Raw genomic sequence first — 127,255 nt, 5'->3', positions numbered from 1 at the left:
GTTAGATCTCTGTTTTCTTCTACTGTATTTTGTTGATTTTGTACTTGCTCGATTAATTTTTGTATTGTAAACTGGAAATTTCTACTTTCCAAGATTATCCAGTAACCTAACCATATATATTACTCTAAACTTCAGTTTTAATATTTATCAAATATATTTATTGATAACCGGCGGTAACCAGAACACACCCTAATCGCGATTTAAACTTCACCCACAAACTAATAAAATAATGTCACTCACTATTTCAAATCGTTGTAGAATAATTAATTCTGGGCCGATTTTCATTTTTTATGCATCAGTCGATTTGTTTAAATAAGTTGTTCACGAGTAAAGGTCTACCGATGGGATTGAAATAAGTAAAGGTGTTTTCTGACAGGTAATATTGTTAAGCTGTCTCGATTAAAACCATGTGATTGATAAGAAGTATTTCTGGTCAATTTATGACCACGGCATCGCAGATAGTCACAAAAGAAATTAACGACAGCGTACTAATTAGACAGTTTCCATATCTTTTCTACAGGGCTTACCGGGTTATAAATAAATGCTTATTAATCGTTGTAGTTCCTGTCAATATAATACTTCCATGTCTTGACTTACATCTTACATTCCCTAACTAAGTTTGCCTGAACCAAATGTTATGAAACTTATAAACAATGCTTATTACAAATACACCATCAACAAATAAAACAGGTGCTATTTTTTTGGCAGGTGATACCTTCAGGAACGAATGATCCACCAACTGTGACATTGACCCAGTGGTTATAAAAACGAGTTTGAGATACCATACTTATAGATTTGTACTCCAGGAACTGTTAGGGCGTCATGATATCACCCCAAGTCTTTGTCTCCTAAGCAAGTATCCCTTTGAGGAATTAATTAGGTTGAAAATTGTATATGTACAATTCTTGCAAGAATTTAAAGAAACTAAAATCATTGGATTATATCAGCAATGTCTGAAAATCAACGATGATCAATAATTTTCGAAACACTTACCGGTATGTCCCTTGGAAATGTTCATAATATGGAAAATTGCCTAGTGAAAGCTCTAATGTGAACAATTCTCGCCAGATATTTATGAAATTTATATTCTAGGTTTTTATCAGCAATATCTGTGACACTTTCGAAAATAAGTCCTTATAAAATGTTTTTAATGTGGTATACCTCTTGTCAATTTGAACTGAGACTACTATAGTAGTCTCAGATTTTAATAATGATGGAAACCAATGAAGCCTTCATTTAATAAAAAAAATTAAAGAACATTAAAGGCTGGAGTTGTTCCAATTCTTTCTTAAGGCACCAGCCTCACAAACATAATTAGATGGAATCAGCATGTGACAGGTGCGCTAGACTGCAATCTTTATTGACTAAGATTGTCAGTTTCCAAATTGATCTCCTCGAATAAGCACAATAGTGCCAGTAGAAAACGATGTAAAACACTGATCAATTTGATAAATCTTTTGAACTATCATAAGATACATTAGAAGTAAATTTTGCCATTTAATTCTATTTGAGTTAATCGGTAAGTTGGTGTTATTATAGCAAACCAAAGAAATTCTGGAGATTCAAACTAGTTGTTGAAGATGCATATTCTGCAACTGGCTTTGTGGGAATCTTGTATGAAATCTTGATTATTAGTACCTAATTTTATTGAAAACATCTTATTTTCTTTATTCTGTTTTACTATACTGTTTTATGAAAATAACACTTCATCAATTTCATGTGTCAGAAGCGCCGTCTAGATTTGCCTTAATTAGCAAAGGAATACTCAAGCCTAAGTATTTGAACACCATGGATACATAGTTATATAGAAGCATTTTGAGCTATGTGATTTAAAGTTTGTATTAACCATTTATTAAAACTATTTAATGGACTTTTTGTCTAATAAGGTATTCTCAAAAAAATATTTCAAATGATGGGTTCTCCTTTACAAACACTCTGTTTTGGACCGGAAAGATAATTGAAAAATAAGGTTTCCGAATAGATAAACCGTTTTCTCATCACTTGGCGTCCGTCGTTGTTAACTTTTACAAAAATCTTGTCTGAAACAACTGGGCTAAATTAAACCAAACTTGGCCACAATCATCATTGGGGTATCTAGTTTAAAATATATGTCCGTTGACCTGGTCAACCAACCAAGATGGCCGCCATGGCTAGACATAGAACATAGGGGGAAAATGCAGGTTTTGGCTCATATCTCTGAAACCAAAGCATTTAGAGCAAGTTTGTCAATCATTAAATTGTTCATTAGGTCAAGATCTACCTGACCTGAAATAAATTTTCAGACCATTCAGGCAATCTGTTGTTTGGTAGCCTCTACATTGGTAATTTTAAGAAAAAATTGTAGCTTTTGGTTATTATCTTGAATATTATTGTAGATAGAGATAAACTGTAAACAGCAATAATGAACAACAAAGTAAGACCTAAAAATGAGTCAACATAATTAAAATGGCCAATTGACCCCTTAAGGAGTAATTGCCCTTTATAGTCAATTTTTAACAGTTTTCATAATTTTGTAAATTTCTACTGTAACTATTGGGCCAAGTTCATTGTTCATAGAGATAATTATTGTAAGCAGCAAGAATGTTCAGTAAAGTAAGATCTACAAACACATCACCATCACCAAAACACAATTTTGTCATGAATCCATTTGTGTCCTTTGTTCAATATGCATATTTAACAAGGTGAGCGACACAGCCTCTACTACATTCATCGGACTGTCGGATTATCGGACCGTCGGACTATCGGACTGTCGGACTACTGGACTGTCGAAATTAAGGGGTGTCGGATTATAGCTACGATTATTTGTAAGTAATACTATGCTTTAGGGAGCTACCATTTGATTTTTATTGGGGGGGGGGGGGGGGGGGGGGGCACAACAATGTGGCATAGAAAAACATACAGTCTTTATTTATAGCACAAGTTAAATAAAAAAATTGCTGAGTTTCCGTTTTCTTACTTTAGTTTGCCTCAAACAAATGATATAAAATGAATAGGTACACAATGCTTATTACCACAAAATACAGATAATGTTTAAAATTGGGTGGCGTCACTTTTACCGTTCATGACTTATGTTCCTTTATAAATGAAGCAATTACTTAATCTGTTGGTTACTTTTCTTCCTCTTCAACTTCAACTAAATGTTATGAAATTCATACACAATGCTTATAATTACAAAAGGGCCTTAATGAAATTAATCCTGCATTTGTATGCGGAAGTTGACTGGTGCATATTGTATTATGCAGGGTATTTGCGGCCCCAAAACACATTCTTAATTTAATTAAACCATGTTCATTTACAAGAATAGCCTAGTATAGAACAACCTCCTGTCTGAAATCGCCTTCAATATATATTTTTTAAATCAACTTTGAATTAGTTTGAACAATTAACTAAATTGAAATAAGCGGGGGTGTTATGTTTATTCTGTATACTGATCCCCAATTTGAAAAAAACTGAATGCTCCGATTTTTTTCTTTATTTTTCCATTTCCATTACAATATGGTAGTGTTATAAAATAAAAATTAAAAAAATCTGATTAATCGTGTCAAAAAACTAAATAAATTTGATTGTGCTTTTCACGTACAATATTTTTGACTAAGAAAGAAAACCTAGAATTTATATGCCCCACTTACGACAGTAGAGGGGTATTATGTTTTCTGGTCTGTCCGTCTGTAAGATTGTCCATGTTGTCCGTCTGTCCCTTTTCAGGTTAGAGTTTTTGGTCAAGGTAGTTTTTGATGAAATTGAAGTCCAATCAGTTTGAAATATAGTTCACATGTTCCCTATGATATGATCTTTCTAATTTTAATGCCAAATTAGATGTTTGACCCCAATTTCACGGTCCACTGAACATACATGTAGAAAATGATAGTGTGAGTGAGGCATCCATGTACTTATTGACACATTCTTGTTAGATTTGTATTGTTTAGTTGCTTCATAACTGATGTATTATATCATTTAACCCATCATTGATTATTTTTTTTATATTTTTATATGGCCCAGTTATATATATTGCCTGTCCTTTTTGTGACCTGTATATGAGAACACACACAATCATGCATATAAAAAACCTCATATACATTTTTGAAAGCCATTTGATACATATGAATTATTTCAATTGAGTATTTTATTTTTTTTGAAGAAGAATGGAGAATTATCCTTGCCTAGTTGACTATGCTCTACTGATATGATAGATATGCCGATGTCTAACTTGGGAGATCTTGATTAGGTTGGGAAATGTATCAGGTAGGTGGTTATTTATACAGACATATCATGAAACAAATATGTTATAGAGAAAACATTGAAATTAGTCATATGTTGTCGAGACAGCAACCAAACAACATGATCATATAATCAAAATTAAAAACAATTTGATAGTAATATTTAAATAAATGACTTTAAATGGGCTTAACAATTACTAAGTAGATGTATTCATGTATGTTGTTGAATTATGCTGAAAGAATTTACTAGTTCATTTGACTGGAAAAAAACTGATCAATATTTCGGGTTTTACAAAACAGACTAGACAAATTGCAAGATAGCAATTATGGAAGAGTCACAGTTGAAAAAACATAAAATCTAGGAAAACAGCTAACAGCTACTCATAACATTTTTTTTAATCCATTTGATATTTGTTGTCTTGATTTTAAATTACCAGTAAGCTTTAGATATTTGAATATAGAAACAACCGACCGAACAGCACACACTACTTACAACGATTTTATTTTATTTTTGGTATTTTGTGTTTTTTTCAGATGTAGAAGTAGACGATACAACAGTGAAAAAAGAAGGAGAGTCACATTTAGCTTGAAATTGAAATAAATCTATTTTTTCCTTATTATGTATTTCAAATATGAGCATTGGGATAAGCTTTAATGAGACAGCAAGCCAGCAGCACAATCCCAATAGCTATTTGGAGGTCTACTCAAACTTCATGCAAAAATGAAATTTGTGGTTCTTCAATACGTATAAATTAAATTGAAGTTAGCAAACTCTTTGAGGCTTTGTTGCAACTTGCACGGTTTCAGATTTATAGCTTCAGAACTTGTTTATGAATGATTTATTTATTCCACATTTAAGATGGATATATCAGTATACAAAGAAGAAGATGTGGTATGATTGCCGATATGACAACTGATTTTATTGAAAATATTTTTTAAATATTTTTAAATATCTTCTACTCTTGTCTCGTAATGTCTTTCAACCCACTTCATATTGACTTCTCTCTGTGTAATTATATTGGTTTCGATGGTGACTGAGTGATACTACATTATGTAAGTCATTTTTCTTTAATTTCTTGTATGTTTTTATTAAATAGAATTCTTTTAAAGAGTCATTGCATTTAAAATGATATGCATTGCTCAGAAGTTTCCTTGGTATAAAATATTGTTATTTTTTGAACTTCAGTTTGTGCTGATATATGATGTTGGGCTACTGCCACAACCTTGTTCATGCTCTTTACTGTCCTGAAACAATCTAATAATTATCAACAGTGATTCATTATATGTAATAGAAATTACTTAGGTATATTAAAAGTGCAATATGCTAATTATTTAGTCTTATTGCCATATGACCGAAAAGACCAGATTCCTCCAGGGAAGAAAACGCGCCAAAGGGGGAGATAATACCCTTAAAAAAATCTGCCGTACCGATAACAAAAAATAATGTCATTTTTTTTACCAGGCAATAAGTATGCTTCAAATTGGTGTACACAAATAATCATTAGCGAAAGCTGCAGAGTCACTACCTCTAGTTTCCTCAGAAACCAAACTTGGCCACAATCATCATTAGGGTATCTAGTTTTAAAAATATGTCCGGTGACCTGGCCAACCAACCAAGATTGCCGCCATGGGTAAAATGTATATTTTGGCTTATAACTCTGAAACCAAAGCATTTAGAGCAAATCTGACATGGGTAAAATTGTTTATCAAGTCAAGATCTATCTGCCCTGAAATTTCAGATGAATCGGACAACTGGTTGTTGGGTTGCTGCCCCCCAAATTGGTAAATAAAAACAAATTGCCGTTTTTGGTTATTATCTTGAATACTGTTATAGATAGAGATAAACTGTAAACAGCAATAATGTTCAGCAAAGTAAGATCTAAAAATAAGTCAACATGACCAAAATAATCAGTTGACCCCTAAAGGAGTTATTGCCCTTTATAGTAAATTTTTAACAATTTTCATTAATTTGGTAAATTTTTGTAAATTTTTCAAAATATTTTCCTCTGTTTCTAAAGGGCCAAGTTTATTATAAATAGAGAAAATTGTAAGTAGCAAGAATGTTCAGTAAAGTAAGATCTACAAACACAATTTTTTCATGAATCCATCTGTGTCCTTCATAGACCAAGGTGAGCGACACAGGCTCTTTGGACACTCTAGTTATATTTAGCATAAAATCAAATTCATTAAAAAATTCATCATCGTGAACTGATCGATAAGGATTTATTGATTGATTGATTGTTGGTTACTTAACGTTTAGTGGACCTATTGAGGTCTTGTCAAATCTACGACCGTAATCTTTTGGGTAGTTAAAAGTAGCAGACAAAAATACTGATCTCTGAGGAAAATTCGAAACAGAAAGTCCCTAATAAATGGCAAAATCAAAAACTCAAACACATCAAACGACTGGATAACAATTGTCATATTCCTGACTTGTTACATGCATTTTCTTATGTAGAAATTGTTGGATTAAACCTGGTTTGACTTGTATGACAGTCGCATTAAATTCCATTATATTGACAACGATGTGTGAACCAAACAAAAAGTAAAAGTGACTTTCATACTTTTGATCATTTCTCAGGTACAGCTCATTACCTTGCTGTATCAAATCTATCCAGATTTATAAACGATGATATTAGAAAAAAATATGTACCCCATAATGAAACACCATAGTTAATTACACCCCAAACCATTGAATCAAATAGTTTTGTGTAACAAGTATACGGGAGTCCACCAATGTTCACTATAACCATAGCTCAAGTGTTCTACTCGCAGATTTCGCATATACTATCATATAGTTGGTTGTCAGCACACCAAGTAGAAAGAGTCTTTCAGAGTAACTTGAGGTTTTCATGGGATCTAGCTAGAAGAATCATACAAACTGCGCATAACCATAGATATAATCACCATCTATGGTATACCAAAATCAATGTTCTTCTCCATGGGAGTTATTGCGACTGTCATACAAGTGAGAGGTTTAGCTAGCTTTCAAACCAGGTTTAATCCACCAATTTCTATATAAGAAAATGTATGTACCAAGTCAGGAATATGACAATTGTTATCCAGTCGTTTGATGTGTTGGAGCTTTTGATTTTGCCATTTATTAAGGACTTTCCGTTTCGAATTTTCCTCAGAGATCAGTATTTTTTGTGCTACTTTTTACTACCCAAAAGTTTACGGCCGTAGATTTGACAAGACCTCAATAAGTCCACTACACGTGCACGTTAAGTAACCACCAACCAATCAATCAATAAATCCTTCACAATTCACGATGATGAATGTTTTAATGAATTTGATTTTATGCTTAATATAAAAACTAGAGGCTCTAAAGAGCCTGTGTCGCTCACCTTTGTCTATATGCATATTATACAAAGGACACAGATGGATTCATGACAAAATTGTGTTTTGGTGATGGTGAAGTGTTTGTAGATTTTACTTTACTGAAATTCTTGCTGCTTACAATTATCTCTATCTATAATGAACTTGGCCCAATAGTTACAGTTGAAAATATTTTGTAAAAATTTACAATATTTATGAAAATTGTTAAGGGCAATAACTCCTTAAGGTGTCAATTGACCATTTTGGTTATGTTGACTTATTTTTATGTCTTACTTTGCTGTTCATTGTTGCTATTAACAGTTTATCTCTATCTATAATGATATTCAAGATAATAACCAAAAGCTACAAAATTTTCTTAAAATTGCCAATGCAGGGACAGCAATCAAACAACAGATTGCCTGAATGGTCTGAAAATTTATTTCAGGGCAGATAGATCTTGACCTAATGAACAATTTTATAATTGACAAATTTGCTCTAAATGCTTTGGTTTCAGAGATATATGAGCCAAAACCTGCATTCTACCCTTTGTACTATTTTTAGCAATGTTGGCCATCTTGGTTCGCTGGTGGAGGTCATCTGAAACAATTTTTAAACAAGATACCCTAATGATGATTGTGGACAAGTTTGGTTAGATTTGTCTCAATAGTTTCAAAGATGATTTTTGTAAAAGATTACAAAAATTTATGAAAAAATGTTAATAATTAACTATAAAGGGCAATAACTCCTTAAGGAGAAAACTGACCATTTGATCATGTTGACTTATTTGTAGATCTTACTTTGCTGAACATTATTGATGGTTATAGTTTATCTCTATCTGTAATACTGTAACGCCTCTGGTCTAGCATTACGTAGCTCATATTTAAATGTGTGTGTGTTTACTTGCTTAACACTTCTGACACCAAAATGTAACGCCTCTGGTCTAGCATTACGTAGCTCATATTTAAATGTGTGTGTGTTTACTTGCTTAACACTAGAACCTTGGTAGCAGGCCTTTTATTATCTTTCACTGGTAATCGTGAAACATGCAATGGTAACTTGCAAACCTTGGTAGCTGGACTGAGTAGCCTAAGACACTGGTTTCTTATTCATTTCAAGACAAAATATAACAAAAACAGTTATAAGTTTAGCAATGACTATTTAATCAGTCATAAATCAATAAATATATGTTATAAATAAATATCCCAAAGCAAAAACGGTTCAGAGCCCCCCTTGGATGTTAATCGTCGTGCGTAAACATGGGAAAGTGGTTTTACTATTTATAGTATTGTAGTAAATAATATAGGTCACTTGTCAGGTCGTAAATATCATAAAAATCGGGGTTAACATTAACCTGGTAATGGTTCACAAGTGGTATAGGCTCTGGTAATAATGGTATCTCTATCAAAATGGTCAAGGTAATGTGATCTGAGCTGTCCAGAATCGTCTGCTACAACCGTTTATATAGTCCGGAAGTTCGCGGACACAGAAAGTGTGTCCGTTACTATAACGATAAGTGTGTCCGTAAAATTAACGTAGCGATTGGTTGTAATTCTGAATATACATGATACCGGGTTCTGGAAACTAGGTTATCTCTGTCCATTCCGATTGGTCCTTAAAACCGGAAGTTCCCACGGCAATAATATGGAACATGGCGCAAAAACAAATAGAACTACACAACTGTCGAGGGAAAAGGGGAGATATGGGCTTATCAAGAATAACCCTTAGTGGGAACGTACCCTGGTTACAATATAGACCCTTAACGTGATTGAATAAAACAGGTGAGCAAAAGGGACAAGCGATATACAGGTCAAACTAAAGCTGGGATCATGTCAAAGTACCCCCCTGGTCAAACAGTGAGAACGAACCCTGTCCTATCAATATTTCCCATAAACAATAATATAATACATACAATACAATACGGCCGCGATACCTGAAATATAAAGTGTTCATAGGCATAGTCCTTCTGTTCATAATATAACAGTGCAGCTCAGAGTAACGGAACACGAAAATGAAAGTGAAAGTAGAAATGAACTCTCTGAGCAACACAAGAAAAGAATGAAACATGATACATATAAACCTATCATCCTTAACTCCTACCCTTAGGCATAACAATACTATTCAAGATAATAACCAAAAACGGCAAAATTTCCTTACTATTACCAATTCAGGGGCAGCAACCTAACAACAGGCTGTCTGATTCATCTGAAAATTTCAGAGCAGATAGATCTTGAACTGATAAACAATTTTACCCCATCTCAGATTTCCTCTAAATGCTATGGTTTCAGATATATATATATATATGCCAAAATCTACATTTCCCCCCTATGTTCTATTTTTAGCCATGGCGGCCATCTTGATTGGTTGACCAGGTTACCAAACCCATCTTAGATACTCCAATGATGATTGTGGCCAAGTTTGGATTATGTAAAGACGTAGGATAATCGGATTGTCAGTTGGCCAACATTCGCAGAAATAATATTTTACTAAAACAAAATTGAACAAAATCAAACAAAACTAAGCATAATTATAACATACAAATCACAGGCGCTTGGGTCTATGATACAGATTTTTTTTTTTTTTTTTATTAAAATATTCAATTTTCTATATTTATAATACAGATCTATCACTTCTGTGCATGTCTCACCTAGTTTCGATTGATACCCAATTTTACTATCCATACTAAGAAACGTTGAGTTAGTTGCCTTGTTTCTTAGTATGGATAGTAAAATTGGGTATTTTCTCTGGGTCGTTTAAATCAATCGAAACTAGGTGAGACATGCACAGAAGTGATAGACATGTATTATAAATATAGAAAATTGAATATTTTAATAAATAAAAAAAAACCAAAAAAAAAAAAACCATCTGTATCATAGACCCAAGCGCCTGTGGTCGGACATTAACCCAAACACTCTTTAAACAATTTACATAAAACTTTGGTAAATTGTTTATATCTATTGACGTGAGCTCCCTATCGTTTTTTATAAATTTTAGATTTTAGGTTTCTGAGTTATGGGGTTTTATTCAATAAAAATGGTGTTTTTTTTCTTCAGTTTTCTGATAATATCTCAAAAATCCTTTCACAAAATTGCAAGGAATTTTGGTGAATTGTTTATATCTATTGAGATAAGCTCCCTTTCAATTTTTATAAATTTTAGATTTTAAGTTTCCGAGTTAAGGGGTTTTATTAATTAAAAAGGGGGTATTTTCTAGTTTTCAGACATTAACACAAAAACGTTTTCAGCAGTTCTCATGAAACTTTTCTGAATTGTTTATATCTTTTGTTGTAAGCAACCTTTCAATTTTTATTTTTTTCTCGATTTTATGTTATTCAGTTAAGGGGTTGATTCATTAAAACAGATGGTATTTTCCAGTTTTCGGACAATAACTCAAAAAAATTTTCAGCAGTTCTCATGAAACTTTGGTGTATTGTTTATATACATGATATATATTGACTGATTTTTATAAATATCTGATATGACATTGAGAAGTTATTGAATATTTCAAAAAGGTGACGGGCGTATCATGCTCTCATGGCGTTATTCCGTAGCTATTTATTTGTTATAGTATACTTTTTTCAGCATTTTTTTGTTCAATTATAGAAACTCACACATGCTTGTAATTTAAATAGTGAGTAATAAAATTGAGAATGAAAATGGGGAATATGTCAAAGAGACAAAGAAGATATCTAGTAAAAATTCAAGGGCAGTTATGGTATCAAAGTAGGTCCAATTGGCATAGTTCTTGTGTTTGTTGCTACTAAAAAATGACCTATAAGAGTTTTAATATATATATTCGCATTCTGACTTTTTTAAATGCCCATTTAATGAAGTGTGTGATTTTTTTCTGAATAAGACTAATAGGCAAAGTTGTATATAGGGGTAGAAAAATCAAAAGCCCCAATTATAAGCATGCAATTTATCAAGTACCTCGAACCAATTTTGACACTCCAAAAGTAATTTATTCCACTATTTTCATAGGCCTTATTTGAACATTTTTTTATCAGGTTTTTGATTGTACCAAGTCTACTAATAAGTAGAATACATAGTTTAGTAGTGGAACGATGGCTTGAGGACGAAATAAATCTTTGTTTGTAATGAGTTATGTGCAGCTTCCGCCTTGGACCCAGTACATGGTGGGAACTTTCATTGTACAATGTATTTGGTTCTGCTATGAAAAGAGCTGAGTCTATGTACCATATAATATAAAAGGTTAACTGGTTGCAAGGACCTAGTCCTTAATTGAGATCCTTGTCAGATATTCCTGGCCATATATCCTTTTTGTCATATTAAAAATTGTTCTAATTTTATATGTTCGTTCGTGGCTGTCAAAAAAATGCTAACATTCCAATTTTCGATAACAGTTAACAACAAATACATTATCACAATAACAGATAACAAAAAAAACTAAAAGCCCAATAACAGCTAACAAAGAATAAGACAATAACAGCTAACAGCAAATATATTTTCAGAATAACAGATAACAAAGAATTAAAATGCCCCATAACAGCATAACAGCTAAATCCCTTGCCCCCCCTCATATATGAATAGACGTCACGGTACCCAAATTGCACCGAGTACCCAGATTGTGTAAGACAAAAAAGTGTCCCATGAAACTGTGTCTTCTTGAACTCCTTCTTGTTCTTATGATATCCAGTTATTCATCAGATTTTTGATGATTACTAACTGCTGCGCATTTGTAGGATAATAATTAATAAATATTTACAAAAGAATAGTGCAAAAGATAAACCAATACTAACATGACATGTGGTTAAAACTATTTACATAACTACTAGGCTTACTGTTCTATATTGTAGAGAACAGTAGGTGTTATAACTGTTCTCTAAAAATATATAAGGTCGGAGAAAGTACTACCTTTGGAGGTAGTACTGTACATTCCAATGTGTAATAGTAAACGGAAAAAATGAATATTTGTAACCGTGAATCTTTAAATGTAAGTAGGTGTCTGTAAGTTTGTGGATGAAATTGTTGGATTCTATTGTCTGTTGGTATGAGTAAATCTGATGACACGGCGACAATATGGTGAACAATTTTATAGAACATTATAAGTCTAGTTTTAAGTCTGCGTTGTTGTAAGGTAGGCCAATTTAAAGTATTGAGCATGTCTGTAACGCTACTGGTGTTGTGATAACGATTGCAGGCATACCTAGCTGCCTGACGTTGAACCATCTCAAGTTTATTGCATTGTTCAGCGGTATGAGGGTTCCAAACCGAACAAGCATACTCTAGTTTTGTTCGGATAAGTGCTAGGTATGCCTGAGACTTAATGTTTGTGATTGATGATGTTTTTAGATTTCTTGTTAGAAAGCCTAGACTTTTATTTGCATTGCCAATTATGTTGTTTGTATGCTGGGTCCATTTTAAGTCAGATTGCAGTGTTATACCAAGATATTTAGCGGAAGAGACAGATTCTAGGGTATGACTGTGAAGGATGAAGTCATGTTTAATTGTATTTTTCTTGTTTGAGGCAGTGAGAACTGTACATTTGTCTGGATGGAAAGCCTATATTAATTTCACAGTTCATCTGTGAAATTTGGTTCACAGGACAGAATATCACATTTGTAAACTATAAAATAGTGTCTCCTTTAGGGAAAAATTGTCCCTTGTACTTGGACATAACTTCATGGATGTTTTATAAAAATATGTCACAAGGGACAATTTTTCATCTATAGTGAAGCTAATTGCACCTATTCAACATAAACAGCTGAGAAATTCTTAAAAGTTTTCTTTGAGACTAAATAATTTGTATTTGGATTATTTGACACTATACCTGTCTTACAAAAGAGGTGAATATATTCAAATATACACTAACTATATAAAAAACGTTCACAATTTATATCAACAGCTGAAGCTTTGAAGTTTCGCTGCCATGCGACGTTCACAAAAAGTCATCTTACATGTCTTATAAAAATGAATAAAAAAAATATTTTATAAACATCCATTTAAAAAAACAATGAATAGTGAGCTTGTACTAATGTCAAATTGTTCTAAATATTTGAAAAAATAAAACAAAACATCTTTTATTCGATTTTTAATGATGTGAATTAAAGCATGATGCAATTTGGGTACTCATTTGGGTACGAAATCATGGATAGTTTGGCGGTGGATTCAAACCCATTTTTCTATGAATCAGTATGGATTAAATATCAAATTGGTGTACCCATATAATACAGAAGGATATGGCTATAAAATAAGCACAGAATGGACTTTTTTTGTCTTGATCGTAAAAAACATACGGTAGGTGAAAAAAACTGTAAAAATAGGTGCAGAACAACATAAGAACGAACTATGAAAATCAGTTGTAAAAGGCTTAACTCATCAGATGGGTACAAATATAAATACATCTGACAAGAAAAAAGAGTGGACGTGGGCAGGTACTTGTATATCCCAACAACAAAAAGACACTATAAGTACTGATCTGAGAGTACTCGCAGTTACTGACAGCTAGTTCAAAGCCACTAATAACTAATAAAAAAAAACATGCATCTAAGTTTTGCATTTAGGTAAAGATTGAAACAAACTGTGAGTAAAAAAGAATGATTTACTATTATTGGATAGTAACGATTGTCCATGAAAAAAGAGTCATTTTCAATGCTCTTCAACTTTGTACTTGTTTGGATTTATAAATATTTTGATATGAGTGTCACTGATGAGTCTTATATAGACGAAACGAGCATCTGGCGTACTAGATTATAATCCTGGTACCTTTGATAACTACTTGACCTGAATTAATTCTGGTTAAGGTACATTAAGATACAAAATATAATCAACTACAAGTCATAGAAGAATAACATCTTTTAGATCGCACTTCTTTGATAACAATGGACCTCGAAAAAAGATTCAAATTTGTGTTTAGGTCCAGATAATAGCAACAACATATAAAAGAGGAATGCTATTTGTTGCTGAGCACTTATATTAATGGAAAACTTCTAGTATTGTTTTACTATGAATTCTTCTCGTTGTTGTTAGGCACTGGCTACGGTTACATGGAAATGTAACAATAATAAAAATATTATTGTTACATTGGAGACTAAATGCCGGAATGCATGGTTGGATAAGGACCTGTTTAATTACGAATGTAACAATAATTATTGAGGCTACGTTACATTGCGTTATTGTTACATGAAAAAAAGCAATGTACGATGGGACTAGTAAAATGTACTAAATAATAAAAGTTGAGGACATTTATTACATACATTTATAACATACAATTTATTTATATTACTGTAATTTTTTATTTACAATGACAATTTCTACAAATCCAGTAAGTTGTTTTTAAAGTCCGACACATTTTTGATGAACGAATTTACGTCCTCCCAGATACGTGTACATACAGAATAGACAGTTAGCAAACTTTGCTATTGATTATCAATTTGCGTCAAGTTATAAAGCTGTATGAAATGTATGTCTTGATATTGTTTTAGTTTCGTTTAAACGCATCCCAAGTTTTATTTTTTTCACCATAAACAAAATTGGTCCAAAGTATAATGACAGTAATAAGAGTAGGTGTGCAGTTAAATACTTTTAAAAAGTGAAACCATTGAACTATATGTTTCGCCTTTGACAGTCACACTCCTAATCTTGAGTAGTATCTTTAAGAACATCAAAACCATTAATACGTAGTAAAACTATTCAAGTTGTACACCATTTGTTGAATAATAATATTTTATTATTTATCAGTATTAAATTACAAGTATTGTTTAGTACATATGAAAGAATGAAGCAATACAACTATAGAAGATTTAAGTTTAATCAATCTAGCGTACATTGCTGTGTTTCATGTAACAATAACGTAATGTAACCGTAGCCTCAGTAATTATTGTTACATTTGTAATTAATCGGTTCCTCACCAACTTTGCATTCCGGCAATTAGTCTCCAATGTAACAATAATATTTTTATTATTGTTACATTTCCATGTAACCGTAGCCAGTGCCTTGTTGTTATTGGCGTTCTAATTCTTCTCACATACAAGCTTGTCTATAGTCTGGGGATTTCTGTTATTTTTGCTACTAATTTTTTTTCCATATCCCATGTTAGGATCAATGTAAAAGGTTAAAAATTTCATATCTCAATATTTTTTTCGTTATCTGGAAAGTTACTTTTGACGACGGATCTTGACTGTTTCTGTGGGGCTTCTTTCTCATGGATATGGATCACTCACGGAAAAAAAGTGGAAAATTGTCGAAACTAATTTGACTTTTATGTATAGCATAGTCTGAATTATATTCTTAAAAGAATTTAAATTCACAAACTTGTTATTTTGCACCAAACATTGCTGTGACATGCCTTTTTAAAATATGATTGAAAATCGTAAATGTTTAAGTAAAATTCTATTTGCAATTGCTGATCAACATTGATAAAAAAAATGCAATGACAGATATTTAAATTGGTTCTCCTTGAAAAATACTGGGTCATAACATATCTTAATTACAATCCCGAGTAATCTGAATATATTTATTCAGAAATGCACAATATACGTGTATAAATCTACATGTTTTAATACGACTGCAAGCAAAATTGAAAAAAAAAATGGTCGTATATTGTTATCACGTCGTCGTTGTCAGCGTCGCCGAAGACAGATGTTTTCCAGATAACAACTTTTGTTTAAGTAAATAGAAATCAATCAAATTTTAATACAAGGTTTATAACCACTAAAGAAAGGTTGGGATTGATTTTTTTTGGGGGGGGGGGGGGTTATGGTCTTAACTGTTTAGGAATTAGGAGCCAAAAAGGGGGTCGAAATAAACATTTCTGTAGTTTCCAGTCATTAAGTGTATGAATCTCTCTGAAATTATACCACAAGTTTCCAAACTACAAAAGGGATGGTTATGATTTGCTCGGAGGGGTAGGTGAGGGGAGGTGTTATGGCTCAAACCGTTTAGGAATTAGATCTCGAGGCAAAAAAGAGGGAAAAACAAGGGTTTCTTGGTTAATGGTCAATTAAGACAATTTGAAACCAGTGTAAGGAAGGTAATCCAAATATATTAAGGTAATCCAGACATATTTGATTACCTCCCTTACACTGCTTTAAAATTATGTGTAGAGGTTTTTTTTTCCCATATCAGATTTAAGAAATTAAAAAGAAAAAAAGTGAGGGCTACATTTTTCTTTTCTTGAGGTTGGGGTCAGTATGCAACAGCATAGTATATTGCACAAAACAACAAAAAAGGAGGGTATTTTTTTTAATTTTTGGAGGGGGTGGGGCAATTCGCAACAGCGTAGTGCAAAAGCAAAAAATTAAGTATGAATTCAAATTATATAACCAATTTTTAGTTCTTTGACTACAGTTATTCTTTGTCAGAAACCTATTATGTGTCAAATATTTAATTACATTCCAAATTCAGACCTGAATCAAGCGTGAATAGTGTGTCCATTTTTGTCCTAACGGTTCAGGGTTGGACCTCTGCGGTCGTATCCAACTGCGTTCGGCGAAGCAATTTAATAAAGACTTGAATATAATTTTATAAACATATTAAGTTGTGAATATGGTGAAACTGATCCTCAAAATAAGTTTAAACTGCCCTGGTGTGGAATAAATTTGTGTTAATTGATCCAGGAACATATATATTAGATATACTATTCCCAGATTGATCATACTTCTTAATTTACTTATTTCAATCAGTTTTAAATATTGTATACTGCCTTATGATAACATATATAGTAATAACTGTTGAAATTTGTTTGCATTTGTTGCAATTATGGATTCGGTAATTTCCGCTAAAAAACGAAGTTTACCGAATGATCTCATCATACATCAATCTCATCATACAACAAAAAACGTATAATGTTGTGATCACTTCATATAATGTTGTGAGCACTTCATATAATGTTTTGACCACTTCATATAATGTTGTGACCACTGCATATAATGTTTGGACCACTGCGTATAATGTTGTGAGCACTTAATATAATGTTGTCAGCACTTAATATAATGTTGTGAGCACTGCATATAATGCTGTGAGCACAGCATATAATGTTGTGAGCACTGCAAATAATGTTGTGAGCACTTAATATAATGTTGTGAGCACTTAATATAATGTTGTGAGCACTGCATATAATGATGTGAGCACTGCATATAATGATGTGAGCACTGCATATAATGTTGTGAGCACTTAATATAATGTTATGAGCACTTAATATAATGTTGTGATCACTTCATATAATGTTGTGAGCACTTCATATAATGTTTTGACCACTTCATATAATGTTGTGACCACTGCATATAATGTTTGGACCACTGCGTATAATGTTGTGAGCACTTACTATAATGTTGTCAGCACTTAATATAATGTTGTGAGCACTGCATATAATGATATGAGCACTGCATATAATGATGTGAGCACTGCATATAATGTTGTGAGCACTTAATATAATGTTATGAGCGCTTTATATAATGTTGTGAGCACTGCATATAATGGTGTGAGCACTGCATATAATGGTGTGAGCACTGAATATAATGCTGATCATTAACATAAGGCAGTCATGGCGTTCCATACGAAAGATACAATGTATGTAAATATTTTTTTATATCTGAATTTCAAACTTTCTGAAATCTGGTTATACTAAATTTTAAACTTTTCAGTAAATCGCTATGTCATTGCACACCAAAAAAATAATATAATTCTGAATTATTAGATTTGCAGTTTATAATTATATAGTAATTTTAATGTTCTGTGGTATTTTCAGTAGTTTTATTGTAATTTGTGTAGTTCTGTGGTATATTTTGAGTGTTCTGTGGTTTTCTGTGGTGTCCTGTGTTAAATTCATGTTCACCGATTTGAATTAAATTATATCTGATTTATAACCATGAACTACATTTATCCATATTATAAAAAGTCAAAAATAAACAAGTTACAGGGCATGGACTGGATGATGTGTTGCTTTTTTTTTTGGTGTATTGTAGTCATGACACCATCTAATTAACTATCAAGTTGACCTCTGAAGACCTCAGATGGTTATATAATCGATATAAACATAAATATAGATATAAATGTTTGCAGTGGCAGATCCAAAAATGGGGTGGTGGAGAACGCTCTCTTTGGGATGATCAATGCTTTTAAATGAGGACATACAGTTGGACCCCCTCCCCCTCTATCTTGGATTGGAACCCCTTTGAAAATGGATAGATCTGCCCCTGGTATGTACCCATAGGTAGTCTAGTGGATAGTTTACAGGCATGAAATAAATGTCACTGGACACCAATAATCAATCAATTCATGACGAAATAGATCAAATTGCTTTAATTTCCCTTCACAAGGTTTCATGGTTCACTCTATTTTTGGGTGCAATGTAATTGCATGAAAGATAAAAAATAACAATTTTAGATGGCATTGTACTCTAATCGAGGTATAAAGAACCATATCTGTTTTTCTTTATTTAAATGAAAGAAACTTTTAATCGTCAAATAAAGGCAACAGTAGTATACCATTGTTCAAACTCATAAATCCATGGACAAAAAACAAAATCAGGGTAACAAACTAAAACTGAGGGAAACGCATACATATAAGAGGAGAACAACGACACAACACTACAATGTAACACACACAGAAACGGACCAAGCATCAGACAAAATCCCACCAGAATAACAAATATAAATATAAAAAATCATTTTTAGATCCAAAGATGAAATAGTAGGATGTTTAGAAATAAATTTGAACACTAATTACAATCTATTTAGTTTAACATGAAAATATGATATATTCAACAGGGAAATATTCTTATTGTTGCTTGAAATCTATACTCTGTAGAATTCACAAATCTAGGTTACATGTCATGTCATGCTTTAGAGATTTTGGAAAAGTTCATCACATGCATTTTCACTTTGGTGATTATTTTCATGTTTTATTTAGTCGAATTAATTTTTTTAGAAGTTTATTAGAAGTTTATTTTGTTGATCATGTTGACCAATTTGAATGGTCATTTTTATATTACAGACATGATATTTAGCTAATTTCCATTCTTGCAAATTGTCTTTAACCTGCTTATAAACGATAATATATCAATTTTATTTTATAGGTTCTTTAAAACTATCAGATACAAAGTGTGGACCCTGTCATGTGAGAAAGAAAAATAACAAGCCACTATACTGGTGTATGTCCTGTGAAGAAGGTCTGTGTGCAGAATGTTACGACCATCACAGAGCAATAAAGTCATCTAGAAATCATTCAGTTGTTCCCCTTGAAAGCGTGAAGGCTCTTGAGCAATTCATTCCATCTTTCAAAACAGATTGTTCTATTCATGATAAGCCATTAGAACTTTATTGCACATGCCATGAAGAACCTTGTTGTACCAAATGTGCTTCACTAAGCCACCCAAACTGCATAGGCATCACACTGTTCCATAGTTTTGTAAGTGATTTGGAGAGATCAGACAAGCTTACCTATCTTGATAATGACATTGGAACTCTATTGAAAAACATTGACTCGTTAATAGAAAATCGGAAAGTTAATTTGAAAGAAATTTCTGATCAGGGTAAAACAAAATTTGACTTGTTTGCAGTTCTGAAAGAAGAATTAAAAGATCTCGAAATCAAACTGCAGTCTAAATGTCAAGGGTTGCATGTGACTGCATATGCAGAAATAGAAACAGTTGTAGATTAAGAAAAAGCCACAGATGATAATAGACTATAAAAATAACTCATCACAGCTGAGACAAATTGGTGCAGATACACAACTGTTTCATGGAACCAAACAAATAGAAAAATTCATAGAAGAAGAAAGGAAAGCTCTTAGTGAAATTATTAAAGAGCCATCTATGCGAGAGATGAAAATAAAAACAAAAATGAGTGACAATTTTAAACAAATTGTGACTGATTTGATAGATGTTACTATAGAAAGGGACAAAAGTGTAAAAGATAATCAAGCAGAAACATCAGTCGTCAAAAAAACAATGACTTAATTTGACAGATCAGCTTTTATGGATCATGCAAACATTTCTTGCTTAGTTGGATTTCCAGTGGGTGATATAGTGGTTTCAGATTATGAGGGTCAACAACTGCTCATATTTGATATCAGTGGGTCAGTAAAGAAAAAAATACATTTTCTAAGTAGACCATTTGGATTGACTGTTGTTGATACAGATACCTTTGCAGTTTCATTTCCAGAAAAAAGAAACATAAAACTTTACTTCCTACATACATTCTCAGAATTAAAAGAAATCCAGATAGGTGTAGGGTGCTGGGGTTTACAGTATGAAGATGATTTATTCATAGCTGCCATTAGAAATGTTGAAATTTTGTTTCTTAATTTATCTGGAAATATTAAAAAAGCTATTCCAATGAAGCAAAATAATCTTGTATATGTTTTGAAAAGCAAAGGGAGGCATTTTCGTACAGAGTTTGAAAATCATAGTGTTCATTGCTATAGTTCTACCAATGGGAGAAAACAGTGGCAATTTTCTCATCTGTCAGTACTCGGTCCACGTAACATGTGTTTTGACGCTGAAGGCAATTTATTTGTAGCATGTCAAGATTCAAACTGTGTAATTCTTATTTCTAGTGATGGGGAAAATTTCAAAAGAGTTGTTGAAATGAGTTGTGCAAAGTGTTTTTACTTTGATGTGAAAAAGTCCATTCTTTATGTTTGTAGTGTCAATGGAAAAGAAATGGCTGCATTCATTATTCCGAAGTGCTTTAGTTCTTTTGAAGAACTATAAATAGAAATGGTACCAAAGAATTGAAAATGGTATGATTTAAATGATCTGTCACTACATCATAAAGATATCTATCATTTGACTAGTCATGATTGTTATCATAAAAAAGTGTATATTTTTATATTGAAAAATATCACAAGCTTTTTCTTGTGTCACATGTTTTTATTTAAGAAATACAGTGTTTTGCTTATAAATATTGAAAACTTCACTTGCCTAAAATATGTTTAGGTTTCAATAGTCATGATAGTAGTTGTTTTTTGGAAAATATTTTAAAAGTGCCTTATAGGCATTTTAAATCTTTCTTTTTTTTGGTCAAGATTGTGAGTAAATTCATGTTCAAAAAGCTTTGTTCATTATTGATTTTAATTTAGTAGGTTACTGTTATTCAAAACAATGTTCAACCCACCATTTTTAACCGGATTTTTGTGACAAAAATGTCGGTTATTGATTTGGGGATGTACGGCGGGCGGCCGGGCGGGCGGGCGGGTGGCAATCAAATGTTGTCCGTGCATTAACTCATGAACCGTTCAATCTAGGCTTTTAAAATTTTAATATGTTGTTACTGACAACTAAATGAAGGTCAAGTTCAATAATGGCGATTTTGACTTTTACCGTTCAGGAGTTATGGTTTTTGAAAGATTGAAAAATGAAGTTTCCAGTCGTGTCTGTGCATTTACGCATGAACTGTTCTACTAAAGCTTCCCAAATTTTAATATGTTGTTACTGATGACAAAATGGAGGTCATGTTTAATAATGACGATTTTGACTTTTACCGTTCAGGAGTTATGGTTCTTGAAAGATTGAAAAATGGAGTTTCCAGTCGTGTCCGTGCATTTACGCATGAACTGTTCTACCAAAGCTTCCCAAATTTTAATATGTTGTTACTGATGACAAAATAGAGGTCAATTTCAATAAAGACGATTTTGACTTTTACCGTTCAGGAGTTATGGTTCTTGAAAGATTGAAAAATGGTGTTTCCAGTCGTGTCCATGCATTTTCTCATGAACCATTCAACCAAAGCTTTCGAAATTTTTATATGTTGTTACTGATGACAAAATGGAGGTCAAGCTTAATAATGACGATTTTGACTTTTACCGTTCAGGAGTTATGGTTCTTGAAAGATTGAAAAATGGTGTTTCCAGTCGTGTCCGTGCATTTTCTCATGAACCATTCAACCAAAGCTTTTGAAATTTTTATATGTTGTTACTGATGGCAAAATAGAGGTCAAGTTCAATAATGACGATTTTGACTTTTACCGTTCAGGAGTTATGGTTCTTGAAAGATTGTAAAATGGCGTTTCCATTCACGTTGTTGCATTTACTCATGAACCATTCAATCTAAGCTTTTCAAATTTTAATATGTTGATACTGATGACAAAATGGAGGTCAAGTTTGATATTGACGATTTTCACTTTCACCATTCATCAGTAATGGTTCTTGTGATATTGCCAGGACACAAATAAATATTAATAAATCCGGTTTGCTGTCGTTGTGACAGCCTCTTGTTCTTAATATGTTGGGTAGCAAGCACAGGCACTTGTTTCTATCCATATGATGGTCGACTATCCATATACTTTATATGGATAGTCGACCTGTGGTAGCAAGTCAAAAATATGGCAGCTATTATCTAATAGTTCATTTATATGTATGTTGCATTGTCGTTTGTTTTTTGTTGCACTTTAATGTTTCTGTTGTTTCATTGTTTTCCTCTTATTATATAATGTTTTTGACCCATCCATCTGTCAGTACATCCGATTGTCTGTTTGTCCGTTTTTCTGTCTGGACCTCCGTCAGTCCTGTTTTGTCATCGCAACTCCTCTGTAACCACACAACAGAATTCCATGAAATTTCGAAGATGATAAGGACATAATGATATGCAGATGTTTATATCGAAATTATGATTAAATTTTTGTCAAGCGTGTTATTTTTGTCGCAGAAAGCTCGACAAAGGGATAGTGATCTGGCGGCGTAAGCTAACTTTTTAAAAGCTGTATATTTTAGAAGGTGGAAGACCTGGATGCCTCATACTTTGTATATAGATGCCTTAAGTGACAAAGTTTCAGTGTGTCACATGGCCAATGTCCTTGACCCCATTTTCATTGTTCAGTGACTACTTGAACAAAAATGTAAGATTTGTTTGTAATATTAACTTCTCTCTTATTATGAGTAATATAATAAGTATATTTGGTATCGGTGTACATTGTACCTTGCAAGGTCCTCATGCGGGTCAGACAGTTTTCATTTGACCTCGACCTAATTCATGGATCTGTGAACAAGGTTACGTTTTGGTGGTCAAGTCCATATCTCAGATACTATAAGCAATAGGTCTAGCATGTTCGGAGTAAGGAAGGATTGTGAGGTGTCATCTGACCTTGACCTCGTTTTCATGGTTCAGTGGTTAAAGTTAAGTTTTTGTGTTTTGATCTGTTTTTCTTATACTGTATGCAATAGGTCAAACTATATTTGGTTTACTGAATGATTGAAAGGTGTACATGTCTATCTGGCAGATGGCATCTGGACCTTGACCTCATTTTCATGGTTCATTGATCAAGGTCAAGTTTTTTGTGCTTGGTCTTTTTTTCTTATACTATATGCATTAGGTCTACCAATTTGGTGTATGGAAATATTTTATGATGTATGTCAGTCTCGCAGATTTAATTTTAATTTGCCTCATTTTCACGGTTCAGTGGTCAAAGTAAAGTTTATGTGTTTTGGTCTACTTGTCGTAAAGTTTAATCAATAGGTCAACTTTATTTGTTGTATGGAAGGATTGTAAGCTTTACATGTATGCCTGGCATGGTTCATCTGACCTTGACCTCATTTTCATTGTTCATTTTTCAATGTTTTCTTGGTTAAGTCTGTTTCTTAGAAACTATAAGCAACAGGTCAACCATATTTAGTGTTCAATAATTGTAATGTGGACATGCATTTCCCGCTTGGTTGATATGAACTTGACGTCATTTTCTTGGATCATGTTTATTAGATAGTCATAGTAAAGCTTTATATGTAGGACTATCAACATAATATCAATAGTTACTTAACTTAGTAAAGAAAGCGAGACATTTCAGCGTGTGCACTCTTGTTTTTCTAGGAGTTGCACCCCTTTAAACTTATTTGCCTCAATATACTACTGCAAAGTTTGTCATCGCAACTCCTCTGAAACCACGCAATAGAATTCCATATCGACAGGAAATTATAATTTTTTTTTCTCTTATTTTATTTGTCCAGTCACAATGTTGGGGCGTGGGGTATGAGTTTGTAACCCAGATTTATTTTCGCTCACTCGATTTATGACTTCTAAACAGCAGTATGATACTTTTGCCTTTGTTATTGACCAACACATTGTTAAAACAAGGTCTTAGATATGCAGATAGCTGTAACTAGTTTTGAGAACTTATCTGGATTGGAATTAATAGCGATAAAGTGTATTCACATGCCAAAATCCGGTAATGCTTAATTACTCTCCTTTTCAGACTGTATGTTAGTAATATTATATAGTAAAACTCACAAATATACCTATAGCCAATTTTTTTCTCTCACAAGGATCATCAGGGATTGGTATAATCTACCAACATCATTGACCATCAGCCAACTCAGTTGAAGGATTAAGAGCTGCCTCCAAGGCATGTTCTGAAATGAAATGTAATGAATGTCTCAATAACGTTTCATGCTACAACCAAGCTAATGCTTTTTTCTTATAACACTCCGTGAAGTGTGATTGAGGAAATATCTCATCATGCAAAAAATCATGGACAATGATGGATAACAGGCTACAACCATAATAGAAAAAAATGTATGGTACGAATGGTAATTTGAGGAACGTAATGACAAGAAATGGTTATGGACAAAAGTAGTAACTTAATTTTAGTTTTTGTTGTTGTTGGGTTAATATCATATAATCCAATCCGAGAAAGAAAAAAAAAACCCAGTTACTTAGGCTTTTTCCCTGTTGATGTCAGGTGTTGCAACACAAAAGGTCATCAGCAATAATCTAAAGCAATTAAACATGCTTCCTTTGATGGGTTAACGATGGTTAAACATGTTTCTATGAAAAGTTTGATGCATAATTTATTGTTTGAACAAGACCTTTGATCATGCAGACAGCTTCAACTGGATTGCGAATTTATCCGGATTGGAATAAATAGCGATAACGTGTACTCACATACCAGAATCTGGTGAAGCTGCATCATATCTCCTTTTGCGACAGTGTGATAGTTTAATGTCTATGGCAAATCTTTCTTCAACCTGTTCTTGTTTCCAATGTATACAACGACTCAAACTGATCTCTTTTGCAATTTTTAGAAGAAAAAAAAACATATCATTTTTCACTTGTTAATTTTTTTGGTCTGCAAACTATATATCATTACATGTATGTTTTATGCTTATTGTTGATATTTTAGTTTATTCTCAAACAAATTCGTTCACCATCGATTGCGGGTTTCAACAGAGCCTAGCATGTCCCCGTTTCTAAGCCTAATCCTTATATATCGTTGATATGTCAAGTCAATCCACTATTATTGCCTTTATACTGCAATCTAGAAAAAAAAACTTTTTTCAATTGTTGTTTAATGTGTTTATATTATTTAATTGATTTAAAATATACCCACTTTAAAAATGCCTCATATCAGGCGGAGACATATATACAACACAATGAAATGATCATTACCTAGCTGTTGTAACCTGCAATTGATGGTGAACGAATTTGTTTGAGTATGGACTAAAATATCAACAATAAGGATAAAACATAATGACTTATAGGTTTATATAAAAAATATTAACAATTGAAATATGTTTTTTTCCAAAAATTATAAAAGATATAAGTTTGAGTCGTTGTATACACTTGAAACAAGAACGGGTTGAAGAGCTCGTGTAAATAATTAAATATGGTTTCGGCAATTTCTATTTAAATATTCATGAGGAAAAGTGATATCGGGTCAGTGACTGTATATGACAGAAATATACAGTCAACGCATTTTGACTGCTCAAATAGAACGAGTGCAGTATAAATAGCATTTCATAATCAATGGAAAGCCATGTACTATGAAAATTATACGGGAAAAAACTGACTTCATTGGACGAGTGGTCTGCGTATGTTCTAATTTCTAATTGTTTTCAAGTGAATTTCACGTAAAAAAAAATATATCATACACGCGAGTTTCACGTGAAAATAATATGAAATCAGTTAACTTGTGAACTTTTACGTATTTATACATTCTGTTTTTGCCAGGAGCAGATGCGTATACGTCAACTTAATTATATGACACGGTTGATGGGTCTTTAAATGACCGACCACTATTAGTAACTGCATGGAACAAGTTTGTAGATTGATTTTGTAGAACTAGTTCGATTAGTATCTATATATAACAAAAGGGGGGGGGGGGAATCTACGTCATCACGCAGGGTGTCGGCGATTGAAATTGGACCACCATCTTGTCGCTTCAAGGTAAGAATCTTACTTATAATGCCAGTTATATGAGGGTTATGATTATACAAAAAAGTCCACCAAAGACTATATAAAGTAGGAAAATAAATGAGCCATCGCTCGATATTATTGGTTATCTCAATTTTGCAAACACTTCGATACCAGGTTTAGGAATTAGGTCAAACATGCAGGATATCGGCAAAAATTTTCATAACAACATCTTGATTATCAAGAACCGCATACTTTATCAACAAATGAACATGTCCGAATTCTTTATTGTACTCGGGAATATACTTGTTACTCACAAATATCCGTCATTATTGCCGAAAAACGTCTTATTTTTAAAAAATGGAAAAAGGATGTCGGCAACACATCGAATATCGAAGGATGTCGGGGACACATCATATACTATTTTTAACACATATGTTATTCAACATGTGACTAGATCTAATTTCTTATTTTTTTAGATAAAACTAATGGTCATGACAAGACGCAAATCAAACTTAAACTTGTGCAGGCGGAAACGATCGCGAATACAACCTGATGTTGACCAGCCGACCAAATCGCCCACTAAACCGCCATCCTTAAAAAAAATCAAAACCATGCAAATCCTCATTTGTCATCAAAATAAAAACGCCTGCCAAAAATATTTAGTTTCACCCATTGTCAATTAGGGGACGACCATTTGATATTCTGGAGGGGGACAGGAGGATTTGTTTTTGATCGGTTATTTATTTTTGTAAACTAAGAGGACAGATTATTCATTTTCTGCACTATTGAAGCAAGATTTTTCATTTTCATTAAAGCAAGGGACTGGTGATTCATTTTCACAACTATAGTTATGATATTCGAAAACTGACAATTTTTAAATGATGTGTTTATTATAAATGTATAGTCAAGTCATCATGTACGATTTAATCAGAATGAATCCTCCTCCTCTGCAGAAATGAATCTTTTATATTCCCAACTGCATTCATAGTATTAAAGTTTGGTTGTAACTCCTGTTTTAAAAGAATCTGATGCCATCTCATACTTTCGATTAGACCTGCTGAGTTATTTATTTTCGAAACATTGCTAGTCAGGTAATTTATTTTCAAACTACCACAGAACAAACCATTTATTTTTGTGATTATCAAGGCTGCGTTATTTATTTTCAAAATCCTCCTCCCCCCTCCCCCGAAAATCAAATGGTCGTCCCCTGACTGAAGAAATTTCAACAAAACCGCCAGTAAACTTGAGCAAAGGATAAAGGACCATTCGTCTCAACTCGGCCGATTCCGTACCCTCATCTAAGAAGGAGAGTAGCGGATTCTACCGAGGATTGCCGAATGGATAAAGGACCAACAGGGCCATGCATACGATTGTTCAATCCACCATTTATTTTCTTAAAATGTTCTGTACTAAGTCAGGAAAATTGCCATTGTTATATAATAGTTCGTTTCTGTGTTTGTTACATTTTGATGTTGTATTTCTGTTGTGTCGTAGTTGTCCTCTTATATTTGATGCATTTCCCTCAGTTTTAGTTTGTAACCCGGATTTGTTTTTATTTCTCGATTTATGAATTTCGAACAGCGGTACACTACTGTTGCCTTCATTAAACACCCGGTAGATGTAGGGCCAGATGAAATGTCATCTAAAAAATAAAGATCTAGCGGCGTACTACAGTACATGATATACATCTTCATGCCTTATATATCATGTACTGTAGTACGCCGCTAGATTAAAACTGACGTGGAAAGGTAACACATGCCCACCGAAAGCTCTTTTTTGAGAGCCCAGGTGGTCGTGTGGTCTAGCGGGACGGCTGCAGTGCAACCGATTTGGTGTCACGATATCACAGTAGCATGGGTTCGAATCCCGGCGAGGTTTTTCGTCCCGCTAGACCACACGACCACCTGGGCTCTCAAAAAAGAGCTTTCGCTGGCCGTGTGTTACCTTTCTTCGTCAGTTTTAATCTAGCGGCGTACTACAGTACATGATATATAAGGCATGAAGATGTTATTGTTACAGATCAGCTAAATTATCTATAGTAAAGGATCCTACAAATTAATGTAATATACAGTCACAGAAAATAATTATATTTATAAGTACGTCTGAGTCAGTGACAACTCTACAACAGATGTATCCATCGGATCGCCATCAATGATGGTGATACATGGCTGTGTACATAATGTATATACAACTCGTCTAAACATCAACCCAACAATGTTAGATCTGTAAATTTGCTTTCGCAAATTTTTGGTTCTTCCCTCGCCGGGATTCGAACATATATATATATATAGTATCAAAAAGACTTGGTCCAATAAATGACCCCTGTGGAACCCCTGGCATAACTGAAACTAAATCAGATTTTCACCTTCTAAAACTTTTTTTTTCTCGAATATTTACAAAAATTGAATCCTGAAATTGAGTGCATGAAATGGAAGCAAGCAAGGAACACTAATCCTGTTTTTTTTTTATCGTATCTTCATAATGGTTGATAAAATCAAAGGACAATTACATTAATAATTTATTAGTGTGTCCCCGACATCCTTCGATATTCGATGTGTTACCGACATCCTTTTTCTATTTTTTAAAAATAAGACGTTTTTCGACCATAATGACCAATATTTGTGGCATTTCTTAGACGGTTTTACAGGTGGGGTTCTATAAAGTCATATATAAGTCCGATACATGTAAAGTGAGGTAATCACAGTAACTCCTCAGTACAACAAGTTCTGCATATTATATTATTTCCATTATATTATAATGATTGAGTGTAAAATAGCTAGATGTGTGTTTGTTAAGAGATGTTTGTTATGTGTTTATTATCTTTATTAAATGATGCATCGCACAGGAAATAATAAGTTAATGCGAGCAAACCAAGCTAGCTACTAGTATATTTTGACTTGCCTCTTATTTAGCCATATAGATAGATTAAAAATGGTTTAATTTGGACGTTTTTGTAAGGAAGAATTGAAGATAATAGAATATTTCGCCATTTTCAACCTCGTCAATATTGTAACAAAACTGAACTTGACGACCAATGACTACCACAAATCTTCAACAGTGTATCAACAAAAAATGCCAGTAAATGCCCTGCTGTGTTAGCTCCACAAACGAGCTAGATTTCTATTAATTTTGGTTAATTAAGCATGTATTTAGCAATCAGACTTGATTTATATTTTTTTTTATTCCCTTAATCACGATCTTTAAAACCTTTGATTTTCTATTTTCATTTCGTTTATTTTTGTTTCGTTTTTGTTTCTTTTTATTCTATTCGTTTCAGTTTGTTTTATTTTGTTTCGTTTTGTTTATATTTCGTTTCGCAATTTATATTTACATTTATTATGTAAACTGATGTGGTAGATCTATATATCTATGTTCGCCCCCTTTCCCGTTCGCACCCTACATGTTCGCACCCAAAGTCCGTTCGCACCCTACATGTTCGCGCCAAATTTTAATTGGTTTTGTGTTTTTAAAATAAGTTTGTAATCAAGTTTTGGCAAGTGTATTCTTATAAGTATAATTGTTGTCATTGTCTCAAAATAAAGTGAGACAGCATTTTTTTTGGTATTAAATCATGATGTTTGGGATAGTGTTTATTGTTAAAAAAAAAAATGATAATCCTTTGTTAATAAAGTGTGATTCTGTCAAAGTTTTATTTTGTGTTGAATAACAGTACTATTAATCATGCTTTGGTTTGCTATAACTATTACTTTGTTTCATTGACTTGTTTTCAAAATAAAGTGAGATTCTGACTACGTTTTTTTGTGTGTGTTGAATAAATTTTATCATGTTTTGGTTATAATAGTGTATTGTTATATTTTAGTGTTTCATTGTTTCAGATCAAAGGGACCAAGCTGTGTGTTTTTCATTTAAAATCTTCAATGTTTTACTCATACCAAGCTATAAACACATTCAGTATTTACACCAAAGCGATTTAAAACAACAATCATGATTTTCCAATTATTCAACTGGAATTTGAATTAAAATTGGGCGCGAACGTGTAGAGTGCGAACGGACTTTGGGTGCGAACGTGCGAGGTGCGAACGTGTAGATTGCGAAAGTGTATTGGGCGCGAACGGACCTGTTACCGTAGAGATAGACAGGAGTTGAACTTTCCATACAATGGCATGTGCATCAGAAGTACAAAGTAAGGGTGTTATATAAATATAGTTTGACCTGAGACGACCATTACACGTATAATAGTATTTTTAGGTTATACATACGAAGTTTATTTTGTTAAGTAAACAGTCAGTGGTATTGATCGAAGCGCTATGTAGACACATGCCATGGGTATCTCTTTTACATGTTGTTATTTTCTAGTTTTAACTCTGTCCATTTAACACATGAATGCATATATAAAGAAATTGAAACTTAACGACCTATTTGACAAAACTTAGGGTGATCATTACTTGTGATATATGAGGGGGGGCAAGGGGTTTAACTGTTATGCTGTTATGGGGCATTTTAATTCTTTGTTATATGTTATTCTGAAAATATATTTACTGTTAGCTGTTATTGTCTTATTCTTTGTTATCTGTTATAGGACTATTATCTATTTTGTTATCTGTTATTGTGAGAATCTATTTGCTGTTAACTGTTATTGAAAATTGGAATGTTAGCATTTTGACAGCCAATCTTCCGTCGAAATTGAAGATAATTGAAAATTGTGATTTGAATGGATAATAGTTTCATTGGCACGCTTACCGCATCTTTTAACAATGTATATCTATTGGGGTCTTTCTACTGGTAATATCGGGTGGACCTGTATTTGCAGAAGAATTTCAGTAACATACATCACATAAACATATAAAATCAATTGGACCCAGGACCATTCCAGTATATATTATTATTATCCTTTGTAATAAATTCCATTGTCTGTGAACATGTAGCAGTTTGTACAAATTATAATTCACTTATTACTTGTACAATAACTTATAGTATGGATTTTGTTATATAAAAGGCATTGGTACTCCCTATAGATTTTTTTTATTCAATTAATGACCACATAATAATCTTTATGTTGTACTTTTGTCCCTGATTTGGGGAGGATTGGACACCAACTAGCATGCTAAAGTTGACGCAGTCACATTCTGTATGTGCCTATTTCCAAGTCAGGAGCCTGGATTCAGTGGTTGTAGTTTGTTACTGTGTTACTAAGTTTCTCGTTCACTATTTTGTGGATAAACTAGGCAGTTAGTTTTCTCCTTTGAATTGATTTACATTACTAAGTGGTGTGGGTTTGAATTATGGCTTTGGGAATTATACAACTTCTTTTTCTTTTAGCATTTATATTATAAGTGCTACTCCCTTTCTTTTCATTTACATGAAAGAGAATCATGATCACCATATTTTTAAAAGCTTTTTAGCTGCTTCACATGGCGAAAATTGACGCTCAGAAACCATTGATGCAAATACAGATATGTCTTCAGTTTAATTTTTCGACAAATACCCTTTTTAAAATCCTTCAGCTTCTCCATTGCTGTACCCAAATTTTCCATATATTATAATTTCACATAAGATACATGATTGGTTTTTCACTTGGTGTCATCCAAATTTTTACTAGGTCTAATTTCTATTATACTATCAGAATTGTCACTTGAGTCAATTTCTATTATCAGAATAACCATAACTGGCATATGCGTGTTTCAGTTACATGTCCTGTCTCCACTGATCTGGGTATTTTTGTATTTTATAAGTAAGTTTTATCATGAGGTCATTAAATAAAAAAAATATATTGTGCATCAATGTTTTTTTTATTACTTGTAAAGTATATATATTGCTTTTCAGAAAAAAAATAATCTAAAAATCAAATTGATAATAAAGTGTCACTGGCTGCACTATTTTCAAAAATTAAATAAAAAAATCTAAATCATTAAAAATTGATCCCTCAAATGCCCTAGATTAAAAATATCCCTATATCAAAAACAGAAACTAGTAATTTCGTTCAGAAAAATTCAACATCCAAGTTACGGAAAAAAAATCAACCAAGGCAGAACTGCCTCAACGGCCGAAACGTCTTGTTTGCACAAATTTTCTAGGTCCATACCACAAGTTATATACTAAGATCTACGAGTCATCTACTGGATTGGTCTTTGACAGATTTATTTTCATATTTCATTACTGTTATCTGTTATTATCCCTTTTCAATTCCTTGTTATCTGTTTTTCACCAAATCAATTCACTGTTTTGCTGTTATGGGGACCCCCCTTGCCCCCCCCCCTCATATATGTATTAAGTGTTTTTTTTCTGATCAAGGACAGTGGCGGATCCAGCCATTTTAAAAAGGGGGGGTTCCCAACCCAGAGTAAAGGGGGGGTTCCAACTATATGCTCCCATTCAAATGCATTGATCGGCCAAAAAAAGGGGGGGTTCCAACCCCTTGAACCCACCCTCTGGATCCGCCACTGAAGGAACAATATCATTATGGATGACGTGCACTCAGGGCTAAAAGTAAAACAGAAAATACGGGTAAAATGCATTAATGAGGTGTGATATATACTAAATGAAGAACATAATAGCATCTGGTTGGCGATAAATTGCACGGAATAAAATTATCTGTTTTATACAGTTACCAGGCTGCGACTTCTTCGGCCGAATACAAATATTTGTGTACGTGGTTGTGATAGAAAGTAAAAAGTAAAAAATAGCAACCGAATTTACTTTCAATTTGTTGTTTACTAAGATAAAGATGTCAATGTATACCTCATATGGTTGAAATGATATTTCAATCAATGATTGGTATTTTATTAGCTTTTAACTTTCTAGTTGTGTGTCAAATATTTTATTTTTTTTTGTAATTTGTTTATTTTTGACATAAAGACAGAAAACAATCAAGCAGGATTACACACATGTACAGTTTCAAGTATGGTCTTAAAGATATTATTATTATATGACAACTCTAAATAGCAAGACATACAACAAAATATAACTATAATTTTCGTACCAGTTATAAAATATTTATTACCTGCGTATTCACATATGATATACACTGAAGAGACATGTATTGTCGAAATGCGCATCTGGTGCAAGAAAATTGGTACCGTTAATTTTATTACTACCACTGGGTCGATGCCTCTGCTGGTGGACTATTAGTCCCCGAGGGTATCACCAGCCCAGTAGCCAGTAGCATGAAAATACAGATTTATTGTGTTATTAAAATTTGCTGTTACAAAATATTAGAAATTATTATAAATTAAGGAATGTATCTCCCTCATGCAAAGCTCTTATTCCTTTCACGGATTTGGCTATACTTTTTGGACCTTTTGGATTATAGCTCTTCATCTTTTATATAAGCTTTGGATTGCAAATATTTTGGCCACGAGCATCACTGAAGAGACATGTATTGTCGAAATGTATTGCATCTAGTGCAAGAAAATTGGTACCGTTAATTTTATTAAAGAAGAAGTTAAACCATAACCTTGATTCTGAAAGTTGAATAGTGTAGCACACTTATTTTAGAGTGTTACCTGTAGGAATACAAACGTCACAAATACCTTTTTTGGGAGATCGATCCTTTCATGTGACGCGCAGTTTATATTTTGCTTGTGATGTCATTGTGTGCTGTCGTAAATTCATTAATGGTTGTGTATATTTTATTCTGCAATTAACATGTTTTAATGTACTATTATATTATTATTTTTTTTATGTATTTCTCGGTGATGAGTGCTTTTAAGTTTATTTGTTTTGGATTCTTGTCACGCGGTGTTGTGTTTTTAGCGATATTTTAACATCGCCTTATAAGCGGGTTGTTTGGCTTGCCATTAATTCAGGTTCAGCCCATCTTTTTTTTTCTTAAAATGTTATGTACCAAGTTAGAATATGGTAGTTGATTTCAGACAGATCATTTTTTGGATGTTAGTGTTTGCTTATGTCGGGCTTTGGTAAATCTGACTGTTGTTCCGTTTTTTCCATCTAATAGCTGGTATGGTCAACATCATATGGTGATCATTTCTTGGGGGCTTGACCTTTTATTTGGGTAATAAAACATGTAAAGGTTAATGTTTAATCTAATTATGTTACCTGTTAAAATCAATCAGGGTTGTATGGTCTATTAGAACTTACACGTATAGGTAACTTATGTTTCTTATAAAATTGACATTTTAACCTATTGTTGAAATTGTAGCAGAAATCACAGACTTTACAGTGGGTTCAGTGAATATTTCACGAATTTCAAATTCTTTGTTGTCTCGCTTGACGGAGTCAAAAGGCGAGACATAATTATGGTGTTTCCGGTGGCAACGGCGGCGGTGGCGTCAACAAAATATTAGTTGGTGATTAGGTCTAGTTTATGATGAACCAATAGTGGTAAGACTAATATATTTGGTATGCAGTTGAAATAGTATTGGTACATCTCTTTATCATAGAGGATTTTTAGCCTCGCCCCCTCAGTTATGGTCAATTGACTTTAAAATTTTGCTTATTTTCGATGTCTTTGTTTGTGATTAGGTCAGTTTATAGGAAACCTTTAGTGGTAAGTTAATGATAATTGGACGGTATGCAGTTGTATAAGCATTGGCATATCTCATTTCCATTGAGATTATTTGGCCCCACCCCTTCAGTCATGGTCTATTGACTTTGAAACTGTTGCTTAAGTTTTCATGAATAAGTATGTGATTATGTTGGTTTATGGGGAAACCACAAGTGGTAGGTCAATGATATTTGGTATGCAGTTGTATTATTATTGGCACATCTCATTACCATGGAGATTATTTTACCCCTTCCCCTCAGTTATGGTTTATTGACTTTGAACTTTTTCTTAGTTGCCATGTATTAGTTTGTGTTAAGGTTTGTTTCAAGGGAACTATTTATGATAAGTCAATTTGTATACAGTTCTTTTAGCATTGGCACATCTCATTTTCACGAAGATTGTTTAGCCATGTTCCTTCAGTCATGGTTTATTGACTTTGAATATTTTCAAAACTTACATGTATGTTAAAGTGTTTCTTTTTTTATTTTCTTCATTTGCATTATCGAAATTACAAAAAAGCCAGACATATCTCTGTGATAACAGTTTTTAGTTCAAAAGATGGTTTTCATGTAAAGGTGTTATTCAACTTCGAACTTTATTTACCCCTTTTTTCAATAACTTTTTTTGACTCGAGCGTCACTGAGTCCGTTGTAGACGAAACGCGCGTCTGTCGTAAATATTAATTTTTAATCCTGGTTCATATGATGAGTTTATTTAAAACCACTTTGTCGATGCCACTGCTGGAGAGTTTAGATCCCCCGGGCGTATCACCAGCCCAGTAGTCAGCACTTTTGTGTTGGCTTGAATTATCATTGATATGTTCATAATTATAAATAAACTGTAAAAGAAAATTGAATTTTTGAAAAACTGATGTTTTTCTACCAAAAAAAAAAATGATTTTCACAGAACTGTTTTGAAATAACTTTTGGTTTTATTTAAGCATAAAATTTAGTGGATAATTTAACTAATACTATGATGATCTCGACTAAAGTTTTCTGGGGGTGGGGTATTTTAGGTAAAGAATTGAAACATTGTGAAACAACTCTTACATGTAGCCATAGATGGATATGTGTATTTTTTGTTAATCATGTTAATGCTGCATGGATATATTGGTCTTGTATATATTTACATTTGTTATGCTATTCTTGCTTAACCACTTTATTATATTACGGCAACTATAACTATTGGTAGTGTAAACTGCAGGGACTTACCAGAAACAGTTCAAACAATTGATATATTTGCATATAATGACTTATATAATATAACTATATTAGTAGTCACCAATAACACATCTGAAAAAGAAAAACAATGGCTTCATGAATGAGGATATATGGGGAAATTTAGTTCAAATTCGAGCAAAAGTAGAGGGTAGCTGTTCTTTTCAATAATACCTTTGAATATAAGATCCATGAGGAAACTATAGACTTATTTGGTAATTTTGTTATATATAAGATATCACCATTAAGGACTAGCGAATAACTTTGGCAGTCTTTTTTGAGAACATTAACAAAAATATCGCACTATGGCAATTCGTCAATTGTAGTGGTGGGAAATTGGAATGTTGTTCAAGATTTTGACATTGACACATTATATTATGGAAATGAAAATAACCCCAAGTGAAAAGCCATAACTGTATTGGATACATAAACTACATTAAAGAGGGACGAAAGATACCAAAGGGACAGTCAAACTCATAAATCGAAAATAAACTGACAACGCCATGGCTAAAAATGAAAAAGACAAACAGACAAACAATAGTACACATGACACAACATAGAAAACTAAGAAAAAACAACACGAACCCCACCAAAAACTAGGAGTGATCTCAGGTGCTCCGTAAGGGTAAGCAGATCCTGCTCCACATGTGGCACCCGTCGTGTTGCTTATGTTATAACAAATCTGGTAAATAGTCTTAATTCGGTAGGTCACATTCATGAAAGGGAAGGGGATTGTAGTTACGACGTAAGGAACATATCCTATATCATTTGTGAAACGGTTATTCCATAACGGTCAACCAACTCATGATGGCGTCCGTAAAATTTACGAAGGGATGATTTCAACTAAAACCATTTGGAACTCTTGGTTTAATTGCTTCCGAATGATATCGGATATGTTCCTTACGTCGTAACTACAATCCCCTTCCCTTTCATGAATATGACCTACCGAATTAGACTATTTACCGGATTTATAATCACATAAGCAACACGACGGGTGCCACATGTGGAGCAGGATCTGCTTACCCTTCCGGAGCACCCGAGATCACCCCTAGTTTTTGTTGTGGTTCGTGTTGTTTATTCTTTAGTTTTCTATGTTGTGTCGTGTGTACTATTGTTTTTCTGTTTGTCTTTTTCATTTTTAGCCATGGCGTTGTCAGTTTGTTTTAGATTTATGAGTTTGACTGTCCCTCTTTTATTACCACTGGGTCGATGTCTCTGCTGGTGGACATTTTGTCCCCGAGGACATCATCCGCCCAGTAGCAAAACTACAATTGCATGAACTTACGAAGATCAAACAGGAAACTGGCTCGGACGTCGCCCAGTATAAAAAGGTCCGAAACAGACGTCACCATGGACACGGTGTCGTCTGATACGGCAGGTGTCCCGTCATCACCAGACATGACAAATATCTCAAACACGACTCATTCAGATCATCGTCCTAGGGACAATAGCAATATTACACATATACAGCCATGTTCAGTTCTCCTTAAAGACATTTTGGTGTTTGATGACACAGTACAACACTGTCGCATTTCAAAATGTGAGACCAAAGGCTGCAAAACTTGTGCTATTTTAATTACAGATGCTGAATTCACTAGCAATTTGACCAAGAAGTCATATTTTACCAGAAGTTACGATAATCTAAATTGTAAATCGATAAATGTCGTCTACGGATTAGAGTGCAACCTTTGCGGATTGGTATACGTCGGTGAAACGAAAGGAAGGCTTAACAAACGTATCTGCGGTCATAGATCAGACATTAACCTCAATGCTAACGACATTCTATACCAGCATTTCAATCAGCCCGATCATTCCATCGTTTCTATGACAGTTCGCATTATCGAAAAGATATACCATAGCTCTAACAATCCTAATCGTTCAACGACTCTCCGTAGACAAAAAGAAGACTACTGGATTAGACAATTGGGAACTGCAACACCTTATGGCTGCAATGACAAAATTGATGGTATAGGTATTCTATCTAGTCCTTCGTGTAACTCGGTGAATGTGATGAATATTTTCAACTCGACTCCTCGACGTAGACGCAGTCATGGTCATCGTCATTATACATCACCTTCTCTGCATGATGTCTCTATTAATGACTTGCTGCCATTCATACAAAAGCCGTTAGGTATTCATCACATTCGCACGAAACTTTATTCATTACCCCTTTCAAAACTTCATTCTCTGTTCAATTTATGTTTGGAATCCACTGTTACAAACCCTCATTCAAACCAATACAAACTTGAAGCTATAATTTCGGATATTGCAAGTCACAGACTTTTAAAGCCAGTTCACATTGGAAAAGATGAAAAAGAGAAAAGATCTTTTCTTAATCTTTCCTTCGCCAACAAAGGTCTCAATGGCGTCAACCTAGGCAATATCCTTCATCATAAATTAGTGCAATCCAAAATACCTCCTTATTTTAAAGACCAGTCTGTACCAATAATTTCTTATACCTATACCAAACCTATTGCAACTAAAATTTTCAATTACAAACGCGTTTTGCAGGATCTCGATATTGACGACTTCAAGTCTAAACCTCCTGATTGCACTTGTGCTAGTTCCAAATTCACATATAATCCTGCTGGCCACGTTATTACCGGTGACCTTAACATTGTTAATAACACTTCTCTACGAAATGTGTTATCGAAAGGTCCCAAATATCGTGAGCCTAAATCCATCAATTGGAAATACAACTTTAAAATTTTGATGGATTCAGTCGAGGATTATGCCAGGCAATGGGCTAAGCGCGAGAAGGAAGACGTAGACACTCTTTCCAAATGGATTAAGGCAGTGAGGTCGTTGATACAAATCAGAATTAAGAAACTGAATGGGTCCATCAATGCCCATGCTACGTCAATCTTTAAAGACCCAAATGTTGCAAAACACCTATCCGACCTCCATGACAAATATGTTGTTGTCCCCGCAGATAAAGCCCAAAATAACATCGTTTTTGTGTGTAAAAGTCACTACATCAACTGCTTGATAAACGAATTAGGTATTGACAATTCACTTGGAAACTCAACATATACCCTCACGACACTTACCAAAGAGGAAATCCTGGATAATCATAGGTCTGTTCTATGTTCCTTTGGAATTTCAACCAAAGATGAAGAACTGGATCTTCCATCACTGTATTGGATACCTAAACTACATAAGTGTCCTTACAAACAACGGTATATTGCTGGGTCTTCCAAGTGCTCCACGAAACCTCTTTCTAAATTATAAACATCTATTTTATCAGCAATCAAAGACGGACTTCAAAGTTATTGTGAAACTGCCTATTCTAGAGGTGGCGTGAATCAGATGTGAATACTTAAAAATTCAAAAGATCTTTTAGAGTACATACAATCTAACTCTCTTTCTTGTAACAGTATTAAAACATTTGACTTTTCTACTCTGTACACAAGTATTCCACATTCCAAACTAAAAGACAAATTGAAAGAGTTGGTATTACTTTGCTTCATAAAAAAGAATGGCCAACGTAGATACAAGTATCTTGTCTTAGGGAGGGATAAATCCTACTTTGTAAAGAATCACTCCGATTCAAACAAAAAATTCTCTGAAACTGATATTATCAAGATGCTTGATTTCTTGATTGACAACATATTTGTTACGTTCGGAGGACGTGTTTTTCAACAGACTGTGGGCATTCCAATGGGAACAAACTGTGCCCCTCTACTCGCCGACTTGTTTCTTTATTATTATGAGGCTGACTTCATGCATGAACTTCTTAGGAAGAAAGATAAGAAGTTAGCAATATCCTTTAACTCTACTTTCCGCTATATAGATGATGTTCTTTCACTAAACAATTCAAAATTTGGTGACTATGTGGAACGCATCTATCCAATCGAACTAGAGATAAAGGATACTACAGATACAGTCAAGTCGGCTTCATATCTTGACTTACATCTAGAAATTGACAATGAGGGTCGGTTGAAAACAAAACTTTACGACAAAAGAGATGATTTCAGCTTTCCAATTGTGAACTTTCCATTTCTAAGTAGCAACATTCCAGCAGCACCTGCATACGGGGTATATATCTCCCAATTGATACGATATTCCCGTGCTTGCATTTCCTATCATGATTTTCTTGATAGAGGTTTGCTGCTCACAAGGAAGCTATTAAACCAAGAGTTCCAAATGGTGAAGTTGAAATCATCCCTTCGTAAATTTTACGGACGCCATCACGAGTTGGTTGACCGTTATGGAATAACCGTTTCACAAATGATATCGGATATGTTCCTTACGTTCTTACTACAATCCCCTTCCCTTTCATGAATATGACCTACCGAATTAGACTATTTACCGGATTTGTAATCACATAAGCAACATGACGGGTGCCACATGTGGAGCAGGATCTGCTTACCCTTACGGAGCACCTGAGATCACCCCTAGTTTTTGGTGGGGTTCGTGTTGTTTATTCTTTAGTTTTCTATGTTGTGTCGTGTGTACTATTGTTTTTCTGTTTGTTTTTTTCATTTTTAGCCATGGCGTTGTCAGTTTGTTTTAGATTTATGAGTTTGACTGTCCCTTTGGTATCTTTCGTCCCTCTTTTGTGAGCAGCAACCCTCGATATGGAACCTGTATGCAGGTTCTGCTGGAATGTTGCTACTTAGAAATGGAAAGTTCACAATTGGAAAGCTGAAATCATTTGTCGTAAAGTTTTGTTTTCAACCGACCCTCATTGTCAATTTCTAGATGTACGTCAAGATATAAGCCGTCTTAACTATATCTGTAGTATCCTTTATCTCTAGTTCGATGGGATAGATGAGTCCACATAGTCACAAAATTTTGAATTATTTAGTGAAAGAGGTGTCCTTACAAACAACGGTATATTGCTGGGTCTTCTAAGTGCTCCACGAAACCTCTTTCTAAATCATTAACATTTATTTTATCAGCAATCAAAGCCGGGCTCCAAAGTTATTGTGAAACCTTCTTTACTAGAGGTGGCGTGAATCAGATATGGATACTAAAAAAATCCAAAGATCTTTTAGAGTACATACAATCTAAGACTCTCTCATCTTGCAATAGTATTAAAACATTTGACTTTTCTATACTTTACACAAGAATTCCTATTCCAAACTAAAAGACAAATTGAAAGAGTTTGTATTACTTTGTTTCATTAACAGAAGAGCGAACGTAGATACAAGTACCTCGTCCTGGGGAGGGATACATTCTTCTTTGTAAAGAATCACTCTGATTCAAACAAAAAATTCTCTGAAACTGACATTATCGAGATGCTTGATTTTTTGATTGACAACGTTTTGTTACGTTTGGAGGACGTATTTTTCAACAAACTGTCGGAATTCCAATGGGAACCAATTGTGCCCCTCTTCTTTCCGACTTGTTTCTTTATTATTATGAGGCTGACTTCATACAGGAAATTCTTTTGAAGAAAGATAAGAAGTTAGCAATATCTTTTTACTTTATGTTCCGTTATAAAGATGATGTTTATACTCACTAAAGAATACAAAATTTAGTGACTATGTTGAACGAATCTATCACATCGAACTAGAGATAAAGGATATTACAAATCCAACTAGGTCTGCCTCATATCTTGACTTACATCTAGAAATTGACAATGAGGGTCAGTTGAAAACAAAACTTTACGACAAGAGATGATTTCAGCTTCCCAATTGTGAACTTTCCATTTCTATGTAGCAACATTCCAACAGCGCCTGCATACGTAATATATATCTCCCAATTGATACGATATGCCCTTGCTTGTATTTCCTATCATGCTTTCATTGATAGAGGATTGCTACTCAAAAGGAAGCTATTAAACCAAGAGTTCCAAATGGTGAAGTTGAAATCATCCATTGGTAAATATTATGGACGCCATTACGAGTTGGTTGACCGTTATGGAATAACCGTTTCACAGATGTTATTGGATATGTTCCGTATGTCGTAACTACATTACCCTTCCCATTTCAAGAATGTGACCTACCGAATAAGACTTTATACCGGATTTGTAATAACATAAGCAACACGACGAGTGTCACAACTGGAGCAGGATCTGCTTACTCTTCAAGAGCACCTTAGATCACTCAAGTTTTAGTGGGTTTCGTGTTGCATAGTCTTTAGTTTTCTATGATGTGTCTTCTGTACTATTATTTGTCTGTTTGTCTTTTTATTTTTAGTCATGGCGTTGTCAGTTTATTTTCTGTCAATGACTATCCCTCCGGTATATTTCGTCCCTCTTCTATAGATCAGATCATTCTCCAGTACTTCTTAATTTGAGACTTTCGGGCCAGTTAGAGGAAGGGTACATGGCAATTTAATAAGTCTTTGAGGGAAGCTAAATTTATTGAAAAAGTGAAAGGGGACATCAAAACTGTCATCGAAGAATATGAGTCTGATCCATCTATAGTTATTGGGATAAAGGAGAAACAGTTTAATGTAAGCTATCATCTTTTACATTTTAAGTGTGTAAAAAATGCGTAAAAATGGATGAGAAGTGGCAGTTGTTATAAGCAGCATTTCAATTCACAAAATCAATTGAAATATTTATATCTTATTATGACACTTGATAAGGATTTGATCGATCTAACAAGTTGAACTTGACTCTTTATACTTTGTGCCTAATACTGTATTATTGTAATTTCACATATTTCATCTTGAAAAATACCCCCCCCCCCCCAAAAAAAAGAGGCTTTTTTAATTCAGGCGTAGATTACCTTAGTTGTGTTTTTGGCAACACTTTTATGAAATTTGGTCCTCGATGCTGTTCAGCTTCATACTTTATTTTTTTTAAACAATTTTGGATTCGAGCGTCACTAATGAGTCTTTTTTACACGAAACACGCGTCTGACGTAAATATAAAATTGTAATCCTGGTGTATGCACATGTACAAAGCAATTTAAATGATTCTGTTTTGATTTCATTAACAACTCAAGTTGTATTGTATACTTTTAGATATATCTGGATTAACAAACCTAAAATGTGGCCCTTGTCAGGTAAGGGATAGGGAGAGGCTTCCACAATTTTGGTGTATATCATGCGAAGAAGGTCTTTGTGTCGAATGTTATGAGAACCACAAGGCAATCAAGGTATCGAGAAATCATTCTGTTGTCCCTGTTGAGTCATCTGAAACAGTACAAACTTTTATCTCAACATTGCAGACAGAATGCCACATTCATGATAGTCCGTTGGAGTTATATTGCCCAAGTCATGAAACGCCGTGCTGTTCCGAATGCGCCGCCACGAATCATCCTAGCTGTTTAGGAATAACTCTTTTTCACACATTTGTACGAGATATAAAGAAGTCAGAAAAATTGGACGACCTTGATAAGAATATTGACATTGCTATGGAAAACATCGAAAATTTGATTGAAAATCGCAGGAATAATTTGAAGCAACTGCAAAGTAAATCTGATGGAGAGTCAAAATTGGGCAAAATCAGAAAAGAAATTGACGAAATGTTGAATGCTCTTGAAATTGAACTTCAATCAAAATTTGAAACATCACTCCAGGATCAGAAAATTGAAATAGAAAAAGTTCTATTAGAACTTGGTAAAAAGAGAAAAGTGATAGCGGAATACCGAAATAATCTAACTCAGTTGAAACTGTGCGGCACTGATACACAAATGTTTCTTGTAATAAAACAAATAGAAGACATTGTGTTTGGCAATTTGGATGCAACTAGGGATATGTTGAATGCACAGTCAATGAAGGAGACAGATATAGTGATAGAGAAGAAGGATTATATTGGAGATATAATCTCTGGTCTTCTTGATGTAACAATTATCAAGATGGATTCCAAGGTAGTACTGAAAGAGATGAATAATAAAACCACATACCAGATGGCAAAAGTTGGGAACACTGGACTTACAAGTAGGTAAGAAACTTAATAACACCAAAATTTCAAAAAAAGTCTTAATTATCAGTAGCATTGTAATGTAACAAAATGTTCCCATAGTTATCTCAGACCATCCCCTTGATTTCTATATTTTGGCTGTTATCACATACTTCTTTACGTCTACGATGAAATCGATAACAATAAACATTTACCAGCATAATAAATACATAATTTGCAGTGAAAAATTTAAGTAAAACATGTATATAGTTTCTAAAACATGGATATAGTTTCTAAAACTGTTCGTAAAAAACGTTCTCACGGTCGTAGAACAAATCGCAATCAAAGAAAATTTCGGGCCAATCATACCAATATTTCAGACCTTATTTCTATTTCAAAAAACAACGGCAGACATTATCTGTTAACAAAACTCTGTTCGTTACCGGTTAATAAGTTAAATAAAATTTTGGAGGATTGCAACACAATTTCATATAGCAGTCCTAAGTATGAAATTGTTCAAATTATTATGGCATATTGTTATTCTAAATTATTTCCCAAAATTGATCGCCCTGAAGATCATAAAAAACATTTTATTAAAATTAAGTATGTCAATAAAGGCTTTGATTTTGTAAATATTGCCGGTATATTTAACGACCATTCTGTTAAAAACAAGGAATTATTTGAATCTGGAATAATTTTAAATTCTGGAAAATTGATTAGAAATGTAGGATGAAAACTAACCCAACTAAATAGGGTTAGCCATGCACGCATGGCTAAGGTTAATTTTACGCTCGCTATCATTTCAGTATGAACTAACTAACCCCCCTTAGCCATGCGCTCATGGCTAACCCTATTTAGTTGGGTTAGTTTTCATCATAAATTTCTTATTATTTTTCCAGAATTCAAAATTATTCCAGATTCAAATAATTCCTTGTTTTATGGGTAATTTCATTGTTTACACCCCAAAATGAAAATAACATCATGTCATTGGTTGAATTCCCATTGTTGATGACATTGTTAGCCAATAACAACCTTTTTGGTGTAGAATATTACCCAGAATTCAATAGATTTTGGATAAGTAAATTGTTCATTCCTTTCTCTGTAAATATTGGAAAAATTAGAAATGTTGACATACAAATGTATTTATAAAGATTTTTCTGAAAGTAACAAAAAAGATCAAAATAAAACCGTTGTGAGGCTGTATATGTAGGCTTAGATACTCAGTTCATAAGGATGATCTCATCATAAAATGTAGTCTTACATTATATCTAAAAATAAACCAAGAAGTTAATGATACCCAGGATTTAAGATATCAAACTCGGAAAAGATCTTACTACAATAGAAAGTTCAAAAGTTCAAAACATATGTATATATGCTGGCAGTAGTAAATTGGTTATATTTAGAGAAAATACACTTTAATGGTGATAAACCACATTCATTTGAGTTATTGTGGGTTATATTATTATTTTCTACTGGTCTCTTTCCCATACTATTTGCTATTTTTGGTTAATGGTAAAAGCTTTGTGTAATAAGGTATTAAGAAATGTGTTATAATACTTTGCTATTTGACTTCATTCCATGACAAAGTGCTGAATAGGCCAGATAAAATAAGTTCCATGATTCTCATCCTTCTACCTTTCTTTTGTCCAGAAACATATATCATTTTGTTCCATCTTTTGACAGAGAATTGCTTGTTTTAGTATGAAAAAAAATCCCCATCCATCATTTTTAGGGTGGGAGTAGTGAAGTCCATCAGAGCTCAACTTTTGAGAATCTCATCAGGACATGGTTTGGTATTTTTAAGAAACTAGATTTTTTTAAGAACTATAACTTCAGTGCCTAATAGAATAAGTTTCAACAATACTCACTAAAGATTGATGAGAATCTAGTAATTGTTTTTTATGTGGCCTTAATGAAATGTACTATATGTTGAGCATGCTGTAATGTACTACCCATTTTAATTCCTAAATCAACACAGTTTTGACTTATCAACTTTAAAGCAATGGAGGTCGAGCCACTGCTGGTAGTACATTAAGTATGGACTGTTTGAAAAATAAGATAATACAAATTTGTTTTTATTTTATATTAGAGATGTTATCTCAATGCTACAATACAAGCTTTATGCTTTCCCCTTGACATATCAGACATATTGTTACACTGAGCTGACAAATATCATTGAATTTCTCTAAAGAAAATTTCTTTATCTGATAATCAGATAAGCTTGCATCTATATGGTTCATAACTTCATATAACTTTTCATTTCTTGTTTTAATGGCAAGCCAATATTTTCACAAATGAATAAAAGTCACCCTGTATTGACAAATAATATTGAAAATATGGTATTTTTAAACACATTGTATTTGTAGAATAATTTTATCAAGCAAAATGATAAACTTGATTGTTTTGTTTGCTGAATTTATGTGATAAAAGTAAAATTGTATAAGGTGCCAATATCTTTCTTTTCATTTGTAAGGCATGAAATTTTCATATTTTAAATTAATTTTTTTAAAGATTAGTCATCTTCATTATAATTTGATTGATATTTAGTGATATTTTTAGGGTAAATGAATAAATTTATTTTGTACAAAATAATTTCATGAAATTAAATGTTCTATTCATTAGAATTTTTAGTCAATTGAAAGAAAATATATTTAAAACACATTGTAAATGGCAAAAATAAGTCAGAACTGATATTTGTTTATATAGATAAGAATAGTTATCTAATAATGAATTTTCATATGTAGCATCAGAAATCATTACAAAATAATTGGCTGCAAGCTTGAAAAAAGTGGCACTGTACAAATATATAGAGGAGTTTGCCTTTATTATAAGTATGTTAGGTTGATTAAAGTGCTATAGGTTTTATTTGATGGTTTTATGCCTTGTTTGACTGTATGAATGTGTATGAATGCACTGCCTGGTGATAGTATAATTTGTGTCAAGCTTATTGTGTACAAATATGAACAACTTTCCATTGTTAATTTATTAAACAATATGTAAGATGATTTAGATAAGCATAACACTTCACTTGGTTATCATCGAAAAAAATTGACAATTAAGAGCTTAACATAATAACAAGAGATTATTTCAGTTTTCTATTTCTATTTATTTTAATTTTAATGCAACTATTGTGACATGGGGAGTAGTAAGACTAAGTGTTACCCTTGTCTGCCTGTACATTGGTACATCCCTAAAAAAAAGTTTCATTGAGATTTTTGAATGCCTCTATTGCATCTTCTATTGTCTATATTGTTGGTTTAATGTCTGAAATTTCTGAAGCAATAATACTTTCGTACAACAGCTGTGTTTTGACTTTGTCCTATTTGATCTTAGGATTTATTGTGCTATTACATGGATTTACATGATATACTGGATGATGATGTTGAAGGACTAGTTTAATCAGGTAATGAATGATCTGATACATTAGAAATAATGTCCAATTTTGAAATTTCAAGGGTTGTATGTTTATATAAATGCGGAGGGTATAATGTTTTTGACCCGTTCGTCAGTCTGTCTTGTCAGATCTGTTTCTTGTCATCGCAACTCCTCTCAAACCACACAACAGAATTTCACGAAACCTTTTTAGCTCACCTGGCCCAAAGGGCCAAGTGAGCTTTTCTCATCACTTGGCGTCCGGTGTCCGTCGTTGTCCGTCGTCGTCGTCATGGCAAGCCAATATTTTCACAAATGAATAAAAGTCACCCTGTATTGACAAATAATATTGAAAATATAGATTCTGTTGGCTATGGTAGTCTGAGAGATATTCCTTTGAGCTCGCATTGTTAAATAGGGCTCTGACAATGATTTAATCTTTTAGATTCTGAAATTCTAATAACTGGCTCTTAAATAATTCATTTTAATGAAGCTTAATATGGAATACTTGATAATGATTCATTCAAACGCTGTATCTTTTGTATGTACACAATAACGTGATTCTGAATTTTGGAATATATCCTTTAAGAATTTAACATGTGGAACATACAAAAAATAAAATAAAATGAGTAATAATTACTTGTCAAAGAAAATCCAGTTTTAAACTGATCTGTGCATATAATATTTCCAGTCTAATTGTGTTATGGTTAATTATTACATAATAAACACATCATTCTCTTATTTAATTTATACACCTCATGAATTTTCCAAGGCTAATACAATATAAAGAAATCATTTATATCTATGTAAGCAATCACTGTCTATTCTTCTATAACAGTAGACTATTTTACCATTCAATCGTTTTAAAAAGAATTTGCACAAAATTTGAAAGACTGAAAATGAATTCTGAAAACCACAACACTCATAAATATTGATGATTTCACATTTGATACATTTTGTTTTTACAGCAAGTTAGAAGAAACTCAGAAAATTCTGTACCAATGTTTCTTGAAACAAACTACGCTTACTCATGTTACTGACATTAATGAAGCTGTTTATGACTCAATTAAAAAAATTATAATATTGTCAATCAATTTAAATTCTTTCTCTCTCTTATAAAGCAATTGATTTTTCATCCAAAGTGCTCAAAATGGATGGAATTTTTTTAACTGGATTTTTTTAATTTAAAATCTCAAAAAAAGCTTGTCAAATATTGCATTATTGTACATGTAGTCTAAAACTATAGCTGTTGTCAAAATGGTCGATTAATGAGTTGATCTGAACTGGCAGTCCGTCCTTGTCGTAAATCACCATAAGAACGCCTACTTTCCTGAAATTAAAAAAAAGTATATTTAAGTCATTTTCTGTATATGGACTTACTAAAAGAGTTCTGGTATGTTTGGTATAATACTGTCCTACTTATTCTCGGCCTCATCAAATAGTTTTAGTAAATTTGTTGTTCACCTTTCCAAAATTAATGCAATTGTCACTTAAACCAAACAATAATTTTTGGAAAACTGATGTGCACCAAGGCCTATGTACAGCCAATAAGTTTAAGTTACTGCAAGGAAACTTGTCAGCCCCTGCCAGCACTGTTCTCCATTTTAATCATCAGGATACAGCAGTAATAGATATATTCAGGTATATAGATATTGGAAGATGTGGTATAAGTGCTAGTGAGACAACTCTCCATCGAAGTCACAATTTATAAAAGTAAACCATTATAGGTCAAAGTACGGCCTTCAACACGAAGCCTTGGCTCACACCGATTAGCAATCTATAAAGGGCCCCAAAAAGTAACTAGTGTAAAACCATTCAAATGGGAAAACCAATGGTCAAATCTCAGGGGTTAAGAAATTTTGTAATAGCTCACAAGCCCAGGGCTAATTGGTAGCAGGATTTTACTAGCCCTGTTGGAAGAACTACTAGCCCAACAAAACTAATATGCCTTACAAATTCAGAGTTTGCTGCAATAACCATGAATTCTATAAACTAAACAATTTTTTTATCCATTGTACAGTAGATTTTTGCAAATTGGATACCCAAAACTTATTAGCAGATATATTCAATTAATCGATAATGGAATATTCACTGAATATTCTGATATAAGAGTTGACCAAATCCGGAGATGATACAAGTCTTGACCACTGCTATACATGGTTATATAAAAGGATTGGGTGTACATCATCACGTTTGTGTAAAAGAATTATCAGCTGGTTAATTATGTAATGCTCATATTTGTTTTCAGTTTTAAAATTCTATTTATTAAAATAAATTAAACATGTTAAATGACCTCAAATATTTATGTGAATAAATATCACCATTCATAGTTTGTCTTTTATTATCATGATTATAATTGTTTTATAAACGAAGTGCAGTAATGTCCATATTTACATTTATCACCGGTTTTCAAATTGTGGGCTACAAATAGATTACAACCTGAGCACAGTCTCTAAACTGAAACTGTATTTGTTATCAATTTTATTTCTTTAAAAATCCAATTCATTTGATTATCAATGAAGATAATCATAATTGATGAACTATTATTGCATCAAGTTCAAGTTTTCTGAAGACTGTTAATGTTTAGGTCATGGTTCTGGAGGCTTCTTCACAGTATGTAAACAAAAACAAAATGGCGTCCATAACATGTGCACACGTTTCAAATTTATATCTGACAAAAGTCAGGTTTCTGCTGTCAAAAGGGATTCACATTTATATTACAATAAATTAATCAGAAGAAGGTACAATCAGGTTGCATAAGCAATGTACAATACCACTACTGTACTGACACATCGATATTGAAATTACGGGATCCACCCAAAGTTATTTGTTCTATTTTAAAACTTGTACAAAATCAGTTCAAATTCTAGGAATCCCGGATGACGTAGTCGAATCTGATTGGCTAAGATAGAAAAATGATGAGGGGATTTTCCACTTTCTATTTTGCAAACGCCAAGAATTTTTTGTTACTAGTCTGTCGGGCATATTGGATTACAAGTTTTGGTTGCCCGAGGTCTAAATGTTGTAGCCCCGGGTGTCAGGCTAGTGGATTTCTTAACCCATGAATCTATATAAAAAAACATGTATGAACTACATAAACAGATGACAACTACTGTACATCAGATTCATGACTTAGGACAGGTGCAAACATTTTTTAACCTTTATGGAACTAATGATTTATGAACTGGTATTATTTATATACATATGAACTATTTGTCACTGGATGTTACAGAAACAAGATAGGTTTATCATAATAATTTGAATGAAGGATGGATGTCTGTTTAAAGTCGGTTGACAAATTAAATGCATACTCAGGACAATCCATTTAGATACTTACACTTAATTTTTTTCCTCTTTACTATTTGTGTTGAGCACTGACATGGAGCTTGCTCTTTTCATACTGAAAATACAAAGGTCAACATCAAAGTTATCTTTAAATCAATTAAAATATAATCAATTTAAACTACCTCCCTCCTATCATAAAGAAAAGATAAAGCATTTCAGAATTTACATTTCTCTTCATCAATCAGGTACACTGTATGAGACCAATTTTCCACAGAACAAATAACTTTCTTTACTGCTTTAAAATAATGTTTTTTTTTACTCAATTTTTTTTAATTTATGCAATTGTTTTTCAAATGTTATTTTCAGGGTCATTCTATACAAGTTGATGCTGTGATGAAATCTGCTCTATGTATAAGGAATGCATTAAGTGCAGACATTTTGTGTTGGAAACTGGTCATGTTTAGGTGTGCAACTTTGAAAAGTTATTTTAAAAAAAAATATATTTAACATATATATCTTATCTAAAAACATATTTATTTTTAACATACTCAATCCATATACTTCATATTAAATACGATTTATACTTATATATATATATTTCAATTCATAATAAGATAATACAACACAAGCTAGATTTATGAGGCTGATTTTGACATGTTCATAGATTAAATTCTTAAGTAATAACCCTGCAATTAACCATATCATTAATTAATATTTCTATAATCTGCATAGATAGTCTAGACAAAATATCTGAAATACACATTATAACCAAATAGTTTGTCTATCCGAGATCTATATAAGCTGGAAAAAACATGATCTTGGATTTTATCAAGCATAAAATAAAAAGTTCTACAACAAAGTGTGTATTATATAACTTTCGAAGGAGAAGAAATTTTTGATTTTTTAAAATTTCAAACAGAAATATCAGAAAATAAATATGAACAGGTACATCCAAATTTTTTTTTTTGATTTTTTTTTAAACTTAAAATCTAAATATCCAAGAATGTTCATTTTATCAATAAAATATAGAACGTTACAAGTGGATTGCCAAAAAGAATATTCTATCTATTTTGTTAATTGGCATTGAAAGTAAATTCCAATTATCCAAAAAAACCAATGCTTGATAAAATCCACATGTAGATGGTCTAGCGGTCTGAAAAGCTGAATGTCAAGTGCAGATATACAAATGTATATTTAGGATTAGTGATACAAGGGACAAACCAATATTACAAACCTCCTTCCCGACATATCGTTAGTATCCCCATCATTTGTACCCCAATAACGAGGTAGAGGGGTATTTTGTTCATAGTAATACCAACTGTTATAATAAATCAGAATATTAATATGGAATCACATCATGCAAGTCTATATCTAAAAGAGGTCTATATGTAAAACGAGATCCTTGTTATGTTTGCTATATCAATAGTCAAGATAAACCTAACCAAAAAAAAAGTTTCTTTCTTGTTTATGAATTTAAAGCAGATCAAAATGTTACTTTTTGCACTTTAATAAGTGTTCTTTATATTCATGTTTTTTACTTAAACTGTAACTTCAGAAATTATTGATTTTTTTTGTATTATTGCAAAAATTACAACTCTTTTTTTTTAATTTGATAGCTTTATTTTATGTAGCATTTCCTGAAACCTCAATAGTTCATCTCCATTTTTAATATGCAAGCAATAATTAAAGAATTTAAAGTATTTAATTTTCATTTTCCTTTTTGTATGATTTAAATTTAAGAGATTTTCATCAAACATCTGGGCTTTGTTATTCAACTTTTAAGTTTTGAAGAGAAATTACATTTATAAGTCCGGTAGAGATTTGACCCCCATTTAATAAACATCAACCTACCAAGATTTAAGCTTAGTAGAATTTAGATATATCCATATACCCCATGGGGAAAAAATTAGTCTTGTAAATATCTTTTAAAGTGAAGATGATATAGCAAAATCCATATCAAAATACAAACCACTTTCCATTTCCAAATAAATATTAATATATTCCTATAAAAAAAATCTGAAAAATCCACTTAAAAATAGTTATCAGTGTTACTTAAATTGTATAGAATGGAAAAGGGGTACCGGTATATATTTCAACAAATCATTATCTTAAGTTTGTGTGCGATCTGCAGCATTTACTACAAGCCCCCTACTCCAAGACCAATAAACAACTTGTCAGGCTAGTAAAAATTCCCACAGAATCTTTAAAAAATTCTTACAATGCCTTAAAAAAGTCATCAAGGCCAACAAAAATATTGTGATTGAAAAAAACATACTCATTTGTAAAACCAGTAAAACACATATACAAATTTTCTTTTAATAGAATTGTAATCATTTTTAAAAAAATTGGCATTATGCAAAGAAACAGTGCCAAAACAGAAATAAGGCCACTTTTTTTTTATTAGTTGGTTTACGGATCCGCCGACCCTGTTTTTCACAATATTGAAATAAAAATAAAAACGATTTTGAAGATTTTTTTTAATTCCGCCGACCCTTTTCTGTTTGAAGAAGTACAAATAAAAATAAAAACATGATAAAAAAAAAGATCGGTCTTTCTTCTTCCAGTCGGAATACCGTCGGAGTGGATTCGAAAATCCCGTGCGGTTCCCTGTTCAGTCAACGTTTCATCATGATCTAATGTGGTGAAAAGGAACCAGTTGAAAGGCGGTTCCTTGTTCAGTCAACGTTTCATCATGATCTAATGCGGTGAAAAGGAACCAGTTGAAAATGGAGGACCAGATACGATTTTACAATACGTACTTGTAAAGACTAAAGACTACGTACTTAGATTTACCCATTAATTGTTGGAGATTTTCGGTGTAAATCTAGCGGTTGAACAAATTGAACATCGCAGTCATGAATAATAAAAATGAAAATTATTTTTGAGATCGTTTGGGTATTTTGGTTTAAAAGGTCGGACCATCGCTAGTTTGAACCCACAGGCACTTGTTTCTAGAAGTTCTATTTATATGGATAGTCGACCTTCCTATGGATAGAAACAAGTGCCCGTGTTTGAATCCCTGTTTCAGACAGTCAGTGAGGTTGACGGCGGGTCAACTTTGGTTCAAGTGTTGATCAGAAAGTCTGAGACCCGTTGAAAGGGGCTGTTTTAGTTCGATTACAGGTAGTAGTCCAAATAATTATGACGTCTGGCAAGGCTTCCTGGCATCCCAGATTTGTTTTTAAATAGCCTTGCCAGACGTCACTAAAGGGAAGGATCTTTTAGCTTGCTGCCAGGGATGGGTGTCATTAATTGGCCTTATTATATAAATACCTTCCCACGGTACCCATTAAGATTTAATGGAACAGAGATGGGGTATGGTGAACAATATCCCAACACAAAATCAGAACATGTATTACTGTCATAGAATGCAGGACAATTAAAATCACTTCAACATTTATAAAAAGGGACAATCACAGGACACTTCGAGATATAAGCTAATACTTATAGCAGTGTAAAATAGCATAAAAAGCCTAAAAAGGACATGTTTTCATGTACCACATATGAAGGCATATGACCTGCAGAGCGCATATGGTATTTCCTCAATAAAATTGTATTGTGTTATGAGGAATTTTGTCACTCCCTGATCTAAATTTGATAAATAAATACACAGAACAAAGAGAAATGCAATTGGAAAAGACACTTCCCTTTCATCAGGGACATTTAATATATATATCTTCTTTCATCAATCTACATTGGCATTTGACTCCTTGTAACACATTTAATTTAAAATAAAACAGCAAGAATTAATACCAAATTATGAAACGATCTGCATACATTGTTAGTATAATACACTATTATATAGAGTTATGTCATTGTTTGTTGTTTCTCTCCATTTTTGGTTTAAAAAAAAACCAGCATTAATTCCAATTTTTATTTTTATTTTTTTTTCGACCTCCTACCCTATATTTTTTCATTTTTTTTTATTTTTTTTTCGACCTCCTTCCCTTCCTTTTTTAAGAAGAATCCCGTGAACCAACTAATAAAAAAAAAGTGGCCTAAAATAACACACCATTTCTACTTTTGTGAAAAATTTCAAATCCTAACGTCAAGAAAGGATATATGAAGGATAAGAGAAGAAAATTATTTTGAGGTGACTTTTTAAAGGCCAGAAAAACAAGACGTTCTAATGTTATATACGACTAGCAAGTTATTAGCATGTGTTATATTGTCTATAGAAAGTAATACCTGCTATTGCAATCAGAGAGCGTGAAGACCAAAACAGGCTCACTACAAAAACACAACTTTCTTTAACAAATCTTTGGTAAAATGATATTTTCAAACGTACAAAAATTAAAAACCAAATATGTGTCAAAACTGACAGAATCGCCAAAACAATTAAGGTCAAGTTGCAGTAATTTAATACCTCATTCCATAGCTTTTATCCAGCAATTTTTCTTACTTTTGAAATGTTCGAAGAATATGCAAGATAGCCTGTGTTTAGAACCATTCTTTTTTTACCGATCAATGCTTTTGGGGACATATGGTTGGAATCCCCAGGTGTCCGAAACTGGAAACCCTCTTTTAAAAATGTCTGAATCTGCCCCTGATAGCCGCAGATAGCCTTTACTATAAGTAAATGCAATTCAATTTAACAATCAACAATCAATCAATTTTGTGAAGTCTTTGTGGCCCAAAGTTTTCTTAACTTTTTATGCTAATAAAGACAAAGAGTTGTGATCTAAAAATATTATAAGATTGGAGATTTTACTGCAAAACTAAAAACCCTTATTTGGCATTTTAATAAGAGAATCATATCATAGGGAACATGTGTACTAAAGTCGCAAGTTGATTAGACTTCCTTGACGAAAAACTTAAACCTAAAGCAGGACAGACAGATGACTAACGAACAAATGAATGGACTACCGCACAGACCAGAAAACATAATGCCCCTCTACTATTGTAGGGTGGGCATAAAAATAACAGGGCTATGCACTAGTATGCAGAAACTTTGATACAATTAAATCTATTAGACACACAAAATAAAACTTGCTATAAGATCTTAGGTTCATTACAATAAAATTAAATCATTTATAATTTTTTTATCTGTATATGTTAAGTTTGGTCTTAAGTTAAAAACAGCATTCCACGCAACATTTAAAACATCTTTTATAATAAACCCCTTTATAATTTTGCATATTCCCAACAAGTCGTACAACTGTCCATAGAATCAAACTAGTGGGACATTTCTACTGTAAAATTACTTCAACTTGACCTTAAGTAACTGGTGACATTTTCAACATTTTTATTTTCATTATTTAAGATTTAATTTTTCGTATATATTCTTCTAGTTCTAAAAGATGTTTTGTTAAATAACACGTTTTTTCACATCTAAAAATAACCTTACCATTGCAAATAAAAAAGTACATATACAAGTAATTTTAAGTAAAATGAAGGCAATTATAAAATGCAGTAATACAATTGATAACAATTTTTACAAATAACAAACTGCTCTATAAAGCTGCAAGCTTTAAAAGTGAGTAGGGTTCATAAAAAAGTAACCACCAAATTAAAAGGAACGTTACACTGATATCCGCTTACCAAATCTGTGTTTACAACACTTTATACTGTTTACAATATATAAATGCAAGGCAAGATTAAAGCAACAGATGAAGGACTTCCAATGTAGGTTACCCACAATTCCTCCATCACCATAGTAACTTACCTCCCAGAATTCTCGTCACCTTTTCCTTTTAATTTCTGCACCAGTTTAGCACTGCTACGTCGTATCGAGGCTCGTAGTTTGGAATAAGACCCACTTCTCTTTAATTTGCCCTACGTAATTTGAAGGTTATAATTTTAATGATGAAAACAAAAGTTAGGACAAAACAATGCAAAACACAACCGAGATTTTTGAACTTAAAATAAACCAAGGAAACTCAAAGTCTGTAATTAACAATTTTCAAAGCTTTTTTTCTCTGAACATTTAAAACAATTTTTGTGAAAATTTTCTGCCAAATATTTGTAAAAAATATTGTGACAAGGTCGACTTTAAGGTAGTATAAGTACAACACAGCCATAGATTAAGTTACGTCACTGTTAATAAATAGCAAGCTACATTTCGGGAATATCACACGTGCATATACATATATAGTTAAGGTCGAATTTAACAGCTTGTCACAATACTACTTAATAAAATGCATTTACTTTATTAATGTGAAAGAAAAACCATCAAAGTGAAAAATTAGCAGGATGCATGCACGCTGAAGTAAAGACTTGGCACTCATGCAAAAATAACCAAGCTTTAAAAACCTAGCTCAACAATCCTTTTCTTATTCATTTATTGAAGCCGCAGTTAAAATCATGATAATTTGTTATTGCATTTTCTTCATTCCAGGGACAAGTTTGAAATTAGTTACTTTTTTTTTAGTACAAAACTTTATTTTGGTACAAAATAATTGGAATAAAATGTTCAATTCTATATTTAAACTTAAGGTCTTTTTATTCCAACAGTTTAGAAAAATATAAGAAATAAGGAGAAAAAGCCCACCCCCTCCAAAAAAATAAATATATGCACTTAGTATGGCTTTTTCTGTCAACTGAATATTCATGGTACAGTCCTATTTCAGGACAATTTTCTCATAAAATGTGTTTTGGAGACTCAATCCACTCAGAATATTTCATTTTTTGTATTATTTCACTTAAATAGCAAGAAATTTTAACACATGAGATTACTCACAAGGCCATAGGTGCATGTACAGCTTCCCATATTAGGTGTAATACCACCATTGATTTTCCCCTATTAGTCTTTGTTAAATTTGCACTTTTCAAAAAATTGTGCAGAATTTATCTTTGTTTCAAATAAAGAAATACTTGGCATGAGTAAAGTTTTATCCTGTCCAGTTCTATAGAAAAAGTTTCACATAACATTTCATTGCATATAAGAAAATAACCATCATTGGAAGTTAACCAATCAAATTTCTCCCCTTATTCTATCTGTGTACAAGGTTTAGTCACCATGTAACCGTAAGATTACAAAATTTTCTATAGAAGTCACAAATAAAAAATAATGGTGTTTTGAAATACCCAAGACATATGTTTATGACATAGAAATAGTTTTACTGCAATAAAATGTAGAATTAATTACCTACAACGGTCAAATTCAAGGGAATATTTTTTTAGACCTACTTTCGTATGCAACCGGATGTGATTTACCATGATTTGGTGGTATTACACCTAAAGAAGAGCTTTTTGTTCAATAAACTGAATGTGACTTTTTCCCTTTGTAATACTGGTTATTTCAAGCATTTCTGTCAAGTTTTGTCATAATCAATTCAATAGTTTGAGAAAAATCTAATATAATGAAAGACGACATCTACAGCGATTCGAGCAAAATTTCTTCGACAAATCCAAACCAAGCCGCATCAAGTTAAAATAGAGTGTGGACCAATAAATGATCAAATATCTATCTTATCTGCCTACTAACAGTTTAAAATGATACACAAGATGATTTTAGGAAGATAAAATACCACTAATAAACCTTTTTGTCTTCTTTATAAGGTCTCTTGTGGTCAATTTATACCTCACATTTCCTCAAAATTTCAACTTTTCAGGCCAATAAATAAAAATATTGGGGTAACTTTCACTCATTTATGGTAGAAATGTTATTAGAAATGAGTAATTGAAGCATTTAAGCAGAAGGAACAATCCATACAAAAGTTTACTGTCTCCAAGGTGGTTTCAATAAGTCCTTACGTAAAAATTAAATTTACGCCGCGTTCCAAAGAGCGACATAAAAGTTCTCTTTTAGTGAATAACTTGTCGTTACAACAATAAAAATAATTTCATCTACTTGTAATTATATATTTATTTGAGCATTACCTAGGAAAATGTTATATCATAGCAAAATATAAGAAATAAGGAGAAAAAGCCCACCCCCTCCAAAAAAATAAATATATGCACTTAGTATGGCTTTTTCTGTCAACTGAATATTCATGGTACAGTCCTATTTCAGGACAATTTTCTCATAAAATGTGTTTTGGAGACTCAATCCACTCAGAATATTTCATTTTTTGTATTATTTCACTTAAATAGCAAGAAATTTTAACACATGAGATTACTCACAAGGCCATAGGTGCATGTACAGCTTCCCATAAAGAAGAGCTTTTTGTTCAATAAACTGAATGTGACTTTTTCCCTTTGTAATACTGGTTATTTCAAGCATTTCTGTCAAGTTTTGTCATAATCAATTCAATAGTTTGAGAAAAATCTAATATAATGAAAGACGACATCTACAGCGTTTCGAGCAAAATTTCTTCGACAAATCCAAACCAAGCCGCATCAAGTTAAAATAGAGTGTGGACCAATAAATGATCAAATATCTATCTTATCTGCCTACTAACAGTTACAAATGATACACAAGATGATTTTAGGAAGATAAAATACCACTAATAAACCTTTTTGTCTTCTTTATAAGGTCTCTTGTGGTCAATTTATACCTCACATTTCCTCAAAATTTCAACTTTTCAGGCCAATAAATAAAAATATTGGGGTAACTTTCACTCATTTATGGTAGAAATGTTATTAGAAATGAGTAATTGAAGCATTTAAGCAGAATGAACAATCCATACAAAAGTTTACTCTCTCCAAGGTGGTTTCAATAAGTCCTTACGTAAAAATTAAATTAACGCCGCGTTCCAAAGAGCGACATAAAAGTTCTCTTTTAGTGAATAACTTGTCGTTACAACAATAAAAATAATTTCATCTACTTGTAATTATATATTTATTTGAGCATTACCTAGGAAAATGTTATATCATAGCAAAATATAAGAAATAAGGAGAAAAAGCCCACCCCCTCCAAAAAAATAAATATATGTACTTAGTATGGCTTTTTCTGTCAACTGAATATTCATGGTACAGTCCTATTTCAGGACAATTTTCTCATAAAATGTGTTTTGGAGACTCAATCCACTCAGAATATTTCATTTTTTGTATTATTTCACTTAAATAGCAAGAAATTTTAACACATGAGATTACTCACAAGGCCATAGGTGCATGTACAGCTTCCCAAAAAAATAGGTGTAATACCACCATTGATTTTCCCCTATTAGTCTTTGTTAAATTTGCACTTTTCAAAAAATTGTGCAGAATTTATCTTTGTTTCAAATAAAGAAATACTTGGCATGAGTAAAGTTTTATCCTGTCCAGTTCTATAGAAAAAGTTTCACATAACATTTCATTGCATATAAGAAAATAACCATCATTGGAAGTAAACCAATCAAATTTCTCCCCTTATTCTATCTGTGTACAAGGTTTAGTCACCATGTAACCGTAAGATTACAAAATTTTCTATAGAGGTCACAAATAAAAAATAATGGTGTTTTGAAATACCCAAGACATATGTTTATGACACAGAAATAGTTTTACTGCAATAAAATGTAGAATTAATTACCTACAACGGTCAAATTCAAGGGAATATTTTTTTAGACCTACTTTCGTATGCAACCGGATGTGATTTACCATGATTTGGTGGTATTACACCTAAAGAAGAGCTTTTTGTTCAATAAACTGAATGTGACTTTTTCCCTTTGTAATACTGGTTATTTCAAGCATTTCTGTCAAGTTTTGTCATAATCAATTCAATAGTTTGAGAAAAATCTAATATAATGAAAGACGACATCTACAGCGATTCGAGCAAAATTTCTTCGACAAATCCAAACCAAGCCGCATCAAGTTAAAATAGAGTGTGGACCAATAAATGATCAAATATCTATCTTATCTGCCTACTAACAGTTGAAAATGATACACAAGATGATTTTAGGAAGATAAAATACCACTAATAAACCTTTTTGTCTTCTTTATAAGGTCTCTTGTGGTCAATTTATACCTCACATTTCCTCAAAATTTCAACTTTTCAGGCCAATAAATAAAAATATTGGGGTAACTTTCACTCATTTATGGTAGAAATGTTATTAGAAATGAGTAATTGAAGCATTTAAGCAGAAGGAACAATCCATACAAAAGTTTACTGTCTCCAAGGTGGTTTCAATAAGTCCTTACGTAAAAATTAAATTTACGCCGCGTTCCAAAGAGCGACATAAAAGTTCTCTTTTAGTGAATAACTTGTCGTTACAACAATAAAAATAATTTCATCTACTTGTAATTATATATTTATTTGAGCATTACCTAGGAAAATGTTATATCATAGCAAAATATAAGAAATAAGGAGAAAAAGCCCACCCCCTCCAAAAAAATAAATATATGCACTTAGTATGGCTTTTTCTGTCAACTGAATATTCATGGTACAGTCCTATTTCAGGACAATTTTCTCATAAAATGTGTTTTGGAGACTCAATCCACTCAGAATATTTCATTTTTTGTATTATTTCACTTAAATAGCAAGAAATTTTAACACATGAGATTACTCACAAGGCCATAGGTGCATGTACAGCTTCCCATAAAGAAGAGCTTTTTGTTCAATAAACTGAATGTGACTTTTTCCCTTTGTAATACTGGTTATTTCAAGCATTTCTGTCAAGTTTTGTCATAATCAATTCAATAGTTTGAGAAAAATCTAATATAATGAAAGACGACATCTACAGCGTTTCGAGCAAAATTTCTTCGACAAATCCAAACCAAGCCGCATCAAGTTAAAATAGAGTGTGGACCAATAAATGATCAAATATCTATCTTATCTGCCTACTAACAGTTACAAATGATACACAAGATGATTTTAGGAAGATAAAATACCACTAATAAACCTTTTTGTCTTCTTTATAAGGTCTCTTGTGGTCAATTTATACCTCACATTTCCTCAAAATTTCAACTTTTCAGGCCAATAAATAAAAATATTGGGGTAACTTTCACTCATTTATGGTAGAAATGTTATTAGAAATGAGTAATTGAAGCATTTAAGCAGAATGAACAATGCATACAAAAGTTTACTCTCTCCAAGGTGGTTTCAATAAGTCCTTACGTAAAAATTAAATTAACGCCGCGTTCCAAAGAGCGACATAAAAGTTCTCTTTTAGTGAATAACTTGTCGTTACAACAATAAAAATAATTTCATCTACTTGTAATTATATATTTATTTGAGCATTACCTAGGAAAATGTTATATCATAGCAAAATATAAGAAATAAGGAGAAAAAGCCCACCCCCTCCAAAAAAATAAATATATGTACTTAGTATGGCTTTTTCTGTCAACTGAATATTCATGGTACAGTCCTATTTCAGGACAATTTTCTCATAAAATGTGTTTTGGAGACTCAATCCACTCAGAATATTTCATTTTTGTATTATTTCACTTAAATAGCAAGAAATTTTAACACATGAGATTACTCACAAGGCCATAGGTGCATGTACAGCTTCCTAAAAAAATAGGTGTAATACCACCATTGATTTTCCCCTATTAGTCTTTGTTAAATTTGCACTTTTCAAAAAATTGTGCAGAATTTATCTTTGTTTCAAATAAAGAAATACTTGGCATGAGTAAAGTTTTATCCTGTCCAGTTCTATACAAAAAGTTTCACATAACATTTCATTGCATATAAGAAAATAACCATCATTGGAAGTTAACCAATCAAATTTCTCCCCTTATTCTATCTGTGTACAAGGTTTAGTCACCATGTAACCGTAAGATTACAAAATTTTCTATAGAAGTCACAAATAAAAAATAATGGTGTTTTGAAATACCCAAGACATATGTTTATGACATAGAAATAGTTTTACTGCAATAAAATGTAGAATTAATTACCTACAACGGTCAAATTCAAGGGAATATTTTTTTAGACCTACTTTCGTATGCAACCGGATGTGATTTACCATGATTTGGTGGTATTACACCTAAAGAAGAGCTTTTTGTTCAATAAACTGAATGTGACTTTTTCCCTTTGTAATACTGGTTATTTCAAGCATTTCTGTCAAGTTTTGTCATAATCAATTCAATAGTTTGAGAAAAATCTAATATAATGAAAGACGACATCTACAGCGATTCGAGCAAAATTTCTTCGACAAATCCAAACCAAGCCGCATCAAGTTAAAATAGAGTGTGGACCAATAAATGATCAAATATCTATCTTATCTGCCTACTAACAGTTGAAAATGATACACAAGATGATTTTAGGAAGATAAAATACCACTAATAAACCTTTTTGTCTTCTTTATAAGGTCTCTTGTGGTCAATTTATACCTCACATTTCCTCAAAATTTCAACTTTTCAGGCCAATAAATAAAAATATTGGGGTAACTTTCACTCATTTATGGTAGAAATGTTATTAGAAATGAGTAATTGAAGCATTTAAGCAGAAGGAACAATCCATACAAAAGTTTACTGTCTCCAAGGTGGTTTCAATAAGTCCTTACGTAAAAATTAAATTTACGCCGCGTTCCAAAGAGCGACATAAAAGTTCTCTTTTAGTGAATAACTTGTCGTTACAACAATAAAAATAATTTCATCTACTTGTAATTATATATTTATTTGAGCATTACCTAGGAAAATGTTATATCATAGCAAAATATAAGAAATAAGGAGAAAAAGCCCACCCCCTCCAAAAAAATAAATATATGCACTTAGTATGGCTTTTTCTGTCAACTGAATATTCATGGTACAGTCCTATTTCAGGACAATTTTCTCATAAAATGTGTTTTGGAGACTCAATCCACTCAGAATATTTCATTTTTTGTATTATTTCACTTAAATAGCAAGAAATTTTAACACATGAGATTACTCACAAGGCCATAGGTGCATGTACAGCTTCCCATAAAGAAGAGCTTTTTGTTCAATAAACTGAATGTGACTTTTTCCCTTTGTAATACTGGTTATTTCAAGCATTTCTGTCAAGTTTTGTCATAATCAATTCAATAGTTTGAGAAAAATCTAATATAATGAAAGACGACATCTACAGCGTTTCGAGCAAAATTTCTTCGACAAATCCAAACCAAGCCGCATCAAGTTAAAATAGAGTGTGGACCAATAAATGATCAAATATCTATCTTATCTGCCTACTAACAGTTACAAATGATACACAAGATGATTTTAGGAAGATAAAATACCACTAATAAACCTTTTTGTCTTCTTTATAAGGTCTCTTGTGGTCAATTTATACCTCACATTTCCTCAAAATTTCAACTTTTCAGGCCAATAAATAAAAATATTGGGGTAACTTTCACTCATTTATGGTAGAAATGTTATTAGAAATGAGTAATTGAAGCATTTAAGCAGAATGAACAATCCATACAAAAGTTTACTCTCTCCAAGGTGGTTTCAATAAGTCCTTACGTAAAAATTAAATTAACGCCGCGTTCCAAAGAGCGACATAAAAGTTCTCTTTTAGTGAATAACTTGTCGTTACAACAATAAAAATAATTTCATCTACTTGTAATTATATATTTATTTGAGCATTACCTAGGAAAATGTTATATCATAGCAAAATATAAGAAATAAGGAGAAAAAGCCCACCCCCTCCAAAAAAATAAATATATGTACTTAGTATGGCTTTTTCTGTCAACTGAATATTCATGGTACAGTCCTATTTCAGGACAATTTTCTCATAAAATGTGTTTTGGAGACTCAATCCACTCAGAATATTTCATTTTTTGTATTATTTCACTTAAATAGCAAGAAATTTTAACACATGAGATTACTCACAAGGCCATAGGTGCATGTACAGCTTCCCAAAAAAATAGGTGTAATACCACCATTGATTTTCCCCTATTAGTCTTTGTTAAATTTGCACTTTTCAAAAAATTGTGCAGAATTTATCTTTGTTTCAAATAAAGAAATACTTGGCATGAGTAAAGTTTTATCCTGTCCAGTTCTATAGAAAAAGTTTCACATAACATTTCATTGCATATAAGAAAATAACCATCATTGGAAGTAAACCAATCAAATTTCTCCCCTTATTCTATCTGTGTACAAGGTTTAGTCACCATGTAACCGTAAGATTACAAAATTTTCTATAGAGGTCACAAATAAAAAATAATGGTGTTTTGAAATACCCAAGACATATGTTTATGACACAGAAATAGTTTTACTGCAATAAAATGTAGAATTAATTACCTACAACGGTCAAATTCAAGGGAATATTTTTTTAGACCTACTTTCGTATGCAACCGGATGTGATTTACCATGATTTGGTGGTATTACACCTAAAGAAGAGCTTTTTGTTCAATAAACTGAATGTGACTTTTTCCCTTTGTAATACTGGTTATTTCAAGCATTTCTGTCAAGTTTTGTCATAATCAATTCAATAGTTTGAGAAAAATCTAATATAATGAAAGACGACATCTACAGCGATTCGAGCAAAATTTCTTCGACAAATCCAAACCAAGCCGCATCAAGTTAAAATAGAGTGTGGACCAATAAATGATCAAATATCTATCTTATCTGCCTACTAACAGTTGAAAATGATACACAAGATGATTTTAGGAAGATAAAATACCACTAATAAACCTTTTTGTCTTCTTTATAAGGTCTCTTGTGGTCAATTTATACCTCACATTTCCTCAAAATTTCAACTTTTCAGGCCAATAAATAAAAATATTGGGGTAACTTTCACTCATTTATGGTAGAAATGTTATTAGAAATGAGTAATTGAAGCATTTAAGCAGAAGGAACAATCCATACAAAAGTTTACTGTCTCCAAGGTGGTTTCAATAAGTCCTTACGTAAAAATTAAATTTACGCCGCGTTCCAAAGAGCGACATAAAAGTTCTCTTTTAGTGAATAACTTGTCGTTACAACAATAAAAATAATTTCATCTACTTGTAATTATATATTTATTTGAGCATTACCTAGGAAAATGTTATATCATAGCAAAATATAAGAAATAAGGAGAAAAAGCCCACCCCCTCCAAAAAAATAAATATATGCACTTAGTATGGCTTTTTCTGTCAACTGAATATTCATGGTACAGTCCTATTTCAGGACAATTTTCTCATAAAATGTGTTTTGGAGACTCAATCCACTCAGAATATTTCATTTTTTGTATTATTTCACTTAAATAGCAAGAAATTTTAACACATGAGATTACTCACAAGGCCATAGGTGCATGTACAGCTTCCCATAAAGAAGAGCTTTTTGTTCAATAAACTGAATGTGACTTTTTCCCTTTGTAATACTGGTTATTTCAAGCATTTCTGTCAAGTTTTGTCATAATCAATTCAATAGTTTGAGAAAAATCTAATATAATGAAAGACGACATCTACAGCGTTTCGAGCAAAATTTCTTCGACAAATCCAAACCAAGCCGCATCAAGTTAAAATAGAGTGTGGACCAATAAATGATCAAATATCTATCTTATCTGCCTACTAACAGTTACAAATGATACACAAGATGATTTTAGGAAGATAAAATACCACTAATAAACCTTTTTGTCTTCTTTATAAGGTCTCTTGTGGTCAATTTATACCTCACATTTCCTCAAAATTTCAACTTTTCAGGCCAATAAATAAAAATATTGGGGTAACTTTCACTCATTTATGGTAGAAATGTTATTAGAAATGAGTAATTGAAGCATTTAAGCAGAATGAACAATCCATACAAAAGTTTACTCTCTCCAAGGTGGTTTCAATAAGTCCTTACGTAAAAATTAAATTAACGCCGCGTTCCAAAGAGCGACATAAAAGTTCTCTTTTAGTGAATAACTTGTCGTTACAACAATAAAAATAATTTCATCTACTTGTAATTATATATTTATTTGAGCATTACCTAGGAAAATGTTATATCATAGCAAAATATAAGAAATAAGGAGAAAAAGCCCACCCCCTCCAAAAAAATAAATATATGTACTTAGTATGGCTTTTTCTGTCAACTGAATATTCATGGTACAGTCCTATTTCAGGACAATTTTCTCATAAAATGTGTTTTGGAGACTCAATCCACTCAGAATATTTCATTTTTGTATTATTTCACTTAAATAGCAAGAAATTTTAACACATGAGATTACTCACAAGGCCATAGGTGCATGTACAGCTTCCTAAAAAAATAGGTGTAATACCACCATTGATTTTCCCCTATTAGTCTTTGTTAAATTTGCACTTTTCAAAAAATTGTGCAGAATTTATCTTTGTTTCAAATAAAGAAATACTTGGCATGAGTAAAGTTTTATCCTGTCCAGTTCTATACAAAAAGTTTCACATAACATTTCATTGCATATAAGAAAATAACCATCATTGGAAGTTAACCAATCAAATTTCTCCCCTTATTCTATCTGTGTACAAGGTTTAGTCACCATGTAACCGTAAGATTACAAAATTTTCTATAGAAGTCACAAATAAAAAATAATGGTGTTTTGAAATACCCAAGACATATGTTTATGACACAGAAATAGTTTTACTGCAATAAAATGTAGAATTAATTACCTACAACGGTCGAATTCAAGGGAATATTTTTTTAGACCTACTTTCGTATGCAACCGGATGTGATTTACCATGATTTGGTGGTATTACACCTTTATTATAAAGAAGAGCTTTTTGTTCAATAAACTGAATGTGACTTTTTCCCTTTGTAATACTGGTTATTTCAAGCATTTCTGTCAAGTTTTGTCATAATCAATTCAATAGTTTGAGAAAAATCTAATATAATGAAAGACGACATCTACAGCGATTCGAGCAAAATTTCTTCGACAAATCCAAACCAAGCCGCATCAAGTTAAAATAGAGTGTGGACCAATAAATGATCAAATATCTATCTTATCTGCCTACTAACAGTTGAAAATGATACACAAGATGATTTTAGGAAGATAAAATACCACTAATAGACCTTTTTGTCTTCTTTATAAGGTCTCTTGTGGTCAATTTATACCTCACATTTCCTCAAAATTTCAACTTTTCAGGCCAATAAATAAAAATATTGGGGTAACTTTCACTCATTTATGGTAGAAATGTTATTAGAAATGAGTAATTGAAGCATTTAAGCAGAAGGAACAATCCATACAAAAGTTTACTGTCTCCAAGGTGGTTTCAATAAGTCCTTACGTAAAAATTAAATTTATGCCGCGTTCCAAAGAGCGACATAAAAGTTCTCTTTTAGTGAATAACTTGTCGTTACAACAATAAAAATAATTTCATCTACTTGTAATTATATATTTATTTGAGCATTACCTAGGAAAATGTTATATCATAGCAAAATATAAGAAATAAGGAGAAAAAGCCCACCCCCTCCAAAAAAATAAATATATGCACTTAGTATGGCTTTTTCTGTCAACTGAATATTCATGGTACAGTCCTATTTCAGGACAATTTTCTCATAAAATGTGTTTTGGAGACTCAATCCACTCAGAATATTTCATTTTTTGTATTATTTCACTTAAATAGCAAGAAATTTTAACACATGAGATTACTCACAAGGCCATAGGTGCATGTACAGCTTCCCATAAAGAAGAGCTTTTTGTTCAATAAACTGAATGTGACTTTTTCCCTTTGTAATACTGGTTATTTCAAGCATTTCTGTCAAGTTTTGTCATAATCAATTCAATAGTTTGAGAAAAATCTAATATAATGAAAGACGACATCTACAGCGTTTCGAGCAAAATTTCTTCGACAAATCCAAACCAAGCCGCATCAAGTTAAAATAGAGTGTGGACCAATAAATGATCAAATATCTATCTTATCTGCCTACTAACAGTTACAAATGATACACAAGATGATTTTAGGAAGATAAAATACCACTAATAAACCTTTTTGTCTTCTTTATAAGGTCTCTTGTGGTCAATTTATACCTCACATTTCCTCAAAATTTCAACTTTTCAGGCCAATAAATAAAAATATTGGGGTAACTTTCACTCATTTATGGTAGAAATGTTATTAGAAATGAGTAATTGAAGCATTTAAGCAGAATGAACAATCCATACAAAAGTTTACTCTCTCCAAGGTGGTTTCAATAAGTCCTTACGTAAAAATTAAATTAACGCCGCGTTCCAAAGAGCGACATAAAAGTTCTCTTTTAGTGAATAACTTGTCGTTACAACAATAAAAATAATTTCATCTACTTGTAATTATATATTTATTTGAGCATTACCTAGGAAAATGTTATATCATAGCAAAATATAAGAAATAAGGAGAAAAAGCCCACCCCCTCCAAAAAAATAAATATATGTACTTAGTATGGCTTTTTCTGTCAACTGAATATTCATGGTACAGTCCTATTTCAGGACAATTTTCTCATAAAATGTGTTTTGGAGACTCAATCCACTCAGAATATTTCATTTTTGTATTATTTCACTTAAATAGCAAGAAATTTTAACACATGAGATTACTCACAAGGCCATAGGTGCATGTACAGCTTCCTAAAAAAATAGGTGTAATACCACCATTGATTTTCCCCTATTAGTCTTTGTTAAATTTGCACTTTTCAAAAAATTGTGCAGAATTTATCTTTGTTTCAAATAAAGAAATACTTGGCATGAGTAAAGTTTTATCCTGTCCAGTTCTATAGAAAAAGTTTCACATAACATTTCATTGCATATAAGAAAATAACCATCATTTGAAGTTAACCAATCAAATTTCTCCCCTTATTCTATCTGTGTACAAGGTTTAGTCACCATGTAACCGTAAGATTACAAAATTTTCTATAGAAGTCACAAATAAAAAATAATGGTGTTTTGAAATACCCAAGACATATGTTTATGACACAGAAATAGTTTTACTGCAATAAAATGTAGAATTAATTACCTACAACGGTCGAATTCAAGGGAATATTTTTTTAGACCTACTTTCGTATGCAACCGGATGTGATTTACCATGATTTGGTGGTATTACACCTATATGATAAAGCTGTTAAAATAAGGTAAAGGTAAATCGGAATGTAGCCCAGGATCATCCATCAGTTTACTCTCCTATCTTAATATATGATAAAGAGTATAAAACATGGCAAAATCCGTATCACCAATATCGCCTAAAGGCCCTCGATCTGATGTTGGTATCTCAGGATGATATCACACTTTAGGGACCAGTCAATATTTATTTGAGGGTTGGAACCGGTGCAATTCATATTTCTCCCTTAAAAAAAGTTTCTGTCCTACCCTCTGAATTTACCAAAAAAAGTTTCTGTCCTATATGAAATATCTACTAAATAAGTTTTCTAAATGCAACAAATTAAAAATAAATATGTCAAAGAACCAAATCCCTTACAGATATACAGAAAAGTTTTCATAATATTAAATAAATATCAACATTCACAAACATTCAAAGTTACTTACATTTGTCTCGGACTGCATTGCGCATTTCTCTAATATTTCCGCAGCTTCATACTTTGCCTGACGACGATATAAAGCTCCTAAATTTTTTAATGCTGTGGAAACTGTGGGACTGTAAAAAAATATATATAGATAATAAATTTAATTTTGGCATTTAGATTTTTCTAACGATGTTCTTTTAATTTATTCATTGAAGACTGGCAAAAGGCAGGGTTATACATTCTACCCCTTTTCTTGTTAATATAACAAATAGAATTGGCTAAACAATTGAGTTTAATAAAGTTCTATGAAAGCTCTATTTAAGTCTGCTAAACTCCGTTTAAATACTTGCAATGGGATTGGGGACACTTTAAATAAATAATGGGCAATGACTGCATTTTCGCATAGATATCCTCATATGTGGTCTCCCCTTTTGAAAAAAAAATAATAAGTGTAACTTTATTTAGCGTTTCTACGTTCCCATATGCATAGTTTCTTAAGTAGGCGAGGGACATGAGAGCCAAATGTACATTTTTAGTGCACCTATCTAAAAAACGGCTTAATTACGGATATATATACATGGAACGCTAAGAATATGTCCTTTCAAATTATATCCCGGTCATCAAAAGAAATTATAGTGCACTTTTTTTTTAAACCGGGTTCAAAGGTCATGTGTGCAATTTTCATTTATAGGATACTTGCAGTAAAAAAATCGAGTTAAAACAAATGCAAAAACGAAACAATACTACAAGAACTTTATACCATTTGCTACATGTACCAATTATGTAATTTGGCAATGATCTAATCAAGTAGTTAATCAATATTTATAGAAAAATGACCTATCAAACAACAGTACTTAGGAAACTGTAAAAAACATTTAATGATCAACATGATAAAAACTTACTGGTGACTTTAATCATTTTCTGAGGGTCGACACAGGGTTCAATGATTTTTTTTTCTTATTTAAAGATATTATCTTGTCAGCTTTTACTAGGACGATTTGTCAATTTTGTTAGGTAACTTACAGTCCTGCTGATAAAAATATATGCTCTGAAGGTAAAGAGGCAGAGGTATTACTAGTGGTAGCTAAAGGTGTAAGCCTTATAAAAGTGCTCTTGTTCATATATCTAACATCTGTTTTACGAAATTTTAAATGACAGTTAAACGCAAACAATTGAATAGTATTTTAATCATTATTAATGGTGATTGATATTTAATGTCCTGGGAGGTGGTAACAATAAATGTTTTAGTTTTAGCATAAGAAAGCAACAACATTCTAATATGACACCGATAAGCCGAGATAATTTTTGTAATCGATACTCGGTACTACCGAGCGATACTCCGAGTATGCGGTGACATTCATAATTTTTACGGTATCATATTTATGTCATGTTTTCTCTTGGAATATTTGAAAATCAATAAAGGTTATCGGTAGTCGCCCTTGAATTATTTAAATCGTATTATACATCTATACAAATTGATTTTACGTATTTACAACATCCAATTTTATATTAATAACCTGAAACAAAATATTTGAAAACGTTACATTTGACGTATTTTGATTTTCATAGAAAAGTCCCACGATGAACTGAACATGTAAATTCGAAAGGCAAACGTGTGGTCTCCTGTTACATTTTTTGTAGTTTGAAATCCTGCCGACCGCATAAAGGTAAGAGAACCATATGGCAGTTTCTTATTCTTCTTTCTTTTCTTTTTTATATTAGTTCAATACAATCTAACCACCTAGACGTATCACGAAATTCAAAAGGCTTTGTCAACTTCATTTGCTGAGCGATGGTATAAAACTGGTCGAAAGTTTGGACAGAGATAGTTTTGATAGGCTCTCTTGCACATGTCAACTCATCTTTTCATCGTAGTACAGATAGTTGCCATGTCATTTGGTTTTTTAACCTTAGGTGCATATGTTACATTACTGACACATGGCTAGTGTTTTGAAATTGCTTCGTTATATTTGGTCTAAAAATGGTTTAATCTGTTGATCTGTAGGCTTTTGGAAAAATATTTTAGAACTCAAAAGGGTTTCTAGATAAAAGTTTTAGAAATACCTATGAAACGTTTGATATATCTGCATTCAAAATATTGCAGGAAATAATTTGCCCTAACCTTTATTTTGGTTTACTGAAAGTGAGACAACGAATAATGGAAGATGTTTCTTCCGTACCGTCCTTGAGCACCGAGGTTCAACATTGCTAGTGAAAAATAAAATCCAATAAAACACGTTGAATGTAAATGATATGAATCTTAGAGTCTTATATTATAGGACTAATGCTATTCTTATATCCGCAACAGGGAGGTCTGCGGGGAATGTCACTACTTGAAACACAGCCTTAGTCATTGAAATAAATGTATCTTTCCCATCTATTGTTCCTGTATTTAGGTCGACATTATTTTAATAAGATAAACTTGTTAAATATCGTCTAAGTTCATTGAGTGATGCGCAAAACCCATGACTGTTCCGTGTATGTATTAGAGTTTTGGATCCATAGAAATGGTGCATTTGTAATGATAAACTTAAATGAAAAGGAGTAAAGAGTAAAATCACAAAAATACTGAACTCAGAGGAAAATCTAATCGGAAAGTCCATAATCACATGGCATAATCAAATGACAAAACACATCAAAAACGAATGGACAACAACTGTCGTATTCCTGACTTGGTACATGCATTTTCAAATGTAGAAAATGGTGGATTAAACCTGGTTTTATAGCGCTAAACCTCTCACTGTGATGACAGATTCATCGAATTCCGTTATATTTACATTGATACGTGAACCAAACAGACACAATAAATAAAATAGTCAAAATATGGGTACAGCAGTCATCATCGTGTAAGAATTTTAAAAGGAACAATCTAACAGAGCACAAAAACATCTATCTACAAATACATTCATTGATTCGCGTTTCTGACGTCAAATTTTTTTATACGTCACATATATTTGTCGTTCAATGTATTTGTTAGCGGCAATAAGTGAAATTAGGCATTATGCTTAAATCCTAGGCAATAAGCTAACGCCTAGGCATTAAGTTATTGCCTGAAATTTTCAGGCATTAAGCTTATTTCCTGAAATTTGATGATGATTATTCATCCTATTGCCGAACATAATTTTAGGCAATAAGTAAACTCTGGAATTTATGCATATTTGGTGATTTATTCTTGATTTAAAGTCGTTTCTTAATTATATTTCTAATATTACATGTATAAATATACATTCATTTGATAGATCTTCAAAATTAGGAAGTTTAGTAATTTTAGCAGATAAAAAAAAAGAAATTAACTCATACAAATACATTCATGTTTTCGTGGTATTACAAAATATTAAAAAAGATTTAAAAAAGTGATTGTATCCAATTAATAAAGGGGGGGATTCTTTATAGTAATTATAATATTTATTTGAAAATTTGTACACTTCACTATCAGTGAATCGAGCTGGGTTGAAGTGGTAATAAGTTGACAAAATTAAGATAAGATATTTGCTCACATTATTTTCCATTTTTTTTTATTGGATAAGTAAATTTTCTTTGTTAACAATTCCGCAATTTGTGATAACAAAATGGTTTTAACATATATTTCTATCAAGTTTTTACATTTGTAAATTATTATTTGATGCGTTTAATACTAATAACATATTTTATAAGTGATTTTATTTCTGTTCTCTTGTGTACAGTTGTCTCATTGACAATCATACCATATCTTCTTTTTTATATATAGGATGAAACTGGGTCCTGTTGTTTTGCTTTGGTAAAATTAAATTTTTTTTCTTTTGCTCATAATCTAACGTAGAAATAAAATAAAATAGTTGAAGTACTCAGTATTTATATGAAAGATGCACAAGATTTGCCTTTGAACTTTTAAGTATGAAACCGTGACACTTCGAATTCAGTTCCCGCAAAGCATATAATGAATTTACCGATTATATATTTAATTTTAACTATTTACAGTTAATTTGTTCAATTCTTATATAAAACGTAGTTATATTTTTTTTTACCTATGTTTTGTTTCAAAGAGTTTAAATGTACACTTATAATATCAAAATTATGTATTACCCTTTAATTCAAGGATGTTCACCTCTGAGGAGCCAACCATTTCTAGAATTAAACTGTTTTTCTAAACCTGGAGCCATGTCATTGAAAGTGTCCTAAGAATTGTCTTAAGATATGTCTTAGGAAAAATTAAAGGACAGACTTAGGACGGTCTTATGACATATCTCAGTTTGTACATCGAAGGTATCCTAAGATAATCTTAACAAAGATGTCCTATCGTAGTCCTATACAATTTTCTCTTTGTCGAAAAAAACCTCCCAAGGTGGTCTTAGGACATGTCTTAGCCCTAAGACAGTTTTGATGACACGGCCCCTGATTTTTAAGTTTATAAGACTGTAAAAAAGTCATTGGTGAAGAAAAATCATATGGTTGTGCAATTCTTTTTTTGCTATGACCCTTTGAAAGTACCCAAGAGTAATGTTAGCATACAGGGTTAAAAAGTCAAAAGTATGTAAGAACTAATTTCAGAAATAGACCGAGATTTAAAATAGTCCAAAAGTTATATAGAATTTATAAGAATCCAAAAATAGTTCATTCCACTACGCGATTGAATAATTTTGACGTTTGTGGTTCAAAAGATTTTCTAATATGTAATAAAAATATATCATAATGACATATAATAGAACAATATCATACTGACGGGATCTTTAAAGTACAGAGTCACGTTATAAGAACCAAAGAAACACAAAAAGTCGTATATACAAAACACACCAGCAAAAAATGAAAGATAATACAAACACATTGACGGGATGTTTAAGTAGCGAATCACGTTAAACGGATATCACATAAAACAATCCAGCAGTAAAAGTAATATTAATTATATAACAAAGACAAATGAAAGAACAATATATCACGTTATTAAGATGATAAACAACATCAGTACGCAAAATTTATATATCAAGACCATCATGTATTATTTGTGAATTTGATACGGAATATTTATCAACAAGGTCTTGGCACCTTCCGATGAACTTTTTTTTAGAAAAAGGACGAGGCGTTATTTGACATACCCCTGCATGGTTCATCAATTTTCTACTCAGACACTGATGACGTTTTACAAAGTCTGAGTATGAGCTGCAAGCTCTTGAATATCGAATAGGTTCGGAAATATATATCCCATATGCAGGTTTTGGTATATTGCTACTAAGGTTGGGGAAATGTATAATTTCAAAATTAAAATCGTCTCGTTTGTCATAGATTCTGGTACTAAGATAACTGTGTAAGTCAAATTCGAGATATAAGTAAAAAAATGAGGCGGAGGAAGCCGTGTCTGTTGTTTCTCTAATTTATAGTTCTGGGGGATATATTAATAGAACCCAATCAGAAAAGTCCGGACTGTTTATGGAAAGAACATCATCAATATATCTGAAAGTGAAATTTAATAATCTGGCTTCTTTGATCCTCTTGTTTTTGCCAAGTGTCTGAAGGAACTCCAATTTATATGCAAATAAGAAGAGGTCGGCAAGAAGAGGCGCACAGTTTGTTCCCATAGGAATGCCGACAATTTGTTGGAAAAGTCTACCTCCAAACTCAACAAATATGTTGTCGATAAGAAACTCCGCAATACTGACCACGTGTTCTTCTGTGTAGCATGTTTTACCCTTTTGTTTGTCACTAATAATGAAATATGTCTTATGATACCACAAAGTAATAAATTTATAGCGTATGCTACCATTAAAAGAATGTCTATTAATAGATACTATACATTCTGCTAAAGCCATATATTTACGGACTTTGTCATTAGGAATTTCATACTCTTTATCAACTGCCGCGTATGCGCCATCATCCAAAGGACAGTACCGAAAAGTTTTTTTAAAGCAGGTGGCATAATTTCAATTGAATGATCAAGTAAAGCATTTAAAGATAATGGATATTCATCATATTGGATTCTAACGTCACTAATCTGCTTCCGTAAAATACCAACAACTGTATACAGTAGACAGTTGCTTTTTTACCGGCTCTGATTAAAATATCTTAATTCAAGCCGGCAAAATAGCCTATTTCTATAGCTATTTTGCCGACACCAGTAATATAGTAAATTGTTGCCAGCGCTAGAAAATAGAAAATATGTTATTTTGCTGGCTCTGGGTAAGCGAATGCCAAGTTAAAAACTATTTTGTTTAAACAAATGCTATTCAAAGAACTGATTTTATTTAAAAATCAAGTTTAAATTTTACATTTTTTTTTTATTTTTGTAGCTATGTGATCGACTTTATTACATTGTATAATATGTTATCAAATTAATGATGCTATGAGATTTTCAAACTTTATTTTTTCAATACATAAAGTTAAAAAAATCTGATATGTTATTCTTATGCATACATGTTGCATAAGACTGTCTGCTTTTAGAAATGACTCCAACTACATGTTATTTTGTTTTTGTATTATTTTCTTGCAACAAATGGATGCTCAATATTTATGTCTTGTTGTAAATTCTTATTTACACTTTGACTCATTAATAAATTAAACGACTATAGGTATCTCAAATAGTGTTGCTGTTTTCTTATTTAACTACTGGTATATCGTAATTATTTGATTCTTTTATGTGAAGAGGGCACATTTTCATAATATTTTTCAAAAGTAAATATTAAATTTCACTCTTCACAAAGAACCGGCAACAAATGCTTGACATTTGCAAAATATACAAACAGACCAATCAGTTGTAGATCTATTTGCCCTAGTTAATATATAATATGAGACTGGCTAAATAGAAGTAGTTTCAAATGGGATATTTTCAATTTGTCATCGACAAGTCTTCTGTAAACTTCACCTTGTCGTTTTTCCACTGCGGCAACACAACTTAATCTTCCTTTAAGTGTTTAAACTACATAGCTTCTCTGTAGTAAAAACCTGACAGACTAAGCATCTGTGCAAAAAATGGATAGTTGTTGCTTTTTAGCAGATGGAGTGGTAATTTTGACTGGACTGAGAAAATTCGACATGATTCGAAACGATTACTTATTTAGAGATGAGGGAATTAGAATATGACAGAACTAAAAGAAATGTTTTAATTTATAATTAGATCTTAATTTCGGACGATTTCTATTTAGTTAAGTTACACTAAAGTACCGGATCAGTTTTAAATAGAAATACAACCGTTTCAGAAAGACTTAGTTTGATCTGAGCGTCACTGATGAGTGTTATGTAGACGAAACGTTTGTCTGGCGTATACAATTATAAGCCTGGTACCTTTGATAACTATTGTATTCCAAAACCAAACATAAGTATACGGAAATCGACTGAAATTGATAAAGAAGTAGATTATGAATTCCAGAAACTATAATGATTCTACCAAAATTTTAAAAATGAAGAAATGCCTGTTTTGTTTAGAAATATTGAGATAAAGTCTTGGTCTATAATGAAAAATTAATATCTGACTTTTTATTAAACGTGTTCTAAGACCGATGATAGAGTGCAAATGCATTTAATAAACATTAAATTGTAGACCTGACAAGGTCAAGATTATGAAAATTTCCGTATAAAATGTAAAATATTTTAAAGGAATGCAAAAGCATGCGGACTTACAGTTGTAAATGTTATTATTCAATATTTTTAGAATCTTATTCATTATATCACTCTGCCTCAATGAGTAAACGATACAACGTATGCAGATAACAACTGTCATGTCTATATTTAACTACATTTTAAATGTTGTTCACAACATAAGGCTTGATATAGCAGCATAAATTGAAAATGGAAAGCTCCACGGAATATCAAAATCAAATGGAGAAATATAGATAGAAGTCTGTTATCTGCAAAACCTTTGATTATTTATTGAATACATCAACAAGGTTAATAACTTATGAATACAGATAGAGGACGGTGATGACAAGAAAAAATAGACCACGGTAAACAATTTCACATACCTGTTTGTTTGTGTAGCTTTATGCCAACCACCATATTCAGGCATTGGTGTACCATCTTTTAATTTTTTCTGGAATATTAAATAAATAAATTTAGAAAAATATTACCTTACTAAATCTTTAAATATGTACAATAATAAACTATTATGTGAAGGTGTGTGGTATATGTATTATGTACAGTATGTACATGTTTATGACTGTAAACTTGTCATGAACTAGTTGCTGTTTCACAACTTATTTTTTTTTTGTCCATTTAGGAATGGATGTCAAATCTTTAGTTGTCCATCACTACTTCACTCGATTGACCACTTTGGATCTACCTTTGTTTACTTTTGTTAATATGTTTTTGTCACAATGATATTTACACCAGCCCCTCCTTTCATTCACATATATAAACCTGGAATTATCATTGTCCCACAGATCTATTTAAAATCCCTTCAACTACATTTGAACATACTACTACATACACTTTTACCCCCTGAATTAATGCAAGAAGATTCTTTTACATAATGTAGGTCCATTTAGTTCAACAACAATTACAGAAGAAAAGTAAGACAATTTGCATACTGGCAAAAAGTTTTTAATTACCTTACTTTCTTCTCTTTCCTCAGCATGCATCCATATTGCTTTATTATTACCTTAAATATAAAATTAATGTTGATTCAGTGAAATTTGCAGTTAAATTAAATAGTACCATATACTTCACATAGATCTATTCATACATCACAAAATAGTATAAAATTATTTTTACTACCAATTCTTAAGGTGGCTGTGGCGTCTTATGGTCTTAATCAAAATCTATACAATTTTTTAATAATTTGTCAAAATGAATTTTTTATCATGTTCTTTTCAAAAATTAAATAAAAAGTACGGGTCACCAGGTTTTTTACACACAACAGATTTTGCAAAATTGTCTGATTTTGTATAGCAGGGCAGATAGATTTTGACCTAATGAACAATTTTATTCAACAAATTTTCTCTAAATGCTTTGGTTTCAGAGATATGAGCCCATCTCGGTTTAACGGCGAAGTCATCGGACATATTTTTTAAACTAGATACCCTAATGATGATTGTTGATAAGTTGGGTTAAATTTGTCTAAGAAGCTTCAGAGGAGACGATTTTTGTAAAAGATAACAAAAAATTAAAAAAAAAATTAAAAATTGACTTTAAAGGGCAATAAATCCCTAAAGGGTCAACTGACCATTTTGGTCATGTTGACTTATTTTTAGATCTTACTTTGCTGAACATTATTGCTGTTTACAGTTTATCTCTATCTTAATAAATATAATATTCAAGATAATAACCAAAAACGGCAAAATTTCCTTTAAATTACCAATTAAGGGACAGCAACCCAACAACGGTTCTCCGAATCATCTGAAAATTTTAGGGCAGATAGATCTTGACCTGATAAACAATTTTACCCCGTCAGATTTGCTCTAAATGCTTTGCTTTCAGAGATATAAGCCAAAGTCTACATGTTACGTCTATGTTCTATTTTTAGCCATGGCAGCCATCTTGGTTGGTTTCTCCGGGTCACCGGACACATTTTATAAACTAGATACCCCAATGAGGATTGTGGCCAAGTTTGGTTTAATTTGGCCCAGTAGTTTCAGGAGAAGATTTTTGTAAAAGTTAACGACGACGACGACGACGGACGCAAAGTGATGAGAAAAGCTCACTTGGCCCTTCGGGCCAGGTGAGCTGAAAATGAATCAAACACATAATAGGGGTGGTTTTTTTTTTAGAAATTACTGCCGTAAATATGATAAAACAATATTTTTCTATATTTACATCAAAAGTCTTACACATGCGTTGCATACTACTCTCAAAATTTCCACACTCCATTAAAGATGTAGATTAACGGTTATCTTCTACTTCAAAATCCAAGATGGAGGATTACACATTTAATAATATGTAAAATATAGAGCTTGACCGACATTTGTTTTTATTGCATCCAGCAAATATTTTCAAACTTATTTTGGTTGAACTGAAAAATCTTCTCTTTAAGATACTGAATACTTTTTATTTATACAAATTTAATAATTACAAAACATGGTAATTACTTTTGTAAATTAACTTGAATCTTATCTTTTACTAGTATTTGGAATCTGCGCAATATTTATATCTTTAAAAATGTGTATCAGGTTCTCTTTGACATGATATAATAAACGAAATAAAGTGGATCTTAGGTTTATTCTTGAAACCTTCTTTAGAGGGATGTTTATTATTCAATTTACATTGTTTCATGTGTGTGTTGAAAATTAATTCCGCCATTCTTCACCTTGCGTTTCAGCTATCGTTCTTTGAAAACATTAATCTATTGACTTTTCATTTTTTAGAATGTATGTGCTCATTATAAAGTTGTATATAATTATTTGTTAATTGCATAATAAGGTATTATTCTATAATGTAACTTAAAAGATCTTATATGTGTTTTACTTTATCATCATGGCTATTATTTTCGAGAATCTATTTGCAGAGCAGGAAACGTGGTGTGATATACGTTGTCAATTAACTCGGGTGTTAAACTTTGAGCTGCTTACCTTTATAGAAATTGTGTGAAATAATGGATAGAGAAGTAATCTAAGGTAAATATTTTGAGTAAATAATTAATGCCTCTTTTCTTTTATATTTCAAAGTCATAAAGCGGTGAATTTCGCGACTTTGTAATAACAGAATCTAGGTTTTTACATGGAAAGTAATTTAGAATCCGGGGATATGTCCTTAGCTAAAATAGTTGTTGTTCTTTATATGTTTAAATATTCAATACCGGGTTGGTCAAAATTCACTGACACACAGGTTAATTGTTTTATTTTGTATTTGGTCAGTTGTACTGATTTATTTATTTAATATTCCTAAATATCTAGGTGAATAAATTATATTGATTTTGTAATTTGATTTCGTGAATAACTTGCCATAATTTATATTCTTTAAGTATTCAAACTGTCGCTCGGATGTAAAATTAAACGCCAATCTTAAAACAAGCATTTGTATCGATTTCAAAAACAAAATTGATTATCGACCGATAGTATCTGTTGCAAGATATAATTTTCAGAAACACTCACGATGTTCAAAAATTGTTAGAGTCTGCTTGATTTGTTGTGGAAAAACTAATTAAGGAAAAATAATGGTGACATACATTTGCATGGCGAGTTTATACATGGGTTTGCGATCTTCTATATATTTCTCTTCACATATTAAATTGTTGTACTTTTCCATGACACCTGATCTTTTAAAAAACATGTTATTAAAATCATAAGCTTTTTAATCTAATTTGGCAAATCACATTGAAGTGTTACAGCAGAAGCCTTTCATTCATACAAAAAGAAGATGTATGACAACTTTAGGCATTGTCACTGAAGTTGCGTACGACAACAGCGAAAAATAGATCATCAATGGTCTTTTAAACTTTAAGGGCTAGCTGAGAAACAATCGATAATCTATAACTTTACCTTGAAAATATGGAGAATAACTTGATTTTAACAGTTTACACAGAATCAGATGATTGGCAAACACAAATTCAGTAGATAAAATAGCTTCTGTTTGTAGTTCAAGACATGAGTTCATTTTACAGCATTTCAATCTAACTTACCGTCAACTTTTCCAAATTCTTTTTCATGTGCTCTTGTTAGTACTTCTTTATATAAAGCTTCAGCTAATTTATATTTTCCTTGATTTAAATAAGCTGATGCCTGGAATGATACAAGGATGCGAGAAAAAAAAAATAGCATGAAATATAACTTTTCCTTTATAAATAAACGAAATTTAATTGATCATATTTTTTAAAATAACTTCAAACTTCTGAACCTTAAAATTAAGAACTCATTACTCATAATATTTTCACATAAAGTTTTAACACGTTTCAATTTTTTTGACTCTTTTATTTGATTAAATAGTTTTGTGCGAGTGTTCTGGCGCGTCGGGTTTAGTGCAAGGCCGTTTGGTGTCATGTTAGCTCATGACCAGTAGCATTAGTTCAAATCTTATCCATGGAAGAACAAAAATAGGCAATTTGCTTCAACAAATTTGTCGATCGTCTGAAGTTTAAGATAATAATAAACAGTAAGTATATTTAATGTATTTTAGAACCTTATATTGTAATTACTTCAATAAGCGTAGCTTAATTAATTAAACCCCCAAAAAAAGTTCCGTAGCTGGTTTCTTACCTTCTAAGTTTGGTAAACAGGCTGAAATGGTTTTGTATCATTAAAAAAAAAAGCAATTTGAGAAACACGAATCCAAGTTCACGATGTAAGGTAGTTGTATAATTTATGCCTGCGTATATTTTCATAAGTCAACCTTTTTATGCTGATATTTTCATTTGTGTAATGCGCCTGTATAAACGTAGCACATTGATAGTAAAGAACAAAGATAAATAAAAGGAACAAAAAAGCACAATAATAAATGAAATTAAAAACCAAGTGTTCAGAGAACAATTGAAGGTCTTTCGTCATGAAAGACATTTTGATAAGAAGCTAGTTACTTTATACTGATAGGATAGGATGCATAAGTGGTTTCGGTATTTTTTTAAAAGAAATAAGGGAGATAATTTGCTATTTCCAGTGAGGTAAATGTTTCTTCCGGCCTCAAATGATAGCCTATTTCCAAAAATATATAGTTTCTATAAACTTTTGCCTTAAAACCTGGAGATAATTGGCCAATTCCAGTTGATGGAAAGTCATTTCAAGTACAACAAATGGAAGTTTTCAACGACCTTGACTGGCTATACAGCCCTTGCACGGGCGGTCATTTCTAATCTTGAGTGATAAGTTAATGTATTCAAATTACACAATATATGAGTTCTGAGTACTTTTTCATGAAAAAGTGCAAAAATGGCTACTTACGGTTTTCTTAAGGTCACTTCCGGTTGTCAATTTTCAAGGTTATATTTCACCGAACCTTTTGTAAAAGGTCATATGGCTTTATAATGAACTGAATTGAAGTAATAATCAATTAACCTTAAAATTAAACATTTCAGGGACAGTAACTCCTATTAGATGCCTTTGGATTGTTTCAGACCAAATTTAACATATCTTTAGTACAATGAAGCGAACATTTTGCACTTGTTCTTTTAAATATATTTTTTTAAGTCTTTTAGAAAAAGCAAAAATAAGCAAAAGTCAAAATGTAGAACTTGAGCTTGACCTTTGACCATGACCTCATTTTCTAAGTTAGGATATAGGAACCCTCAAATAAAAAGGTTCCAGGGTTATACGGTTAATGGATTGTGAGTTTGAAAAACATACCGACAAATTTATTTGTAAAGGTAGATTAATCCTATAAAATTTCATTGAATCCAGTTAACCAAAAACTTCTTCATGGTCGAGTGTCTTGCAACATAATGCAACCATGGCTTTATCATGTATACATATGAGGTAAAAGTAAAGGTCAAAATCAAGAACGCCAATTTGACCTATGACCTTGAGTTCAATTACAAGGTCATAAACCAAGGGCTTCAAATCAAAAGACCATAGGTGTAAATTATATATAGTTAATTTTTAGTATAGGAGGTGAGAAAACTCCAATTTAATGTTAGTGTACCTTTTCAACCAAAACTTATGTGTTACGACATGTCACAACTTACATTTTAGAAAAGATATGCTGTCGATATCTTACACGGTTTTTGAAAAAATAAAAATAAGCCGAAATCAAATTTGAAAAATGACCTTGACCTCTGACCTTGACTTAATTTTCTTATTTTTGGATCAAGGACCTCAAATATAAAAATCTTAGTCTCTTTCACTAATGGTTTACAAGATAGAAATGCATTTCACTTATATCAAATGCACAAGGGGAAATAAATCTCATATTGAGTGTTCATATCGCTTCGGTCAAAATGGGACAAATCATGAGAAGGATATAACGAGCAATTTTATAAAATAAATTTGCCACAGAAAAGTGGAAGGACCTAATTAAAAACCAATTGTTCAAAAAACAATTGAAGGTCATTCCACCAAAAACCATGTGTTTCGATATGAAAGTAGTAAAATTAGGTTAAATATAATGTCATTTCAATCGTCAAATGATAGCTTTTTGTAGGCTGATTCCAAAAATGTATAGTTTCTATACAATAATTTTTATATAAGGGAGATAATTTGTTACTTCCGGTTTGAAAAATGTTACTTACGATACTATTTGAAAGTTTACTTGACACTGATTCCAAAAATATCTGGTTCTATATACTTTTATTTTGATAAAGAACAAAAAATAACTACTTCCGGTTTACACAAGGTCACTTCCTGTTGGTTTCTGTCAAGGTTAAAGTGGCTTGATCATGTATACATATAAGGTAAAAGCAAAGGTAAAAATCTAGAACGTCAATTTTACCTATGACCTTGAGATCATATTCAAGGTCATAAACCAAGGACCTCAAATCAAAATACCCTGGGTCTAAATTATATTTGGTTTATGAGTTCTATCACCATAAAAGTTATTTTAAGTACAAGAGGGGAGAAAACTCCGATTTAATGTAAGCGTACGCTTGCAACCAACATGTATGTGTTATAACATGTCACAACTTACATTTTGATAAAAATTTGTGGTCGATATCTTGTACGGTTATTGAAAAGAAATAAAAATAAGCCAAAATCAAAATTCAAAATATGACCTTGACCTAATTTTCGTAATTTGGATCAAGGACCTCAAATAAAAAGATCCCAGGTCTCTATCACTTATGGTTTACAAGATAGAAATGCATATAACTAATATCAAATGCATAAGGGAAAATAACACTAATATGGAGTGTTTATATCGCTTTGGTCAAAATGGGATAAATCACTAGAAGGATATAACGAGCAATTTTATGAAATAAGTTTGTTGCTTACTTTTACGGTTACGGAGGAGATGCAGTCACAAGGAAACCAGTGTTCGGGGAGATAACTCTTAAAAGAAAAGTATTTGATAACGCAAGCTAAATTTCAAAGGCGCATACAGTGTACGATATCATATAACAAATATCTAAGCGAAATATTGCGAAACAAATATTTATCGCATGAACAAATTATGCGGAAGAAAAGAAAAAAATCAGAACAAACACAATAGGTCTTTCCACGGAAAAGTATAATAATAATAATCAGAACAAGTACAAAAGGTCTTTTCACAGAAAAGTGGAAGCACCTAATAATTAAATACCAATTCTTTAGAGAACAATTGAAGGTCTTTTAACCTTGATAATTAGAATGAAATTTAAAAAACGGTGCGGAAAATGTCTCTCTTGGTTCATGTAATTTGTAACTTCAAACTGATATTAAAAAAAAAAGAGTTATAAGTACTTTTTCAAAGGATTAATCTGAAATAGGCTACTTCCGCTTAAAATACGGTCATTTCCGGTTGAGCTGGCAAATGATGAAAGGTCTACAACCAAATGCAAAAGACTTTATAATGAGCCAGTAAGAATTTTTAGCAAAGGTCAAAATCTACAACGTCAAATTGACCTTTTTCAATTTCAAGTTCATAGGAAAGTGATCTCAAATCTAAAGAATCCAGGTCAATCACTTGTATGGTTGTAAAGTTATAATGATTTCAAATACATAAGGGGAGAAAACTCCTATAAGGATTGACCAAAACACTTCAACTCAAATAGGTTGAAGTTGCGCCATATCGTTAACAGTTATTTGGCAAATACCTCATATCATTAACTGTAACGGTTTCTTTTAAATAAAGATAACAAAGATAATTTAAAATTTAAAACATGACCTTGATCTTTTACCTTGACCTCAATTTCCTTCAAATGGACCAAGGACTTCATATCAATGAGACATTAGGCCACTACGACTAATAATATATGAATTTATCCAACATATCACCTATTTTAAATTTTTAAAGGTAAATAACTCCTATAAGATATCATCCGATAACATCAGTTAAACTTAACCAAACCATCCTTAAGAGTAGACGAACAATTTGGAGAAAACAGTTTATTGAAATCTTTTATGGTTTTAGATTTTAGGTTTTGGGATTTTGTCTGATGCTTGGTCCGTTTCTGTATGTGTTACATTTCAGTGTTGTGTCGTTGTTCTCCTCTTTTATTTAATGCGTTTCCCTCGGTTTTAGTTTGTTACCCCGATTTTGTTTTTTGTCCATGGATTTATGAGTTTTGAACAGCGGTATACTACTGTTGCCTTTATTTAGAGAAATAACAATGACAAGAAAAAGGGGATGCGGTGAGATAAACTCTATAAGAATAGGTGTTAGGTAACACAGGTTGAGTTTTGAAATCCCCATCACTGTACGATATCAATATGCCAAAAATCCTTTCTATATGTTGTAAAACAAAACAAAAACATCTCAGACTGCAGAAAAAAAAATCAGAAGAAAAGCAAAAGGTCTTTCCAAGAAAAGTGTAAAGACCTAATAATCAGAAGAAATACAATAGGTCAGTGGAAAGACCTTAATATAAAAATAAAAAAAATAGAAAATAATGCCCCCGAGTTCATATATTATAGGACTTGATGTAATAGTGTATTGTGTTGGAACAATAAACAGTTCAATTAATCTTAAGCCGCGCTCATGCGTGTTTCTTCAATTTGTGACAACTAGGTGCATTGCCACTGAAATACTCTCACTAATCATTTCGACTTAGATCACTGTATCAAACTAGCACCATTAAAAAAAAGACAAAATGTATATGTAACAAACTCGGAGAAATGTGTTTAATCAGTTGATTGTTTTCCACTCTTTTTAAATCCGTGTCACACCACTGTCTATTCTTCTTCTAAAGGAGTTTGAATATCCGACTAGTAGCGTCTGTCTTTGTGTAACATACATGCTCCTAGAACAGGGGAAATACCTCGGAGAGAAAGAAGTAAATTCAGTTTTAAAAAAAGTGTTACGAATTATTATGGGTTTTATGAAAAAGATGCTGTTTGTACACTTTAAATAATTGAACAGAAAAGGAAAGATTCAGAAATAATATAAGATATCACAACATATGAAAAATTACGAAGAGGCAAAAGTAGAAGATAGTAACTAAATAAAGTCTTACCAAATTATTTTTTGTTTTAGAAACATTAGGATCATCTGTACCTAAACGTTTCGAATATATTTCTAAAGCTCTTCTATAATAATGCTCAACCTGTAAAATCAATCAAAATCATGCAAACCACAATATACAAAGAAAGAAGAAAAAATTCAATATGAACAGTTTCATGTCTTTACACATGTGCAACGTATCAGAGAGAGGATTTGTTTTTATTGGAATTCTCAGAACATAACAATCATCTTTTATTTTTCGAAATGCTTTTTAGAACACATAAATATAATTTAAAGATGGCTAAAAGCGATTGATTTCTTTCTAGATAAAAAGGTAACCTTCACGTTCATATGGTTTCTTAACCTAATATGGTACAAGAATATACATGAATAAACTGTCCATTGCCGAGGCAGTACACTGACTTTTAGATGATTTCCAGTATGTTTGTCACTGGGTTGCAGCCTGATTGATGCATACTTCAATCTCTTTAAGATATAAAAAAATGTAAAACAAATTGTCATCAAACACCTGGATATTATTATAAATCAAAGAAACATTTTTTTGCTATTTTCTGTAATTTTGTGTTTCTACTTAATCTTCAAATATGTCATATATTAGGCAGCTGTTAACACCATAATAAGATCATTAAATATTGTTTTTATTGGTATTAATATTAATTTGTTATCAGTAAATTTAAGTCAAACTAATATCATTAGTATATACATTCATGGATCTACAATCTGTCGATACCTGTATCTTGGCATTGCACAAGGTCCTGTTTTTTCTCTGACTGCTTATGATATCTTTACACTAGATCCATTGAATGTTGGATGTGTACTGATTGATGATATTGTTTTAGATGCAATATTTCTTTCATTAGTTGTTAGTGGCTTTGAACTAGCTGTCAGTAACTGCGATTACTCTCAGATCTGTACTTGGTGTCTTTTTGTTTGTTGGGATGTACAAGCACCCGGCCCGGTCTGGTAACTTAAGTCATTTTCAACTGATTTTTATACTTTGTTCTTATGTTGTGCTGTTACACCAGTGTCCCAGGTTAGGGGGGATCCCACTAACATGTTGAACCCCGCCGCATTCTCTATGTATGTGCCTGTCCAGAGTCATATCTCTTGCACGTTAAAAACATCCTTGTAGATTTCGAAAAAGAGCAGGCTAATGCCGCTACATGGCAGCACTCGCACCCGCAAAGTGGAAGGGATTAATATTAGTTGCAAAACTTGTTTCCCAATCCACTATAAATAAATATGTTTAAACTAATTCAGGAGCCTGTAATCCAGCGGTTGTCGTTTGTTTATGTGTAACTTATCTGTTTTTCGTTCATTTTTTGTACAGATATTACCAACGTTATTTCAAATGTTCAGGCAGAGCTTACGATTAAATTTGCATTGGACAGTCTATTTGAAGATGTGTGTGATAAGGATGATGACTGTTATAATGATAATTGATTTCTAATCACCTATCAGTGTCACCAAACAAATATACACATACACAGAGTGTATGATATGGGACGAATAACTAGACACTTCATTGATGAGTTTATCCTGACACACCTGTCTATGGATGGACTGTCTTAAATGAGCAACCCATTTAAACCCCGCCCAGTCAAGTGAAATAAATCAAGTAATAAAAGGCTGTTAGTTTTCTCGTTTGAGTTGTTTTACATTGTCATTTCGGATCTTTTTATAGCTGACTATGCGATATGGGCTATGCCCTTTATTTTAAGACCGTACGATGACCTATAGCTGTAAAGTTCTGAGTCATTTAATCTCTTGTGTAGAGTTGTTTCATTGGGAATAATATCACATCTTTTTTATAAGACATTAGGATATTTTAATAAACACTCAATGATATCAATAAATAATTAATATGTCTGTAAGATAGGAAGTGGATTTTGTCTTTAGTTATTCAGGTCAATAGTTATCAAAGGTACCAGTATTATAATTTAGTACGCCAGACGCGCATTTTGTCTTCATAAGACTGATCAGTGATGCTCATATAAAACATTTATAAAGCTAAACAAGTACAAAGTCGAAGAGCATTGAGGATTCAAAATTCCAAAAAAGTTATGTCAAATACGGCTGAGGTAATCTTTGCCTGGGATAAAAAAATCCTTAGTTTTTCGAAAAAATCAAAGTTTTGTTAACAGAAAATTTATAAAAATGACCACATTATTGATAATCATGTCAACACCGAAGTGTTGACTACTGGGCTAATGATACCCTCGGGGACGAAACCTCCACCAGCAGTTGCATCGACCCAGTGGTGTAGTTATCAAAGGTACCAGGATTATATTTAAGTACGCCAGACGCGTGTTTCGTCTTCATAAGACTCATTAGTGACGCTCAAAATATTTGTCGAACGAATGTAATACAATGTTAATGACACTCTAGTTAGTTATTTGAAAACGTTTACCTCTTGATATTTTCCTTGATTTTGACATAAAAGAGCCAAGTTATTAAGCTGTTTGGCAACGTCTGGATGATCTTTACCAAGTACCTGTAAATACAATGTTAAAAGTTTATATGTTCCCAGTATTTAAACATACTATAGAAAGTTCATTATCTGATAAAAGATCTACATATCTACATTCAGTAGATAAAAAATACAGTATTTGAAGATTTTTGATTGAATTGTTTCATATCTAAGATTAAAAAAACTGTTATATTAATTTTAATTAAGTCAAAAGAAAATACACTGCAATCATACATTTTAAAATCTTTCACAGAAATTTGTGGGATCCTCACTTTTGAATTAACTAATTACAAATGCAAATTTTATATTTTGTATAACATATAATATGCTTTTGATTTAACCTGCAATTTGGTGTTCTACTATACAGATACAGCCCTTCAGATATCGCTATGCTGTATTTGTAAACTATACATTAAAACGTTTAATCCCGCTGCAAATGTTTGCACCTGTCCTAAGTCAGGAATCTGATGTACAGTAGTTGTCGTTTGTTTATGTAATATATACGTGTTTCTCGTTTTGTTTATATAGATTAGACCGTTGGTTTTCCCGTTTGTATGGTTTTACACTAGTAATTTTGGGGCCCTTTATAGCTTGTTGTTCGGTGTGAGCCAATGCTCCGTGTTGAAGGCCGTACTTTAACCTATAATGGTTTACTTTTTAAATTGTTATTTGGATGGAGAGTTGTCTCATTGGCACTCACAACACATCTTCCTATATCTAGATATCGCTTAAAAGTTCGCCCAGTGCCGGACTGAGTTTGTATGAACCTGCGTGACCTCAGAATGTGTATTGCAGTCGAATTCCAGTGACGTATTAATTGCGAATTAACGATTTCTTTTATACGTTCTGTTTGTTTTCAAACATTTCTTTGGAGCAATAAGAATCACACAAATTTACCGATAACATTCACACATGAACAGCAGTCTTATCTACGATGACAACTATCGATTTCAAAACTTGAATGTGTATGATTGTGTAACAAAATCAACCATGTCAATTTCAGCATGCATGTTTAGTGAATGTCGAATCTGAGACGTAGGACAACTCGTACACTCCTGTTTCAAATTGGACAATGTCTTGTTATTTGTTTTTACTATTGAAATTAGTTGTTATGTTAAAATAGATAGGTATTCACCTTGAGCAATGTATTATTGTTGACCATTCGAGATTCTATTTTTGCGAACCCGTTTTCGGCTAGGTTGTTATGTTAAAATAGATAATTATTCACCTTGAGCGATGTATTATTGTTGACCATTCCAGATTCTTTTTTTGCGAACCCGTTTTCGGCTGATTATGTAATTACTGTTTCCTATTACTACAAGGGCCTCAAGGGATTTCAAATCGAAAATAAATGCAAAACATGTGTTTTTGCGTCTTTCAAAACACAAATGATATACAGAATTAATTGCAGGATAAAGAAAATATCAGCTCGAAAATAACTGTTTAGTGTCTTCAAATATCTACTCGAAACAGGTGTAAAAGCTAAAAGCTCGCATACACCTTGTTTCCTAGCGTCGTACAAATACAGCTGATATTTGAAGACACTACACAGTTATTGTCTATATATTTACAGTCATAAAAAAAGTTGATCGCTTGAATAAAATGTAATAACTGAATATAATCAATTTGACAGCTCCATGCAAACAGAAAATACTTTCATTTTTCACATTCTTACTATGTCATTAATAACGGGTTTTTTTCTTATTTATAAAGCACGTTTACATAATAGTACTCCTTCTTTATATTGCACATTCTCACTATGTCAAAGATGGACGAAAGGTACCAAAGGGACAGTCAAACTCATAAATCGAAAATAAACTGACAACGCCATAGCTAAAAATGAAAAACACGAACAGACAAACAAAAGTACGCATGACACAACATAGAAAACTAAAGAATAAACAACATGAACGCCACCAAATACTATGGGTGATCTCATGTGCTCCGGAAGGGTAAGCTGATCCTGCTTCACATGTTACACCCGTCGTGTTACTTATGTTGCAATACTCTCGTGTTCTTTTATTTCTAAAGCACGTTTACATTAAGGTTCTAATTCTTTATATTTCACAGCCCCACTTTTCTAATACTCACTTTTTCTCTTATTTCTAAAGCACGTTTACATAAAGGTTCTGCTCCTTTATATTCCCCTCTCCTGCCATATAACACAGCCAAATTATTTAATGTTGCAGCTACCTGTTAAATGAACAAATTGTTAATGAAATAAGATGACATATTTAAACAAGAAATGCATAGTATAATGTTCTGATTGAAAGAATATGTACAACTAGTCAATTGTTTATCCCAGTAAAAGCCAGCCAACTGATTTTAGAAAGACAAAAATATTTCAAGATCCAAAGTCTTCCCTATACCAAAATACTGCATAACTGTTTTCCACTGTTCAGTCATTTACCGTAGTGCGGGATAATTTCGCGGGGTGTAAATTTTCGCTTATTTTTGCGGGTAGAACAAAATCGCCAAAATAAATTCTGCCAATTTAAAAATGCCCATGAAAAGATATTGATGAATACATTGAATCCTCTAAAATAACCGCTAAAATAATCCGTTTACCTTATTCAATAAAAATCGCGAAAGTTTACACCCGCGAAAATAACCCGCTACACGGTGATATGCTTTTTGTTTCCTAGTTTGTTGTTAACCTTTAACTTAAGGAACTCATACTTTTGTAAATTAATGAAGAATAGATTGAATTAAATTTTGCACCTTCCTATTTCCTGTAGTGACATTGTAAAATGATTTGTAACAAATTCAAAACAGGAGTGAACACTTTCATTTTTTTAATGGGTCATACACATTATTAAAAGGAACAAATACATTGCAAAATATCAGTGATAACTGAAGAATTGTTATTTGACAGTCCACATAATTTAATTCAAATTACGGGTAATGATTTTCAAATTATTAAGTATATAGGGTTTAATATATACAGGTGTATACAAGTGCGTCTATTTGTTCCATTATACTAAACATGTGTATGAAAATTACGAATAACCAATTAAATTTAAGGGCAATATTTAATCCCTTTAAACAAAATTTCAAATAAATTTGTAATCTGTATGTCAAATAAAGTGCAGTCCCAAATAACAACAATAAAATTTAGTCATTGGATTTCCTTTCCACACCAATGTAGAGATAATTTTATAACTATTTTGATAATTTATTGCCGTTGAAATTACCCAGAGATTTAGGTAAAAAATGTGAAACAACAAACATATTGAACTCCGAGGAAAATTCAAAACGGAAAGTAACTAATCAAATGCCAAAATCGTACGATAAAATACATCAAACAAATTGACAACAACTGTCATATTCCTGAATTGATACAGGCATTCTAAAATGTAGAAATTGTTGGTGGAACCTGGTTTTATAGTGCTAAACCTCTCACTTGTACGACAGTTGCATTCACTTCCATTTTATTTATTTGCGTGAACAAAACAGACAGAATAGGTAAAATTGTCGAAATACGGATACAGCCATCGTCACTGTGTCACAGTCTCAACAAAAACAATTAAATATGCATAATGCAGGGAACTTAAAGTGAAAAAGGATAATGCATATAAAAAAGGTCTAGCAGAATGATTTATCTAACTATCTTAACAACTAAAGCTATTTTTGTTAGACATTTTGCAAACTTTATGTATACTTTTAGAACTATATTCATTAAACTGAAACTATTTTAACACAAGAATTCATGCTTTGACAATAAATTCAACAAAACACATCTACATATACAATTTTTCTTACAAATGAAAAAAAGTTTAATCCATAATAGATAAATGGTAATAAAAAAAAATTCTACAGTTTTATTTTTTTATAAATTTCAGGCCCCCACTTTCCCCTTGTTAAATGAGAAGTTAAATTAGCAAACAATTTTAAAACATGAATGATTGCACACATTGAAATATCATGTATTCTCTAGGCAGTGATATTGTTAGCCTCAAATTACCGCCGATATTCGGCCTTTTCCCCTAGAGAAAATTCCCAATTACAAAAAAAAATGGCTTGAAATTCTTCCCAATTAGTTGTACATTTTCCCAAACAGTGATTGCATTTGTAGAAATGATGTGTAAATTTCGTATTCATGTTATTATTTTGATATGATTAAAGCGTTTTTGAGATCAAGGATTCTGATTCTGATCATTGGGGTGCTTGTAAAATGATTTGTGTAAAACACCAATCGTAACTACTCGGCCATTCTCGCTATGCAGTACAATAATATTTCTTCGTGCAACCAGAAAGGCCGAGTAGTTCCGATTGTGTAAAACACGTGTATGTACCGTCATTCTATTCGTTTCTTTCCCCTCCCACTAATGTTCCTTTCTGGTTAATCTTGTATCGTTTCTTTCCCTGCCCTCGAATGTTCCTTTCCAGTTGTTAAGAATGTCTCACAATTCAAAATATTACGTAAAAAAACTCAGTAAAAAAGACGGCAAAGGTTTACAGAAGATTGGAGATGTGTTCAAAAAAATTAATAAAGTTAATAAAGTCACTGATGAATCATCTGAAATAAAATCGGAAGTTGCTAAAGCTATTGAATATATTAGGCAGCAACCATTTGATTTTCTGGGGGGGCTATGGTTTTTTTTTCTGGACAATTTTTTTTTTCGCCTGCGGCGAAAAACAATCTATTTTTTTCGCGACAAGTCGAAAACAATTTTTTTCTTTCAATTTTAGCATTACATATAGTGGCAGCTGAGGGTGAAACAAACAATTTTTTTTTCTCAGAATCAAAAACAAATTATTTTTTTCTCCAAAAACTGGAAACAAACTTTTTTTCCCCAAAAAAACCATAGCCCCCCCCCCAGAAAATCAAATGGTTGCTGCCTTATTAAAGAAGTTTGTAAAACTAATGAAACAAATAACAGTTATCATGGCAATGTTGATAATGTTAATGATCAGTCTACAATTGAGAAAGTTTCTGCACCAACAGCTCTTTCTGAGACTTCAACAGCTGTCAGCGTCTGTGAAAGTGTTAGTCCTGTTGAGACTGAGTCTGTAAAGATTGATCAAAGAAAATTTTCATCTCAAAAATATGAGCACAAATATACCTGGCTTTACTTCTCTCATTCCAAAAATGGTTTTATGTGTAAAATTTGCGAGCTATTTGCACTTTCATCATCATCTACAAGGGCTTTTGTCTACAAAGGAGTTATCTTAGGTACCCACCCAACAAGGCAGCTTGAATCCCATGCAGAAAGTGTGTGTCACCAATCTTCTGTGGAAAGATATTCTTTTTCCAAATCAAATGTCAATGTCAGTCGTCAATTACGAGTCCAAGATGCAAAAGCCAAAGATCAAAATCGCTCTGTCGTGAAAAAACTTTTTCAGTGTGTAGACTTTCTTATAAAGCAAAAGTGGGCAGCTAGTAAAAACACGGAAAAGTTGGTTCGATTTATTGCCACATTGGGCGTTAAAGACCTGGAACAACATATCTCTTCATCTGAAGTAAAGTATCTGTCACAAGACTGTGTTATGCAGATGGTTCTGTGCATTTCTGATTTAATTGAACGTAAGCTTATAGCAGGTTTACAAGGCAAAGAATTTGCCTTGTTGGTTGATGAGTCGGCTGACATAGCTCACAGGAGCCAGCTGAGTATAATGGCTAGATTTCAAGTCAATGATGAAGAGGGGGTAAAGACACACTTTCTGGGATTTGCCCAATTAGGCAGAATGACAGCAGAAGCTATCATGAATGTTATTGAAACATTCTTGCTTGCTAAAGGGGTTTTGATGGAAAAGATCCGCTTCATGGGATTTGACGGGTGCAATACCATGAGTGGGGAAAGAACAGGTTAGTACTAAGCTATATTTCATTTTGTTATAAATGATTTCAAATTTGATTCACCTTATCATATATATGCCCATTAATTTATTATTACTTTATAAAAAAAATTGATATTCAGTTTTAAAAAATCAATCCCAGCATGAACAGTTTTAAAGTAAAAGGTTAACCTTGGTTCCTTGAAGTACCCCTTTTCCAAATAAATGTTGAAATAAAAGATAAGAGCAAAAAATTTACATGTAAAAACCTGTATTTTAAAGCACATATTATTTGTGACGTCCAAGTGTCAGTCACTGAAAATTTTAATCACAATTTAGTATACAATAACAATGATAACATATTCAACTTGCATAACAGGGATGAAGTTACACAAACTGAAGGGAGACTCAGAGTCAGAGTGAGACTGATTAAGAAACAAAATAGTAAAGCATTGAAAGTCATGTCATCCACACATTGAATTTTTATGCCCCACCTACGATAGTAGAAGGGCATTATGTTTTCTGGTCTGTGCGTCCGTTCGTTCGTCCGTCCGTCCGTCCGTCCGTCCGTCTGTCCCGCCTCAGGTTAAAGTTTTTGGTCAAGGTAGTTTTTGATGAAGTTGAAGTCCAATCGACTTCAAACTTGGTACACATGTTCCCTGTGATATGATCTTTCTAATTTTAATGCCAAATTAGAGATTTTACTCCAATTTCACGGTCCAATGAACATAGAAAATGATAGTGCGAGTGGGGCATTCGTGTACTGAGGACACATTCTTGTTTACTATTACTAGTAGTATATCTGTTCCTTTAGTTATAACTTTTTGATTATTTTTTTTCAAAAACATATCTGATTTATCATTATCTATTCATGACATAATTTATGTTTCAGGTCTACAAAGGAGAATACGCCATGTCAGCCCTTTTGCAGTATACATCAATTGAAGGAATCACAGACTTGCTCTTTGTCTTGCACATCTAATTAAGCAGTTTGAAATTCTGAAGGATGTTGATTCAGCACTTTTGTCTCTATGGAAGATGTTTGAATATTCACCGCAGAAGATGGCCGTGTTCAAAAACATTCAGACTGTTTATGGAAATGAACCTCTCGCTGTGATAAAAGCAGCTGCTACTCGGTGGTTATCTCATCTACATGCTTCTGCTAGATTTGTTTCAAGGTAATTATAATTTAAATAAACTTCCTTTTATTTTATGAAAGCTAATATGATCTCATAACTAGTATTACATGTATATTTATGATCAATGACATTGTCACAATAACACTACAACAACTTCAAGTGGGGATCAATAAAAATTGACTTATATACATGTATGTTTAACAGTTAGTTGTCATTTGTTTATATGAGTTTCTTATTAAGTGTTTCTCATTTATCTTTTTTTTACTATATTTAATATAGATCCATACTTTGACGTCCTAGAATAGTTAACTTCTATAATTGTGACTTGAATGGAGAGTTAACTTGTCTCATTCATGATTGATTGGCACTCATATCACATCTTCCTATATCTATTTAATATTGATAACCACAATGCCATTTATAATTAATGTTTTAAACGGCAAATTATTGACAAAAAAGATTCTTATTCTTTCAGATATGTGTGTATATTGGACACTTTGGATGCAATTTATGCTGACAAAAAGGAACCAGAGATCTACGGTTTACGCCTGATATTGACAAACAAGACTGTGGTTGCCACCATATTGCTTTTGTGCGACATTCTTAAACCTCTCAATTTACTCTCTTTGTATCTTCAAGCAGAAAATATCAACTTTACCTCCCTTCCACAGCATGTTAGAGCAACAGAAGATAGTTTGACTGGTCTTGTTGAAATTTATGAGCAAAATATGGACAACTTGGTAGACAGTGATACAGAATTTGCTAAATGTGAGCAGTTATTTGCAGAGATAACTGACAGAACTGTATTGGGGAGGAGAATGAGGATGGGACCAGACCCTGAACTTACTCCACAAGAGTATTTAACTAAGACAGGTACTTATTCATTTGTCAAATCTAAATATATTTTTAATTATGTTTTTATCTAGTTAATATCTATTACTTTGTTTTCCACTTGTATAGAATTATGAAAAAAATGCTGTATACAAAGTCACTAACGGTTAGGCATATTATATTTCTAAAAATGTATCTTTTTATACTGACAGGTATTCCACTAATTTACAGTTTGGTACAGGAAGTACAAGATGCTTTTAGTACTGGAGAACCCGTCTTGACTGGATTTAGCTTCTTGCACCCTGAAAACTTGCCACAAACTATTCCTGAGCTTCGAGAATATGGACAGGTAACAATTTGATATTATCTAATCTTATCATAGATTGAAATAATAATGATTTGAAAAAATAATTTATTACACTCTACTGTAATTTTTATTCTTAAGATATTACTATTGTGTCTCACTGACAAGAAACTGCAAGAAACATAGTTAGAAAATGAAATTGAGATATTGAAACCTTATCTACAAACTTTTAGTCTTAGTAGTTCAGGTTTTTAATAATCATTATTTATTGTTATTTAATTTTACAGACTGAGATTACAAGATTAGTAAATTTCTATGGATCCCCAAAGGAGGACAAGTTTAAAGGACACACAATCAACACACCAGGCCTTGTTGATCCTGTTGATCTTGAGACCCAATTGAAGAGTTTTAAAGTTCAGCTGTTTATGCTAAGGTATACCAAGGCAGTCACTCAAATAATTTATTCAATTCATTATTGTTTTCTTAATGTTTATATTTCAGTATGCATGTTGTTTGTTTTTTTCATTATAAATACAATTTATTTTCAGGGTATAAATGTAATTGTATTTATAATGTTGTTTATTTAAATTGTTTCTTTTATGATTATCTGAATTTTGAAATGTAGATTGATAATATTATTTGAAATTAAAAGTATATTCATTTAGATAAGAAGAATTTAAACAGAATTAAATATCAGTGACAAATGATCTGAAGTTTATTAAATTATAGTTTATGTATTAATATAACATGATCATGTATAATGACATTGAATACTTATACATTATTTTTCTTATTTTCTTGTTATGTTAATTTGTTAGTTCACTTCTTTTAATTTTACAGTTATGTTATATCCTAACAACTCATTGTTAATACAACTTTATCACAGTTAGCCAGACAGGTATATTGTTTTCATATAATTTATTGATCTTTAAAAGTAGTTACCATATGATATGTAATTATTTTAGCAGCAACTTTTTGACTTGACAATTTTAAGTTTTGTGAACAATCCAATCACAACCATGCAGTTTTTATTGATGATATTTTAACTGGTTAAATGATAAACTAAACTTTAACTGACTGTGTTATGTTATGTTATTTGACTGCAGTGCTTAAAAGCTAAATGATTTCTATTTTTTTTTTTAAATCAGCAATTTATCTTTTACCATTTCCAATTCAATTGTCAATGTTAAGTTCATGGACTAAATTGTAAAACATAATAAATAATTAAATATTGAGCTGAAAGTGAGGTCACTGTAACTAGTATCTTTATTAGTTTTACAAGTAAGTAAAGTTAAATTGAATAAAATGTATTTTTCTTCAATTCACAGAAGAAATGGACATACTACTACCTCTGCAGTATACAACCAGTTCCTGAGAGATGATGTTTTGAAGGAGTGCTTCCCTCTAGTGTACAAGATGTACTACTACTGCATGTGTATACCATCATCAACTGCAGTAGTAGAGAGAAGCTTCTCCTTAATGTCAAACATTCTTACTCCAAAAAGGAATAGGATGACTCAGCGAAATCTAGATGCAACCATGAGAATTTGCTCATTCAATCATCATTTAAATGACAACGACTTGAATGAGCTTGTTGATATGTTCAAAGGGTTGAAGGACAGGAAAATGGAGCTTTGAACATTAAAAATTAAAAACATGAACTGTTATGACTTGACTTATTAATTATATAAAGCTTAAAATTCAACTTTAAGTACTATTAATTCTTATTAAAAATTTCCCAATTTCCAAATAAACCGATGCATTTTCCCCAAAAAAAAGGGTAGAGGTAGTTTTGAAAAAAGACAACAATATCACTGCTAGGTATAATACCATCAAATCATAGTTGGTCACATCCGTTTGAGTACGTAAATAGATCGAAAAAATATTCCCTTGAATTTGAACAATATTGGATATCTCAAAGAACCATTATATTTTTATTTGGGATTTCTAAGAAATATTTTGGAAATTTGAGTTTACATGGTTACTAAAGCGTGTACTAAAGTGAAAAAAGGGGGAAATTTCATCGGTTTACTTCCAGTGATGGTTATTTTCTTATATGTAATGAAATGTTATGTAATTTTTTTCTATAGTACTGGACAGGATAAAACTTTACTCATGCAAATTATTTCTTTATTTGAAAAAAAGAAAAAATTTTGCACTATTTTTGAAAAATGCAAATTAAACAAAGACTAATAAGGGAAAATCAATAATAGTGTTACACCTCTAAGAAATTAACAACAACATCAGTTGTTATAGGTTACCATAGCTCTCTGAATAAATTGAGTACAAAATAATAAATAGTCCAAATAAACACAAAAATAAACAGGTAATCCGCGTAACACCACCTGTACATTGTATAAAATTTTTACACAATTTTTTACTCTTTTCTTTAAAAGTTTTCCATTGGTTAGAATATATTAATGGAAACAAAATATTTCAAAGAAAGTAAGTGCAAATCTGCAATTAAAAAAATTAATTAAATGTTCATACTTTAACAGAGAACAATTTGTGCTGAGATAAATACTTTCAGAATGTCTTGCATAGTAAATGATTTACATAAAAAAAGAATTAATGTCAATGAGACAACTTTTCACAAGAGACTAAATGACACATACATTAACAGGTATATGTCACCGTACATCCTTAAACAATGAACAAAGCGCATATCACATAGACAGCTATACAAAGCCCCGAAATCACAAATGTAAAACAATTCAAACGACAAAAATAACGGCTCATTTTTTTATAAAGCAGGAAAAGAGGTGCATAGATTGATTAATGTCTTCTTAAAGGGGCACTAGCAACGAAATATATAAAAAATCAAAAGTATATTTTTTATATATATATATTTCGTTGCTAGTATGTTGTTTTTTGTTCAATCATTAATGAAAGTGAAATAGTGAAATAATAATTTGCTTTAATTAGCTAAAATGGTTCAATTTTGTTAAATTAAGCTAATAAACATTGAAAATGAATTAATTCGATCTCATTAAATCCGTATTCATGTGAACTCCAATTTAACCCCGTAGGAAGAGATATGATATCGTATCCATTGTCCATGTACGGGTTTTAAAAGAAAAGAGTGTCACCATTAAAAGTGAAACAAAGGTAAATAATTTGATTAACTGATTCGATCCACACAAAATTATTCTTTTAAAGGGGAAAACGACGATAAACATATTTTTTTACTCTATAATAAAAAAATTGATAGACCTATAAAAATCAAATTGCACGAGTTGCTTAATCTATTTATATCTATGTTTATGTTAACATCGCTTATCTGGTCATAGTAGGTCAACTCGATAGTGAATTATATGGCGTCTTGGTTAAATTCAAACGAAACGAAGCTACATCTTATTGAGACGATGTCTTGTGAATTGTTTATTTTATACTTTTGATAGTTTGGAAAAATGTTTTACATTGCTATAAATAAAATATGAGAATTTAAGTCAAATCGGTGAACATGAATTTGGCAGCTAGTGCCCATTTAAGAGAAAAAAATGAAACGGTATCAAATAACAAATTCGTAATATTAAAGAATTCAAAAAAGTAATTAAGTTTAAGAGGAACCAGAAATTGTTGGCGTCTTGAATTGAAAAGATATTTGAAGTAAAGAATAGCTGTCTTAATGAGATGAAAATAACTTGAGTAATACGAGAGAATGACAATGTACAGGTGGTGTAGTACAACATGAACCAACATTAGTTATACATGCAGTACAAGAACTCACCGCTGGGTGATCATTTCCTAACGTTTTCTCACGGATGCATAAAGCATCGTTCAACAGGTTTGCAGCTTCTTTATATTTTCCTTGGTCTCTGTAAATTTCAAATCACACATTGAATACATTAATATCACTATGATGTTTTACAGAAAGGAGAAAAACTTATTTTCGTATTGATTTGAAATCAAATAAAAATGATCACAAGATTTTTACGAAAAACTTAAGTTTTGTGTTAAACTTAAGTTTGTGTTGCGTCCAACAATATTGATTGTGTCAATCAATATTCTTTCAACAGTTTAAAGGGAAGATCAACAGCTCATACATGTTTACATAAAATAACATATTCTGGAGAGAAACAAAGTCTTATGAGATTTGGATCAAACAACCATATGTAAATGGTTCTGCTAAATTTACATTTGATTTACGTAAAAGTGTATAACATTTTTACATATATATAATAACTGATGAAGTGAGTTTTAAAAGCACCAGAGGTACAAACCTTGTGATATGTTGTAAATTAACTGATTCAGAAGTATTATATCAGTTTGCCTACAACATAATGACTGGTCGACTTTTACAGATTCCTTGCTGTTGATAATGCATTTATCCTTTAAATATTTCTGATATACATGTTCTTTCTTTAGCATTACCAATTTGTGCTAACAGAAAAGGTTACACTGTAAATTTTTCGATGCTTTGTGATAGGTTTATTATTCACAAATTTCAGCGTTTAATAAATTTATTTCATTCGCGTATTTGCTTTTTCCACCATGTACAACTATAAACCCGCTGGTTTTTTTTTATATTTACACATGTGTTACAGTCATGAGGAAACAGAACTAATAATGTAATAAGGCATTAGTGTTGCCTAAGAACATAGCTATGTACACAGTATTTGTGATTTATTATTACCCAGAGACAGGAAAAAGACTAGAAAATATGTTAAGTTCAAAAACATAAAAAAAAATCTATAATCATCTAAAACAGAGAAAAAAATGTTGACCGTTCAGCCAATTTAAATAATATTTTAAAGACTGCTCCCATTATTAGTGTATGTAAAGTGCAAATCCTGAAATTCCATTTTCACTGTATATGCCATAAATTTCTGATGTAGAATGATAAATATTCAGACAAAAAATTGATGAATTTTGAAGAAAATGAGGACAAATAGTTCAAAAGTATATATTTGGAAATGAATAATGCAAGAAAGACAATGTAAGATATGCGGAATGGTTTTTATTCCGCCTGGGGCCATTCAGGTGTGAAATATATACAAAAATAGATTAATATTTAGGGCGTTTCACGAACAGATCGTGCAGGTTGTCAAAAACTTGCAGGGAAGATGTAGATGCAGAAAAATGTTTATTTCAACACAATTATTAATGTTGGATAACGTAGAATACATGTAGGTTTCGTCATTTAGTTTGTTCATATTGAACTAAATTCCACTATGATACTTTCTTTATGCGAGTCATGTTTACTGTCGAATAATGATACTTTACTTTCATTTTCACTGTAGGGCGATTCATTAGTATTGTATACGCAGTGCATTTTCACTGTATAAATTTTATGATTTTTTTCTATATTAAAGTCTTAATATAGCTGACCTGCTCAAACAATAGTTAAAGTAAGAAAATGATTTGGTAATGCTTACTTTTTGAGGGAAAGTTTGATTTTAACTCCAACAATTACTATTTATTTCATTAAATTTCTTATTAATTCGTCGGAATATATGTTTGGTTATATTTATCCAATTCATTAGACACTTCATCACTAAATACGTACATTTGTAGCTTAGACCGAAATGGTATCGGACTAAAAGGGATAAAAACACACTACTTTTCTAATATGTTTTATAAATTTCTTCTTGACCTATTTCAATGGGGGCGTATTGCATATCCGCTAATTTTTTTAAACCCCAATACTACGTTTTAAGTAATGATTTATTTTTTCTGAATAGTTACTTTTTTCTGGAAAATTAAGATATTTATTTGCGGAAACGTCATCTTTTTTCCGAATAAGTAATGCCAATTTGCGGAAATGTAAAATGCCGTTAATAAGATATAATATGCTACATCTAACCGTGAAGTTAAATTTTTTTATTTTTGGTCCAGTTTTTATTTGTCCCACAGTGTTCAAAATTAAACTTTTTTTATTTGAATAAATATTCTTAAATAGGTTGAATCCAAATATGTTTTTTTTTAAATTTTTGGACCATTTTTCAAGTTTGTTTCTTATACAGTAAAAAACATGCAAGCAACAACCGAGTCAAGGAAAATTCTTTTACCAAAAACTGTCTTTCCTTCAGAATATGGATATTGAAGCAGTTGATGGCTCAACAGTAGAAGAGGCAAGTGAAGATGAATCCCAGAACAAAACATCTAAAGTTAAGAAGGGGTCTTCATACCAATGCACTTCTTGTTCTTTCAAGACTAAATGGGTAGCTAGTTTGTACAGGCATAGGAAGATCCACACTAATGAGTAACACAAATGCGATCAGTCTGAACAAAACTTCAAGACATCGCACTTCTCAATGAGCATAAAAACTTCAGACATGGAGAAGGCCTGATCTGTACTGATTGTTCCAAACACTTCAAAAGTAGAGCTGGTCTGGCTTACCATATGCAGAAAGTAATAGTAGCTTTTAATCACCATGATCACACCTGCCCAATTCTACAAAAACAGCACTTTGATGACCAGGTCATCAAACACCTGAACAACCAGCTGTATAAATGTAGGAAATGCGAGAAGCAGTTTGTGTACAAAAATAATTTGAAACAACTTGCACCAAGTTGCAAAAATGAAAACAACAACAAGTAGCAGTGTGATTTATGTTTACAGGAGTTTGCAACTACAAAAGGCCTAGCGAATCGCAAACCAGGCAAACATGGCAATACAGTTCACATATGCCAATACTGTTGGAAAACGTATAAATGGCCAGCCAGTCTTTATAGACATATAAAAGTCATGAATAGATATAAAAATTAAAGTATCTTTAAAACTACGTTTTTTCATTTGTTGCAAGTCCATTTATCATATTAATCTACAATAAAAATTCCTCGCATCTTCGAAAATTCTACATCAGAAATAATTGCACATACAGTGATAATTCATCGCATCTATAGTTAAAATGGGTCGCTTTTAATGATCGATATTCTATATTATGTTGCATTTATAATACATATTTGCAGTTAAATACTGTTATTGTACATTAAAAAGACATATCACAATGAAAATTTGTTTAAACTTAGTTAAAAATCTCTTATTTTGGTATTTTCGAAACGTAAACAAATACAATTTTCCCATGATCTTTTATTCTACAATAGGCATAGTCACATACGACAGTGAAAATGATCTAATTTGATTCGCACTTTATATATACTGATTATGGGGCAAAAATCTTAATCTGGCATATATCTTAGATATATCATGTTATAATGAACAAGGTATTAAGTTTCAAGTTGATATTATGCCAACTTCATTTTGAATTATCTTCAACAAAAACCAAAACTTTACCCTGATATAAAAAAGACTAAAAACAGTATGCCCTGTTACCTTTACTGGGGCATACAAATCAATTATACACATGATCTGAAGACGTGAGTACCACGGAACAAATTAGTATGGCTCCAAACATAAGAATACTAATGTTTTCAATGCATCTAATGTAATGTAGTTTTAAAAAACATTTATAATGGCTTTTTTAGTCACTGATAAGTCTTATGTAGACGAAACGCGCGTCTGGCGAATTAAATTATAATCCTGGCTCCTTTGATAACTGTTTAATACATTTCAGCAATATTTTTAAAATCTTAAACTTTACCTGTATATAAGAGCCAATATATTTAACATGGTAGCTACATCAGGATGATCGTGGCCGCTGGTCTTTTCTAAATCTGTTAATGTTTGTTGGCATAGGGGTACTGCTACTTCGTATCGTCCTTGTGAGGCATACTGGATGACTAGGGTGTGAAGGGTACGTAGCCGAGCTGGGATTTCATAACCATCGCTTGCAACTTGGGCCATTGCATTAGGTTGGTGTGGAGATAGGACTGACATGTGGTAATATAAAATCATGCCATATCATGAAATTGTATAGACAACAAAAGTGACTAGATGCTCTCAAGAGCCTGTATCGCTCACCTGACTCTACTTGGGTTTTTGAAATCATATAAAATGTGGCTACAAAGTTACAAAACTTGGTCGGCACCTCGTAAGGAACATTCATGCTATGTTGGGTTTCATTCCATTCGGTGGTTCTCTAAAAGAATACTTTTGTATGCATTTCCCATAAGTTCCTATGTTAAACTAAACCCCCCGCTGGCAGCCATCTTGGATGATGGATCGGCTATAAAGTAACAACACTTGGTCAGCACCTCATAAGGAACATTCATGCCATGTTTGGTTTCATTCCATTCAACGGTTCTCTAAAAGAAGTCATTTGTATGCATTTCCAATAGGGTCCTATGTTAATCTAAGTCCCCCGCTGGCGGCCATCTTTGGTGATGGATCAGCTACAAAATAACAACACTTGGTCAGCACCTCATAAGAAACATGCATGCCATGTTTAGTTTCATTCCATTCAGTGGTTCACTAAAAGAAGTCATTCGGCCCAGGTGAGCTAAAAAGTTGGTTAAAAATTTAGTTTGAAGGGGTTGTTTAGCCCGGTGACTGAATTGCGCTAACCCAGTTTTAATTAGCGTTGGGCGTTTGTCTTCCTGCGGACAGCGTTTCAGTTTACTAGCACTATAAAGTCTCAATATAAGTAGCACTAGCACAAAGCAGTCAAAATTTTACATACACCCTTTAGTTTTTTATTCGTTCTATTTTATTTTATTTACTTCACATTTTTTTAAGTACATACAAAACATCTTACTAATTATTTTTGCAAAATTCACATTCAAAAATTTAGGTTATTTCGGTTTATACAAAATATTTGGCAACTAAATTCACATACACAATTTGGCATATCAAAATTATCGGCTCTTTACTTGCTGCTGAACTACCATGACAACGTTGCTGCCGTTCACTGCTGTTTGCTTGGTCTAGCTTCCCTCCTGTTCCTACTTCTGGTGGCTCCGTGTTTATTAATTATTTATTTTTGCGTATATTTTTATTTTATTTTATGTTTTATTAAAAAAAATCATTTTTATATTATTTCATTTTATTCATTTTCAAATACCTTTCTTTCTTTATTAATTTATTAATGTAATATACTTATTTTTGCTCTTTATTATTTTTTTATATACTAAGTATATGAAATTTTATTTTTCATTCTAAATTATGTCAATTACCACATGGTAAAAATAAAATTATTTAATGCTCAAAAGGCGCAAGCCAGGGCCGACCGTACAAGGCCTGTATAGCCAGTCAATGTCGTTAAAATTTCCAATTGTTGTAGCCCGCTGTTGGTGTGTGTATAGCACATTGTTGAAAGCGTCGATAGAATGGTTTTTGTGATAAAGTTTTACACGTATATCAAAGTAATAATACATACAAACCAACAGTTCTTGTTTAAATTAAACTTTATGGTAGTTTCAGCTAAGTTTCAGATCGCAAGTTAGGTTGAACTCAGTGCCTACCGGCAAAGTCAACCCGACTACATTCTTGATGTTCCTATTAGTCAGGAGTCTATTAATCAGTGTTGGTTATGTGTTGTTGAAAATATTTGCGTTCATTCATTGTTTTATCATTGGTTCTCCCTTTGAATTATTTCAAATATTGTAATACTGGAACTTTTTAAAGACTACCAGAACGTTAAAAGTTTTGTCCTTCAAGGAAAATCATACCGTTACTAAATAGTTGTTTACACCCATTTCATTTGGTCATGTTGGAATTTTTTATTATTTTTTTACAATCATACCACAATTCCCTAATTATACCGTATTTGCTATTGCTCTGTCTGTACTTTTTTTGTTCTGTTTTTTTTTTATGGAGGAAAATGGATGCACATAACGAGTTACAGAATCTCGAAATGAGAGATCAATATAGTCTATGACTTTATCAAGTCTAAACAGCAAGTATCGTGTTTAATAGAATGTTTGATGATCATGATTTTTAAATTAAAAATGTATTGAAAAAATTTGAAATTTCGAGACCTGGAAATTCTCGATAGCTGTGACCCAAAAAAAAATTCTTTACTGTTCCTTTTCAGAATGTATATACATGTACATTTGTAACATAAAGTCATTCAGTGCCAACGCTATTCTGATTTATTTCTGTAATATATTGCCTCTTGTTTAAGTTATCGGTGTCTTAACATAGACACGGGCATCCTTACAGTTATATAAAAAAGTAACTATTGTCAGATCATTTCATCTTTGTCATTTTTGTTTGCTTCTATTTTTTCAGTGCAGGGAGACATCTTTGTTTTTATTTATATTACTTTTTCTGACAGAAATAGGCTTTGTTAACGTTGTTGTTAATGATTTTTTGTTTCTGATTGGATAAAAAAAAATACTATTCAGTTCAGAATCTGAAAAAGCTGATAGATTAAAGGTACCGTACGCCCATCCGGTTTTCGTCATTTATCCAACGTGTTTGTCTAAAGATTGCCTCACAGATATTCGTTTCTATCTATCATTGAAATCCTTTGGTACTAAGCATACCTGACATTACATTTTTATTGATCAGCAATTTAAAGATATATTTCTATCTACTCCTCTTAAAGTAGAACTGTTTAATATATCGTTGTTTGCTTTAGTTTACCTTATTTTATATTTTGCTTAATAAAGTACCTTCTGCCTGGTCGTTATCACCATCATCAGGAAAACCGGAAGACTGTAAACTGTTGATGTTTTTTTTCTCAGGTTCCAGACTGCACAAACAAACAGATGTATTAGAACAAGAACCAACTTGCCTCTTACGCTTCATAACACGATTGGAAAGAATTAAAAAACACGTAATTTTCATGCGCGAGAAGCACTTTTCTGGATTTAACTTCATCAGAAACGAATATTTAAAAATCAATAATTTATTATAGCCTAAACAGTTCAAGATCTATATGACCAAACAGGACATCAAAAAGCTTAATTTATCTTAGGTCAACTTTGCCTGAGGGAGTTGAAACCTTTTAAGAGTACTTACAGACATTTTTAGAAAGGTTTGTTATAAATCATTTACTGACTACTGAGCTGATGATACCCTCGGAGACTGATAGTCCTCCAGCAGAAGTATCGACCCAGTGCTGTTAAGAATTAAAACAACACGTTATAAATTTCACAAACTAATATTTAAACGTTAAACGTTCAATAATGATTTGTCATATAGGTGCAATACTCAAAATGAGATATTTTAAGTAACAAAAATAAATAAATAAAATATGAAAACTACTCATTGACAAACTGATCTCAGCAAACGATAATTTGAGTTATCTTTGTCAATCTGATATTGCTGATGAAATTTATCTTCTATCTATAGTTACTGTTATAGTTTATTTAGAGATTAGGGGACATTAGAAAACTTGTCTAAAAAGACCATAAACTCATGCAAGAATCTTATAATCTTTTTAATCAAAACATTGCCATTTTTGTAGATTTTCTATAGCTAAATACCATTCTGCTAATGTTTACTATTTTTGTATTCTAGTTTTCAATTTTGGAAGATAAGGCTCAAAATTCTCAAAAATGAGGCCAATATTGGCCATTATAGCCCTTTATCCTTTGGGAATTCCTTAAAACAAATGATATCTCTAAAATTTTAAAGACACCTTGTTGCAGTAAAATAGTCAGATATGTTTGGTGTAAATGTATATGATAATAGTACATAAAATTAAACTAAATTCAGTGTTTTCATTTCAAAACAATTTGATCGAAATTTTATATAAAATGTCCAACTAAGTCAAATGTGCCGACCTCGATTCAGCTTTTTCAGAAGAGTTGTTTTGTTTTGTATTTTTGTTTTTCAATATTTTATATAGGTATTAGGAAGTGCATTAAATGTATGTGTTGAAATTTAATGTTATAAATTGCATACGTCCGAAGCACTTTCCTGAATTTACCTTCATCACTCAGAGAACTGAAAAACCTTTACATTTTTCAATTTCTTCGGATGAACCGAACCTTAAGTCTTTGTTATCAAATTAAACAATGACCTCGTTAGAACTTGTACAATTATGTACGTACGTGATCAGTCCATTCAACTTCCGATCGTTTATAGTGCGTGTGTTCCATATTCGCAAATGTGCTAGGGTGGGTTTGAAAATTTATGTACGGTTGAAGGTTAGAATTGACCAATCACAACGATCGTTCCTAATTTAATCTATTAAATAAAAAAAAGTTTTTTTTGATTGATTATAACGCATGACCTTTATTAAAGCTTGGCCGCAGTTAAGTATATATTCGGATAACTTGTTTTATTAAATGTTTTTTATCTTTACTTGTTTTACTTAATTTTTTTTACTGCAAATTTTGTATTTATTCTGCTGGTAAATGTTTATTGTTATCGATTTCATCGTACACGTAAAGAAGTATGTGATAACATCCAAAATATAGAAATCAAGGGGATGGTCTGAGATAACTATGGGGACAGTTTGTTAAAATTTTGATATTATCAAATGTTTCTTACCTACTGGTAAGTCCAGTGTTCCCAACTTTTGCCATCTGGTATGTGGTTTTACTCTTCAACTCTTTCAGTACTACCTTGGAATCCATCTTGATAATTGTCACATCAAGAAGGCCAGAGATTATATCTCCAATATAATCCTTCTTCTTTATCATTATATCTGTCTCCTTCATTGCCTGTGCATTCAACATATCCCTAGTTGAATCCATATCGCCAAACACAATGTCTTCTATTTGTTTCATTACAAGAAACATTTGTGTATCAGTGCCGCACAGTTTCAGCTGAGTTAGATTATTTCGGTATTCCGCTATCACTTTTCTTTTTTTATCAAGTTCTAATAAAACTTTTTCTATTTCAATTTTCTGATTCTGGAGAGATATTTCAAATTTTGATTGAAGTTCAGTTTCAAGAGCATTCAACATTTCATCAATTTCTTCTCTGATTTTGCCCATTTTTGACATGACGTCCGATTTACTATCCAGTTGCTGCAAATTATTTTTGCGGTTTTCTGTCAAAGTTTCGATGTTTTCCAAAGCAATGTCAATATTCTTATCAAGGTCGTCCAATTTTTCTGAATTCTTTATATCTCGTACAAATGTGTGGAAAAGAGTTATTCCCAAACAGCTAGGATGATGTATGGCAGCGCATTCGGAACAGCATGGTGTTTCATGACTTGGGCAATATAACTCAAACGGGCTATCATGAATATGGCATTCTGTCTGCAATGTTGAGATAAAAGTTGGTTCTGTTTCAGATATCTCCACAGGGACAACAGAATGATTTCTCGATACTTTGATTGCCTTGTGGTTCTCATAACATTCGACACAAAGACCTTCTTCACATGATATACACCAAAATTGTGGAAGCCTCTCCCTGTACCTTATCTGACAAGGGCCACATTTAAGGTTTGTTAATCCAGATATATCTAAAAGTATATAATATAGCTTGAGTTGTTTATGAAACAGATTCATAAAAAATTGTTTTGTTCATGTGCATTATCAAATTTATCATATACCAGAATTAAAATTTTATATTTACGTCAGACGCGCGTTTTGTGTACAAAAAACTCATCAGTGACGCTCGAATCCAAAATTATTTTTGAAAAATAATAAAGTACGAAGCTGAAAAGCATTGAGGACCAAATTTCATAAAAGTATTGCCAAAAACAGCTAAGGTAATCTACTTCTGAATTAGAAAAGCCTTTTTTTTTTTTTTGGGGGGGGGGGGTATTTTTCAAGATGAAACATGTGAAATTACATAATACAGTATTAGGCACAAAGTATAAAGAGTCAAACTGAACTTGTTAGATCGATCAAATCCTTATCAAGTGTCATAGTAAGATATAGATATTACAATTGATTTTGTGAATTAAAATGCTGCTTCTAACAACTGCCAATTCTCATCCATTTTTACACATTTTGTACACACCTAAACTGTAAAAGATGATAGCTTATATTAAACTGTTTCTCCTTTATCTCAATAACTATAGATGGACCAGACTCATATTCTTCGATGACAGTTTTGATGTCCCCTTTCACTTTTTCAATAAAAGCTTCCCTCAAAGACTGTTATTAAATTGCCATGTACCATAACCTCTAACTGGCTCATAAGTCTCAAATGAAGAAGTACTGGAGAATGATCTGATCTATAGAAAAGGGACGAAATATACGAGAGATAGTCAAACTCATAGATGGAAAATAAACTGACAACGCCTTGGCTTAAAATAAAAGGACAGACATACAAATAATAGTACAGAAGACACATCATGGAAAACTAAAGAATAAGCAATACGAAACCAACTTAAACTGGAGGTGATCTTAATTGCTCTTGAAGGGTTATAAGATCCTGCTTCACATGTGACACTCGTCGTGTTGCTTATGTTATTACAAATCCGGTATATAGTCTCATTCGGTAGGGCACAATCTTGAAATGGGAAGGGTAATGTAGTTACGACATAAGAAACATATCCGATATCATCTGTGAAACGGTTATTCCATTAAGGTCAGACAACTCGTAATGGCGTTCGTAAAATTTACTTAGGAATGATTTCAACTTCACCATTTGGAACTCTTGGTTTTATAGCTTCCTTTTGAGTAGCAATCCTCTATCAAAGAAATCATGATAGGAAATACAAGCCTGGGGATATCGTATCAATTGGTACATGTAGATATATATACTACGTATGAAGGCGCTGCTGGAATGTTGCTACATAGAAATGGAAAGTGCACAATTGGGAAGCTGAAATCATCTCTTTTGTCGTAAAGTTTTGTTTTCAACTGACCCTCATTGTCAATTTCTAGGTGTAAGTCAAGATATGAGGCAGACCTAGCTGTATCTGTAGTATCTTTTATCTCTAGTTCGTAGTCACCAATTTTTTATTATTTAGTGAGTAAACATCATCTATATAACGGAACGTAAATTTATAAGATATTTTCTAACTTTTTTAACTTTATTCAAAAGAAATTCCTGTATGAAGTCAGCCTCATAATGATAAAGAAACAAGTCGGAAAGAAGAGGTGCACAATTTGTTCCAATCAGAATTCCGACAGTCTGTTGAAAAACACTTCCTCTAAACGTAACACTAACATTGTCCATCAACAAATCAAGCATCTTGATAATGTCAGTTTCGGAGAATTTTTTGTTTGAATCAGAGTGATTCTTCACAAAGAAGAATGTATCCCTCCCCAGGACAAGGTACTTGTATCTACGTTCGCCATTCTGTTTAATGAAACAAAGTAATACCGACTCTTTCAATTTGTCATTTAGTTTGGAATAAGGAATTCTTATGTAAAGTGTAGAAAAGTCAAATGTTTTAATACTACTTTAGTATTGAAAGATGAGAGAGTCTTAGATTGTATGTTCTCACACAGATCTTTGGATTTTTTTAGTATCCACATCTGATTCACGCCACCTCTAGAAAAGAAGTTTTCACAATAACATTGGAGCCCGGCTTTGATTCCTGGTAAAATAGATGTTAATAATTTAGAAAGAGGTTTCGTGGAGCACTTGAAAGACCCAGCAATATAACGTTGCTTTCAGGACACTTATGTAGTTTATGTATCGAATACAGTTATGGCTTTTGACTTGGGGTTATTTTCATTTCTATAATATAATGTATCAATAACATAATCTTGAACAACATTCCGATCTCCGACCACTACAATTGATGAATTGCCAAAGTCATGATAGTGCGATCTTTTGGTGTTTTTTTTTTTGTTATCAACAAAGACAGCCAAAGTTATACGGTAGTCCTGAATGGTGATATCTAATATAACAAAATTACCAAATATGTCTATAGTTTCCTCATGGATCTTATATTCAAAAGTATTATTGAAAAGAACAGCTCCCCTCTACTTTTGTTAGAATAAGATCAAAATTTCCCATATAACCTCATTCATGAAGCCATTGTTTTTCTATTTCATTCTATGTGTTTTGGTGACTACATATATAGTTATATCATATTAGTCCTTATATGCAAATATATTAATTGTTTTACTGTTTCTGATAAATCCCTGCAGTTTACACTACCAATAGTTATAGTTGCCGTAATATAATTAAGTGGTAAAGCAAGAATAGCATAAAAAATGTAAATATATACAAGACCAATATATCCATGCAGCTTTAACATGATTAACAAAAAATACACATATGCATCTACATGTAAGTGTTGTTTCACAATGTTTCAATTCTTTACTTAAAGTACCCAACCCAACCCCATAAAACTTAAGTCGAGATCATCATACATGTAGTATTAGTAAGATGAGCAACTAAATTTAGTTTTTTTTGGTAGAAAAAAACATCAGTTTTTCAAAAAAAAAATTAAAGTTTATTTATTATTATGAACATATCTGTGATAATTCAAGTCAACACAAAAGTACTGACTACTGGGCTGGTGATACGCCCGGGGGATCTAAACTCTACCAGCAGTGCCAACTACCAAGTGGTTGTAAATAAACTCATCATATGAATCATAATTAAAAATCAATATTTACGACAGACGTGCCTTTCGTCTACAACAAAAATGAGATATGCCAATGCTTATACAACTGCATACCAATTATCATTAACTTACCACAAATGGTTTCCCACAAACTGATCTAATCACAAACAAATACATTGAAAACAAGTGCAACTGCGAGCTACTGCTCACTGATGATAAGTGGATAATATTAATAGTGTAAAAATATGCAAGTGTTCGGTAAACAGGAAGTTGTCGAGTGATGAATCTGAAAACGCATCACACGGTAAAGCTGACTTATATAAATCCTGAAACCAAATTTCGGAAATCCTTGTATTGTAGTTCCTGAGAAAAATGTGACGAAAATTTTCAACTTGGCTATCATGTGTAAAATCATACAAGTGTTCGGTAAACGGGAAGTTGTCGAGTGATGAATCTGAAAACGCATCACACGGTAAAGCTGACTTATATAAATCCTGAAACCAAATTTCAGGAATCCTTGTATTGTAGTTCCTGAGAAAAATGTGACGAAAATTTTCAATTTGGCTATCATGTGTAAAATCATACAAGTGTTCGGTAAACAGGAAGTTGTCAAGTGATGAATCTGAAAACGCATCACACGGTATGGCTGACATATATAAATGTTGATACCAAATTACAGAAAGGGTGGATGTGTAGTTCCTGAGAAAAATGTGACGAAAGTTTTGTGGGACGGACTGACTGACGGACGGACTGATGGACGGACGGACTGACGGACGGACTGACGGACGGACGGACTGACAGACAGAGGTAAAACAGTATACCCCCCTTTTTTAAAGCGGGGGTATAATAAGCAAGTTTCAAAGTCAATTGACCATGACTGAGGGGGCGAGACCAAAAAATCTATGGTAAAGAGATGTGCCAATACTATTTTAACTGCATACCAAATATATTTGACTTACCATGTAATTACCTACGCGTCTGGCGTACTAAATTATAATCCTGGTACCTTTTAATAACTATTTACACCACTGGGTCGATGCCACTGTTGGTGGACGTTTCGTCCCCATGGGTATCACCTGCCCAGTAGTCAACATTTCGGTGTTGACATGAATATCAATAATTTGGTCATTTTTATAAATTTCCTGTTTAAAAAACTTTAAATTTTTCGACAAACTAAGGATTTTCTTATCCCAGGCAAAGATTACCTTAGGTAGCACTCCACAGTTAGAAAATAAAATCAAAAATGAGCCACAAAATGTTTTATCATCTTCTATTCCTGGATTTCTAATACAATACCCTAACTGTTTGTGTTGTACATGTGCATATGTATGTAATCAGTATCTTCCATAGATTTGATTTTCAAAAGTTAAAAGGGTGAAAATTAATTCCTTTTATGTGTATCTATGGCAACATTCTGCATTTATTTCCCATAAATTATTGCAAAAAGGGGGTGAACATGTCACATTTCCCCCCAAAATTTGGATCAAACTATAATTTCAATGCCTTTGAGTGATACCTTTTAAGAAACTGTTTTCCTAAATCTTCCTAATGGTCCAATAAAAAATGGGTGTCTTTCGCCTCATTTTTTCGTAAAATCCAATCACAAAGTTCGTGCGATAAAAAGTTGGAAAAAAACATTACAATAATTGCCGGACCAATGTATGGTAGGGACATGCTAATACGGACTGTCATACAGAAAACAGCCTATATTACATACATTTCATAACCTTGATGTTCATATGAACCCAATACAAAGGCTATTTTTATACTTAGCTATCCAAAAATGAATTTAGTAAGTCCAATCTACCTATAGAATCACATGAGTGAACAGATGATCACATGATGCAAATCAGAACGAGGTTGATCCTTTGTAATGCAAAGTTAGACTATTTATTTAGGAGACAAAAAATTAAAATTTCGTATATGTTAGTGTTTGGATAGTCAGGTATTATTCGTAGTTTGAAAGTTTTACTATAGTGATGTTATTCATAATTTTCATTTGACATGAAATTATGTTTGTAAACAATTTTCTTTGTTAATGTGTTTGCGCTGATAGAGAGGGCACGTGTGTTTAGGAAATTCCGAACAATGGCAGAGGAATTTATTATTTTGGATCCAGTGGTGGAAAACTGCAATGTTTTCCAAGACCAGGCAATAGTGGTGAAGGATGATGGTTCTCTTCAGTTGATTCATACTGGAGCTCCATCATCTTCACAGTCTACCCGTTTACATTCTGTTCCGAAGCGAGCGACAGTTGAGAAAAAACAAAAACGGGGCGGAGCCTAATTATGTACCTTTTACCGCAAGTGTCGAAGTTAATCAACAGAGACCGGATTTGTTAGCTCAATACAATGAGCAATTGATTAACAATCAAAAACTTTATTTTGAACAGCAGAACGCTATTAATGAGTTAACCAAGTCCGTAATTGAAATTAAAAACGCGGTTCTTCACAAAACAGCTGATCCGATTGGGCCTAGTGCGCCGACGCAGTTGAGAAACAATAGACGGGGCAAATCTCCGAATACTTTTTATGACAGTGTCTCGGAGGAGGAATCGGAACGGGATTATGAGTCTTCCCAGGAAGATGAGGAGGATCATGTGGCGGAGGAACCACCTCAAAAAAGAATAAAAGTTACGACGAGTATGTCCAAAATGGAAAAAATGAAAAAAGTTGAGAACATTTTGTCCAAGAAACCAAGATTAGGATCGCCGGTACACGATGAGATAGCAAAAATTGTTAATCAAGGGGCGGAGTCTGCCGTAGATCATAAAAATAAAGAAGTTCAGGAATTAGTGGATAAATTTGTTCGGCCAGAGAATTGTGAATTTCTAGAGGTTCCTAAAGTGAACAAAGTGCTGTGGAGTTCTAAGGAAACATCTAAACGTCTGAAAGATAATGACAGATCCTTGCAAAGAACCCAGGGGTATCTTGTTAAAGGGATGATACCGGTTGTTCAGCTAATGGAAAAGTCTTTGAAAAGCACATCGGAAGAATCGGAAGAAACGTTTGAACTATCCCTGGACTCCCTAAATTTGTTGTTGTATGCTCATAGAGATCTGTCTAGTCAAAGAAGGAAGTTGCTAACGCCAGCTTTAGACAAAAAATATTTAGCCCTGAGCCACGAAGATGAGAAAATTTCGCCGAACTATTTATTTGGGGACAGAGAAAATCTGGAACAACGGATGAAAGAAAAAGACGATAGTACTAAACTGGGCAATAAAATGAAAGTCAAAAGTACATGGAACAGGGATAAGGCACATGTACCTGAAGTTAAGGACACTTATTCTCGGAATGATAATTTTAAGTCTGACAATGCCAATGGAAGTTTCAAAGGGAAAAGTGGTTTTAAAAACAATTTTTTAGCCAAAAAGGCCCAGATTCGACGAGAGCAGAAGAAACCCTACAACAAGAAAGGAAAGGGGAATCTGGGTCATTAGAAATGGACACAGTTAGTAATAGTAATGTAAGTACATATACATTATTAAATTTTAATTGTCTGCATAATACTACTGACAACTTTGTTGCGGGAAAAATATCTCAGTATAGTGAGACATGGAAAACAATTACAAGTGGTAGAAACCTCTTGAATATTGTATGTCAAGGTTATCACTTGGAATTTGAATGTGAACCATGTGGTAAATGTTCACGGAAAGAAATTAAATTTAATGAAAGTGAACAAATAGTTATCGACAATCTGTTAACAAAATTTTTACACAAAAAGGTTATTGAACCTGTAATTCATCAGTATGGGGAAGTATTATCTAGTATTTTTATTAGGCCTAAAGCTGATGGATCATTTAGATTAATATTAAATTTAAGTAATCTGAATGAGCATTTGGAATATAAACATTTCAAGATGGAAACTTTCAAGTCAGCATTAGAATTAGTAAAAAATAAAAATTTCTTTGCAAAATTGGATATAAAAGATGCATATTACAGCTTAAGAATAAAAAAGGAAGATAGAAAATTTTTGAGATTTACTTGGAAAGGTCAATTGTATCAGTTTACAGCTATGCCTAATGGTTTATCACCAGCTCCTCGCATTTTCACAAAGTTGTTAAAACCTGTGTTATCTTCTTTAAGGAAAGAAGGATATGTTAATTGTGCGTATATTGATGACATTTTATTGGTAGGGGATACTTATGAGGAATGTCTAAATAATGTTCAAGAAACAATGAAATTGTTTGATAGCCTTGGATTTACTATACATAAAGAAAAATCAGTTGTTGTGCCTGCTCAAAACATTGAATTTTTAGGATTCAGTATAGATTCTGTGAGCATGGTAGTGAAATTAGCACCAAAGAAAGTTGCAAATATTGTGGAATTATGCAGAACTTTGTTAAGGAAGTGTTTTGTTACCATACGTGAATTTGCGCAGTTAATTGGAAAATTGGTTGCTAGTGAACATGGTGTCTTATATGCACCAGTTTTTTACAAAACTTTAGAAATACAAAAGGATGTTGAATTAAAATTGAATAAAGGAAATTTTGATGCTAAAATTATATTATCAAATGAGAGTAAACAATGTATAAACTGGTGGATTGAAAACATTCATAATAGTTATAAACCAATTGTTTTTAAGCCACCAGATAGAAAAATTGAATCTGACAGTAGTATGTTAGGATATGGAGCTCTTGATGTAACAAATAATCTTACATTATCAGGTGTTTGGAGTTTGAGTGAACGTAATAAACATATAAATTTTTTGGAACTAAAAGCAGCTTTTCTTGCATTAAAAGCCTTTTGTTGCAGAACTCGTAATGAACATGTACAATTATTTCTTGATAATACAACTGCTATTAAGTATTTGAATAAAATGGGAGGAAGAAAAGAAGAGTTAAATAATTTAGCTAAAGAGATATGGTTGTGGTGTATACATAGACAAATTTGGCTTAGTGTTTTTCATATCCCAGGGAAGTTAAATATAAAAGCAGATGCGTTAAGCAGACACAAGTCTAATTCAGATATGGAATGGATGATTATTGATAGTATTTTTGAGTGTATAATGAATAAACTTGGTCCATGTGACATTGATTTATTTGCATCAAAACATAACAATAGATTAGAACAATATGTATCCTTTGGCCCGGATGTGAAGGCTTTGGCTGTTAATGCATTCTCTTTAACTTGGAGTACATTTTATGCATATATATTCCCTCCTTTCAGTGTGATCAGTGCAGTGTTACAGAAAATTTGTCAGGAAAAAGCAACCGCATTAGTCATAGCACCTTTATTTTCAACACAGCCTTGGTTTCCGCAGCTACTACAAATGATTTGCGATCAACCATATATTTTGCCAAAAGTGGAAACGATTCTGATGAATCCCAAAACAAATCAAACTCATCCTTTGAAAAACATGAGATTGGCGGCTTTCAAGATCTCAGGAATAAAATGTGTGAGGGAGGAGTATCAGCAGAGGCTGCCGACATCATCATCAATTCCTGGAGAGATTCTACCAAAAAACAGTATGGGACATATATCAAAAAGTGGCTGCTTTTTTGTGACAAAGAAAAAACGGATCAATTTGATCCATCTGTAAATAGTGTATTAAAATTTTTGTTAGAATTGCATCTAAATGGCTTAGGATATAGTGCTGTTAATACTGCTAAATCAGCAGTATCTAGTTTTGTTTATCTTATTACTAATGTGCAAATTGGAAAACATTTTCATGTTAAACAATTTATGAAGGGAATATTTAATAAGAAACCTGTTTTACCTAAGTATAATTGTACCTGGAATGTGGAAATGGTGCTAAGTCTTTTTAAGACTTGGAACAAAGATATTACATTAAAAAACATAACATTCAAATTGGCTATGTTATTAGCTTTAACAACAGGTAAGAGAATGCAGAGTATTTTCTTAATAGATATTAGGAATTTGGAACTTGATACATACTCAGTTAAAATTAGATATGGAGACTTGCTTAAGCAAACTAGACCTGGATATCAGTTACCAGAGATATTTATAGAAGCATTTAAGCCAGATTATAGGATTTGTGTGGTTCATACATTACATGAATATTTAGAACGCACAAATAAATTAAGATTAAATAACACTCAATTGTTTTTGAGTTTCCAAAAACCGTATAAACCTGTAAAAAAGGGTACCATTGCTCAGTGGATTAAACAAGTTTTAATTATGGCTGGAATAGATATGACAATCTTTACACCTCATATTACTAGAGGAGCTGCTACTTCCTATGTTAGTGGACGAATTCCTATAGCTACAATTCTTCGCACAGCTGGATGGAGGAAAGATAGTGTGTTTCGAAAATTTTATCAAAGACCAATTACTAATGACAGCTCCTTCAGTAATGAAATCTTATTGGCCAAGAGAAAATAAGATAGTTTGTGTATATAAGGATGTATATAATTCCGAAATTTAGAATTAGTAGAGTTTTGCAAGTAGTGGAATATGTAGTGTTTTTAGTATAACTGTTGCTACTTTACAAAGATTTTTACTGAAAGTGCAGAACTGAACTCTAAAGACTCATGTGATTCTATAGGTAGATTGGACTTACTAAATTAACAAATTAAACAAAACTTACCTAAGTTGTAGTTTGATGTTAATTTGGTAAGGTCCAATCTACCAGAATCACATGCCCGCCCGAGTTGTGATTTGTGCCCACCCTCATTATGGAAGTTTCAGTTCCTGACTTTCTCCACTCTGAAGTCTGATTTGCATCATGTGATCATCTGTTCACTCATGTGATTCTGGTAGATTGGACCTTACCAAATTAACATCAAACTACAACTTAGGTAAGTTTTGTTTAATTTGTTAATTTTATTGCACACTAGCTCTCATATTTGAAAAATTCACAGGGGCCAAAATGCCAAACTACACCTCTAACTGTGGAGTGCTACCTTAGCCGTATTTGGCACAACCTTTTGAAATTTTGGATCCTCAATGCTCTTCAACTTTGAACTTGTTTGGCTTGATAAATATTTTGATATGAGCGTCACTGATGTGCTTATGTAGACGAAACGCGCGTGTGGCGTACTTAATTATAATCCTGGTACCTTTGATAATTAATTACCACTAGAGGTTCACCATAAACTAAACTTATCACAAACTAATATTTTGTTGACGCCATCTCCGCCACGGTCACCGGAAACACCATATATATGTCTCGCTTTTACACTACGCCAAGCGAGACAAAATTTAATTTGAAATTCGCGAAACATCCACAGAACCCACAGTAAAGTCTGTGATTTATGCTACAATTTCAACAAAAGGTTAAAATGTAAGTTTGATAAGAAACATAAGTTATATGTACCTGTAAGTTCTAATAGACCTTACAACCCTGATTGATTTTAACAGGTAACATAATTAGATTAAACATTAACTTTTACATGTTTTATGACCCAAATAAAAGGTCAAGCCCACAAGAAATGGTCACCATATGACGTTGACCATACCAGCTACATGTATGTGAGGGAAACAACGGAACAACAGTCAGAATTACCAAAGCACGACATAAGCAAACGCTGACATCAAAAACCTGTTCTGTCTGAAATCAACTACCATATTCTAACTTGGTACATAACATTTTAAGAATAAAAGATAGGTTGAACCTAAATAAACGGCTAGCCAAACATCCTGCTTATATGGCGCTGTTAAAATGTCACTAAAAACTTAACACCGCTTGACAAGAATCCAGAACAAATAAATTTAAGAGCACTCAGCACCGAGAAATACATTAAAAAAAGATATATTATAATGGTACATTAAAACATGTTAATTGCAGAATACCAACGTACACAACCAATTAATGTACACAATGACATCACAAGTAAAAAAAAATAATCTGCGCGTCACATTAATGGATCGATCTCCCAAAAAAGGTATTTGTGACGTTTGTATTCCTACAGGTAAAACTGTAAAATAAGTGCGCCACACTTTTCACCTTTAAGAACCAACGTTGTTTAACATCTTCTTTAATATATCATATGTGAATACACAAGTAATAAATATTTGACACACAACTACACGGCCGACACTCGGCTAACCGAGAGATAGGTCGGTTAATCTATATTGAGTATGCGGCTATATCGGCGGGGGGTCTGTTAATCGGGTTGGATATACGTCTGTTAAGAGTAAAACTCACAATTTCATGTTAAACTCTAATAAATATTCAGTTTTTTTGGCACATTATGAGAATCACATCAAAAAAAGAAAAGCGTCTGACAAAATGATATCTATCATAGAACATTTTCCACCATTAAAAAAAATGCATAGCCTGCGCAATTTTAAGTAAAACGAAAAGGCGTCGCGCAAGTATGTGGTTTTTATGCTTGTACGCATAGCAATATTTTAGATAAAAGGCCAAAAACCATTTTTAGATATGATTTAAAGTACACAAAGTAGTACTTTTGTTCTAAAAAAATCAATTGTCATTGATAAATATTTCATAATTGTTATATAAGTTGAGTTATACCACATTTTAATGAATATTAGGGGAATACAGTCTGTTAATGGGTTCGACAATTTAAATCGTGTCAGTTAAGAGTTATTTAGCCATGACAATAGTCTTACTACTTTGAGTTTATATTTTCACATTGAAAAAAGTGAGATGTACTTATGACGAAAAAATTACAATACGGTGCAACAGTATCCTTATAGAAAGAGCACTTTTATTTTATTTATTTTTTCTACGCATTTCATTAAAAGGGTGTGTCACTTCAAATTAGCGTTACATGGACTGATTGGCCGCCAGAATTCGCATGAATTTATTATTTACGCCAAGTTATCAATCAGCCTTATTTTTTAGTCTGTTCAAAGTCTGTAACATCTATGAATCTGTTATGTGTTGCAATTCAGCTGGTTAAATTCCATGCGTTTTCTTTGCAATACTAAGGCTTTTCTACCTCAGGAATAGATTACCTTATGCCGGGGTCACACATTGGCAGATAGACCAGCGTGCACCAAACGTACAGAGAAAACTGACAATGTCAGTATATGTTAGTTGCACGCCATAGGAACGCTTAGCAATCGTTCAAAGCGCGTTGCATAAGTTTGAAGTACGCCGAAATACAAAGGTAAAATTGAGAAAGGAAATGGGGAATGTGTCAACGCGACAACAACCCGACCATAGAACAGGCAACAGACAAAGGTCACCAATGGGTTTTCAATGTAGAGAGAAACTCCCGCACCCATAGGCGTCCTTCAGCTGACCCCTTAAAAATATGCATTCTAGTACAGCGATAATGGACGTCATAATAAACTCCGAATTATACACAAGAAACTAAAATTAAAAATCATAAACGACTAACAAAGGCCAGAGGCCTTTTAAACATTTTTTTCGAGCGTCACTGATGAGTTTTCCGTAGACGAAACACGTGTCTGGCGTAAACAGAAGGCGCAAATATCAAATTTCAATCCTGGTATCTATGAGGAGTGTATTTCCGGTATGTATTTTCCTTTGTACCGAGTCATTATTCTCATTTTCTGCCGCCTAAGGAAATGTCTGTACCAAGTTCTAAACAAGAAATAAATATTAGTGAGTTTTTTTATGGAGCCTGCAACTTTTGTTGCAGAAAGCTCGACAAAGGGATAGTGATCCAGCGGCGGCGGCGTTAGTTAACTTTTTAAAAGCTTTATATTTTAGAAGGTGGAAGACCTGGATGCTTCATACTTTGTATTTAGATGCCTCATGTTACGAAGTTTCCGTCAGTCACATGTCAAATGTCCTTGATCTCATTTTCATGGTTCAGTGACCACTTGAAAAAAAAAACGTTCAGATTTTTTGTAATGTTGAATTCTTTCTTATTATAAGGAAAAGGATAATTATATTTGGTATGTGCGTATCTTGTAATGCCAGTCAAACAGTTTTTACTTGACCTTGACCTCATTTCATGGATTAGTGAACAAGGTTAAGTTTTGATGGTCAAGTCCATATCTCAGATACTATGAGCAATAAGACTAGTTTATTCGGTGTATGGAAGGACTGTAAGGTGTACATGTCCAACTGGCAGGTGTCATCCGACCTTGACCTCATTTTCATGGTTCAGTGGTTATAGTTAAGTTTTTGTGTTTTGGTCTGTTTTTCTCATACTTTATGCAATAGATCTACTATATTTTGCTGTATTGAATAATTGTAAGGTGTACATGTCTAGCGGGCAGATGTCTTCTGACCTTGACCTCATTTTTATGGTTGAGTGGTCAAAGTTAAGTTTTTGAGTTTTGGTCTTTTTATTTAATACTATATGTCATAGGTCAACTGTATTTGGTGCATGGAAATATTTTATGATCTATATGTCAGTCGCGCAGGTTTTATTTGACCTTGACCTCATTTTCATGGTTCATTGCTCAGTGTTAAGTTTTTGTGTTTTGGTCTATTTTTCTTAAATTATAAATAATAGGTCAACTATATTTGCTGTATGGAAGCATTGTTAGCTGTACATGTCTGCCTGGCATGGTTATCTGACCTTTACCTCATTTTTCATGATTTATTGGTCTTTGTTTAATTATCTTGGTTGTTAATGTTAAGTTTATGTGACAGTTTTTTAATAAAGCTTTATACTCATGATACTTAGGACTATCAACATAATATCAATGATTAGTAAAGAAGGCGAGACAGTTCAGCGTGTGCACTCTTGTTTTATATTAGTGTTGGGTGCTGATTTAATGTGTAACATCAAGAAAATTTTATATTCCTGTAAATCACAATAAATGCATAATATTAATTTTAATTTTCGAGTAATGATGTATTCCTATGATATCGTAAGTCATGTAGCCGACTCGCAGTCCGAAAACGTGCTTGCTTATCGAGTGACCTTCAAGGTGGTGTAGAGAAAGGTTGATGTTGAAAGGTTTGTCTATATTTGTTTGCATTATAAACATATTTCAGTTCATTTGATAAAAAAAATCAAAACATTACTAAGTTTATCTCTTATTTATGTACTTGTTAACTATGTAAACATGGTAAATGACAAATTGGTGCAATTCATATCAATGAAACAGAATCCACCTGATATATGCGACCATTCTTTGATGAAATTAATATTACTTTGATTTTACACTTTTTAAAATCATTTCTATCAATTTTCAGATTCCATTGTCTAAACTTATGTTTCATTGTTCATGTGTTGTTTCCATTTATTCTAGCCACTAATCTTGGGTCTATCTCTTTATTCAGATAACACCTCATATAGCAATTAAATTATACTTGTAATGTCATTCATTACTCTTAACAGACCAAATAACAGACCGAGTTTTATACATCCGACCCATTAACAGACCATATTTTTATCAAAAATTGATTTATGTCACCAAAATACAGTTTTACGTGTAGATTTTTCACATATTGATGTTAACATGGTAAACAAACGTAATGCCAGTCTTTTTTCGATGTTCAAAAGATTGCATGCAAGTAAACTCAACCAACTTGTCATTTTTTGTACATTTTGTGTGTGTAAAATGTGTATAAATTTACTGATGAGTAACTCGCCTTTTCATTTTATAGATCGTTTATTGAAGCTAGAAAAAAAATAATTACACCACTGGATTTAGTACTCCAAATCATTTTGTCAGACATAAATAGTTTTTATAATATAAATATAATTAAAAAGTTATACAATGAAACATGCTGACCTTGCACTGATTTTCACGATAACACCTGATTAACAGACTTTAGCCAACCCGATTAACAGACCCACCGTCGATATAGCCGCATACTCAATATAGATTAACCGACCTATCTCTCGGTTAGCCGAGTGTCGGCCGTGAACTAGAAAGTTAAAAGCTCATCAAATACCAATCATTGATTGAAATGTCATTTCAATCATTGATTGAAATGTCATTTCAACCATACGAGGTATACATTGACATCTTTATCTTAGGTAAACAACAAATTGAAAGTAAATTTGGTTGCTATTTTTAACTTTTTATTTTCTATCCCAACCACGTACACAAATATTTGTTTTCGGCCGAAGTAGTCGCAACCTGGTAACTGTATAAAACAGATCATTGTATTCCGTGCAATTTACCGCAAACCAGATGCTATTATGTACTTTATTTAATATATATATCACAAATCATTAATGCATAAAAAAAACACTTAAATTAATAATACATATATATATCAAACGTAATGATCACCCCAGGTTTCGTCAAATAGGCCGATAAGTTTCATTTTCTTTATATATGCATTAATGTATTAAACGGACAGAGCTTAAACTAGAAAATAACGACATGGAAAAGAGACACCCATGTGTCTTCTCATCGCTTCGATCACTACCACTGACTGTTTACTTTAGAAATTAAACTTAGTAAGTATAACCTAAAAATACTATTATACGTGTTATAGTCGTCTCAGGTCAAACTATATTTATATAACACCCTTACTTTGTACTTCCGATGCCGAATCCAATGCACATGCCATTGTATTGAAAGTTCAATCTATATCAGTTGTGTAAATAATAAATGTAAATATAAATTGCGAAACGAAATATGAACAAAACGAAACAAAATAAAACTAACTGAAACGAATAGAATAAAACGAAACAAAATAAAACAAACTGATACGAATAGAATGAAACAAAACAAAAATCAACGAAAATAAAACAGAAAATAAAAGGTTTTGAAAATCGGGATTACAGAAATAAAAAAAAATGTAAATCAGGATATTTCAGACTGATTGCCAAATTAACCTAAATTAAGGGAAATCTAGTTCGATTGTTGAGCTGACACAGCAGGGCATTTACTGGCATTTTTTGTTGATTTTCGATCAAATAAAAACATATGACCTAACTAGCTGATAGATACACTGTGGATCTATCAGGAAGATTTGTGTAAGTCGTTGGTCGTTTAGTTTCAGTTACAATATTGGCGAGGTTGAAAATGGCGAAATGTTCTATTGTCTTCAATTCTTCCACAAAAATACGTCCCGGGGAATTAAAACATTTTAATCTATCTACATGGCTAAATAAGAGGCAAGTCAAAATATACTAGTCGGCTTGGTTTGCTCGCAGTTACTTATTATTTCCTGTGCGATGTATCATTTAATAAAGATAATAAACACATAACAAACATCTTTTAACAAACACACAAATAGCTATTTTATACTAAATCATTATAATACAACGTAAACAGTATACTATGCAGAACTTGTTGTACTTAGGAGTTACCTCACTCCACATGTATCGAACTTATATATAACTATAGAACCCCACCTGTAAAACCGCATAAGAAATGCCCGTGCAGTACTAACAAACAACTTATATATAAATACTAATCAAAATAGTTCTACAAAATCATTCTACAAACTTGTTTCAGTTTCTAATAGAGGTTTGTCATTAAAGGGCGTATCAACCGTGTCATATACGTAGACGAATACGCATATGCAGATATATCGAAAACATAATGTGATATTGATCTTTCATATTGTATATACGGTTAAAATAAGCTTATAAATACGTAAAGTTCACTTTAACTGATTTCATATTGTTATCACGTGAAACTCGCGTGTATGATATATTTTGTTTTACCTGAAATTTGCTTATTATAATAACACAATCAGGAATAAGAACATGCACAGACCACTCGTCCAATGAAGTCAGTTTTTTCCCCGCCTAATTTTCATAGTACATGGCTTTCCATCCATGAATTTGCTATACATGAATGACTTTGTATTGTGAGATTAAAGTCATGTGAAACCATGGAAACCTCAAATTAAAAAAAGAATATGCATATGTTTTTTACAACTTAATTGATAGTTTTCA

General features: G+C 32.3%; 2 protein-coding genes across 4 annotated transcripts; one reads left to right on the top strand and one right to left on the bottom strand.

Moving 5' to 3' along the window:
* Nucleotides 1-47,781: 47,781 nt before the first annotated feature.
* On the bottom strand, nt 47,782-125,937 carry LOC143069419 (kinesin light chain-like). 3 transcript variants are annotated; one of them, XM_076244037.1, is made up of 16 exons: nt 125,880-125,937; nt 109,596-110,517; nt 107,768-107,847; nt 104,854-105,082; nt 101,037-101,124; nt 91,346-91,447; nt 89,195-89,278; nt 86,777-86,866; nt 81,386-81,485; nt 78,381-78,430; nt 77,796-77,863; nt 69,893-70,001; nt 56,420-56,529; nt 54,943-54,984; nt 50,807-50,869; nt 47,782-48,799 (listed from the first exon to the last, which is right to left on the bottom strand). In XM_076244037.1, exons 1-15 carry the CDS (start codon nt 125,914-125,916, stop codon nt 50,809-50,811), a joined length of 2,172 nt encoding a protein of 723 aa, XP_076100152.1. In that variant the 5' UTR covers nt 125,917-125,937; the 3' UTR covers nt 47,782-48,799; nt 50,807-50,808. The 3 variants fall into 3 exon arrangements, with proteins under 3 accessions (XP_076100152.1, XP_076100151.1, XP_076100153.1); XM_076244036.1 differs by lacking the exon at nt 54,943-54,984 and adding an exon at nt 51,989-52,072; XM_076244038.1 differs by lacking the exon at nt 54,943-54,984.
* LOC143069418 (uncharacterized) lies at nt 94,684-98,967 on the top strand. Its single transcript, XM_076244035.1, has 6 exons — nt 94,684-96,210; nt 96,647-97,044; nt 97,215-97,351; nt 97,594-97,739; nt 98,147-98,204; nt 98,635-98,967. Exons 1-5 carry the CDS (start codon nt 96,071-96,073, stop codon nt 98,160-98,162), a joined length of 837 nt encoding a protein of 278 aa, XP_076100150.1. The 5' UTR covers nt 94,684-96,070; the 3' UTR covers nt 98,163-98,204; nt 98,635-98,967.
* Nucleotides 125,938-127,255: the final 1,318 nt, after the last annotated feature.

The sequence above is a fragment of the Mytilus galloprovincialis genome, chromosome 3 (genome assembly GCF_965363235.1).
Source record: "Mytilus galloprovincialis chromosome 3, xbMytGall1.hap1.1, whole genome shotgun sequence".
Lineage (NCBI taxonomy): Eukaryota > Metazoa > Mollusca > Bivalvia > Mytilida > Mytilidae > Mytilus > Mytilus galloprovincialis.
Note: the sequence above shows the minus strand (reverse complement) of the source record. Positions and strands in the feature narration are given on the sequence as shown.

Bases quoted from the DNA above. Each gene is read 5' to 3' on its own strand.
- LOC143069418 (XM_076244035.1), top strand. From the start codon at position 96,071: ATGTTTGAATATTCACCGCAGAAGATGGCCGTGTTCAAAAACATTCAG. The intron at 96,211-96,646 runs GTAATTATAATT...TTATTCTTTCAG, and splicing joins TCTGCTAGATTTGTTTCAAG to ATATGTGTGTATATTGGACA. The intron at 97,045-97,214 runs GTACTTATTCAT...TTATACTGACAG, and splicing joins AGAGTATTTAACTAAGACAG to GTATTCCACTAATTTACAGT.
- LOC143069419 (XM_076244036.1), bottom strand. From the start codon at position 125,916: ATGGCATGTGCATTGGATTCGGCATCGGAAGTACAAA. The intron at 101,125-104,853 runs GTAAAGTTTAAG...TGAAATTTACAG, and splicing joins ATATTGGCTCTTATATACAG to AGACCAAGGAAAATATAAAG. The intron at 77,864-78,380 runs GTAATTAAAAAC...TTAATATTCCAG, and splicing joins AGGAAAGAGAAGAAAGTAAG to AAAAAATTAAAAGATGGTAC.